Below are 144,179 nucleotides of genomic sequence, written 5' to 3' on the forward strand. Positions count from 1 at the left end.
TTTGTAGATTACAAATAGTGGTTGAAATGTTTGGACTTCTAACCTACCAATCAAAATCCAATAAAAGTTCTTAAGCCAACAAATAAGAAAAAATATTATAAAACTTTGGGGACTAAATAAGTAAACAGCCCAATGTCTCCTTCCTCCCCTATTGAGATCTAAAATTCCTGCACACTATAGTATGCAATAGGACAAAACTGGTGGGCCAAAACAAGATAAGCTGGCTTTTTAGCCCCATAATGGTTAGCGGACAAGATTTTTATTTGGCTCTTTCCACCCAGCATCTTACTTCCATTGTAGAAGTGGACAGCATAGGAGTTTTCAAAAACTTGGTTCCATTGTTTGTTAGTTTGCTTCGGATCAAACAGCTGTCCAGATCTCAACCAGGAGAATGGATAAAAAGACCTAAAATAATTCAAAATCAATGAAATTTTAAAAATTAATATGGATGGATTAATTGTTAAATTGATAGATGGATGGATGGATAAATAAATCAATGGATTTATAAAAGGATGGATAGATTAATGATGGATGGATGCATGAATAGATAGATGGTTGGATAAATGGTCTGATAGATGGTTGGATAAATGGATAAATGGTCTGATGGATGGATGTATGGATGGATGGATGAATGGATGGATGGATGGATGGATGGATGAATGGATGGATGGATGGATGGATGGATGGATGGATGGATGGATGGATGAATGGATGGATGGATGGATGGATGGATGGATGGATGGATGGATGGATGGATGGATGGATGGATGGATGGATGGATGGATGGATGGATGGATAGATGGATGGATGGATGGATGGATGGATGGATGGATGGATGGATGGATGGATGGATGGATGGATGGATGGATGGATGGATGGATGGATGGATGGATGGATGGATGGATGGATGGATGGATGGATGGATGGATGGATGGATGGATGGATGGATGGATGGATGGATGGATGGATGGATGGATAAATGAATAGATGGATGGATGGATGGATGGATGGATGGATGGATGGATGGATGGATGGATGGATGGATCGATGGATGGATGGATGGATGGATGGATGGATGGATGGATGGATGGATGGATGATTGGAAGGATGTATGGATGGATGGATGGATGGATAAATGGATGGATGGATCGATGGATGGATGGATGGATGGATGGATGAATGGATGGATGGATGGATAAATGGATGGATGGATGGATGGATAAATGGATGAATGGATGGATGGATGGATGGATGGATGGATGGATGGATGGATGGATGGATGGATGGATGGATGGATGGATGGATGGATGGATGGATGGATGGATGGATGGATGGATGGATGGATGGATGGATGGATGGATGGATGGATGGATGGATGGATGGATGGATGGATGGATGGATAAATGGATGGATGGATGGATGGATGGATGGATGGATGGATGGATATATAAATGATTAGATGGATGGATGGATGGATGGATGGATGGATGGATGGGTTGATGGATAGATGTTTGTATGGATAAATGGATGGATAGCTAAAAAGATATTTGTGCTATTTTACCTGTAGTCTAGAAGCTGTACACCATTACAAGATTGAGGATTAATATTTTCTACTGTCATATCTTCAATATCAAGTCTAAATAGATAAATAAAAATTAAGACATAATCTAAACATATCAGAGTCACTGCCAGATATCTAAATTGACAGACAGACAGACATCATATTATTTAATTACTTACCTTTTTTTACACATTATTTGTAGACATAATTGTAACAAATCCGGACCACTTCCAGCCCAGGAGCTTGGAGTATAACCATCAATAAATCTTTCTGAAAAAAATGTAAAAACTTTATGTGTTAGATGTACCAATGTGTTTGACATACCTACTATTACCTCTAGGGGGGCAAGGTGTTGCTTTTGGTGCTAGACCTTTTCCTTCAAAAAATATAATTGCGGCGTAAAGCGTCCATTAACATTCTGGGATTCCCAACAGAAAACCCATCCTTTGATTATACGATCATTGTCTGGAAGTCCTAACTTTGAATTGTAATGAATTGTACCTGTTTATGGCACAAGGCATTTCTCCTAATTTCACTATTAATGTCACGCGCCTAACTTTGCAGTTGTATGTATAATTTTTAACCTCTCTAGTATGACGGGTTCATATCTATCATGTTGAGACAAGTAAAGCTTTAAGTAAATATGGGTAAAAAGAAAAGGGGTTGTAAATTGATTAGACAACTTTAGCACATCCCTCTCTAAAATTTAAATATACAGTAATGGAAAATATATTTTTGAAAGTGCACTTTATATAAAACTAATAGGATCTGTCTGTCTGTAGCTAAAGGTCTAACTAAATATTAGACCTATAAGGCTCTCCTTTTCAGTGAAGCTTCACAGGAATGTTAAAACTATATTGAAGGTACATCCCCCTCCCAAGCAAAATCGACCTTGAACAAAATATCATCAACGCTCTTCGAATTTATTTTTATATTTTTCTTTTTTAAAACTGAAAATAAAAGTGGTGGTTCGCCTTCCAACCCCCTTACTGGCCCTAGAGGCTGTTGGGAGCGAAGACGCTAGCACATGGCACTTACCAATAGCACATTCAAGAAGAGGATGATTTGCTTCAAAATGAAACATTGCATTGCTGACTTTGTAACCTCACATAAAAATATCATTTTTAAAAGCTTTTCTATAATTAGGGTCGGTCCATCAGGAACGGTTAGCTTTTTTCGTTAATTTGAGCAGGTTATAATTGTCCTATTTTTGACAAACAAATTTTATTTGATGTAATTATCCAATTCATCTGATATTTGGAATACTGATTTTCAGGAAAACAAAGTACAATATTATAAGCGAAGCATCTCAATAATCAAGTCCTAAAAATGTAAGTATGTATCCTGTATTTGCGTAATTTACTTACAATTTAGTTAATACCTTCAGATTATTCAGTTCTGTCACTCTACAAGTGTTAATGTTCGTTTGTCCTTCCTTTTATTATAGAGCTTCGATTTTATGGATGTTGTCATCCTTTGTTCAACAAAAAATCTTTGGGATTTCTCTCCAAGTTACAGGCGAGCACAAAACCCTGTAGGTCCAATTTACACAGAATTGTTTCTATTAAAATCATGGAAGGACAAACGGACAAAGTGAGTTATAGAGCAAACGTTCATTAAACATAAAAGAGGGGGAAAATCAAAAGAAAGAGAAAGAAGAATTTTAAAACCTGTCCGTCCGACAGACAGACGGATGAACTGGAGTTGTATACTGGACGTTCACTAAGAAAAAAAAACATCTTTAAAAATAAAAATCAAAAGTCTATATTAATTAGTAGCCGAGAAAATCACATTTTCCCCCATAACGTTACGTACAGACAGACAGACGAACATAAAAAGTAAAAAAATTTGGTTGATTTTCGAAATGATAATTTTGCCTTGTATAAGTTGACCCGCTTTATTGTTTAGTTCTGTATCAACTTGATCACTGGCGAGCACATTCTTCAGTCCAGACAGATCCTGAGATATATTCAAATTTTTATACAATTATGTTTAAGAGATCCTTGCCTAGCCTTGGATAGCCTTTGAAGACAACCAACCATTTGAATGCATGACATTTGTCTGGAAGTCCTGACTGTGAATGGTAATGAGTTGTGCCTGTTTATGGGCCAAGGCATTCCCCTACACTAATGTTAATGTTAATGTCATGTGGGTGAGTTGCACCTGGACGAAACAGTCAACTTGTCAACTCAAGGCCAGACTCTTGGTCCTTCACCTCATACCCATGGTAAAGAACATTACAGACAACCAACGCTTTGATTGCACGATCTTTGTCTAGAGATCCTAACTGTGCATGGTAATGAGTTGTGCCTGTCTATGGGCCAAGGCATTCCCCTACACGAACTATTTATGTCACGCACCTGACAAAGCAGCATTAGGGACCATTTTTAACGTCATTAGTTGAGACGCAGTGTCGGGCCGAGATTCGAACCTATCACCTTCCCGTTCCTAGCCTAACCAAAAAATGAGTATCGTCAATTGCTTAGAACTCAAGAAGTTTCGTGTTTAAACTTAAAAATATGATATAAAACATTAAAATGATGATCACTGACCTTTATGATAACAACATCTGTATCAGCATAAAAACCGCCATATTTATGAATGATTAACAGTCTTAATGCATCTGCTATATGGGTGTACCTAAGTACAAATTAATAAAATAACAAGGAAGACAACATCCATAAGTAGCCAAGAACAGAAAACATTTGAAGAAATGATTGGTTTAAAAGAATGAAAAAAAGTAGATAGTTTTATAGATTGATGGATAAATATATGGATAAATAGATAGATGAATATATTGATAGATGGATAGATAAATGGATAAATGAATATATATATAGATGGATAGATAATGGATAGATGAATATATAGATAGATAGATAGATAGGTAGATAGATAGATAGATATATGGACAGATAGATGGAAAAATAGATATATAGATAGATATATTGAAAAATGGATAGATAGATAGATAAATAGATAGATGAATATATTGATAGATGTATAGATAAATGGATAGATGAATATATAGATAGATAGATAGATAGGTAGATAGATAGATAGATAGATAGATAGATAGATAGATAGATAGATAGATAGATAGATAGATAGGTAGATAGATAGATAGATAGATAGATAGATAGATATATAGATGGATAGTTAATGGATAGATGAATATATAGATAGATAGATAGATAGGTAGATAGATAGATAGATAGATAGATAGATAGATAGATAGATAGATAGATAGATAGATAGATAGATAGATAGGTAGATAGATAGATAAATAGATAGATAGATAGATAGATATATAGATAGATATATAGATAGATAGATAGATAGATAGATAGATAGATAGATAGATAGATAGATAGATAGATAGATAGATAGATAGATAGATAGATAGATAGATAGATAGATAGATAGATAGATAGATAGATAGATAGATAGATAGATAGATAGATAGATAGATAGATAGATAGATAGATAGATAGATAGATAGATAGATAGATAGATAGATAGATAGATAGATAGATAGATAGATAGATAGATAGATAGATAGATAGATAGATAGATAGATAGATAGATAGATAGATAGATAGATAGATAGATAGATAGATAGATAGATAGATAGATAGATAGATAGATAGATAGATAGATAGATAGATAGATAGATAGATAGATAGATAGATAGATAGATAGATAGATAGATAGATAGATAGATAGATAGATAGATAGATAGATAGATAGATAGATAGATAGATAGATAGATAGATAGATAGATAGATAGATAGATAGATAGATAGATAGATAGATAGATAGATAGATAGATAGATAGATAGATAGATAGATAGATAGATAGATAGATAGATAGATAGATAGATAGATAGATAGATAGATAGATAGATAGATAGATAGATAGATAGATAGATAGATAGATAGATAGATAGATAGATAGATAGATAGATAGATAGATAGATAGATAGATAGATAGATAGATAGATAGATAGATAGATAGATAGATAGATAGATAGATAGATAGATAGATAGATAGATAGATAGATAGATAGATAGATAGATAGATAGATAGATAGATAGATAGATAGATAGATAGATAGATAGATAGATAGATAGATAGATAGATAGATAGATAGATAGATAGATAGATAGATAGATAGATAGATAGATAGATAGATAGATAGATAGATAGATAGATAGATAGATAGATAGATAGATAGATATTGAAAAATAGATAGATAGATAGATAAATAGATAGATGAATATATTGATAGATGTATAGATAAATGGATAGATGAATATATATATAGATGGATAGTTAATGGATAGATGAATATATAGATAGATAGATAGATAGGTAGATAGATAGATAGATAGATAGATAGATAGATAGATAGATAGATAGATAGATAGATAGATAGATAGATAGATAGATAGATAGATAGATAGATAGATAGATAGATAGATAGATAGATAGATAGATAGATAGATAGATAGATAGATAGATAGATAGATAGATAGATAGATAGATAGATAGATAGATAGATAGATAGATAGATAGATAGATAGATAGATAGATAGATAGATAGATAGATAGATAGATAGATAGATAGATAGATAGATAGATAGATAGATAGATAGATAGATAGATAGATAGATAGATAGATAGATAGATAGATAGATAGATAGATAGATAGATATTGAAAAATAGATAGATAGATAGATAAATAGATAGATGAATATATTGATAGATGTATAGATAAATGGATAGATGAATATATATATAGATGGATAGTTAATGGATAGATGAATATATAGATAGATAGATAGATAGGTAGATAGATAGATAGATAGATAGATAGATAGATAGATAGATAGATAGATAGATAGATAGATAGATAGATAGATAGATAGATAGATAGATAGATAGATAGATAGATAGATAGATAGATAGATAGATAGATAGATAGATAGATAGATAGATAGATAGATAGATAGATAGATAGATAGATAGATAGATAGATAGATAGATAGATAGATAGATAGATAGATAGATAGATAGATAGATAGATAGATAGATAGATAGATAGATAGATAGATAGATAGATAGATAGATAGATAGATAGATAGATAGATAGATAGATAGATAGATAGATAGATAGATAGATAGATAGATAGATAAATAGATAGATAGATAGATATGTAGATAGATAGATAGATAGATAGATAGATAGATAGATAGATAGATAGATAGATAGATAGATAGATAGATAGATAGATAGATAGATAGATAGACAGATGGATAGATAGATAGATAGATGGCTAGATAGACGGATGGATAAATAAATTAATGGACGATGAATAAAGATAGAATCGACCTACCTACTTAAACTCTTATCCAATGCTGAACTGGTAAAGAAACCATTTAATTTTGTGTTTGCAGATATAACTGTTAAATCAACAGAATAAAAACTTATCCTTAAATTAATTTATATTTTACAATTTAAGAAATGATTAAATTACTTTAGTCAATAAATAAGTATAATAAGGTATAATTTTAAGCCTTTACAGCCTACAAGCAAAATAAATCTAAAATGATTATGAGGGCCAAGTAAAAAATTCACCAATTCTACCCAAAAGACTTCTTGAAATCATGTTTTTTTTCGAATTAATAAGCTGTCTAAAAAAAGCTTAGATGCATGGATGAGTGCCGCTGCCGCTTAAGCTTCTAAAAAGCTGCGTAGCTGCTGCTGAATCTTTGGCTGGTTTAAATAGCCGCGCAGCAAACAGTGTGGCTATTTGGTTAACTGAATTAACAGCTGTATATAGCTGTGGCTGCAGCTGTGACTGTCGAGCTCTGGGATCAATGGTTTTTGCAAAGAATTACATTACAGACAGTAGGGCATACTAGGGATATAGGGATAATAAATATAAAATTCATATTTCTAGCTGTCCGGGTTAGCACGCCCATTGTCCCATCCCCGAGGAAATACATACATCTTGATACGTCTGTACTAGAATTGGTAAGTGAACCCACCTTGAATTATTGAATGCTGTAGAGGTGGTATTATGGCAGAGATTCAATAGTTTTCCAACTCTAACCATTATCACGTTTAGCCCTTTTTTTATATCAGAGTATTTTTTGCAGGCAGGTAGGGGATATTAGGCTGTTTATAATACTAGTCCCAAAAGTTTTATAATCATGTTTTCTTATTCATTGGCTTGACAACTTAGGAGAATTCTACAAAATTTTGAGTGGTTGGCTCATTAATTTGAGTGCCCAAACGTTTCAACCACTAATTGTAGTCTACAGATAGGGTAGTTTTGTGAATCATCATTGGGGATGTACATCAATTTATCAGCCATTGTCTTATCACTTTAGATCCCTGGAATATATAACAGGGAACCAGGTATAGGAAAATACAAGCAAGGGGGGGGGGGGGGGGGGGGTAAGTATGGTGATAATCCCTACCCCTCTAAAAAATATTATAGTTGCCTGCATAATATTTTGCAATTGGAAAATTTTGACACCCCCCCCTCAAAAAAAAAGTACAAATAAAGGTTAGTGGTGGAACATTATTTACGAAAAAACATTTTTCTGCATGAGGTATCAGATTTTGATAAAAACTTTCAGTCCCCTTCATTTGGTCATAAAACTAAGGGCTGGGTGCCTTAAAGAGTTGTACAAAAGTGAAGAAATAGTCTCTGGTCCTAAAACGACTCCTTCCCCCCAAAAAGGGGCAAAAACCACCATTTTATAAAAACATGCACAGGGTGTCCCAAAAGTGTGTAAATTTGTAAAATAGGCAAATATTATTGTTATTAGTCAAAATCTGTATCTATATGACAGTTTTAGGTAACTTTAAAAACAAAAAAAAATTTAAAGAACAAAAAAAAATTTTCCTATTTTTTTGAAAATACAGGGTGTCCAAAAAATATAAGAATTGTAATCTGGTCAGAAAACACTATAGCCTAACATACTTAGATACTTTGTATGCTAATTTGAAAAAATAATCAATTTGGACCAATTTTTAGCTCTACAGACGCAAAAATCATTTTTACAGGGTGTTTCAAAAATTTCTCAGGTGTCCAAATTTGGAGTTACCACGCCAAATATACTTCATATGTGTTGTAAAATGGATGATATTTACTCTCAAGGCAAGAAATGGGCAAAATTCGTTTCCTCACAGTGTCAAAAGTTTTAAAAACCTGTTTTGACATTTTTCTTGGGACACCCTGTAATTCATGATTTTTGTGATTTTAAAGACAAATTCTATATTGTACCCATCTGGGGGATTAATTTGATATATAAAACATGTATGTTAGTTGAAAATTAATGTAAAAATTTTAAACTTGAAAATCATGAAAAAATGCCTTTTTTCATTGTGAAAACACCACAGTGAGAAAATGCGCGAAAAATCGGACTTTAAATGGATTTAAAAGGTTAAAAATCACCCAGCCCTTAGTTTTATGACCAAATGAAGGGGACTGGAAGTTTTTATCAAAATCTGATACCTCATGCAGAAAAATGTTTTTTTCGTAAATAATGAGCCGGGTTGCAGAGGCACACTTAACAACTCCATCCATCCCCCATTAGATTAAACATTAGATTTTTTATTCTTCATTCAACATGTGAGGTTTTATTTCCACTATCTCCCCCCCCCCCCCGATACCATAAAAATGCCAACTTTTACAACCCTCCCCCATCAAAAAAAGTAAATTTTCATCCCAATATTTCTGATTCTCCCAAATCAGTTTTGTGAATGAATCTACCTTAGGAGGAATTTTTATTTATTCTCTATCCTATATTCCTGGCAAATATCAGGGATCTTAAGGGATAAGACAATGGCCAATAAATTGAAAAATTCCCTCTTTTGTAGATTACAATTATTGGTTGAATTGTTTCGACACTCAACTTAATGAATCAACCAATCAAAATTCATTAAACAGCCCATTGTCCCCTTCCCTCCTGGATAAATATACTCTGCCTGATACTTTAGCTGCGGATTCTAAAGCACATGCTTCTCTTGCTGAAAAAAAGTATTAGTTTTATTGATTAAGGATTTTTATTATTCAACAAATAATTATGTTTGAGTCAAGATAAGGTTTTATATTAAAAAGGGAAGGTCAAACCTACTAAGAACACACCCCCCCCCAAAAAAAAAAAATAATAGCATTTCTTTTAACTGATATAAGATTTATTCCACCCTCTTACCCCTCGAGGTCAAGGGCGAGGCCACCTGTGTCTAATAAAAAGAAACCTAATTGGCACTAAATACCTGTTAATGTAGTTTTATTGCTTGTTTCCAGAAAGAATATGCTATTTTCAGGTATCTCAACATCCAGAATATTTTCTAGCTGGATTTGTGAACAGTTCAACTTAGCTTCACAGCTTACTGTATCACATAGTACTTAACAAAACAAGGTTGACAACATCCATAAGTACGTAGCACACAAAATCTGAAGATAATTAAGAAGCAAATGTTCAGTGGTCATAAAAAAGAGAAAGAGGGCATAATTACAAGAAGATTGAAGAATTAAATTATATAAAAAAAATTTATAAAAGTTTTCATGACAAATATTAACATGTTTCTATGCTGCATAACTCGTGGACGGGCAGACAAAGTAAGTTGTATTTTAAGATCTCTTTATCTATAATACAAAGTAGTTTGATGTCTGTCCGTCCGTCTGTCTGTTCGTCCGTCCGTCCGCCTGTCCCTTAAGATCTCGGTAACCACTGAACCGATTGGATTCTACTCTTCAGGTTATATACCTATTGGTCCTGTGGTGGTTTTAAGCTATTTTCTTGGGGGATGAGACACCCCCAACCCCCCCATTTTTTTTGCAGAAGATTTTCTTGATCGTTTTTTTGCAGAAGATTTCCTTGATCTTTTTTTTTGCTGAAGATTTCCCTGGTCCTTTTACGAAATTTACCTTAATTTTTTTATCACCTCTTGGGGCAAAGCCTCTAGAGGCTAGGGGCGAAGCCGCTAGTACCCTTATATAGCAGCAGAGAAAATAAAAATAAAACATGTGGAAAAAAATAAAGATAATAAAGTTTTAAAATTCTGACCAAAACACCAAAGATTTGTGTAAATTGGTTAAATAATAAAAGGATAAAAAGCTGCTTAAATATGCCCTATAATGATTGAAATATTGACAAGAAAAATTATAAGATCTTACTAAATAAATGACGTCTCCTATAAAGCGCTTCGGACTGATTGATGGGCAGACAAAGCAAACTATATTGCTGCTTTTAATATTCAGATTTAATTAGAATTTCTAAGGCTGATATTTCAAGAAAATTGAAAAGGTTGTAAAAAAAAATACGTTACGCTCCGCGAGACGCCCTGATAAAATCTTTTTTAATAGCGAAGCTTTTTTAATTTGTGTGTCTGTCTGTGTGTGTCGTTCTGTCGGTTTGTCTGTAGTTCTGTCTATCGATCTGTATCTCAATCTGTCTGTCTTTCTGTTTGTCAGTCGTTTTATCGGTCAATCTGTCGATTGGTCTGTCGTACGGTTAAGGTTGCTTACATGTTTGCCGCATTTGTTTTAGGATATTTTTCTGTCACCCTGCCTCTTTCTTTAATTACAACGCTACTGGATGCTGTAGGGGCCCAGTCACTGTGTAATATATATATATAATTCCATAGTTTTATAGACAGCTTTCCGCGGATAGATTTTAAGATACATTCCGGTTTTGTTAGACCCGAGGAACCAAAGGCCCGGGCTAACCAAACGTGTATCAAAATTATGATTTTTCAATTTACTATTCGTAGACAATTGTCTATAATACGATACAAGTCATGACTTTTCTGTAATGATAAAACTAACCTTTATTCCTGTTAAAGAGAGAGGTAGAAATAAGAATATGAAATATTATCTTCATTTCTGAATACATTTCTCATACAAAAACATTATTTAGATCAAATACATTTACATTCTTTTTAAGTTTATCTTACAATAAACATTTTTATTACAATATATTTGTGTATTTTCTGAAATATTTTTCCAATAATATAGAAATTAATTATATTATTCACCAAACCTTGCAAAAATTATATGTTTTTTGGGGGAAAAAACTACGGCTATGCAGGGGCGTCCAAGCATTTTTTTTTTGGGGGGGGGGGAGGTAAAATGAAATAAAATTGGGGGGGGGGGGGTAATCCCCACTTTAACCCCCCCCCCCTTGGACGTCTATGGGCTATACCCCAAGAGGCCTCTAGGGACCCTTGAAGTAGCAAAGGGAAAGTTTAACACTCCAATTTTAAAATCTAGTTTTAAAAAGAAAAAGTTTTTTAATTTTTAAATATCCATACAGAAATCCTGTTACTTTATCATAAAGGATAATTAGTTATCCTAATATATAAAGTAGCAGGCTTTTTTTTGTCTGCAGCGAAGGATCTCGCTAACCGCTGAACCGATACAGTGAAGCTACTTATAGGTCCCGGAATGGTTTAAGGCTAATTTATTTTTATAAAAAGTCGTGGTAGGTATGGTTTTAGGCTGTTTTTCTGCCCTTCCATATTCCTTAGATATAAAGCCCTAGATGCAAGGGGCGCATCCGCTAGTTTTTTTGGATAACAATAATGGAATCGAACAACTGAACCGATATGGTTCTCCTTCACAGTGAAGCTTCACATAGGTTTACGGAAGGTTATAAACTATTCTGCATGTTTATAACTATTTTAAGAAAGGACACTATCCCTCTTACCCCCAAGAATTTTCGTTTAACTATCTCTTTTAAACTAAAATTTTAAGTCCTTTTCCCTCTAGAAGAATCAATACCAATTACTTAAAACTTAAACATAGATGATGGTTAACATTTACAAGAATTAACTAAGTTTTTTGCACTTTTTTAGCAGACCTAACACAATATAATAATAACAAGGGGTATATCTACAATATAACCAATTATTATGAAGGAAAACAAGGATGACAACATCCATAAAAGCTAAGCTCTGAAATGGAAGGACAAACTAACATTAATACTTATAGAGTGTCAGAACTGAAGAAACTAAACATTAATGCATATGTCTATTGTCTATCTATACAAAATTGTAAGTAAATTTGTTGCTAAACTGATTAAATACATGTTACTGTTCAAGAACATACTGACGTTTTTAGTACTTGATTATAGAGATGCTTCGCTTACAACACTATACCTTGTTGTAATAGGAAACAATATTCAAAAAATCAGATGAATAGGATGATTTTAACATTAAAAAATATGTTGTCAAAAAAGTAAAAAAATCAGCTTGTTTTAAATGGACGTACGGACTTTCTGGTAACGATTATAGACTTGCTGCGCTTTCAAAGTCGTTCCTAACTGTTAGAGGAATCAGCATGCAAAGTTTGAAGTCGATCGGACAATTCTAACCTGTTTAAATTAACGAAAAGAGCTAATTGTAACGGACGGACCGACCCAAATTATAGAAACGCTGCGCTTTTAAAAATACTACTAACTTAAGTATTAATGCCCCCTCCCCCTCCCTCTGAGTTACTTACGGCCCTAAAACTTACCCTGGACAATTACTATGCTCTCTAGAAATTGAGGAACGGTCTGTTTACCAGGGAATTTCAGACAATTAATTCCATTAGAAATTGCCGAAAATTAAGTATTTTAATGTCGTAGAGTTGGCGTAAAACTTTTTTTTTTAATTGAAGGGAAGTGGGTGAGAGGGGGAGAAATAAGGAAAGAGGGTTGTGGGGAAATTTTCACATTCCCTAGTCCCTGCTGTTTACGAGATCTTAAATATCACATTACTTTAAAATATAGGAGTAACAATCATTAGCTGATTTTTAGTGCCATTAAAAACCAGCAAAGCATAACGATCTACACATATATTAATTCAAAATTCACAAATTCACACTCAACTAACGGTTTCCATGGCCCTTTAATGTATTAAAATTACATTTGGGTTTGAAATTAAAGTAGACTTTAACCTTGCTGTGATTCTAGCACTTTTGGTAGATTTAAAAACCAACTTTCAGTGTTGTTAAAAGAACCACAATGAAGAAAACTTTTAGAACAACTGAACTAAAGTTCATGCATTTATGCGCACCTTGACTGTTTTGTGTATGTGTGTGTGTGTGTGTATGTATGTGTGTGTGTGTGTGTGTGTGTGTGTGTGTGGGTTGGTGTGTATGTGAGTAATTTCTCGAAAGGGTGATCTTTTAAATAGCTTAGCTACTCTTTAATACATTTTTGTTACCTTCATTTCCTTGGCTTCTATTAAAGATAGACAGCTAAAACATTTTGTGATGACTCACTATAACATGGACTTACAGTATATAATTTAATTGGTCCGTTAGTCTGTGATCTTCTCTCTATATATTTCACTAGCGGCTAAGCCATTAGAAGCCTCTAGGGAGACTTAAGGTAGGAGGGGGAAAAGTCGACCTCATCCAATTTTAAAGTTGAATTTCAAAAGAGTAAAAAAAAATATTTATTTTTGGGGAGGAAGGGGTGAAGACATCCTTCCCAAAAAAGTTTAAAACATTCCCAGGACCCATAAGAAGCTTTACTGTAAAGGAGAACAATATCGGTTCAGCGGATAGCAAGATCCTTAGCGACAGACAAAAAACGCTTACTACTTTATATAATAGGATAACAAATGAACATTTGCTCTTGAACTCACTCTGCATGTTTGTCCATATGTGCTTTTTTGTGCTTCGCTACATATCAATGTTGTCATCCTTTTTTCATACTTTTCTCTTACTTATCAAATTCAAAATATCTTTACCTCTGCATAAATTGTTAACACAACCGCTAGTTGTTGAAGATTTGGAGGGTCCTACTGCAGGGGCGTCCAAGGTTTTTTATTTGGGGGGGGGGGGGATAACATTTTTTTTAAGTGGGGGTAAATCTAGGGGGAATGCCTTAAATATACCAAGATGACCGAACACCTCTTATATAAAGTAGTAGGGTTTTTTGTCCGTTCTATTTTTTGAAAAGCTTCTCATTGGTCTTCGGATAGTTTTATGCTAATTCGTTTTTAACTTAAGCCTTCAGGTGGTTTTAAGCTAGTTATCTGCTCCCCTATATCCAGATAATATACAGATTCCCTAGATGCTAGAGGCGAAGCCTCTAGTATACAAAAAAAAATAATCTTTTTTGTCACAAGCAATTGGATTTATGCAACGTATGGACTTCTCAGGACACGATATAGGGTGTTTACTGCTATTAATCTTATGTTTTTTTTAATGTTCGTTGAAAATGTGTGTAATACGATGATATATATGATTTTTCTGTATGATAATATGGTTCTAATCCAGCGGATATTAATCGGTTTTGAAGCCGAATCGAGATGAAATAGATATTCATTTATAAACTTCATTTTGACTTTGTATTTTTCATCCTTTTAAAGAACCAGTTAATTTAAATTAATTGCTCCCCAAAACTTGCGTATAACATTACCATAATCACCACCAATTAGTGTGCCACGCGGTTAGCAAATGAAAATTGCATATTTAGCGCAACTCTAATAGTGCATTTTTTTAACACGCGAAGCGTGTTTTATAAAGCTTACTCTCCCTCACCTTTATTAATATCCCATCCCTTTTTATTTTTACCCTTGTCTTTCTCTATTTCTCTTCCCTTTTTTCCCCTGACTATTTAATTTCAAGTTATGGGATTATTTAGGGATGTTTATTCTCCTCCCTCCCACTTCATATACAAGCTCTAGCCACTATTAAGTTTTTTTATTAAATTTTCTCGTATTCATTCGAATCCGTTTATAATTCAATGCGAGAAATAACTATTATTAAATTTTATTTGTTTGTTTAGATCTAGCTATCTACTGAACCGAATGATTTCTCCTTTTTTAGGGCAGCTTCACATAGGTATATAGATGGTTTTAGGCTATTTTTCTGCCCAATTTTCCGATTCATATACATAGTTCCATCTGCTATTTTATAAAGGTACGAATAGTCACAAGATTGAACAGTTCAATTTGAAGAAAACAAAACGTATCAAACCCTTGATGAGAATTTGTTTATCGTTCATTCACCCCTTTACTAATTTTTTTTTAAATTCAGGGATTTTAAGGGATAAGACAAGGAACGATAAGTTAATATGATAATATAAACCTTTTCCTAATTATTGTAAACAAAATTACCCCTTTCTAAATATCAACATTTAGGTTAAAAAGATCGAACCAACCTATCAAGCCAACTAATGAAAGGACGTAACTATAAACACTTTGGTTACCAGTAAAGTTGCGGTCCAATTAAAGATAATTAAAGTCTCTCCACAGATTATGACGTTATACGATAGAATAGCCAATGAGAGGCCAGTATACACTGTAAATGACTAATAATAAAATATATGCTGGCCTTGCATTGGTTATTCTATCGTATGACGTCATAATCGGTGGAGGGACTATAATCATCTTCGGTCCAATTTATAATCCTTCTTTTAAAATACGTACTATTATTGTGTATAGGATAAAATTCTGAAATTTTTTGTTCACATTATAAACAAAATCAATTATGGATGGTTAACCTAACATATGTGGTCGTAGTGGTTACAATTATTATTATTTTCTTTTAGTTGAACTCGGAAGCAAAGCTTCTCTATATACTTACATTTTGTACAAATTTATATGAGCTTTCCAACACTGAACTGTCAAGTACTGATCATCCCACCTCCCCTTATATTTTTAATAAAATGAAAATGATTCCCATGCCATGCCATGCAGGTTAACCGTCGTTCTCCTCTTAGAATTTTTTTTTCAATTTTGAAAATTTGAGTACCTACCCCCCCCCCCCCCCCCCGACAGAGAACAACTATTTTAGCACAGTTATGGAATCTCAACGACAAAGATTTTTTTATCCAATCTTGACAAGTGAGGTACTTTTGGAAAGAGGAATATATATAGAAAACGCCTATGAAAATTAGAAAATCTGCAGAAATCATATTTGCAAGTTATTTGCAAAAATCTGCAATGCTAATTTGCAAAATTAATTTCATGCCTTAAATGACTTATTTAGAAAAAATCTTTTTATGAAATGTGTTTATTTATAAGCTTAGAACATACTTAGGGCAAAAAAAATTTCTTTAGTGTTATTTTTTTCACCTTATATATGAAAAAAGCAGTTTCTCACATTTTATGATAAAAAAGGTATAGGAACAAAAAATATGATTTTTCTTGATGTAAACACAATAATTAGCATAAAATCTATCATCCTAAATGTAAAAATCAGATATAGAATCCTTTTTAGAGCTAATATAGTGCAAAAAGTAACCAAGACATTTTTGCAAAGTATGAAAATCTGAAGAAAATAGTTCTTTTTGCTTTTGATATACACATCAGATAAATGTATATAAAATTAGTGATTAAAAACTATAAAACATGTTATAAGTTTTTTCAACACTGTCATTGATTAAATTGCACTTTTAGGTTTAAGAATTACCAAAGTAGTGCATAAAAACTCTTTTTATGATGTAATTAAACAAAATAAATGCCAAAAAAACCAACTACAAAATGGTCTACTGCATTATAAAAAACGCCTAATTGTTGATTTGAATTTATTTTGTTTAATAACTTAATAAAAAGAGTTTTTATGTGCTACTTTGGTAATAAGTAAACCTAAAAGTGCATTTTAATCAATGATATGATTGAAAAAGTTATAACTTGTTTTATAGTTTTTGATCACTAATTTTATATACATTTATCTGATATGTATATCAAAATCAAAAAGAACTATTTTCTTCAGATTTTTATACTTTGCAAAAATGTCTTGGTTACTTTTTGCACTATTTTTGCTCTAAAAAGGATTCTATATCTGATTTTTACATTTAGGATGATAGATTTTATGCCAATTATTGTGTTTACATCAAGAAAAAACATATTTTTTGTTCCTATACCTTTTTTTATCATAAAATGTGAGAAACTGCTTTTTTCATATATAAGGTGAAAAAAGTAAAACTAAAGAAATTTTTTTTGCCTTAATTATGTTCTAAACTTATAGATAAACACATTTCATAAAAAGATTTCTTTTTAAATAAGTCATTTAAGGCATGAAATTAATTTTGCAAATTAACATTGCAGATTTTTGCAAATAACTTGCAAATATGATTTCTGCGGATTTTCTAATTTTCATAGGCGTTTTCTATATATATTCCTCTTTCCAAAAATACCTCACTTGTCAAGATTGGATAAAAAAATCTTTGTCGTCGAGATTCCATAACTGTGTTAGGTTAGGTTAGGTTATAGGCTAGGGAGCCGAGCGCTGCGGCTAGGCAGGCAAGGGGGGGGGGTATACTCAAATTTTCAAAATTACTCAAGTTACTCATTATAACTTTACCTAAATTCATTACACCAGTCCCCAAAGTTTTATAAAACAGTTTTCTTATAAATTGTCTTAATAACTTTGGGGAACTCATTGAACTTTATTTGGTTGATTCATTAACCCATTAGTGCCGAGCGCCACTTTTATGGACCGATCGAGCTGAAAATCTCAGGGAAGCTTTATAATGGTAAAAACGGAATTCCAATTTTTTTGTTTTGCTCTAGTGGCGTGCACAGGAAAGTTGCAGGAAAACCCGGTTCGGCGCGAGTAAAGATACCGTTCGGCATTAATAACCGTTTTTGGCGTTTTTTGGTGCTTTCCCCCGGCATTAAAGCCCGTTTTTGACCTAAATACCCGGTTATTTGGCCCAAAAAATTAAAAATGTAATTTTTGAACGCCCAAAGTGAGATGAACACTTTTTAAAACTACGATACGATCCGTAATTGAAAACTACATAACCTCATGTAATTGATAGAGCTACAACTAACATACAAAACAATTTATATCACATTTAAGATTTTGGCTATAGGTACCACCCCTTTTTGGTTAATAAACCCGGTTTTTGTTGTTGTTGTAAAAAAGATCTATTAGTAAAACCGGGTAATAAAAATTTCAGACTTTCCCCGAGCCGGGCCTATATAGAACGTAAAAAAACGATAAAAAAATCATATAAAAAATAATAATTTGAATAAAACGAATTCACAAATGAATGTAGTTGCCAATAAACTTTAAATTTCACGAAAAAAATCACTAACTTTACTTCATAAACAAACAAGTTAGGAGGGGTATTTTAAAATCACCTTGTTTTTCTTGGTTTTCAAATTTTGTTGAGCTATACCGGCAAACGGAAGTAAGCAAATCTGCCTGCTCCAGGGGGAAATGAAAACCAGGGTAGTAGAGGGGGGATTCATACTGAGAATGATGCAATCCTAAAACTGAGAACCGGTTTTTTTCGGCATTTTCTGGAACCGGGCGTTAAAAGCCGGTTTGTCACTAATGGGTTAAGTTAAGCGTCCAAAAGATTCAGCCACTAATTATAATCAACAGAAGGGGTTATTTTGTGGATCATCATTGAAGATGTACAACAATTTATCTGCCATTTTCTTAGATACCTGATGACATTATTAAAAATATACTTTGCAAATTGCCATCCTCATTATATTAATTGCGAAATTAGTTATGCAAAAAATGATCGTACTATTATAATTATGTTGAAAACCTAATTTCGCTGAAGATATTCCACATAGTACGTACTATTAATATATTTTATTATAGCTGTTTCAGGAATTTAATTTTTATACTTTCAAAACTTTATAATTTCAAACGGCTGTAATTTTCTTATTTTTGAGGATAGAAAATTATTTTTTTCAGAAAATGTTTTTCTTTATGTAAATTTCATTAGAAGTCTCAAAACATAAAGTTCAGCGGCCGCGGCTGTACTTGGCCGCTGCCAGCCTCTGCAGAAATTTTTTCTTCTGAGAGGGAGGGGAAATTGGAATGTTAATCACATTAGAACCCAATTCGTTGGGTTAAAAACTTTGGGTACTTTTATTAAGTTTATGTGTCCAAACATTTCAACACCCAGAAGGGAAAACAAAATATATATATATGTATATTTTCCTCCCCTCTCCTTACCATAACTTTTGGTCAATTATCTAAATTTTTTTCTGCTTTTCCATTTCAATATTTCAAATTAAAAAAGGAAGAAAGCTTGCGGTTTAAGGGCAATAAATTTAATCTAGAAAATTTTATGGTGAAACATTTACATTTTTTTATTTTAGTGTTGGCTACTTCTTAACATCATAGAAAATAACTTTTTCTTTCATTAGAACTGGTCCTCATTCATACTGAAAAAGCATGTAAAGGATCGTATTACATACAGTTATCCTCGAATATTAAAATGAAAATCATAAAATCAATACATGTTTTGTTAGCCGTGGCCCTGGTTAACACTGGTTTTAATGTTATTTTTTTTCTTTTTAATATCCGCGGAAAGCTGTCTATAATACGATGCGATAAATAACTATTCTATTCTTTATTTTAATATTCTTTAATGTGTGTTTTAAATTTAAAAGTTTTCACGCCTAGTAAGAAGAGTTCATTCATTTTCAAATATTTTAAGATATACATAGTCATAGACGGCTGTTATTTTAGAGAACTTTCATTTTTTTCGTTCTAAAAGTTAAATATGACTTACTCGGCTACTAGTCCCGAGATATTTAGCTTCAGACATAAACCTTACTAATTTATTATATAGTATATGCCAAATGTATCCAATAAAAATGGCGAGCTGAGAACTCCAGAAAATAAATGTTATTTTCTCGGCTTATTTATTAAAAAATCTGTTTTAAAATTAGCGGATAGAAAAGAACACTTTTGTATAAAAAAAGAATGATTGTCAAATTGAGGATCCGAATTGTACAGTATATATTTTATACTTATTAGTTTTGAGTTAATTAATTTAGGCACGTTAGAATTGTCCTATCGATTTCAAACTTTGCATGTTGATTCCTGTAGTAGTTAGGTACGGTTTAGAAAGCAGCAACTCTATAATCGTTAATTTTTAACTTTTTTAACAACAAATTTAAATGTGATATATTTATCCGATTGATCTGTTTTTTTTTGAAATACTGATTCCTAGTACAATGTTATAAGCGAAGCATCTCTATAATCAAGTTCTAAAAATGTTAGTGTGTCCTTAAAAACTATATCTAATTAACCAGTTTTGCAACAAATATATAGTTATAGTTATTTCTTTCATCGTATTATAAACCGCTTTCCGCCTTCGGCATCTCGGGGCTAAAAAACTGGGTTTAATCTTATAATTGTACATTTTTATATTCGTAGAAAGTGGTTTATAATACGATGCTAGACATAGTTTTTTCGTATGGATGAGAACCGGTTCCTATCCACCGTATTCGAATGAATACGAGAAAAGGATTTTAAAGAAACCTTGAGAAGCAGTATTTTGGTGGTTATTAGCTCTTGTAATCTTTAAATTTAAGTACATTCTTGGTCTACTTGATCTCTGTAATTTTAAAAGTTTTGAATTAATCCAACGTAGGCTCTTGACGCTTAAGTTTCAGATACCCAGGGATCTTAAGGGATAAGACAATCGAGGATAAATTGATATACATCCCCAATGATGATAAACAAGATTAACCCTCATATAGAATACAATTATCGGTTGAGGATGTTTGAACACTACTTGTTATGAATCAACTATGCAAATTCAATTGAAGTTTTCAAAGTTATAAAACTTTGTGTACCAGTGTAATTTTCAGTACAATGACCCCTCCCTCCCTAAAGATACCAGACTCACAAGGGCATAGTTAGTTTTTTTAAGGGGTGTGAGCAGAAGTAGCACATTAAAAATGGCATAAATATTGCATGGTCAACAGGAAGGAGAGGGGACATTATACTATTAAATTTACTTGTCTTAACTTTATCATATTGTTTACGCTTAAAAATTTTTGCCGTTTCATTAAATTGATTGGGGATACACAAACTTGCATTGTCCAAACTTTCCCACCAATACCTATACTCATGAGACGTGTGGTGGGGGGGGGGGGGGGGGATCCAATTGCTTTTATGAAACAACACCCAATGTACTCTCTTGCTAGCAGAAAATAGAAAAATTTTTTGTCGACAATTTAAAACAAGGAAAATTTGGATATAAAAAATTCTCGAGAGAATTTTACTTTTAGATAACTAAACTAGACTAAAAACGGCCATTGATGCGAAGATGTGTGTATATAATAGTTATTTATCGCATAGTATTATAGACAGCTTTCCGCAGATATTAAAATTAAATGTTTGAAACCAGTTTTGCTAGTTCCGAGGGGCCGATTGACCGCGCCAATAAAATTGGTATTAATTCTATTTTATTTTAAAATCCGTAGAAAGAAGGTGTATCAACTTTTTTTTATAGCTAGCCGATTCTTTTAGTAAGTAGTAGATGTAAAATTTTTCATAGAATTCAGATATGCAATCGGTTTTTTTGTAGACCTCTTATTTTTTAAGTAATTTAAGTTTAAAAAAAAAAAGATTAAGTCGATTTTAAGGTACTAAAACGCAACAAAAAAAAGGAAGAAAATGTCCATTATGTACAAAAATAGTAAGATCTTTAATTTGACACCTTACTTTTTCAATTTTGTCAGGTAATTATTGAAAAAATTGATTTTTTTAAACCCACAAGAATAAAAACTTTGAACTTAATCTTATCATTTCACAGGTAAAAAAATATGGGTTCATATATACCTTTAGAATCAGAAAAATATTACGAATCCATTGTAAGCAAAATTAAAAAAAAGTAAAAAATTATATTTTTTGTTCAGGCAACACTTTCGTCTTCCCTTTTTTACCCCCTCTTTACCCCCTCTTTACCCCCTTCCCATTTTTATACTCAATTCAAGAATTAAGACGTTGCCTGTATAATATAATATGATATTTTCATATAATTCCTTTTATTGTAGTTTATATACTATATTGTAAACTTTTTTTTCAATTTTGCTTACAATGGATTCGTAATATTTTTCTGATTCTAAAGGTATATATGAACCCATATTTTTTTACCTGTGAAATGATAAAATTAAGTTCAAAGTTTTTATTCTCGTGGGTTTTAAAAAATCGATTTTTTCAATAATTACCTGACAGAATTGAAAAAGTAAGGTGTCAAATTAAAGATCTTACTATTTTTGTTCATAATGGCCATTTTCTTTCTTTTTTTTGTTGCATTTTAGTACCTTAAAATCGACTTAATTTTTTTTTTTTAAACTTAAATTACTTAAAAAATAAGAGGTCTACAAAAAAAACGATTGCATATCTGAATTCTATGAAAAATTTTAAATCTACTACTTACTAAAAGAACCGACTAGCTATAAAAAAAAGTTGATACACCTTCTTTGTCAGTAATACGATGCTATACATCATTCTTTAGTATGGCTGAGAACTGGATATTAATCGCTTTCGAAGTCATACTGGAATAGTAAATTTATTAGGTAGCGAGAAAAAAATTAATAGGTTATCTAACATATACACTATGCACTAAAAGTCTTTAATAGCTATAACTCCAAGGGCACTCTAGTATTAACAACTCTACTAGCGGCAAACCATTTTTATATTGGAATAAGTTCTTCAGTCAGTGAAGGATGTTATGATGTACCAATGGATTTATTATTACTTGGACCTTACACCAGAATTTTATATTCCCTAATAAATTTAATTTTGTAGCGGACTAAAATAACGAAAACCCCCTATCCCCACCTTTACCTTATCCCCTCCACTCCTTCAGGATAAACTGCCCGACCAATAAATACAATGGAATATTGCAACCTAAATTGACGACATTTTTCTCCTGTCATAATATCTTATATATTCTACATCCATTGGTATACCTTTTTAATAAATACAACAATTTTTTAAAGATGCATCTCTATAAGTATCTGCTTCCCTCATTTATGTGTCTTTTTTTATTTTATAATTATAAAAACTACACTTTTATACTTACAATTTTAACAAATTAAAAAACAGGACAATTTTTATTGATCATACAAACAATTAACAACACATATTATTTTTACATACAACTTTTAAAATTTTTACAATTTTTATTTGTTTGATTATCAAAAAAATGATTTAAACCTTAAGATACAAAAATTTATCATAAATTTAAAAAAAATCAAAGCAAGTAAAAAAAAACTTTTTAACATTAGCCACATAATCTTTCCAAAAACAAAGCATTTTCTTTATAATTTAGTTAAATTCTGGGTTTGGAAGCGTAGCTCCTTGATAGCATGGTTTATTTGACAGGCAGTCTCTCCAAAGTTATCAGCTCTACGTTGTTGGGAGCCTAGAAAATAATTAATATTTTTAGATTTAAAGTGTTATTGAAATTAATTTTCAAGGTTTCGTGATATTTTTGGAGTTAGTTCTTTTTTAAAGATTAAAATTTAAATTTCTTATTAATTAAATAATTGCTTTAAATAAAAAAAAATTATCTAATAAATATAGATACTTTTAATTATTGATTTCAACAAAAAAAGTAAATTTGTTATTTTGATGAGGGGTAAAAGATGTTTTTCTGTCAATTAATTTACCTTTTCTGGATAGTGTAGCATTTTCATCAAATTTTCTTTGTTATTTAATCCCCTGAAAATAAATTTTTAAAAATTACCATTTTGTGTATAAAAGTCTTTTTAAGTCCTGCTGCGACTCTATGTGCAATTAGGCAAAAGGGTGGTGGGGGGGAGTCGACCCTCTATTTTTAATTTTAGTTTTTAAAAAATATATATTTCTTCGGGTATCGATTTTTCTTGTGAATGTCATTAAGCTTCACTCTAACGGAGAACCATATCGGAGGCAGACACACAAATACAGACATCCTATTACTTTTATAAACTGTTGTAATTAAATTTTACTTTTATAATGAACTTACTTAGGAGCTCCATATCCTGGCCTGCCCCAGAATGTATCCCATGACTCGTAATGTCGTCGTTGGTCCTCCTCGTCTTGTACCCGGATTTTTGCACTTGTGTCCAGCTTTTCTGACACCTTAAATAATTAAATCAGCTGATTTGTATAATAGTATAGAAGCTACTCTATGTATTAATGGGACGAAGCCCAATCTGTCCTACTTTTGATTCCTGAGACGTCATAAAAATGAAGGATTATCCATCTCTTTTTTAGGGGTTTTCTTTTCCACTTATTTCCCTCATTTTATGACGTCACAGGAATCAAAAGTAGGACAGATTGGGATTCGTCATTAATGGTCTGACTCCTATCATTTAAGCTTCAAGTAATGTAAACCCTAACATTTGCCAAAGAATCTTCTCTTTTGAATTATAGCCACAAGCTATTAAGGTATCCCAGTATCTTCTTCTCTCTTCTGAGGGGCTGTATCTATGACTGCTGAACTAATACTAACTGGACATACATAACATACCTGTCCAGTCAAGGTGTCCCAGTATCTTCTTCTCTCTTCTGAGTGGCTGTATCTATGAATGATGAACTAGTACTAACTGGACATACATAACATACCTGTCCATTCAGGGTGTCTCAGTATCGTCTACTCTCTTCTGGATGTACCTGGATGTCACTATGACTGATGAACTAGTACTAACTGGACATACATAACATACCTGTCCAGTCAGGGTGTCCCAGTATCTTCTTCTCTTCTGGATGTACCTGGATGTCACTATGACTGATGAACTAGTACTAATTGGACATACATAACATACCTGTCCAGTCAGGGTGTCCCAGTATCTTCTTCTCTCTTCTGGATGTACCTGGATGTCACTATGACTGAAGAACTAGTACTAACTAGACATACAACACTTACCTGTCCAGTCAGGGTGTCCCAGTATCTTCTTCTCTCTTCTGGATGTACCTGGATGTCACTATAACTGAACTAATACTAATTGGACATACATAACATACCTGTCCAGTCAGGGTGTCTCAGTATCTTCTTTTCTCTTCTGGATGTACCTGGATGTCAATATGACTGATGAACTGGTACTACATAATTTACCTGTCCAGTCAGGGTGTCCCAGTATCGTCTTCTCTCTTCTGGATGTATCTGGATGTTACTATGACTGATGAACTAGTACTAACTGGACATACAACACTTACCTGTCCAGTCAGGGTGTCCCAGTATCTTCTTCTCTCTTCTGGATGTACCTGGATGTCACTATAACTGAACTAATACTAATTGGACATACATAACATACCTGTCCAGTCAGGGTGTCTCAGTATCTTCTTTTCTCTTCTGGATGTACCTGGATGTCACTATGACTGATGAACTGGTACTACATAATTTACCTGTCCAGTCAGGGTGTCCCAGTATCGTCTTCTCTCTTCTGGATGTATCTGGATGTTACTATGACTGATGAACTAGTACTAACTGGACATACAACACTTACCTGTCCAGTCAGGGTGTCCCAGTATCTTCTTCTCTCTTCTGGATGTACCTGGATGTCACTATAACTGAACTAATACTAATTGGACATACATAACATACCTGTCCAGTCAGGGTGTCTCAGTATCTTCTTTTCTCTTCTGGATGTACCTGGATGTCACTATGACTGATGAACTGGTACTACATAATTTACCTGTCCAGTCAGGGTGTCCCAGTATCGTCTTCTCTCTTCTGGATGTATCTGGATGTTACTATGACTGATGAACTAGTACTAACTGGACATACAACACTTACCTGTCCAGTCAGGGTGTCCCAGTATCTTCTTCTCTCTTCTGGATGTACCTGGATGTCACTATGACTGATGAACTAGTACTAACTGGACATACATAACTTACCTGTCCAGTCAGGGTGTCCCAGTATCTTCTTCTCTCTTCAGGGTGGACTTGGCTATCGCTGTGGCTTGATCCATAAAGTAGGTAAATTATTAAATATGCATAAATTTTTTTTTCTATATGACTTCAACTTCAGATGTTTCAACTGGATCAAACCTGGTTCTGAGCCATACTGGAAACTCAAGCATAATAATTATTTATAGACAATGTTCCATGAAAATTAGAAAAAGTCCCTTCAGTACCAAAAACCAAGAATTATATTTTTTCATTATCTTTAGTCTTGATTTTGATTGCCCTGAAGATCCCAAGGTCTGGGCTAACAAAACTGTTAATACTTTTATGATTCATTTTAATAGTTGTATAAAATTGTCTGATATGATGCTAAACATGATTTTTTAGTAAGGCTGAGAACCAGTTCTAATACAGCGGATGTAAACAGTTACTAAAGGCATTCTGGAAAACTCCATGAATATATGTATAAAAATCAGCGTTGCGGAGCCGTTTGATTTTGGTGCGGCTCTGGCTCCGGCTCCAACCTAAAATCAAGAAAAAACTCGACATATTTTTTTCCACGTCTATATTTGACTTTTGAAGGTTTTAAAAGTTCAATTTTTGATAAAAATGGACTTAAAAAACTTAATAGGGGCATTTGCACATGACAAAACAGAGTTACCAAATTTTAATTTATAAAAAATCTTTTTATTTATCTAGTCCGGAGCCGGAGCCGTTTTTTAACGAAAATTACGGCTCCGGCTCCAGCAAAATATGGCGGCTCCTGGCTCCCGGCTCCGCAACACTGATAAAAATGTGATAAAATTACCCTTTTTTATCCGCCAGTTTGGTGACATCAGTTGAGTGAAGAGTATGGGACATCATGTATCCAGTTGAGGGATCTAGAGATATCAAAATTCAAATAATTATTATTGGGGACATTGGATTATAAATTATACTGGTACCCAAAGTTTTATAACAATATTCTCTCACATGTTAGTTGGAATTTAGATTAATTGTTTTTAAACTAATAATGTCCAAACTGATCAACTGATATTGTCAAAGTCATTTAATGGCAATCATTTTTAAAAATCCTTTTATAAGAAAACGAGCCCTTTTGTTAATCAAGATATTAAGTAAGAAAATTGGTTATTTTTAAAAATAAAAAAAACTTCAAAGAAGGAGCAGCCATGATTCAAATGTTTTACATTAAAAAGAGCAAATTTAAATTTGAAGTATTATTTTAAATTTGTGTAGTTAAAAATTGATATTTGTAAAAACTAATATATATTGCATAAAATACCTATAATTTTTAATAAAAAAAATACCTTTTCTAGGTTTTCCAGTAGCTTTGTCTTTCATTAATGGAACTAGTTCTAGTCCAACCTTAATAAAGTAAAATAAGATTTTTGACAGGTAAAGTGTGTTCTATAAATATTACCCTCCCTCACTATAGGTCTGTACTGCAACAAGAGGTTTGTTCAAACCAATTTTTCGTATTTTAGATTTAAAAGAAAAATATAATTTTTTTTTTTTTTTTGGGGGGGGTGGGGGTGTAGTCGATTTTAATTTTAGTTTTAAAAAGAAATTTTTTTGGGGGGGTATTTTTCATTTTGGGGGGGGTTTGGGGTGTCCCACCCACCACGAAAATAGTTATAGACCTCCGAGACCTATGAGAAGCTACCCTGTAAAGGAGAACCCGATCGGTTCAGTGGTTAGCGAGATCCTTCGCTACAAACAAACAAACAGACAGACAGACATCGTTCTACTTTGTATTATAGATATTAGCATTTTCACAGTGAAGTTTAAACATATAACAAATTTTAAAATGTCGTATCTTTACGTTAACAGTTCGAAAGCATGCAAAATATAGAGGATATTACACTTTTTTTTACTTTTAAAGTGTTTTAATTACATAGTTCAATATTTTTTCTAAATTTGTCCCTTTATTCTCAATATTTTTCTCTGTAAACAGCAAAAAGAACAACTGACAGACACCTATCCAGTGTGATAATGTCAATTTGGATTACATGAGTGGGGATCTCTAGTGGCGTAGCCACTTGTAATTTAAATAGGTTGAAATGAAAATAAAGTCTAAGCAGATAGAACCAATCAAAAACTCATGTGGAGATTTCGTGATGATTAGATGATTAGGCTATTTTGATCTCAGATGGTTTTAAGCTATTTTATTGCCCATCTATATCCACTCAAATACAGAGCCCCTAAAATCTAGAGCTGTAAAAGCTAGTTAATTGTAATATATTAAGGAAAATAGAATTTAAAATTTGAAATGTAAAAAAGCAATTTTAAGATTATAGATTATAATTTTATTTTAATTGATATTTATCGCATAGTATTATGGATAGCTTTCCACGGATATTAGATTTAAAATTTTGTTTTTTAGCTCTGATGGACACCAGGCTAACAAAACTGGAAATAATTTCATGATTTTTTTTTTATTATTCGTAGAAAATTGTTAGTAATACTATTCTATGCATGATATTTCAGTATGGCTAGAACCGGTTCTAATCCAGCGGATGTTATCGGTTTTGAAGCCTCACTGTAGAGGATCTTACCCCACTGTTTATATCTTGATACTCATGCGCCTTTCTTATATGATTCTCTTCTATCTCTCTAAATAAAAAAAAAAGTATTTTTATGCAACATAACGTTAAATAGTTTATTTTTGAAGAGCTGGTAAGCGTCATGTGTGACGTCATAAAAATACGTTTAAATCCATCTCTGTTTTTTTGGAGGTTTCCTTTCCTACTTTTCCTACCATCCCTCTTTTTTAGACATATTTTTATGACGTCACACATGACACTTTCTATCGCTTCTTTATTTTCTCATGAATCTTATTTTTTATGCAATTATGTCTTTGTCAGCTTGATAATATTACAATGGGGAATTTTTTATTCTCAATTAGTCCTTATGTATATGAAAATACCCCTTTTCACAAAGAAAATACAAAGTTTACCAAACACAGAGTAAGTATTATGTTGATAAAAATACAAACCAAACCAAATACAGAAAATCAGCAATACGAAATTCGCACAATATTTTTGCAATTAAAAATTTGGTTGTCAGCTTACCATAAATTGGAAGGAGGGAGGGGAGGGAACAATGGAGTGTAAATTAAACTAATACCCAAATTTTAATTGAATTTTGATTGGTTGGTGACCAATAATTGAACCAATAATTCAATCTACAGAAGGGTTAATATTGTTTGTCATCATGGTGTATATAAATTTATTGCCCGTTGTATTATCAGTGATAATTTGTGGTCTAACTAGTGATGGCAATCCGTCGAATTTTTGGGCCGGATTCGGATTCCGGATTCTTAAAGAATCCGTGAAAAAAAGTGCCGGATTCCTTGCGGATTCCGGATTCTTATTTTTGGCGGATTCCGGATTCGGATTCCGGATTCTAGCAATATTTTAAAAGGATTTTTTTTTAATTTTAAAAATTAAGTGCTACATTGTATGTCCTAAAAATCAATGCTCTTGGTGTTCTCTATAATTCACTTCCGAGAATTGAACCAGATTTAAAAGATATCATATACTAGCCTACAGCTCACGTTGTTCACTGGTCTGTAATGTTCTTGAGAATATTAAATATCTGTACTGGAAAGGTAGAAGGCTGATGCAAATATTAAGGTATAAAATCCGATGTATTAAGAATTTGTAGAGGGCCCGATCTTTCAGGGTTAAGACAGAAGGCTTATTTTATGTTTGCTGACCAATGCATGTATACTCTAAGAATAATATTTCCTGTCGGTCTATTGGTAATGCTCTGAAATAATTTTCCCAGCTTTTATCGAAGATATTTTTTGTGTAAAGATTCAAATACCACTAAGTATCATTACTCAGTATGTCTGTCTTTTGTGCACCCTTTTTGCTTTCATTTGCTTTGCCTTTTATTTTTTTAATTCAAGAGCTTCTATAGTTATGGATTTTGTCATCCTTATTTATCTGTTAAATGTTAGTAGCGAAGTCAATAAATTTAAATTTAAAAAGTTTTACTTTCTGTCTTAAGTGCTCTGAAATAAATAAAATTACTGTAGGAGAAATGTTTATTTTCCCTTCTGCTATTTAATATAGAAGGTTTAATTTTTTGGAAAGCAATGCACTTCTGTCCGCCTATAGCTAAAATATTTGTTTTGGATTACATTTTTTATCAAGTTTATAATGGAACACTTGCAAAATCCATTTTCCGCTGTTATTTAGTAGCGAATCTCATTTATAATTCAAAATGTCTGTCCGTTCGTCTGTTGGCTAGGATTAGGGGAAAATGTGATTTTCTCATTTACTAATCAATGGCTGAAAAATTGTGTAAATATTCCCAACATAGCTTGCCAGTATGGACCTCATTTATTGGTGAGTTTGTAAAGGGGTTGTATAATGTTAATGATCTATTTCTTGTTAAAAGCAAAACTTTTCTACAGTGGGGGTTGGTCTGTCCATCTGTATGTCCCCAACATATAGTTCTGATTGTTAATTTTGGCATATTAGAATTGTCCTATTGAATTCAAACTCGACAGTAAAATTTTTGAAACTGTTATGTCCTTCATTGAAGTCAAAGTCAAAATCTTTATTTTTTTTCCATTGCTTTACATAGCTGCTCTATCACGTTAGTATTTCCAAATAAAATATCTTGTATTTAAGCTATTAAATGATATATTTACTCAAATTTTATTTTATACAAAAATTCAATATGTACTTCCCCTTCCCTTTCTCTCTCTCTATCCCCCCGTTCTCCCTCTCTCTCTCTCTATCCCCTAATTCTCTCTCGTTCTCTCTCTTTCTTTCTCTCTCTTTCCCTCAACCTCTCTCTCTCTCTATCCCCCTGTTCTCTCTCTATATATATCCCCCCGTTCTCTCTCTCTCTCTTTTTTCTCTATTCCCTCGTTCTCTCTCTCTCTCTTTCTCTCTTTCTTTTAAAAATATTAAGTTGCACATAAAGATTACGACTTTAACATCTTATTTTATAATATCTGTTTAACTGATTTATTCAGTAATTTTTTGTTTTATCTATATTTAATGTAACAATACACGATTTAACGTTTTGCTTCATTTTTTAAACATTTTCTAAAGAATATACACCTAATATTTTTCATTTCAATTTTTCGTCCTGAAAGGGTTAAAATGTTTAGTTTAGATGAACTGAATTTAGTTTTCGAAAGTGTGCGTTAGCTTCCGCGTCCTATCTCAATATTTGCTACTAGATAAAAAAGCTTCAAACGTCAAAAAAAATCAAAATTTGAAAAATTAAAATTTTTGAATGTATAATGTATAAATCGTTTATACATTAAATCGCTTTTCCATTTGACCGGAGTCGCTGAAAATAGGGTCTGCAATAATTGGGTTATCTGCTGTACACTTTAGGAAACTAGGACTCAAATAGGAAATTTATTTCAGCTGATCTTAGTTTAATATCAGACCACATTACGGGAGTGTCACACGAATCAATTTATATTAAAACTAAGTTTTCTTAGATTTACTATATTATAAATCTAAATTTTCTGTGTTATGAATAAAAATCAAATACTTCAATGTTATTCAAATAGCAACATGAATTAAAAAAACTGAATTAATGATGCTAAAAGTAGAATAATGGGTCTTATCGTTCTGGTCAATGAGAATTTAATAGGGATTATTGGAGCACTATGAGTTTTTAACATACTTTACTTGGAGAATTCGAGCTCGATTATAGACGTTTATTTCCTATATAGATCTGTCATGGATCTTGATGCAATACAGCAGGCCGTTTTGTACATGTTAAAAATTAGAAGATTTCATTAAATAAAAGTAATCGCAAATATACTTAGTAAATAATGATGAAAATCTTTGCCTATAGGAGGAGGAGTTGAAAGAAAAAACTCAAGACGCTAATTTTAGTCTACCAAATAAGAATCCGGAATCCAGATTCGGATTCCAAAATTGGCCAAAAATTGGGCGGATTCCGAATCCGGATTCCGGATCCGGATTGCCAACCCTAGTTCTAACCTTTTGATATCCTCTGCTTCATGATTTCTGATTCCATACTGGCGCTTGCGAGGATCTGCAGAGGCCGACCAGCCCTGCAAAATTAAACGGTATGACAAACGAACATTAACACTTGAAGAGTGTCAGAACTTAATAAGAAGGATATTATTATTAAGGCTAACGAATATTGATCGATTAGGACTTTTTTCCTGAGAAAAAAAATTAGCCATATATTTAGAATAACAGCCGATTAAATCAAATTTTGCATTATAAATTAGAATGACCTTTAGACCAATAGACCGACGGAACAAGTAAATTATTTAATGTATGCTAATTGATATATTGACGAAATAATTGATAATTGATATAGGAAATATTGACAAAATTATCAGACGTCTGTCTTGAATAGCAGTCTAGAAATTCACCTTTCCCCATACCAATTCTTAAAGACAGACGGACAGACGGTCGGACAGACGGACGGATATTTCAAATTATAGAGTAGCTTCGCTACTAAAAAAGAATTGAAAAAAAATGAAGAAGAATTTTAAGATTATATAATTATATTGAATGAAACTTGAATCCTAGAAACACAATACTAATCTTCAAATTAAATTTCAAACAAACACAAAATATTTCTAGTAAGGTTACAAAACTAAGGGATTTAGGATCAACATCTTTTTAAAATATTACATTTTTCATGACAAAAATAATATAATTCTTTATTTGTTGAAACATCTTAAATAATAAGTCTTACTCCTCATATAATTTATTTCTACTCATATTTTAAATTTACAATCATTTGTGGATATTATGACAGGGGGGAAATTGTCGTCAATTTAGGTTGCCAACATAGTCATCGTTTATTGGTCAGTTCGTTTATGTAAGAGGGGAGGGGATGTTGTAACGCTTGTGGTTTGGGGGTAATCGTTATTTTAGCTAGTTACAAGTTTTACTTTATTAGAAATCTGGTGTAACATCCAAGTAATAATATATCGTTTAATCCTTGAATTGAAAAATGAAATATTTTTCTCGAATATTTAACCCACTTGTAAGCAAACCTCATATTACATTAAAATAGTAAATATTTTTGAAACTTTATCTTTACTTGCAGGAATTGTCAAATATCTAACATGGATGACAACATCCATAAGTAGCAAAGCACTAACAAATCATAAATAAACAAACAGAAAAATTGAGGTAAAAAGTAAATTATATACTAGAATTTCATTGGTACAGAGATGGGTTTTTGAAAGATGAATGCCGCGTTTTTTTTGAAACTTTTTAGACATAGATTGATTGAACGAAGACGATAGGATTTCAACAGAGTATAGAACTTAAGAGTGCAACATTTTAAAATTATTATTTTAGCCATTTGTACAATATCTATTACAGCTTTAAAAAGATGCATTAATAAATATGCAGCAGAAATGGATTGAAGATAATTTTTTTTCTTCTATGATGACCGTACCAACAAAAGCGAAATAATTAAATAAATAGTTGTATACTCTGTTTAAATTTCACGAATTGAAAAAACGCGGCATTCATCTTTCAAAAACCCATCTCTGGGAATCTTCACCAAAATATTAATTTTAATATATCAAATAGCATCCGAGAAATTCACACTTTCAAGTTTCCCTCATTGCGTTATGGAGGAACTGAAGGACCGACAGACAAAGTAAATTATAGAGTAGCTTGGATACTAAAAATACATTCATAAGTATATGATGAATTGTCGAAAAAAATAGAGGTCGTGGTTGTCAATACATAATTGAGTTTGTCGTAGTACATTGAAATCTACAGATACACTGTTAGGCATTGAAAACACGAGAGAATGACCCATTAAACTAGCACAATATATTTATAACCAAGGCCATGCAATTAAAGGGTATGTTTTATTGTCAGGAAAGTGTGGAAAATCTATCAAAAATTTGACACCCCTGGAATATTATGACAGTTTGTACACCTTACCATTTTATCAAAGAATCCTTGGCCAGTTAGGGCAGAGGGACGCCAGTAAGCCCCGCCAGGTCCAGGCTTACCCCAGTGGGCACCCTCATCCTCTTCCTAGATAGATAGACAGATAGATAGATAGATAGATAGATGTGTGTGTGTGTGTGTAGCCATCGTTTCTTAGTGTTTGGACCTAAGTAGTCATGGAGAAGGACGAAACACTTTTGTATAGCCACTAGGGCTATCAAGCTCCACGCTCAAGTACATTATTACCTCACCCTCGCCGAGTATGGCAGGTGTCCCAAATTAAGTTACCGTAATGAATGACGCTCTCCGCAGAGGAGCTTGGGATAAGGGTTGTACAGATATTATGTACGTGACTATTAAGTATCCAAACCACTCAATAATCTCCCTTCTTACACAACCAGGGAAAGTTGTGTGAACGTATTCAACTGAGAAATTCGAGTTGCCACATGGGGACTTGAACTCGAACTCGAACTAGATAGATATATAGATGATTTAACTCACCAGTGTTCTGCTAATTGTCATATTAGATTGCTTTTCAACTACTTCTTTCTCTTTTCTTTGTCTGATTTGCTCTTCTAAAAATTTAGTCAATTGTTTATATAATAGAAACTGTATTTTTTATCACATTTTTGGATACGTATTTGTGATTTTTTTGCCCATTAAGATTAAGTAGAAGGGGGGGAGACTATGTATTGTTATTAGTTTAAAAGATATATCCTTGTAGCCCTGTAAGGCCTGCCCTATAGTTTTTTCCCTAATGTTTATTTCCCTAACCTATTTTTTAAAAAAACATCTCGATTTCTTGTGATTAATTTGTCTTTAATGGTTATTTGATTATAAAAATTTTTACCTAATTCTCTATGGTAAGCAGCTTTTTCTTCTGGATCAGCGGCATATCTGAATATATATGGAATTTATAAATATACTAGTGGCTAGGCCCCTTGAATGCAGTGGCTTTTCATTCAAATGAGGCTTAGAGGGGCTAGAAAAATTTAAGAATTAAAAAATATACTATCGGCTAGGCATGTACCATGTAGTTACTCTGAGGTGGATTCTTAAAAAAAAATTTGCCTGACTAATCGCTTAGTGGGGCAAAATCATAGAAGGGTTATTAACATATGATTTTGTTTAATTATTGTAGATTTTTAATGTGATTTTGGTGGATTTTTCACTAAATCAATTTTGCCCCACTAAGCGATTAGTGGGGCAAATTTTTTTAAAGAATCCACCTCTGTATTCAAGTGGAACATATAGGAACTAGAAAAATAGCTTAAAACATTCCAAGACTCAATTAAATACGTCTAAACCACCACGGGACCTATGTAGAACAGTGTACCTGAAATAGACACCCTTATCAAGCTATTAAACAAGGTTGACAGACAGACGGACAAAGTAAATTACATGCTGGATGCTCATTGATATAGGCAATCTTCACCAAAAAAAAATTAGCTGTCTATCTTGAAAATCAGCTGAGAAAATCACATTTTCCCTATAGCATTACGGACTGACGGACAGTCAAAGTGAATTATAGAATTGCTTTGGTACTAAAAATTCTAGTTATTAAAGGTTTTCTTATTGGCGATTTTAACTAGTGGTTTGAATAAGAATCTTAGTTTAGTATTGGATTGTACAAACTTTTAGCATTTAAACTAAACTTAAATACACTTAACTGAATGATTTTAGAATCTACTAACCTAATATTGTTATTGATAGACTTTTGCACTCCCTCATTTGCTTGAAATCTAAAATCGAAGAAAGTTTAGTTAAATTAGAAAGCATTAAAAATTTACAAAGATAAAAATCCTTTTTCTACCTCTATGCAACAAAAAATACCATCCTTATATAAAAGTAATAGTATGTGTGTCTGTCTTTATGTAGCTTAGGACATACCTTCACTCTCTCAGTATTAATCAACTCTTAAGCCAATCTCCCCCGCCCCCTAAAAATTTTTCTTCTCCTTTTCTTGGGCGTCTAGGCCTCTGGGGCGTAGCCCTAGTTTTGGAAATTGTTTTTTAAAGATTATTTCAAATAATATTATGCTATGAGGTGATATAAGGTTGAAAGAAGTAAATTATAACAGCATAGTAAGATAGTTTATCGTATTCATTCGAATACGGTGGATAGGAACCGGTTCTCATCCATACAAAAAAACTATGTCTAGCATCGTATTATATCCAGCTTTCTACAAATATAAAAATGTACAATCATAAGATAAAAACCAGTTTTTTAGCCCGTGCCTTCGGCACCTCGGGGCTAAAAAAAACTAGTTTTAATCTTATAATTGTACATTCTATATCCGAGGAAAGCCGTTTATAATACGATGCGAGAAATAACTATTCTCTTCAAGTGCTCTATCCAGTTGAATTCGAACATTATCAAAATATTAAAATAAAATAATAGAGGGGACAATCTATCCAGTTCATTGAAATCAGTCAACAGCGTCGGAAATATCAACATAGCCGAGTCCTTACAAAATAACAGAAAGCAATTTTCTAGTAGATGAATTGGGTATCTAAGGCACGTAGTTGACTGGATTATACATCTATACATATACATTTATTATGAAAGTGAAGAAAGGAATAAAACAGTGTGAGCTGTTTATTTTCTTTCATACATTATTGTTGAAGAGTCTTGACTTTACATAAAGTATGCATTTGAGAAAGCTTTTATGTTTCTACTCAAAGACAGAGACAATTGTTCAATATTCATTTTATTTTTACCATTTATTGTTTGTAACCAGAGTGGGAGGGTACATTAGGCTGTTTATTACACTAGTCCCCAAAGTTTTATAATAATATTTTCGGATCAACTGCAGTTCACGATAAAATATTCCTGGTAACGAATATTTCCCAAAATCTTTTAATTTTAAAGGATGCTAGCTGCCAAACGGCTGAACGTACAGATCATTCTCGCACACTGTTTTAAGCGGCATAAGACGGCCTACAAATAAGCTGAAATAGCCATAAATCAATAATGCACAATTTTCTCGCAGTGCAGAGAAATGCGCGAAAAAGACTAATTTTACGCGTTTATTCTTCAGTGAAGCTTTCCCTGTGCATCATTGGATTTTGGCTATTCCAGATTATTTGTAGGCCTTCTTATGCCGCTTAAAACGGTGTGCGGGTATGATCTGTACGTTCAGCCGTTTGGACTAATAAAAACTTCAAGATTAATAAAATCATTGCCCCAGATTTTAAACCAGAAAGTTTCATTATCTTTTAGATACCATTTCAAATATAGAATACAGAATTGTCTTGGCCTATAAAAAAAAGGTTTTATTCTGTAATAAAAAAAAACGATATATCTAATAGTGTTCTTTTTAAAATTAATGGATTTAGAATATACGTGGATATTATGACAGGATAAAAATTGTGGCCAATTTATGTTCCTATTTCTCCTGACATTTATTGGTCAGTTAGTTATCCAGTAGGAGGGGAGAGGGGTCTGGGTTACAGGACGGGGGGGGGTATTTCAGCCCACATTAAGTTTCACTTTAACAGAGTGCATGATAATCCGGAGTAAGGAGGGAGGGGACTAGTCCCCAAAGTCTTTTATTAACGTTTTCGTTTTAGTTGGCCTATCAACTTTGGGGACTTTTGATGAATTTTGATTGGTTTGTTCATTTAGTTGAGTTTCTAAATGTTTTAACAACTAATTGTAATCTACAGAAAGGGTAATTTTGTGTATCACCATTAGGGATTTACATCAATTTATCGGCATTTGTCTTAACCCTTTAGATCTCTGTAAAATAAACCCTACCTTATTTCAGGATTGCCATGGATCTGAGTTCTGATCCTGCCAGACTTGGTTCTCACTGGAGCTCCATTTCCAGACCTACCAAAGGTCAGGGCATCCTCAAAATAAGAAGATTCATTATACTTTCAATTAATTATTGTAATATCAAGAACATGATTTTTCAGTATAGATATGAACCGGTTCTAATCCAACGGATTTAAATACTTTTCTCTAAAGATACTGTCTTGGAAAGTTTAACCACATACTTACAAGAATCATTTAGACAGTCAATGGTGTTGTTTTTCACTAAAATTACTGTCTTTTGCGTATAATTTAATATATAGCATGGTATTTATTTTTCAAACAATTAATGGTTCTAATCCATAAAGAATTTACTGTATTGATATATTTTCTTATACTTATATGAGTAGTATCATCCAGGCATTCAATAGTACTAGCACTAACAGGAGGTGCTGTGCTTGGAACATAATCTCATACTTACATGTGGAGTATCATCCAGGCTGTTAATAGTACTGGCACTAACAGGAGGTGCTGTGCTAGGAACATAATCTCATACTTACATGTGGAGTATCATCCAGACAGTCAATAGTACTAGCCCTAACAGGAGGTGCTGTGCTTGGAACATAATCTCATACTTACATGTGGAGTATCATCCAGGCAGTCAATAGTACTGGCACTAACAGGAGGTGCTGTGCTAGGAACATAATCTCATACTTACATGTGGAGTATCATCCAGACAGTCAATAGTACTGGTCCTAACAGGAGGTGCTGTGCTAGGAACATAATCTCATACTTACATGAGGAGTATCATCCAGACAGTCAATAGTACTGGTCCTAACAGGGGGTGCTGTGCTTGGAACATAATATCATACTTACATGTGGAGTATCATCCAGACAGTCAATAGTACTGGTCCTAACAGGAGGTACTGTGCTATTAACATAATATCATACTTACATGTGGAGTATCATCCAGGCAGTCACTAGTACTGGTACTAACAGGAGGTGCTGTGCTAGGAACATAATCTCATACTTACATGTGGAGTATCATCCAGGCAGTCAATAGTACTGGTCCTAACAGGAGGTGCTGTGCTTGGAACATAATCTCCCTCACCACCAAACATACCAGCCTGATGACTCCTTAATTGTCTGTATTACATATACATTATCCATATAATAAAGTAACAGGATCTCTATGTATCATGAGTGTGTCTTTACCGAAGGATCTTGCTAACCGCTGAACTGATATAGTTCTCCTTTACATTGTTGATTCTCATAGGTCCTGGGAAGGTTTTTTTTTTTGGGGGGGGGGGGGTATCATCAACCTCCCAAGAAAAATTTTTAGGGGCCTAGCTGCAAGTAGTATAACAAGAATAGGTATGTTCACAATTAATAAAAAAATGTTGAACAATATAAAAAGAATGAAAAATTTGTCAACATTATAAACATTTTATACCCTCCCCCCCCCAACAGAACAATGAACTCACGCTCGGCACCCTTACCTGCCTAGCCGCAGCGCTCGGCCCCCTTGCATGCCTAGCCGCATTTCCAACATTTTGGTGAAAGCCAAACATCCTATTACTCTAATTGTACCCTTTTATAACCTGGTCATAACATCCAGTTGGTGTTCAGTAAACTTCTTCTTTCTAATATCAATTGTTGGAGCACCATGTCCAGGCCTAAATACAATTGTCTATAATACTAAGTAGAACGATGTCTCTTTATTTGTCTGTCTGTTTGTAGCGAAGGATCTCGCTAACCGCTGAACCGATCGGTTTCCCCTTACAAGGTAGCTTCTTATAGGTCCCGGGAAGGTTTATAACTATTTTCTTGGGGGAGGAGACACCCCCAACCCCCCCCCAAAAAAAAATTACACCCCCCAAAATATTTTTTTTACTTTTTCTTTAATAATCAAAAATAAGAGATTGGGTTATCAAATTCGACTCCCCCCTCCTCAAGTGCACCTAGAGGTCTCTAGGGGCGTAGCCGCTAGTTGTATTACATAAAGTAGTAATGTTTATTTATCTGTAGCGAAGGATTTCTCAAACAACTGAACTGATATGGTTCTCCGTTCAGTAAAGCTTTTTACATGTCCTTAGATGGTTTTAGGCTACTTACATGCCCTTCCGCCCCTAAAAGATAGGAGCACAACCGCTATTATTATATTATTATAAGTAGTACCCAGCATCTACTAAAGTGGTTTTGTTTCTTTAGAAAGGTCGCATTGACATGTCGTTAATTTTCAATACGTCTTTTTTGTGACGTATTTAAAGAAAATGACTTTACTGTTTTTTATTTGCCATTATTTTTCTAAAAAAAAAAGAAATTACAAATTAATGCCTGATTAAATATAAAAATTAAGGTTGTTTCAATACGTCATTTTGTATTTTTTCCACATAATAATATATATTGTATAATTACATATTAATGTTACAGTAAATGAAATAAATAATGTGGCATTTATACGTCCTTATTGTGTAATGTGTCATCTTGATTAGTTAAATAATTTTCAAGAAACTTTAGGAAATAAGGAAGAGTTCAGAAAAAATTCTGACATACCTAATTATTTTTAAATATTTTTTTCTTCTTAAAAATTAAAAGTTTGTAACATAAAAATAATATCAAGAAATCTATTATTTTTATTTTTGAAGTTAAATTTGTCTTATGAAAAGACAAAAATAATTTCTGAACTATGTCAGACCGCTGATCATCATATAAATATTATTTTAGTATTTAGTAACAGTTAAACCCCTCAAACAAACATTACAATTTATGAGTAATTTAATCTGTGTAAAGAATAAGATTTAATCAATAATAGAACTTCGTTCGTAAATGTGATGAGAGAATGAGTTAAATGAATTTTAAAAACATTTTTCCTTCTCTTGTTGCATAATTTCGAATGGAGATCATAATCGACGACAAATCATGAATATAAGTTTTACAATGTTGAGGTAAGAAGTTAGCTTAAACAACTTTGGAGACTTTAATGAATTTCAATTGGTTTTATAACTTTAAAGGTAAGAGTTCTATTTTATATCAATCCTATTATATTAATTAGTAAACGTTTTTGTCTGTCCCAAAGGATCTCGCTAACTGCTGAACCGATATTGTTCTCTTTTACAGTAAAGCTTCTTATAAGTCCTGGGAAGGTTTTTAACTATCTTTTGGGAGGATTCTACACCCCCCTCCCCCCCCAAAAAAACATTTTTTAAAACTCTTTTGAAACTCAAATTTAAAATGGGATAAGGTCAACTTTTCCCCCTCCTACCAGTGCCCCTAGAGGCTTCTAACCAATCTGTTCCATGATATTTTGTCTGTTGGTCGGTTGGTTAGGCAATAAAAGGCAGAAATTTAGAAATATATTAAAAAAAAGATTTTCTCGTTTCCTGATTAAGAGTGAGGTCTTATTTTTTTCCTGTGTACATTTCTCATATTCAAGCATCTAGATTAATTGCAATTGTTATTAGAATAATCCATTTTTATTTAACTCAAATCAATTTCTAATTATTAATTAATTCTAATGATTTATTCAAAAAATATTTATTTGATTCAATAAAATAATGGTTTAATATTAAATCTAATATTTTATTGATACACATTAAATACCAATTTTGGTGGCCATATTGTTTTTTTTTGACGTTTTACAGTAAAAAAATGACATTTTGTTATGTCTTTATTTAAAATAATATGTCATTTAATATTTTTGTTATTTATATTTTTTAGTGACGTTTTTTCAGAGTTAAGGCCGCATTTTTAGGATTTAATAAAATATTATTATTTTTTAACTAATATTTAAATTATATTGTTAGTTTGGCGGCCATCTTGTTTTTCTGGACGTTTTAAATGAAAAATTGACTTTTTAATGCGCCGTTATTTAAGATAACATGTCATTAAATTCAAAATATTGTTATTATTTATATATTTTTTTGTGATGTTTTTTTAAAGATAACGACGTATTTTTGGTACACAAAACGTCCTTTAAAAAAATATGAAACGTCATTTGTATAGTAATAAAAAAGTTACGTCATTAAGGACGTATTAATGCGACATGTTTCTTAAAATAATGCGATAAAAGTATATGCTGGGTAATGTGTTTTTGTCTGTAGCTTAGGATTTCGATAACTTCTGAACTGATTGAGTTATCATTTTATTAAAGCTTCACATAGTTCCTGTGATGGTTTTAATAATATTTTATTGAACCTACTAAAAGTGTCTAACTTTTTATCTTTGTGACGTAAAAAAAAATTGAAGGATGAGAGGGGAGGTGGGAAAGGAAACCCCTAAACAAGAGATGGATTTTTGTTACGTCACAAAGATAAAAAGTTAGACACTATTACTAGGTTCTATTTTATTTTAATATTTAAGTCTTTGTATGGTTTTAGGCTTTTTTTTTGCTTTTCCTACCCTTTTATGCAGTGCTCCTAGATGATAGGGGCGCAGCAGCCACTAATTTTCTTTTAAATATGGTTAGAATAAATAATATTAAATGTATTAATAAATGGACTATTATAAAAAGATAATTTATTAGTTCAAAAAGTTATTATATAAATACTTCAAGACCTGTTAAGGTAGACTAGTTAAAGAGTTGAAGGCAAACATTTTTTTAGGAACCCTGATGAAACAATCTACAAAATATTTGTAAAAAAGAACAGAATAACAAACAAAATTGTCTATCTAAATATTATGCAGCTTTAAGTGTAATTTAGAGTTTTTATCTGCTTATATTTTAAAAGTTAGAGCAACTAAAAAACCATTAAAATTCAGAGACAGGACATGTAAAGATTAAAATAATTTATTATCTACATATATGAAATTTATACGTACTCGCGACCTTAGCTCAACCCATAGCGCATCCACTCGACATCGGGGAGGTGATTTGTTCGAATCTCGGCTTAACAACGTGTTAGGTGCGCAAAATTAATATTTAGAGTAGGGAATGGAATACCTTTGGCCAAAACAGGCACAACTGAACCTAGTAATAGTGTCTAACTTTTTATCTTTGTGACGTAACAAAAAATCCATCTCTTTTTTAGGGGTTTCCTTCCCACCTCCCCTCTCATCCTTCGATTTTTGTTACGTCACAGAGATAAAAAGTTAGACACTATTACTAGGTTCGGCACAACTCATTACCATACACAATTAGGGATTCTAGACAAAGTTCGTGTAAGAGCTGGATGTCTGATGGGTGTTACTTAATCTTATACATTTAAAAAGAAAACTCTCTTATTTTGTAGAGGGGGAGGGTGGAGTCGTTATATTTGCCAGCTGATTTTTATTAGAGTATGCGAGAATATATCACAATATCCACTGTTTTTTTATTTATTTTTGTAGCTCTAATATTTAATACTAAATACTATAATGCTTTTTTTGGGGGGGGGGGGTAATTACCCCCCCCTGAAATCTGGTAGCAGGGGTAAATTTTGTTTACCCCCCCCCCCCCTTAAAATTTACCCCCGGGGTCAAATTTTTTTTGGGGGGGTAATTTAAATTTTATCAAATATTTAGTATTAAAAATGCGCGCAAAAATTTTTTTTGTTAGAGATTTTTTATTTTGGGGGTGGTATTTACCCCCCAAAATTGTTTGAGGGGGTAAATTTTAAATGGGGGGGGGGGTAAAATGAAAAAAAATAGGGGGTGCCACCCCCAAGATGAAGGAAGATCTCGATCTCAGATATTAAGGATCTTTTCAAACCCGTTTACCCCTCCCCTATTTTCATTGTACATGAACCAGAAATTTCTGGATACACCCCTTCAAAGCTCTTTCAATATGTTGCTACAGTTCAACAAATTTAAATTGTAAATTGCCGTTACTAATTTATTGTTAATTACTAGCTTATATAACTATTAAATATGTAACAACGTACAGCCAGAAGTAAATAAAAACAAAAAACTATACTACTTTATATAAATGGATAAGGATAATAGTAATTTTCGATTAGTATTATAGATAGCTTCTCTAAGCCCCGGGCTAACAAAACTGGTAGGTATTAATTTTATGATTTTTATTATAAAATTCGCGAAAATTGTCTATAATACGATGCTATACATGATTTTTCAGTATTGTTGAGAACTGGTTCCAATCCCGGGGATCTTAATCGGTTCTGAAGCCATACTGGAAATTTTTAGTAGGATAAAAGTTATGCTTGAAAATTGTTTTATTAGCTATTATTATAAAAATAAATTTCATTTTTAAAAAACGTCATTTGCGTCATTTTCGCGTAATTTCTATTTTCAGATATTTTAGAGAAGCTATCCACCCCCAAATTCGTTTGGGGGGGGGGTTAATCACCCCATTACCCCCCCCCCCCCATTAGACGTCTATGCTAAATATTCCTAATAATAGTATAGAATGTTAAAACCAGTAACAACAGAAACTTTTAAAACTTTTTTTAAAACAAATATGTCAGTATCCAAGTATTTTGTAAAGTTAATAAACAAAATGAAAGTCATGATTGAGATTACTTAGTTTACCAACTAAATTTTAAACTAAAATAAGATAAAGTCAGACGTTAGGGATTTAAGAATGATGTCATAGTATTATTTTCAAAATTTCTCATGGATGAATAGGGGATGAATTAATGTACTTTTGCAATGATGATGAACAAAATTTCCCCCTATATAGATTAAATTAAGAACCAACTATTTAGCTTTAATAAAAGTTTTTAATCAGATATTAAGTTTGTAATTATAAAACTTTGGGAACATTTTTACTCAGAGAGAGAGGGGGACAATTACACTAGTCCCCAAAGTTTTACAATAACGTTTTCTTATTAGTTGACTTAAAGGAACCCTGCAAGAAATACCCCGCTTTAACTGCTTAAAGCCTGCCATGAGTAGACCAAATTCCAAAAATTTGAAGCCTCCAGCTTCAATAACAAAATGTTACAGACATTTCAAAATGATTCTTTCAGTACAATGAAAATTTTGAAAGATTTTCATTGTACTAAAAGAAAATTTCAATATAAAGTTACGTCGTCTGAAAGCAAAATTAAAAGCTTATTTTTGTCAGACTGCCATAACTTAAAACATTTATACAATAAAAACAGCCCATTTTATGGTCAAAATGTCTTTTAAAAATTTGGTTTACATTACGTTTGAAACATAAAATCACAGCGAGAAAAAATTAAACTAAGTTAAGTAATACAGATGATCAGCTGTGATTGGTTGTTCAGCGGACTTAGCATAGACTCAGGCTTCTGATTGGCTGGAAATCCTAGAGGCTGGCATTCTCACGCTACAGTACTCTCAATAAAACGCAAATTAAACTGATTTTTTTAATGATTTTGACTATAAAGAACTTAAGAAGAGTGTTTTATTGTAAAAATGTTATCAGTTACTGGCATCCTAAGTTTCTGCCAAAAATAAGCTTATAATTTTCTTTCTAGGCGACCTAATTCAATAATGAAAATTCTATTATTAGCAATGAAAAACTTTCAAAATTTTCATTGTACTAAAAATATGATTTTGAAATGTCTATAACTTTTTTGTTTTTGAAGCTGGAGGCTTCAAATTTTGGGTATAGGGTCTACTCGTGGCAGTCTTTCAGCAGTTAAAGCGGTATATTTCTTGCATGGTTCCTTTAACAACTTTGGTTCTTACAGAATTTTGATTGTTTGTTTATAAGTTAAGTGTTCAAACGTTTCAACCACTGATTATTGTCAATTGCTCTTGTTTCTGCATAGTCCCTTTTTCACATTATTAAAATAATCACCTTAACTTTTGATATTCAGAAAAGCATAAAACCATTGAATGATTTTATAAAAATTTTGATGTGTGTTGCAATGAAAGTTATTCTGAACTGTAATGAAAGCAAAATTTGTTCTAGATTTATGCATTGTGGTATTGTTATGTGTAACCCATTTTTTTGTAGCGAAGCCACTCTATGACTAATTTTTTCTGTTTGTTTGTCTGTACAACTATACAGGAAGTATGAAGAAAAATTTCGACACCTCGCTTTGTACTTGATAAAAATATTGCATAGACTAATATGAAGCTTTGATTTTGTATATGTTTGTTTGAACTTCGTGAGTAAACATTTAAATGCTATATTTTTGATTGTGGTATAGGTAGGTAATTATATTTTTAAAACAAAATTTTTAAGAATTAAACTGTTATAAAAAAAATGTCACATTTATTGGCTAGGTCAAAAACCTTCAGCATCAGGTCGCTGGTTGACCCATCTTATACTATTTGATAATTTATATTGTTAGGGTAGATAATTGTAAAATGAATGCGCTAAAAAGAAAATCACTAAGTATCAAAAAAATTTAAAACTCAACTTTGTAGAGTAGGGCCGTACAAACAGTCCTAACAATGAAGAAGCTGCAGCCTTTTAAATAAACATATAGAGTAATAATTGTAAAGTAGTGCAGTACAGACAGCCCTAACAATAGAGTAGCTGCAGCCATTAAAATAAACATATGAAGTAAAAATTTCAGCATACTTGTAGCAGAAAAAATATTCATTTTAATTTTCTATGCTTTCTTTGCTTTTGGCAATGAGATGTTTATCTTAGATGCATTTTATAACAGGGAATGGGAAGAAAAAAATCAACACAGGAAAAACTATTCACAATATTCTTTTATGTGAAAACAGTTAGATTATAATATCAATCAGTAAACACAGTAAAATTGTATTTTTCTCCTATTGTTATCATTTTGATAGATTGATAATTAGTTTTTGTTAATGAAAAATTTGGAGGGATAGTTAAGCTAGTTATTAAAAGGGTAATTTTGAAATTTTAGCATATATTTAATTTATGTTTGTGTTTCAAATTCTTATTCATTTAAATATCCCAATATCCAATTAGAAATAAAAAAATAAGAGTGCATAAGATATTAGTCAAGAAATAATCCTTAGTTTTCCATTTCCTCAAGGGCTTTCAATTCCAACTTATTCTTATTAGCAGTAATTTTAATTTCAAACATTGATAAACTAGCTTTTTATGCTAATTTGTAAATTTTACCTGCCAAAAATCTTGTTCTTGCTATATTCCTTGATATCTTCTCTATCCATATGTTTCATGTCTTCCTCTTCTCTCTTCTTTTGTTCCCAAAGAGCTCTTTAAAATATCAACATATGAAGGATTGTATCACAAGTAATGTGCTAATGACTTAATCATGTACAATTATGTATAATAGATGTTTCAATAGATGTATTGATAGATGAATCAATAGATGTATCAATAGATGTATTGATAGATGAATCAATAGATGTATCGATAGATGTATCAATAGATGTATCAATAGATGTATCAATAGATGTATCAATAGATGTATCGATAGATGTATTGATAGATGTATCAATAGATTTATTGATAGATGTATCGATAGATGTATTGATAGATGTATCGATAGATGTATTGATAGATGTATTGATAGATGTATTGATATATGTATCGATAGATTTATCAATAGATTAATCACAAATGTATTGATAGATGTAGCATTAGATGTAGCAATAGATGTAGTAATAGATGTAGCAATAGATGTAGCAATAGTTGCATTTATAGATATGGCAATGGATTGTCAGATGTTGTTTCACTTTTATCACTTAATTCAATAATCAGTTATTTAGAATTAATTTTAATTAATGAATCTATCTATTTATTAATTTGTGTACCTGCCCTCCTCCATGATAACTCTCTCCCTGGCCCTCCTAGACTCCTCCTCTCTGTTCTTCTCCATCATGTCCAGGTAGGACAAGGAGTCACCATCCATGTTATGATCAGTTTTCAGTACCCAATCTGAAAATGACATTTTTTACATTTTCTTTTTTCAACATGATTTGGGTCTTCAAAACTCTACAGCCTCTTAATAAATAAATTGGAAAGAATCATATTAATTTTCTTTATAATATTTCTTTTACCATACAAGATATTTGTAAGTTTTGTATAAAGATTATATATTAAAGATTATCTTTTATCTGTAAGAAAGTTGTTGTCATAAGTTCTTACATCCACTTGAGTACTTTACAACCAAATATAAATATATACAGGGAGTGCTACTTAAATTGTCCAAATCTTAAAAACCTGTAACAAATATAAGTACAAAGTTTCCTTATTCTAAGTTTTGCCCTTAGGCTAGACTTGGCATTAGGGTTTTCTAAGTCTTTCAAATTCCAAAATATTTATGCAAGGCTAAGTTAACACAAATCCTATACTAGCTTTAGAGTAAGGAGTTCCTAAGTCTTGCATATTATTTTATTTCTATGTAAGGCTAAGGAAACTCTAACTCTTAGGCTAGACCAGGAAATTTTATTTTGCCAATCCAGCTCTATCCCTATAAGTTGTCTGATCAAAATTAAATACTTTACACAGGCTAATTTTTTCTAAAGGTGAATTGTTGTTTGTGATTATTGCAAAAAGTTTTATAATTTAATTTAGAAAATTCAAGAAAATAAGACACTGTATTTAACTTTGACAATATGAATGTGGCACCCTGTACAATATTTGGGATAAAAAAAGAGCAAATTTCCTATTAAAGTCATTTTTTATCTTATTTTCAGAATTTTTTCTTTTTAAAATAAAACATTCCTTATTTTAATATTTGATTTATCAAAAACATGCCTATACAAAATATACACAGATACATCTAACAACTCTAGTATTTATAAATGTTTAAACAAGGCTCACTTAATACATATTGAGTCAATTTAATATTTGTCTTTTCATCACTCAGATTAAATGTATTCACCATGTATTGCTAGGTTATGTGTAAAGGTTTAAAATTTAGTTTGCCACTTGGTACAAACCAAAACCTAGTAGGTGGTGCCTTTTTACCCTAAAGAATTTACCACCAAATATTACAAGATCATAATATTGATATTTAGTAACAGTTTTATCAAATGCCTTGCTCAAATCCAATTTATAAAAAATTTATTTAGTGTAAAAATGTTTGATTTTGATTCCTTAATAAAAAAATAAGTAACAAAATATATTTCTTAGCATTAATCAGAGATAAAAGGGATTTTGCATAAAAACTAAATTGTCAGTTCCTTTCATATAAGGGATTAGTACTTTTCGCAAAATTCCGTAAAGTTGTGAGCAAGATTCCAGACAAATGCGCTTATTGGGTCAAACTGTTTTAAAGTATGCGTTTAATTATACTATGCATTTGGTCAACATTAAGAACAGTTAGACTTAACAAGCGCATTTGACTGAAAGCTTGCTCACGAAGATGAATAAAGTCCCTCAACAGATTATGACATCATACGATAAAATAACCAATGAGAGGCCAGCATAAATTTTACCATTGGTCAATTATAGTGTATACTTGCCTATCATTGGTTATTCTATCGTATGACGGCTTAATCTGTGTTGAGGGACTTTAATCATCTTCGTGGCTCACAATTGTACAGAATATTGCGAAAGCTATTATTCCCTTTTTAAACTTTTGCATCTTTCTGTCAGTAATTTAATTTGTCTACCTAATATACATAATCCATTATCAATGTAGTTTTAAGAATTTTATATTTTTCAATTAAATTGGCCAAGTTCAACCCCCTTCTAATCAACCTTTCCATCTGATTTTAGAAACAAAAATTAAAAGAATATTTTCCAGCTACTTTTTGTTTATGAGGCTAGGGCTACCCTCTCCCATAGTAGATTAAAACCTGCCCAATGATCATTTCTGTTGAAAGCTTTTTTTGAAAGGAATATGGAAAGCAGGAATAAGTTATGTGAAAAGAGTCAGGGTTTCTGTGCACAAATTCCAAAACAGGGATGCTACCAAATGTTTTCATCCAATTTTCCAGATTTCCACCATTTTCAAATTGACAGGATTTAACAAATTCTTCGCTCTTTTGATCAAATTATTCACCAGAGTTCAATTTTAAAATATTAAATCATATTGCCTGATAGTCTATCTCCAAAGCACACACTCACACACACCACCATACACATATTGAAACACACATTGATTTTATATAAACAATGATGACAACATCCATAACGAATCACAAAGAATATCCTGGATTGACAAACAGACAAAATGAGTTTTAGAGTAGCTGTTAAAAGGTTCTAAAAAAAGAAAGTGGAAAATAAAAAAGATAAAATCACGAAACCTTTATAAATCAATATATAAATGGCTCTTCTAACATAACCGACAGACAAAGTAAAATGTATACTGGATACACTTGTTATGAGCAGTCAACCTTAAATAGCAGTCGAAAAAAATCACATTTCTCCAAATAGCATTACTAACTGAGAAATGGTCAGACAAACATAGGGAGTTAAGTATGCAGGTTTAATGCTGTTTTATGACTGATCTTGAAAATAAATTACAAGATTAAGTCTATGGAAGTCAATGGCCATTTTCAAAATAAATTCCTTTATAGTGTACCTTTCCAAAAACGACATTATGGAATTGCCAATCGACCAACCAAACAAGAGATAACTAAAATTTCAACTCAATGACATCAGATAAATAAAAAATATTGTAGGTTAAAGTGTCAAATATTTGCTTCCAAAAAATATAAAATGAATGAGATATTTTACATAGTATAATCACTTTTTCTGTATGGCTTCGTAACCGGTTAATATCCTCTGGATTATAACCGGTTATACGGAAAATCATTTATAGCATTATATTGCAGACACTTTTCCACGAATATAAAAAAAATTGATACCAGTTTTGTTATGTTTGTTTGTTTGGTCAACAAAACTGGTTGAAATCCTATTTTTTTATTTTGATATCCTCAGAAAGATGTCCATATTGAAAGATGAGATAAATAACTATTCAAATATTGTTGTTTTTATAAATTTATTTCAGATGTATTATCCCTGTCTTTCTGAAGTAAATAATTTATTTTTGCAGCACTTCTTGGTGCAATTTTTCAAATTTCATTGAAGATCATTTCTTATTTATTTTCAAGTAAGGGTCATAGGACAAACGCCGGAGTAGTAAACATCATAGTGTAACTTATTTTAAACCATCCAATAGAATTTCTAAATGCCTAACCCCTGCGAAAGCTTATTTGTAAATTCAAATAACTAAACCTAAGCTGTTTAGAAATACTTAATATTTTAGACACACCTGTGTTTGTCCACTCCGACGTTTGTCTCTTCTGCGTTTGTCCTAAAACCCAAGTTAGGATATTGTAACCTTATTATAAGTAACGTAACTACTTTTTAACTTAAGTATGCCACTAAGCCATTGCACGGAATAGCCGTTTGTCAAATTGAGTTTAGCAAATGAACAAATGAGCTTTAAGTCAAGCTTCAAGGTTCACGTTTTTTGAGGCATGACCAACAGACAGACGGACAAACATTGTAATGACTAGAAGCGCATATGGCATAGGAATTTTCACTGGAAATTCCAGCTTCAATACCATCCGAGAAAATGACATATCTCCCATAGCGTTACGGTCAGACAAAGTGAATTATAGGGTAGCTTCGCAAGAATTTTAATACACAAAAATACCCCAACTGTAAATTACAATTAGTGGTTGAAACGATAAGACACTCAACTTAATGAACCAACCAAACAAAATTCAATTAAAGTCCCCAAAGTTGTTAAGCCAACAATATGAAAACTTTAATTAAAAACATTGGGGACTAGTGAAACACTTTCCCCACCCTCCCTGGTAGCTTAGGTACTAAAAATTCTACTTTAAAAATCAATGACAGATTTCATCACAAAAACTTTAATGTTAAATATTTCATTTAACGACAACAAAAAATGGAGAGAATTAAGAAATAAATCCTTAATTTATCAAAAAAAACAAGGATGACAACATCCATAAAAGCGAACCTCTGAAATGGAAGGCCAAACGAACATTAAAACTTGTAGAGAGTCAGAACTGAATAAACTTAATATTAAGTCTATACAACATTGAATAAAGATACTAAGAAAGAGAGGGAATGTCTGATTGAGCCAATAGGATGATCACATCGGAACCTACATCAAATTTCATTGGTTGAAATTATGTACACATTTTATTACGAACGCATGTTTTTTTTCATTTCATACATAGTTAAAAGTCAGCTGTAAACAATATCATTTCTTAGTAAAAAGCTTTACTGAATCAAACTTACTTGCTCAAAAATTTCGTCTGAGTGAAAAAGAGGTGGATTCTTAAAAAAAAAGTTAGGCTGGCTACTCGCTGGTGAGGCAAAATATTTTTTGTGAAAAATCCTCCAAAATCGCATAAGTAAATTTACAAAAATTAAAAAATTTCTTAAAAGGGTTATTAACATATGAATTTGTTTGATTTTTGTAGATTTTTAATGTGCTTTTAGATGATTTTTCACAAAAATAATTTTGCCTCACTATCGAGTAACGAGTCTATCATTTTTTAAGAATCCACATCAGCTTGAGTCGAAAGTAAACAATACTTTTGTCTGCTAGAAATGTTCCTTCTTAGATTTGACGAAAAAAGGGTGCAGAATATGCTTCTATTCTTATATTTCTATTCAACATTGTAAGTAAATTTGCTGTTTAAGGTCATACTGATATTTTTAGGAATTGATTTGCTTATAACATTGTACCTTGATGTAATAGGAATCAGAATTCAATTATTCAGCTGAATAGGATAATTTTAACCTACAAAACTTTGTTGTCGAAAAGGTAAAAAAAATATGCTTGTTTTAAATAGACGTTCGGACTTTCTGGTAACCATTATACAGTTGCTACGCTTTATAAGTCGTACTTAACTGTTAAAGGAATCAGCATGTAAAGTTTGAAATCGATAGGACAATTCTAACCTGTTTAAATTAACGAAAAGGGCTAACCGTTACGGACGTTACAGACGGACCGACCATAATTATAGAAAAGCATCGCTTTAAAAATAAAAAAAAAGATAAAATTTGTGATGTTAAAATTATTGAGAAGAAAATATAATCTAATTTATCCTGACGGATTAAGATATTTGTGCAGAAATGTAGGCTTGGAGCAAAATAATAAATTTATATATATTTATTATAACCAGACAAATACCTGGATCCCCATGTTAAGGACCTTTTTCGTCTGCTAGCTGCTTTCTGCTCTTTTGTAGCGACTTGGCTGTGTTAGTATTCTCGATGCTATTGGTTGAATTTCAAAAAAACCTAATTGAAAGTCAGTGCAGGGTCCTTAAGAAGGGATAATACAGTTATTTAACCCCGTCAGAATAAAACGTTAGAATCGTCATAAACTCTTGTTTTTGTAAATATAAATACTATTTTTGTGCCATTTGTAGTTTAGAAGCTACGTTGAAAAATGTAAGAAAGATGAAAAGTTTTAAGTAAGTTGGAACATTTACCATGTATCTCCTATACTATATGTAGCACACGAATGGTTCATATATATAATCCAAAAACTATAGTCTAACGGTATGCATAACATTTTTCTATAATAACACAAGCCGCGCAATTTGAATTTAAAAAGATTTTTACAAATCATTTTTCTTGAATGACCCTGTAGTGGGAAAAGAATTAGATTTTAATTGTATTTTCAAGCTAACACTATTTATAGAGACTTTTTCATTGAATAACTAGCAGGAATAAGGGAATGGAAATTAAGGGAAGCATTAGATACGTCGATATTATGACGCTGAGAAAATTTTGGTTACTATTTCCCTTGATTGATTGATTAGCCATAGTTTCTTAGGGTTTGGGCCTAAGTAGTCATGGAGTAGGCTGAGACACTTTTGTCTAGCCACTAGGGCTATCAAGCTCCACAGTCAAGCACATTATGAATTGACCCGCTGTCTCATGAGAGCTACTCATTATTACCTCACCCTCGCCAAGTATGGCAGGTGTCCCAAATTAAGTCACCCTAATGAATGACACTCTCCGCAGAGGAGCTTGAGATAAGGTTAGTACTGATATTATGTATGTGACTATTGAGTATCTAAATTTACTCAATAATCCCCTTCTAACACAACCAGGGGAAGTTGCGTGATTATTATTGCGAATGAGAAATTCGAGTCAACAGACGGAGAATTGAACTCAAACTCTCACCACTGTAGTTCAGTGTGTTACCACTGAGCCACAGCGCCCCTTCTATTTTCCCTGTCATTTATTGGTCATTTATCATTCATGCAGAAGAAGGAGAGGGGAAGTGGCGAAGGGAATGAAAGGAGGAAAAAGTTATTTTAGCCCGCTGTGTATTTCGCTTTATTAGAATAACATGAGAATATAATTTAAAGACAAAAATAGCATGTCTGAAGTGTTTATAGATGATAAAGAATATAAAGATTGAATATTAGAATATAGAACATACAATCAAGACCAGCACACACACACTTATAACAGGTATTCCATTAAGGTAAAATAATATAGGGGGAAGGGGTTAAATAACTGTATGTCCCCACCACAAAGCAAAGCTACAAAAGAGCAGAAAGCAATTTCCAAGCAAGCAAAATAGGTCTCCAACACTGGATCCAGATAGATATCTGGATTATATATAATGAGAGTAAAACATTAGAGAGGAAAAGGGTTAAAGAATTTTATCTCCCCATCGCACACTGTCCTTGTGCCCACTTTCAATTAGGTCGTTGAAAATCAACCAATAATGGTGTGGTGTGTAGTAATACAGCCAAGTAACAGGAAATAATTTAGTAGCAGACAAATAAGGTCATTTAAAAAGGAAGGGAGGTAGTTATCTGTATATACATCTATACTATAGATCTGTTTATATATCTATACTTATACATTTATTGGTATCCTTTCTCCCTGAAGTCTGGATATACACATACACACACACACACACACGCACGCAAATACACACACAGTCACACACACACACACACACACACACTCACAAGACGGATTACAAGATTTCAATAACAATAGAAAATAGAATATTCATCGAGAATAAAAATTGGAAAGATTCTCCAATAAAGATATGTTTATATCATGAAACAATTTATTTCATCTTAGCGAAATTTATTTAGGCTCTCTTACATACATGACAATTTCCTTTTCAAGCGACTGCTTAATCAATGGCAGTAAGTTAAAGGGGTGTTTAACCTACTAAAACTTTAAAACCTCTAAATTTACCCCCCTTACAATTTTTAATAATACATTAGGTTTTGAAACCTTTTACCACCCTTAAAATATAAAAACTTGGGGGTCATTGGGCCATCCTCTGGCAAATTAATCATTGACTATTCTGAATAGCTGAATGTTTCTCTTAAAATTCAAGGCTCACATCCACCCTGACAATAATGTAATGTCTAAATTACAGTCCAAACACCATTTTCGATTTTAGGTGTCAAAAATCGTGAGCTGGGTGTCAAATTGATGACATGTTAGACTTACACTGGCCTACCACTGGTCAAATAACATGTTTACTGGCCTGCTATTGGTAATTTAGTCTGTGTATTGGCCTATCATTAGTCATTTGTATTGTATGGCGTCATTTTTTGTAGGCTTCAGCTCAATCTTTAAAAAAATTGGCCACCATAAATGCTTTTAAGTTTAGGAAAATATTTACTTGAATTTTGTTTGATTATGAAAACACTGGTATAAGCCAATAGGTTATCATTTTCCAATTTTGCAATGGTCCATTCATGTGGCCAACAACATATTATCTTTATTTTTTATACAGCCCTCCATAAAATATTAAAGTATTAAAACTATATTTTTGTCTGCGAAACTTTTCTATAATTAGAGTACATCACATTTGACCCCCCCCCCCTTGATACATTCCTCTAATACAGCAAAGACGGGTGTCATTGTATAAAATTTACATACCCCTTAAATTGTTGTCTGTAAAACTCAAATTTCCCCCTCTAGATTTTGTCAAAAATTGTTAGAGGGGGGGGGGATAAACTTTCTTCACTGCTTCTATATAGTTTCGCACCATTAACAAAAGAACAAGAATGACAACATCCATAAAATCGAAGCTCTGAAACGTTGCGACAGACAAACATTATTTCTTGTAGAGTGTCAGAACTGAATATACAAAATATATTTATGTAAGTTTTAACAAAATTATACGTAAATTTGTTGCAAAAATTCTTATAAACAGAATACTGTTTAAGGATATAGCTACAGTTTTACTGACTTGATTATAGAAATGCTTCGCGGATAATATTTTACCTGATTGTAATAGAAATCATATCAAACGGATGATTATATCACATAAAAAATAGTTGTTAAAAAGAAAAAATCAACATGTGTAAAATGGATATCGAGCTGCTAAACTTTTAAATTCGTACCTAACTGTTTTAGGAATTATCATGCAAAGTTTGAACTCGAAAGGACAATTCTAACATGCCTAAATTAATCAAAAGAGCTAACGGTTACGTACTGACGGACATACCCTATAAAGTGTAATGTTTTATTATGTTATGTTAATATGTTTTGTTTTAATTCAAGAGTCCTGTGTGATTGTTGAATGAATCTTTATACCAATATGTCAATAATAGATCCTATATGTATTTTGTAGGCTTTTTAGGAGCGCAGCTATTACATAATAACTGGTATGTCCGTTAGTTATTATTTCCTAAAACTAGACATACAACTCTTGCAAGAGGGAGGAGTGTAACCCCCCCCCCCCCCACACACATACACAAAAAAATTGACATTGTAAAAAGCGAAACTTTCCTATAATTAGGCCCTATCCATAATGGATAGCTCCTATTGTTAATTTAAGCATGTTAGAATTGTTCTATCGATTTCTTACTTTGATTGATGATTCCTGTAAGAATTTGAATACTTATCAACTGAATTATCTTTATCAGAAGGTACGTATGTCCATATAAAACAATTTGATTTTTAAATTTTTGAAAAAAATGTTTTGTATTTAATTATCCTACTCATCCGATTTTTCAATAGTTATTCCTAGGACAACAAGGTAAAGTATTATAATTATATAATCAAGTATGAAAAAAAACATAAGCATGTCATTTAAAAATATACATTTAGGCAATTTTGCAACAAATCTATATACAATTTAGTTTGAACTTTTAAATTAATATTCTGCTTATCGAATTATGATTTGAAATCTTAGTTTTTATGTATGTTGCCATCCTTGTTTCTTATAAAAAATCAGCTAAATGTAAAATAGTATGTAAACATTAAAGGAAAATGATCAAATTTCAATTTCGCTAAAATCCTAAAAATTTAAAAACGGTTCCACAAGGACGTTATGTTTAAAATAATTTCAAATGCTACCCGTATATATCAATCTTTATAAAAGTAAGTTTAATCATAATGTCAATGGCTTGAGTCGCCTATATTGCCTTCAAATGGTTGATATAATTTAAAAATTGTGTTATTGTTATGAAAACACGAATTTAGTCTTATGTTATTATGATGATAACAGCAAATAATATCAATTTATCGGCCAATTGTCTTATCCCTTTAGATCCCTGTATGAAACCTGTATTGTAAGTGGTTGTATGAATACTACACTTGAACTATGTACTAGGAGGAGCATGGATTACAGGGAGAAGCCAATGGACAATAAATAATCTTTCTTCAAACGTTTAAAGTGAGAAAATTTGACTTTAGTAGTTAATCTAGGGAGAAAAAGGGTCGTAAATTTATTAAACCAGCATTGCCCCCCCCCCTTGTCCCTGACGAGAGAGGGTTTATCATCAACAAATATACCATTAATCCCTTCTTCTATATCAAAGTTATTGTAACAGAATAGGAAAAATGAAGTGTATCTTTTTATCTTAAGTGAAGCTTTTCTATAATTAGGGTCGGTTTGTCCGTACGTCCGTAACGGTTAGCTCTTTTCGTTATTTTGAACAGGTTAGAATTGTCCTATAACAGTTAGGTACGACTTAGAAAGTGTAGCAACTCTAAAATAGTTACCAGAAAGTCCGTATATCCATTTAAAACAATCAGATTTTTTTACTTTTTTGATAACAAATTTTGGTATGTTAAAATTATCCTATTTATCTAATTTTTTTAATACTGATTCCTATTACAACAGGTACAATACTATAAGCTAAGTATATCTATAATCAAGTCCTAAAAACGTTAGTATGTCTTAAACTAGTATTGTGTATTTAATCAGTTTTGTAACCCTCCACAAAATTAAATAAGAAGCTGCATTGCAAAGGAGAACCATATCTGTTAAGCTTTTATTAACTACAACTTTTTTATATAATCTTTGACTAAGCTATTATAATGTTATTATTATTGTTATTTTTGGTCTAGAAAACTACACAGGGAATTTATTTCAAATGAATTATATAGGAACATGATAATGAAGAAAAACTAAGTTGCCTTAAACTTTTGTGCCAGTGCATATCAATATTTAAGATATAAAGATATAATATATGATATGTTCTGTTTTTTAAAGGGAAAGCTTTTTATGATTGGTCAATCTATATTTTATTACTTGGATGTTGCATCAGATTGTCATTTACTCTGATTAATGCTTGCAGTTGGCTAAAACAACGATACCTCCCATCCCCTTCTTTCCTACTGGATATACGAACTGACAATGAGGTCTATATTAGCAAGCTCTTATGATTAATATAGGTATGATATACCTGTATCAGTTAGGAAAATTTCAGAAAGCGTTGCAACTCTAAGATTGTTACCTATGATTTTTTAACATATTTTTTTGTATAGTATAATTATCCTATCCATCTGATTTTTGGAATAATAATTCATAGGACACAACAAGGTGCAACGTTATACGTGAGCATCTCTGTAATCAAGTCCTAAAATTTCATAACATTATCTTGTATTTAAGCAATTTCTACAAGTATTATAGTTCATTTGTCCTTGTTGTTAGAAAATTCTAACATATTATTTTTTTTAAAATATCCCTTACGTTCAGGATATTTTTTACTTGAAACTTAATCAACTTTTTGATGGTACATCAATTCATTAGAAGGGGAAAAATAACTACATTAGTTAATTATGAAAATCAATATTTTTAGGAAAATTTAAAAGTGTAGAAAAATTGTTTCGTTTTTTAAATATTTTGTTGTATTTTGATTACAGTAAGTATGTTTTAAAATGCTATATTGTAGGTAAATACAATTAAAATCTGCTACATTTTACCTATTATAATGTTTATGGTTATATTTATGCTAAAACGCTCTTAATGCTCAACACATTTCAGAATTAAATTTATTTTGGTAAAGGCTCTATATGATGACAGACATCCAAACACCGAGAGAATGTATGCATGTTTAAAATATAAATCCTTCTCATTGCTTTATCTCTATCAAGTACCAGTGACTGCGTCACTATCATCTTGTGGTTTTGTATTCAATGGGGTAGGAAAGATAAAAAAAGCCTAAAACCATCCAAGGATTTATGTAAAGATTTCTTATGCGGTCAGCCAGTGGTTACTAGCTACTTTATAAAACAAGATTTTATAATACATTTACTGTTACCTAGACTTTAGAAAAGCGTTTGATATTGAATTATTTCTAAAATGAAACATAAAACAAATAGAGTAAAACACTAGAGGGAGAAAGGGTTAAATAACTGTATCTCCCCATCGCAACCACCTTGTGCAACCTTTCTATTTGGGTCATTGAAAATTAACCAATGGTGTCGCTTATATATTAACACAGCCAAGTAGCAGAAAATGATTTAAAAGCAGACGAAAGAGGTCTTTGAAAAAGGAAGGGAGGTAGTTGTCTGTATATACATCTATACTATAGATCTGTTATAAAACCCATAAGAAGCAAAAAAGCACAACAATCCATGGAAGGACAAAAAGAAAATTGAGAAAATAAAGCAGACGTTAAGAAAGCTAGAGAATATGCGGTAAATCGGTTCCATCGGGATTCCTCCCACACAGGATTCCTCCCACTGAATTCCTCCCACGGGATTCCTCCCAAACGGGATACCTCCCACACGGGATTCCTCCCACACGGGATCCCTCCCACAGGATTCCTCCCACACTGGATCCCTCCCACGGAATTCCTCCCAAACGGGATACCTCCCACGGTATTCCTCCCACACGGGATCCCTCCCACGGGATTCCTCCCAAACGGGATACCTCCCACGGTATTCCTCCCACACGGGATCCCTCCCACGGAATTCCTCCCACACGGGATCCCTCCCACGGGATTCCTCCCAAACGGGATACCTCCCACGGTATTCCTCCCACACGGGATCCCTCCCACGGGATTCCTCCCAAACGGGATACCTCCCACGGTATTCCTCCCACACGGGATCCCTCCCACGGAATTCCTCCCACACAGGATACCTCCCACGGTATTCTTCCCACACGGGATCCCTCCCACGGGATTCCTCCCAAACGGGATACCTCCCACGGTATTCCTCCCACACGGGATCCCTCCCACGGAATTCCTCCCACACGGGATACCTCCCACGGTATTCCTCCCACACGGGATCCCTCCCACGGTATTCCTCCCACACGGGATCCCTCCCACAGAATTCCTCCCACACGGGATCCCTCCCACGGAATTCCTCCCACACGGGATACCTCCCGCGGTATTCCTCCCACACGGGATACCTCCCACGGTATTCCTCCCACACGGGATCCCTCCCACGGAATTCCTCCCACACGGGATACCTCCCACGGTATTCCTCCCACACGGGATCCCTCCCACGGTATTCCTCCCACACGGGATCCCTCCCACGGAATTCCTCCCACACGGGATCCCTCCCACGGAATTCCTCCCACACGGGATACCTCCCGCGGTATTCCTCCCACACGGGATACCTCCCACGGTATTCCTCCCACACGGGATCCCTCCCACGGAATTCCTCCCACACGGGATCCCTCCCACGGTATTCCTCCAACACGGGACTCCTTCTATAAATGTTTCAATTTTTCAGGGTGGGGTGACCTTCCACACCCCCGTAAAAAAAAATTTTTCAAATTTTTTTTTTTCATTTTCAAATTTTTGGGGTTGAGCTGACCTCCCACACCTCCTTAAAAATTTTTTTTCAAATTTTTTTTTTTTCATTTTAAGATTTTGAGGGGTGAGATGACCTTCCACACCCCCCTAAAAAAAAATTTTTTCAAATTTTTATTTTTTTCCATTTTCAATTTTGTTGAGGGTGGGGTAGCCTCCCACACCCCCAAATAAAATTTTATTTAAATTTTTTTTTCTTTTCATTTTTAAATTTTCGGGGTTGGGGTGACCTTCCACACCCCCCTAAAAATTTCTTTTTCTTTTTCTTTTCAAATTTTTTTAATTTTTTATTTTTTTTATTTTCGGGGTAAGGTGACCCTCCACACCCCCCTAAAAATTATTTTTTCAAATTTTCTTTCTTTTCTGGATTTAAAATTTTTAGGGGTGGGGTGACCTCCAACACCCCCTAAACTTTTTTTTTTCAAATAATAAAAAAAATTTTAAATGGCAAAAAATATAAAATTGAAAAATTTTTCAGGGGAATGTGGGAGGTCACCCCATCCCCCTGAAAAGTTTAAAATTTAAAATGAAAGAAAAAAAAAATTTTAGGGGGGTGTGGAAGGTCAGCCCACACCCGAAAATTTTAAAATGTAAAAAAAAATTTGAAAAAAAAATTTTTTTTGGGGTGTGGGAGGTCACCCCACCCTCAACAAAATTGAAAATAAAAAAAAAATTTTGAAAAAAAATTTTTTTATAGGGGTGTAGAAGGTCACATATTTTCATTCATAGTTTGTCCTCTTATATAAACATAGTGTGGTGGAGGAAGTCACATCTATAGTTAACTGTTATATCCAAATATTCAAATTTAAAGTACTTATGTTTTTATCCCACCTTTTTAAGATTATGGGGGGGAGGGTTGGGTTGCAATTTACTTTTTTAGTGATTGGTAGAAGAAATAAAAACTACATTCTTCTTCAGGGTACAAGGAGACATAAACAGACAGTAAAATTTAGAGTTAAACATAATAACAGACAATTTTAAAAACAGTTTTATATTTAATTTCAAATTCTAAGAAGGTTTTGTTTTATAAAATTTTCTGTAAAACTAAAATTAGATGGACTTTAAAGACTGCTGTTGTTTTCTCAGTAAGTTAAAATAAATAATTATTATTTTTTCAAATCTTAGAAGTAGAAGATAACATGCAAGGTGGAGATGCTCAATTTTCAGAGAGAGGAGGTGAAGTCTGAGTGGAAGGTGGATTCCATTATGTGTTGAGGAAAGATAGAATAGGAAGAAATGGTGAGAGGACATGGAGGTGCTGCATGCAGAGGCAACATAGATGCTCTGCATCTATCAAAACAAAAAATGGCATACTTCAGGGAAATGAGGCACCTGTACACTCACACACTGGAGATCCAGTGAAAAATAATGTGTTGAGAGTGCAGTCCCTCATGAGGACAAAGGCCTCTTCAACTCTTGACACATCAAGATCTGTTCTTGCAGATTGCCTTGCAGGTCTAAGTCAAGATATACTGCAAAGGCTACCTAAGCGCCCATCTTTAGATGACAACATCAGGGCTAAGAGAAGAGTGGGCAATCCTGTAGAGCCAAATCCTCAGAATTTAAGCTTTGAAATTCCTGAGAAATACAGGAATGTTCTTCTTCATGACACAGGTATTGCAGATCCTAACCGCATTTTAATGTTAGGCTCCAGGGAGCTTTTACATGTACTGGATGATGAGAATGTGTGGTTGGGTGATGGCACCTTTGCTGTTGTGCCATCAGTTTTCTACCAGCTTTACACAATTCATGCTAAGGTAGGCAACAACTATCCTCCAATTGTGTATTTTCTTTTGCCCAACAAAGAACAAAATACATACATCAGGATGCTAGATGCCCTAAAGGAACTTCTGCCTGATTCTGTTCCACAAATTATGTTGCTTGACTTTAAAAATGCTGCTCAAAAATCATTCAGACTGGCGTACCCAAATGCTTCAGTAAAAGGATGCCTTTTCCACCTTAGTCAGTCTGTAATAAGAAAAGTTGGAGAACTAGGTCTAAAGAGCCAATTTGAAAGCAACCCAGAGTTCAACATGGCAGTCAAATCCTTAATGGCATTATCATTTGTTCCATTAGATGATGTGTTACCAAGATTTCATGAACTAGCTGATTCATTTCCAGATATAGAGAGAGTCAATGAGCTGATTGCCTACTTTGAGGTAACTTATATCCAGGGTAGAGATAGAGGTGCAGGCATACCAAGAAATCCTCCTAGGTATCCCCCTCAAGTTTGGAACCATTTTACAGATCCAGCTGATAATATTCCCAGAACCACTAATGCTGTAGAAGGATACCACAATGGATTAATTTCACTCTTTCTCTCTAAACATCCCAGTGTGTGGAAACTCTTAGATGGGCTTATAAAGGACATTGCACTTCAACATAAGGTTTATGCTGACAATCAGGCTGTCAACAATCTTGCATTTAGAAAGAAATACTTATTGTTGGCCCAAAGACTTGCTGCCAAAGTTAATACTTATGCAGCAAGCCCAAATAAGTTGATCTATCTCAGAGCAGTAGCTAACATTTTTAGCTCTGTCTGATCCTATGAGGAAACAATTTTTTATAAAAAAAAAATAAAATAAAAAAAAAATATAAAAAATAAAAAAAATAAAAAGATTTAAAAAAAAAAGAAAAGCCAAAAAAAATTTTTTAAATTAAAAACATCAAAAATGGCTTGCTATTATACTTGACCTCCTCGTGGTGCAAGCTGGATAAGACAGACAAAGTATAAAATCAAATGTAACTTTTTCAGATATATAGTCAAAATCAAATACCTATATTTTTAAAATCTTTAGAGGACAATTTATAAAAAAAATTTGGAAATAATTTGGAAAAAGAATTTTAAAAATAAAATCTTGGTTTTCTTTTAAATAAATAACTGAAAAAAAGGGAAAATGTTTTATTGTAAAATGAACCCATGTGGGAGGAATACAGTAGGAGGGATCCCGTGTGGGAGGAATCCCGTCGGAGGGATCCTGTGTGGGAGAAATCCTGTTTGGAAGGAATCCTGTGTGGGAGGAATACCATAGGAGGTATGTGACCTTCCACCCCCCCCTAAAAAAAAAAATTTTTTTTATTTTTTTTCTTCCTCCATTTTCAAATTTTAAACTTTTCATGGGGATGGGGTAACCTCCCACAACCCCCTGAAAAATTTTTCAATTTTTATTTTTTGCCATTTAAAATTTTTTTATATGAAAAAAAATTTTTAGGGGGTTGTTGGAGGTCCCCCACCCCAAAAAATTTTAAATCCACAAAAGAAAAATATTAAAAAAAAATTTTTTATGGGGGGTGGAAGGTCACCTTACCCCCAAAAAAGTGTGGGAGGTCACCCCAACCCCAAAAATTTAAAAATGAAAGAAAAAAAAATTTATGGAGGTGAGGGAGGTCACCCCAACCCCAAAAATTTATAAATAAAAAAAAAAATTGAATAAAAATTTTTTGGGGGGTGTGGGAGGTCACCCCACCCTCAACAAAATTGAAAATGGAAAAAAATAAAAATTTGAAAAATTTTTTTTTAGGGGGGTGTGGAAGGTTATCCCACCCCCAAAAATCTTAAAATGAAAAAAAAAAATTTGAAAAAAAATTTTTTGGGGGGGTGTGGAAGGTCAACCCCCCCAAAAAAATTTTAAAATGAAAAAAAAAAAATTTGAAAATTTTTTTTACGGGGGTGTGGAAGGACACCCCACCCTGAAAAATTGAAAATTGGAAAAAATTGAAACATTTTTAGGAGGAGTCCTGTGTGGGAGGAATACCGTGGGAGGTATCCTGTTTGGGAGGAATCCCGTGGGAGGGATCCCGTGTGGGAGGAATTCCGTGGGAGGTATCCCGTGTGGGAGGAATCCCGTGGGAGGTATCCCGTGTGGGAGGAATACCGTGGGAGGTATCCCGTGTGGGAGGAATTCCGTGGGAGGGATCCCGTGTGGGAGGAATACCGTGGGAGGTATCCCGTTTGGGAGGAATCCCGTGGGAGGGATCCCGTGTGGGAGGAATACCGTGGGAGGTATCCCGTTTGGGAGGAATCCCCTGGGAGGGATCCCGTGTGGGAGGAATTCCGTGGGAGGGATCCCGTGTGGGAGGAATACCGTGGGAGGTATCCCGTTTGGGAGGAATCCCGTGGGAGGGATCCCGTGTGGGAGGAATACCGTGGGAGGTATCCCGTTTGGGAGGAATCCCGTGGGAGGGATCCCGTGTGGGAGGAATTCTGTGGGAGGGATCCCGTGTGGGAGGAATACCGTGGGAGGTATCCCGTTTGGGAGGAATCCCGTGGGAGGGATCCCGTGTGGGAGGAATACCGTGGGAGGTATCCCGTTTGGGAGGAATCCCGTGGGAGGAATCCCGTGGGAGGTATCCCGGTTGGGAGGAATCCCGTGTGGGAGGAGTCCCGTGTGGGAGGAATACCGTGGGAGGGATCCCGTTGGGAGGAATCCAGTGGGAGGAATCCCGTGGGGAGGAATCCCGTGACTACCGCGGTAAATCATTTTTAAAAATTACCAAATCTTTGTCTTTTGAAGAATGACCGACAGACTGACGGTTCAAAAAAATCATATAGTGAATTCTCACCCTTAATTTCAGCCGTCTATCTTAAATTGTAGCCGAAAAAAAACACGAATCTAAATGATATACTAAGTTGAAATTAAAACGTTTTCGCTTCGTTGGCTCAACAACTTTGGAGACTTTTATGGAAAATTGATTGGTTGGTTTATTAAGTTGAATGTCCGAACGTTTTAATTTCTAATTGTAATCTATAAAAGGGGTAATTTTAGGTATGGGATGTACATAAATTAATCGGCCATTGTCTTGTCCCTTTAGATACCTGATAGTTACAATAAGTTTAGATAATTAATTGGACATACAGACATACTTAATATTGCCTATAGAGAAGCTATGCAACATCAACAAAAATAATTTCATGTCAAGTGCAATATAGCAATGAACATTTTTAAAGAATAATTTCTTGGCTTGACTTATGATATGGTGGTAGGAGGGAATATCAGGCATCTAAAGGGATAAGACATTGGCTGATAAATTGACATCCTCAATGATAATTCACAAAATTACCCCTTCTGTAGATTACAAATAGTGGGTGAAACGTTCAGACACTCAACTTAATGAAACAACCAATCAATGTCCCCAAGGTTGTTAAGCCAACGAAAACATTATTAAAAGACTTTGGGGACTAGTGTAATAAACAGCTCAATGTCCCCATCTCTCCCTGAGGGAATATATATACATGGAGGGGATATTTTAGCTACAGTTATTGACTAAACTTCAATTTTATTCAGGACAAAGTCATAGACAAAGTATTTTATAGATTGCAATTTTTTTAAATAATAAGAAAGTAAATAAGTAGTTGTTTATAGTTGATTTGTAAAATGACGTCTTACAATACAAATGACCAATGATATGGCAATACACAGACTAAATTGCCAATGGCAGGCCAATGACGTCATTTTTTTTTTAAAAAGCTTATAAAATAAGGTTGTTCAAGGCGTCGTTTGAGAGATATAAAGTTACTTAGAGGCTGATAAAAGGCTAATTTGTGAAGCTTTTATAGTGCCTATTTAAAAAAAAGATGATCGTTTCAAAAACTTTTGGCCGAAGTATTCCGAATGACGTCATATTAGAATATTTCAGTATTCTAATATGACGTCATTCGAGATATTTTGGCAAATGATTATTACTTTATCCCCTATTTTAAAGGCACTATAAAGAGCTTCAATGTTTAGCAGAAATTTGGACGGTTTCCCAAAATAAAATAAATTGAAAATTATAAGGAATTAGTTTTTCGTGTGCTTTTGCTTATAAAATTTTAGATAAGGTTATTTACTAAGTATATTTGCGATAACTTTTATTTAATGAAATCTTCCAATTTTTAACCTGTACAAAACGGCCTGCTTAATTGCTTCAAGATCCATGTCAGATCTATATAGGAAATAAATGTCTATAAACAAGCTCAAGTTTTCCAAGGAATATTCGTTAAAAACTTATAGTGCTCCAATAATCCATAATAAACTCTCATTGCCCAGAACGATAAGACCCATTATTTCACTTTATTAAAAATAAATTCATTTTTTTTATTTCATGTTGCTATTTACATTATAATGAAGTATTTAATTTCTAATCATAAAAAAGAAAATTTAAATTTATGATATAATAAATTTAAGAAAACTCTGTTTTAAAAGAATTCGATTGTGGCGACACTTTGTGTGTTCAAATATTGAACTAAAATTGTAATCATATAATAAACCCTTTAGTGATGGTAATGTAAAGAAAAAAATATAATTTAAAAGGTCTTTTTAAGATCATTTAAATTATTAAATATTTACTTCCGTTTAAATAGTAATGCCGGGTGAGGAAAATAGAGTTATTGAGAAATATAAATGCATATAGAAAACTAGCCAATAGGGAGATAGTTATATCGAGCCAACTCTAGTATTTGATACCAGGTAGCCCAGCAGAATAGGACCACCGCGCCGAAGCGATTAAGCAAAAAAAAGAACACTTTTATTTTCAAATTATCTATAAACAAAAAAGGGATGGCTTATGTGTTCTGTTTATTATAGGAATCTAGAAATATCAAGATAAAACTAAGATAAACAACGATAAAAAAAAAGATGAATTTCTAGGGAAGTAAGAACAAATTTTCTATAAGTAGCGCAGCAATATCTATAATACAAAGTAGCTTGATGTCTGTCCGTCTGTCTGTCCCTTAAGATCTCGGTAACCACTGAACCGATCGGATTCTACTCTTTAGGGTATATATCTATTGGTCCTGTGGTGGTTTTAGGCTATTTTCGTGGGGGGTGGGACACCCCCAACCACCCAAAAAACTAAAAATCCCCCACCTATTTTTTTTTTTTTTTTTAATTAGAAAGTAGTGGGAGCACCATAGTGGGGGTACTTAATTTTTTTTAACAGAAAGTATTGGGGGTACCTTATTTTTTTTTTAATTACCTCTTGGGGCAAAGCCCCTAGAGGCTAGGGGCGAAGCCGCTAGTAATATAATAAATTAGTTTACAAGAAAGATATAACAACTAGTTGACGTTCTTTCCTATATAAAATTACTAGCGGTTACGCCCCTAGAGGTAGCTATGGGCATTTGATGGAATGGGGGGGGGGGGGGGCTCGACCATAGATTTTAAGCCTTCCCTGGAATAATATTGCTCCATTGGTTAGCGAAATTCTTTGTTACACACAAACACACCTAACGACATCATTTAACTTTTAAATAAGGTTTTACTACAAACATAACGAAAAAATATATAAAAAAAAATGTATCCATTTTTATTTAGTCTATGAAACCATCAATATAAAACTCTTTTACCAAAGCAAATAATTAAAAATTATATAATACATGTAAATGACATATTTAACAAAGTATATTTATTTCTTTATTCGTCTAGTTTTCTTTATAAATAGTCAAGATTTTTTCTGTCTAACCAAGAAATTCTAATTCAATTTAGTCTATGAAACCATCAATATAAAACTTTTTTACCAAAGCAAATAATTAAAAATTATATAATACATGTAAATGATATATTCAACAGTGTATCTTTCCATAATTTTGTTTATTTTTCTTAATATCTATCTATTCCATTCGTCTATTTTTCTGGATTTTTGTTTGTCTTTATTGCCTTTATAATCAAGAAAGTCCAATGGTAGATGGGGAGGTGAGGTTATATGGGAGTAAAGATTTTTTTTTCCAAATGCCTCCTCCCCTCCCGGCCCTCCTCTCATATGGAATTCTTATCCCAAAAATGGCGTTGCTTAAACTTACAAAAAAATTTGCCCTTTGCGTTAAGGTTCAAAGCCCTTAGTTTTACCAAATATATTAACAATAAGACATCGGGGGGTGTAATTAGCTCCCCCCCCCTCTCACGTGAAAATTTTGTAGATGTATCTAAATCATATATTTCACAGGCCCAACTTTTTCCTTGTAAAATTTTTATATAATTGACATTTGGACAGGGCCAGAGGCTGCTATTCAGCCATTTAATTCCATCTGAAACTGCCGGAGACTAAATTTTTTGTTGGAGTAAAGTTGGAGTAAAACTTGTTTTTGTATAACTAAATGGAAGTGGGTAAGAATAGGAGAAAAAAGATAAGGGGTTTGAAGGAAAAATTTCACTTAGAATTGTTTGTCAGAATCACATTCCCTTGATGATGTAAGTATTAGTGCAAAAAATGGGGACGAATTTCAAATTGATTTGACGGGGCTGGTTTTTTTACGTCACAAGTGAAGGGAAAACCCCATCTCTTTTCTAAGGAGTTTCTTTCCCCTTCCCTTTTCTTTCCCTTCACTTTTGACGTAAAAAAATCAGCCCCATCAAATCAATTTGAGATTCGTCCCCATTTTTTGCACCAATACTTACAGCATCATTCCCTTTTTCCTGGCAAGGGATCTTAAGGGATTAGCCAATGGTCGATAAATTGATATACATCCCTATTGATGATAAACAACATTCCCATAGGCGTCCAAGGGGGGGGGGTAATGGGCCATTTGGCACCCCCAAACGATTTTGGGGGTGCCGTAGGCACCCCCAAAATTTTGTGAACAATACCCCCCCCAAAAAAAAAGCTTGGACGCCCCTGAACATTCCCCTTTATTAGATGAACCCAGTAATAGTGTCGGACTGATTATGACGTAAAAAAAATTAGCCAATGAGAGGCCATTATTGACTAATGGTAAAATTTATAGTGGCCTCTCATTGGCTAATTATTTTTTTTACGTCATAATCAGTCCGACACTTTTACTGGGTTTACGCATAAGATAACGTTGTTATAAAACTGGGTACCAGTGTAATTTACAGTGCAATGTTTTTTCCCTCCCTGGCAATAAATACTTTTCTCGTATTCATTCGAATCCGGCGGATAGGAACCAGTTCTCATCCATAAGAAAAAACTATGTCTAGCACCGAATTATATCCAGCTTTCTACGAATATAAAAATGTACAATCAGAAGATTAAAGCCAGTTTTTTAGCACGTGCCTTCGTTACCTCGGGACTAAAAAAACTAGTTTTGATCTTATAATTGTACATTCTATATCCGCGGAAAGCTGTTTATAATACGATGCAATAAATACTTTTCCTACACTTGGCTACATTCCTCTAGGGGCTTCGTCACAACAAGATGAAGGTTTAAAAAATTTAGCTTTCTATAATACAAACTAGAATGATGTCTGTCCGTCTGTCTGTCCATCTGTCTGTCCGTCCCTAAGATCTCGATAACCACTGAACCGATTGGATTCTACTCTTCAGGGAATATACCTACTGGTCCTGTGGTGGTTTTAGGCTATTTTCTTGAGGGGTGGGACACCCCTAACCCCCCCAAAAAGAAAACAAAAATCCCCCCATTTTTTTTCTTGCTGAAGATTACCTTGGTCCTTTTCGAATTTCGCCATTTTTTTGTCACCTTTTGGGGCAAAGCCCCTAGAGACTAGGGGCGAAGCCGCTAGTTTATATATATAGGGGGAGATGTTGGACTTTAATTAATAATGATACCCAAAGTTTTATTAACACGTCGCTTTATAAACTTTTGGTACTAGCAGTAACCAAACTTTAAATAATTTAAATTTGCAGCACAGGTAATTTTGTTTATCACCCTTGGGTATGTACAATGTACATAGATCAATTAATCGTCCAATGTCCTATCCCCTAAGATCCCTGATAAAATACCCAATTTTGAAAGCGAAGCTTTTCTATAATTAGGGTCGGTCCGTCCGTCCGTACGTCCGTCCGTCCGTAACGGATAGCCTTTTTCGTTAATTTAGGCATTTTAGAATTGTCCTATCGATTTCAAACTTTGCATGGTGATTCCTATAGTAATTAGGTACGATTTAAAAAGCGTAGCAACTCTTTAATCATTACCAGAATGTCCGTACGTCCATTATAAACATGTCGATTTTTTTTACTTTTTCAACAACAAATTTTCATTTGATCTAATCATCCGATTGATCTGATTTTTGGTACATTAATTCATGGGACAACAAAGTATAATGTTATAAGCGAAGCAACTCTATAATCAAGTCCTAAATGTAAGTATGTTCATAATCATTATCCTGTATCAAGCAGTTTTTCAACAAATTTACTTACAATTTTGGTTCGACTCTTATACATTTATATTTTGATTATTCAGTTTTGACACTATACAAATGTTAATGTCCGTTTGTGCTACCGTTTCAGTGCTTCGCTTTATGGATGTTGTCATCCTTGTTTTAAATACGACTTGGATGCCAAATACACGCTTTCTTAGTTAAAATATGACAAGAATGACAACATCCATAAAAGCGAAGCTCTGAATTGGTATGAGAGACGAACATTAACTCTTGTAGAGTGTCAGAAATGAATATATAAAATTTTGATATATTTTGACAAAATTATACGTAAATTTGTTACAAAACTTCTTAAATACAAAAGGACATACTGACATTTTTAGGACTTGATTATAGAGATGCTTTGCATGAAATATTGTACTTTAAAAATCAGATTAATCGGATGATTTTATCACATAGAAAATTGTTGTTAAAAAAGTAAAAAAATCAACTTGTATAAAATGGACGTACGGACATTCTGGTAACGATTATAGAGTTGCTTTCTAAATCCTACCTAACTACTACAGGAATCACCGTGCAAAGTTTAAAATCGATAGAACAATTCTAACATGCCTAAATTAACGAAAAAAGCTATCCGTTACAGACGTACGTACGGACGGACGGATGGACCAACCCTAATTACAGAAAAGCTTTGCTTTTAAAAATTTTAGATTCTCTAACTATCCATTTGAAAAAGTGAAAATCTAGAACTTTTGTAATAATAGGAAATAACTTTTCTTCAACTTAAATCTATCAAAAACAAAGATACTGACAAATTTTCTAAAAGTATTTTTCAGAGGAGTTGAGGGGACATTGAAATGTTAATTATACTGGTACCCAAAGTTTATTAAGAGCATAAGGGTGGGAATCAGTCTTTCTCAATTTCTTATCTGTTGACCAAGGATCTAAAGGTATCAGATAATGACCGATAAATCGATTAACATCCCCAATTGTAATAAAAACAAAATTACCCCTTCTATAAATTATAATCAGTGGTTGAAACGTTTTGACACTCCACTTAACGAACCAACCAATCAAATTCGGTAGAAATCCCCAAAGCTGGTATTTTATGACAAATTTAATTTATGACAAATGTACCTTTATGACAAATGTACATTTATGGCAAACGTACCTTTATGACAAATGTACCTTTATGACAAATGTTTCTTTGACAAGTGTACCTTTTATGACAAACGTACCTTTATGACAAATGTAATTTATGACAAAGGTACCTTTATGACAAAGGTACCTTTATGACAAAGGTACCTTTATGACAAATGTATTTTATGACAAACGTACATTTATGACAAATTTAATTTATGACAAAGGTACCTTTATGACAAATGTACCTTTATGACAAACATACTTTTATGACAAATGTAATTTATGACAAAGGTACCTTTATGACAAATGTACCTTTATGACAAACGTACCTTTATGACAAATGTACCTTTATGACAAATGTTTCTTTGACAAATGTATTTATGACAAGTGTACCTTTATGACAAATGTATTTGTGACAAATATATTTATGACAAGTGTATTTATGACAAAAATTAAGGAGCCACAATTCCTCTCCAGCACGCTCTTGCAATGTATTTATCGACAAAATATAAATTTTTTGGCTGGCGGAAATAGTTATTTTTTTCGTATCGTGTCATATCCAGCTTTCCGCGGATATCTAAAATGAAAAATTATTTTTCTGAATACATTGCCTTATTCCCAATCAATAGTTTTCCTTCTGAAGTAGACACATCTGATGTTATAGGGATAGGATAATGGAAAGAAAATTCCTCCTGCCTAATATAATTTTGGGTAAAATTCTGCACTTTGCAGCTTGTAATAATAAATATAGAATAGATATACGTGGATTTTATGACAAGGAAAAAATTGTCGTCAATTTTGTTTGCTAACATAGACATTGTTTATTGAACAGTTCGTTTATCCAGTTGGAGATGAGGGGATGGGGGGATCGTTTTTTAAGCCAGCTGCAAGTTTATTAGAGTATATGTATGATACTCTGGTGTAAGATACAAGTAATATTATATCCATTATTATAAATAGCTGGGGGAAAGATTAATCTAATTGTCTAATCCCTTCTTTAAAAATATTTGAGGAAAAAAGCAAATTTAGGATTATATAATCTTATTAGTAAGATTTTGTACGAGGTACTATAAATCTATGTGTCTGTCTGTACCGAAGGATCGTTGTGCTGGTTTTAGGCTAGTTACATCCACTAAAGAACAAGTAGGGAAGAAAGGTCCATTGGACTGTAATTTATGTAATCCGTTCTCCTTTTGGTACTTTTGTTAAATCTTAATTGGTTGATTAATGGTCCAAACTTTCCTATTAATAATTTTAATCTACCGAAGGGATTATTTTGTTCACCATAATTGGGTATGTACAATAGGATATACAAGTTGGAAGGAATTTTAATGTTAGGGGGAGATTTGAAATCTGCATCAAATTTTAAGGATTTTTTATAAAATTCGTTTTTTCTATAATTCTTAATCTAATAGCGGAAATACAATTTAAGATAATTAATTTTGACCAATAGGATAGGTGGATTAGAAACTACCTGCGCTCTAATTGGGTGAATGATGTGCGACACTTAAGCTTCTCGAATCAGAGCTCAGATAGTTCTCAATCCACCAATCACAGATGTCAAAATTAATTGACTTGAATTGTATTTCCGCTTCTAGATAAAGAATTATAAAAAAAAACGAATTTTATAAAAAAAAAATCCTTAAAATTTGATGCAGATTTCAAATCTCCCCCTAACATTAAAATTCCTTCCAACTTGTATATCCTAATGTACAATGATATCATTTTGTCGTTCATTGTCTTATCCCTTAAGACGGATATTAGATAAAATTAATTTGGATTAAATTTTAATTTAGGTTTTTCTGACACTCTGATTCTTGTTAAGGATGTAGTATATTAGTCTAAATTGGCAGTAACAAAGTGTTATTGTCTGTAAGATTTTATAGGCCTGTCGGTCCTTTCCCACAAAGTGCATATCGAGCAATAAAACTCACCCCCCCCCCACATTTTATTTGAAATAAAATGAAAATTAGATCCCTAACCAATATAAAGGGGCCCAATCATACGGGACCCGACTACCCGGTACACATTGAACCTAACCTGAGTTGCCCCTCCCCACAATTTCAATTTATTTTAAAAACATAGGTGAAGGTTTTTTATTGCTAAACAAGACAATTTTGGGAAAATTACCCGCCTGTCTAAAAGATCCACTGTTAAGCTTCAAATATACTGTTGACACACGACCGTTTGGAAATAAATAAAAGTGGTCATAGTTGGCAGAAAGGAATGGGACATTGGGCTCTTTATAGCAATGGTCTCCAAAGTTTTAAGATAATGTTTTCTTATTCGTGGCTTAACAATCTTCGGTACTTGCATTGAATTTTGGTTGGTTGGTTAATTAAGCTGAGTGTTCAAACCTTTTAACCACTTATTGTAAACTACAGAATTGGTAATTTTGTATATCATCGGCCATTGTCTTATCCCTTTATATCTCTAACACCATAAATGAGAGTCTTGTGTTAATACAACAACAGCATAAACGTTTAACGTGGATTAAAAATGCCACAAAAGTAAGATAAAATAAATGGGGAATGATTAGAGATTTAATTGGATGGAATCATAAAAAAAACTTCCTTCTCCAAATTATAGACAGAACAAGGATGACAACATCCATAAAAGCGAAGCACTGAAACGATAGGACAAACGGACATTAACACTTGTATAGTGTCAGAACTGAATAACCAGAATAAAAATATATTAGTCTAAGCATATTAATTGTAAGTAAATTTGTTGAAAAATTGCTTGGTGCAGGAAAATGTTTAAGGACATACTTACATTTTTAGGACTTGATTATAGAGTTGCTTCGCTTATAATAACTTACTTTGTTGTCCCAGGAATCAGTATACCAAAAATCAGATCAATCGGATAATTAGATCAAATAAAAATTTGTTGTTCAAAAAGTGAAAAAATCAATATGTTTAAAATGAACGTACGGACATTTTGGTAATGATTATAGAGATGCTACGCTTCCCAAATCGTACCTAACTACTAAAAGAATCACCATGCAAAATTTGAAATCGATAGGACAATTCTAATATGCCTAAATTAACGAAAAAAGCTATCCGTTACGGACGGACGGACGTACGGACGGACCTACCCTAATTATAGAAAAGCTTCGCTTTAAAAAATTGGAATAATCCATTATTTGGAAAGGAAGATAACTATAACCGCCGCCCCCTCCCCCCCCGGCCCCCTCTCCCCTTTTTATGTTTAATATGACAATTATATCCACATGTAGCGAAGCAGAAACAAACTAAAAAAACATGCAATAATAGTTATTTCTCGTTATTATATCCATCTTTCCGCGGATATAGGATGTAAAATTATAAGATTAAAACCAGTTTTTTTTAGACCCGAGGTGCCTAAGGCACGGGCTAAAAAAACTTTTTTTACTCTTATGATTCTAATTTTTTATATTCGTAGAAAGCTGGATATAATACGATGCTAGACATAGTTTTTTCGTATGGATGAGAACCGGATCCTATCCACCGGAATTGAATGAAAACGAGAAAAGTGTTTTTATAGACATATTATGGATATTCCATTGTTCTTTGACATATATTGTTAATGGCGAGCGTTTTTTTGACCCATAGTTACCTAACCTCAAAGAAAAGTATTTTATATAGTGATATAACTTTTGACCTAATTTTTTTTCTTTTTTTTTGAGTTCTTCTGAATGGTTTAGTTAGAACCATGGAAAACCAATTTACAAATTGTTATAATTTATATTAAGGTAATCTCGAGTTTAGTCAGAGAGAGAGAGAGGGAACAATGGGCTGTTAATTACACTAGTCCCCAAAGTTTTAAAATGACGTTTTCTTTGTTGGTTTAACAACATTGGGAATTTTAGTGAATTTTGATTAGTTGATTGTTCAAACGTTTCAACTACTAATTTTAATCAACAGAAGGGGTAATTGTGTTTAATATCATTTGGGGATGTACATTAATTTCTCGGCCATTGTCTTACCCCTGGGTTTTGTTTGGATTAATTTATGTCTTTCCATTTAGTTTATAAATCTTTATACAAGGATGAGGGGTATCATAAATAGCGAAAAATTAATATATTGTCTATTTGTATGTTTTATTTAATGCTATCAAGTTATTTCTCGTATTCATTCGAATCCGGTGGATAGAAACCGGTTCTCATCCATACGATAAAACTATGTCTAGCATCGTATTATATCCAGTTTTCTACGAATATAAAAATGCACAATAATAAGATTAAAACCGAAGGCACGGGCTAAAAACTGGTTTTAATCTCATTATTGTACATTCTATATCCGCGGAAAGCCGTTTATAATACGATGCGAGAAATAACTATTATCGCATCGTGTTATAGACACCATTTCAGATTTTTTTCTTTATAATTGGTAGAAAATTGTCTAGAATATGATACGATACATGATTTTTCAGTATGTATTAGAACAGGTTCTACTCCATGCAGCCATCGGTTTCGAAGCCATACTGGAAAAAGACTGTCTGTATTTGACTTTTTGCTGCAAGTAAGCAATATTTGAGCAATTTTCCATTGTAATTCTACATTCAAATAATAGCGGTTTCCCTCAGAGTACCAATTCGATCACAGAAATCAATCATTGTTTGTGGTGTATATACATGAATTTAACATCCATTGTCTTAACCCTTAAGATCCATAAAAAAAACCATTGAGTTACCCTTTATCTCTGATATTAAAAGTTTTAAAATTGTTTAGTCTGGAATCTTTTAGATATATATGGGTGTCTTTTCCTTTAGTAGAACAGCATCGCTGCAACTTTGCTTCTTGGTTTCTATGCATTTATAAGGACCAGTTAAATGTCTTTTAAAAATAAGGGGAGAGTGCTTTATATGCACTTTATGAGATTAAAACCAGTTTTTTTAGCCCGTGCCTTCGGTTTTAATCTTATGATTGTACATTTTTATATTCATAGAAAGCTGGATATAATACGATGCTAGACATAGTTTTTTCGTATGGATGAGAACCGGTTCCTATCCACCGGATTGGAATGAATACGAGAAAAATATTTCAAAATTCAAATTCATTTGCGGGGGGGGGGGAGTCTTTATATGATATAGACAATGACGTCCAAGCCTTTTATATTTTTTTTTTTGGGGGGGGGGGTAAAAAAACTCCAAAATTTTTAAATTATTTTTTTTTTTTTTTTTTTGGGGGGGGGTTATAACCCCTTTCCCACCCCTTTACCACCCATTGTGAGGGCATTACAGTATTTCATTCACTGCTATATCTCTGATATTTGAACCCACTTACCTTTAACTGGTCGATCAGTATTGTTATTGTAAGTCAACACCATTGTAATTTCTATAAACAATTTTAATATTTCTATAAATAAATTATTAAAAGAGGCGGCAAAAAACTGTATGTAGCCGTTGTCTGTTTTTGCCTGTTTAGAGTATCCAAGAGAAATAATAAGTTGCTGTACCGACTGTTGACACAAAAGACCTAATTTCAAAAGATGTAATCACCAAAGACTAAAAACAGAAGATCTCATCCTAAAAAAAAGATCTAAAAGACTTAATCCTACATATTAATTTTGTGCATATCCAATAATCTTTGCACAATTTTATAATCAATAATCTTAACCTAACTCATCTTATTTTTTTCGGATTAGGTCTCTTGTAGGATTCAGTCTTCTAAGGTCTTTTACAGCAACGCTGTTTAACATAAAGAGATTTTTTTTAGTAATAGCTATTTCTTCTTTTACACACAGACAATCTTACAAGATAAAAAATACTTAGATTTATAGAACACAATTTGCACGTGCAATATACTAAAACACAAACAAAAAAAGTAACACTTTCTCCAAGGGGGAGATTGATATAAATGACTCTTATTTTTAACAAACACGGTCGTCAACCACTTGTTAGGGAGGGATTTTTAAACATGGTGTTTCAACAATGCAACAAAAAAGATTTTACACTGTAAATATTAATGATTTAGAATGCAACTGAATTGTAATACATAATATACAACTTTAAAGGCATATAAAAAAAAGATAAACTGGGGTTCTCCTTAAAGTCCCTTGAGAGCACAGAACCAACCTTTTCCTACTATTTAAAATATTAGTGGCTTTGCCCCTAGCCTCTAGGGGCTTTGCCCCAAGAGGTGATAAAAAAAATTTTTGGCGAAATTCGTAAAAGGACCAAGGAAATCTTCTGCAAAAAAAAGTACCAAGGAAATCTTTTGCAAAAAAAAATTAGAGGGGGAAATTTTCATTTTTTTGAGGGGTTGGGGGTGTCCCACCCCCCAAGAAAATAGCTTAAAACCACCACAGGACCGATAGTTCAGTGGTTACCGAGATCTTAAGCTTCAGATGGACGGACGGACAGACAGACGGGCAGACAGACAGACAGACATCAAGCTACTTTGTATTATAGATATTTGTTAAACAACTTAAAGGAAGCCTGCAAGAAATACCACGCTTTCACTGCTGAAAGACTGCCACAAGTAGACCAAATACCCCAAATTTGAAGCCTTTAGCTTCTATAACAAAAAAGTTCTAGGCATTTTAAAATGACATATTATATACAATGAAAATTTTGAAAGAATTGCAATGCTCATGTTGAAAACTTTGAAATTAAACTACGTGGCCTAGAAACAAAATTATAAGCTTATTTTTGTCATAAATTTAGGTTTCCAGTAACTAATTATATTTTTACAATTAAAATACTCATTTTTATAGTCAAAATCATTAAAAAAATTAAGTTTTACTTGCGTTGTACCGAATGTACTGTAGCCAATGAGAAGGCTGAATCAGCTTAACAACCAATCACAGCTAAGCTTGTATTAGTTTACCCCTTTGTTTCCGCTATGATTTTCGTTTAAAAATGCAATTTAAATCAAATTTTTTTCATAGATTTTGACTATAAAATGTGGTGTTTTTATTGTAAAAATGTAATCAGTTACAGGCAATCTAAGTTTCTGACAAAGATAAGGTTATAATTTTGTGTCTAGGCGACGTAATTTAATATTGTTTTTTTCTTTTATGAGCATTGGAAATCTTTCAAAAATTCCATTGTGCATAAAATGCTATTTTGAAACGCCTAGAACTTTTTTGTTATTGGAGCTGAAGGCTTTAAATTTTGGGTATTGGGTCTTCTTGTGGCAGTCTTTCAGCAGTTAAAGCGTGTTTTTTCTTGCAGGCGTCCTTTAACCTATTCGATAAAAAGCAAAAACGCAACTCCCCACCCACCCATATTTTCAATTTATTTTAAAATATTGAGGCGGGGGGAAGTTTCTGTGGTCAATTACGCACTTTGATGCAAACCGCCAATAAACTTGATTAAAATCTTTAGTATGTAGTAAAACTCCAAAACCATAAGTAGGGTTTACAAATTGTTTAACAATTTACTGTCCTTTTCTCATAATTCTGATATAACATTAAAACATCATTTCTTTTTGTTTTGTAGTTTGCTAAATGTTCCCTTTTAATACTTTGTTTCCCTGTTAGATTCCCTAAACTATCCCTTCATTCAGGGTGTGGATAATAATTAGCTTAATTTGAAATAGCAAATTATTGTATTTTTTTAAAAGTCAGTAAGTCTGTATATTCTTACGTAATGGAAAGATCTGTAAATTGAGCATGTTAGAATTACCATATCAATTTTAAACTTTGCAAGATTATTCCTGTATAATTTAGACCTACATGTCCATTTAAAACAAGCTGATTTTTAGCTTTTTTGAACGATAAAATCATCTTATTTATCAGATTTTAAGAACAATGATTCCTAGGACAACAAGGTAAAATATTGTAAGTGAAGCATTTCATTAATCTATTCCTAAAAATGTAAGTAGGTCCTTAAACATAATCATGATTGTGCAGAATTTTGCATCAAATGTCTATACAATTTTGTTTAGACTTAATGTTCTGCTTATTAAGTTTTTACACCCAAAAATATTATATAATAAAATATTTAAAGTACTTTCCTAATATATTGACTGTCATGTTTACACCTGAATATTATGCATTCTATTTCTCTAGAACTGGCATATTTACACCTGTATAATACAGAATATTATAGCTGTTTTAATTGGCGTAATATACCCACACTTTTCTATAAAGTTAAGACTTTATTCCATTTTCTCTAGAACTGGCATATTTTCACCTGAAAATTATATAATTTTATAGCTGTTTAAATTGGCGTAATATACCCACACTTATCCATAAAGTTAAGAATATGCTCCATTTTCTCTAGAACTGGCATATTTATACCTGTATATTACAGAATTTGTAGCTGTCTCTATTTAGCATTTTATACCCACACTTTTCTATAAAGTTTAGACTATGTATTCCATTTTCTATCAACCTGGCATGTTTACACCTGTTTATTACAGAATTTTATAGCTGTTTTAATTTAGCATTTTAAACCCACATTTATCTATAAAGTTAAGAATATGCTCTATTTTCTCTAGAACTGGCACATTTACACCTGTATATTATATAATTGTATAGCTGTTTTAATTGGCATAATATACCCACACTTTTCTATAAAGTTAAGAATATGTATTTGATTTTCTAACAACCTGGCATGTTTACACCTGTATATAAGTTAAGACTTTATTCTATATTCTCTAGAACTGGCATATTTACACCTGTATATTACAGAATTTTATAGCTGTTTTTATTTAGCATTTTAAACCCACATTTATCTATAAAGTTAAGAATATGCTCTATTTTCTCTAGAACTGGCACATTTACACCTGTATATTATATAATTGTATAGCTGTTTTAATTGGCATAATATACCCACACTTTTCTATAAAGTTAAGAATATGTATTTGATTTTCTAACAACCTGGCATGTTTACACCTGTATATTACAGAATTTAATAGCTGTTTTAATTGGCGTAATATACCCACACTTTTCTATAAAGTTAAGACTATGTATTCCATTTTCTCTAGAACTGGCATATTTACACCTGTATATTACAGAATTTAATAGCTGTTTTATTTGGTGTAATATACCCACACTTTTCAATAAAGTTTAGACTATGTATTCCATTTTCTATCAACCTGGCATGTTTACACCTGTTTATTACAGAATTTTATAGCTGTTTTAATTGGCGTAATATACCCACACTTTTCAATAAAGTTTAGACTATGTATTCCATTTTCTATCAACCTGGCATGTTTACACCTGTATAATACATAATTTTATAGCTGTTTTAATTGGCGAAATATACCCACACTTTCCTATAGAGTTAAGACTTTATTCCATTTTCTCTAGAACTGGCATATTTACACCTGTATATTATAGAATTAAATAGCTGTTTTAATTAGCGTAATATACCCACACTATAAAGTTAAGACTTTATTCCATTTTCTAACAACCTGGCATGTTTACACCTGTTTATTACAGAATTTTATAGCTGTTTTTATTTAGCATTTAATACCCAAACTTTTTCATAAAGTTTAGACTATGTATTCCATTTTCTATCAATCTGGCATATTTACACCTGTATTATACATAATTTTATAGCTGTTTTAATTGGCGTAATATACCTACACTTTTCTATAATGTTAAGACTTTATTCCATTTTCTCTAGAACTGGCATATTTACACCTGTATATTTGTTACTATTTAGCATTTTGTACCCATATGATTCTATAAAGTTAAGACTGTATTCCATTTTCTATCAACTAGGCATGTTTACACCTGTATATATTATATAATTTCATAGAAGTTTTATTTAGCGTAATTTACCCAAACTTTTCTATAAAGTTAAGACTTTATTCCATTTTCTCTAGAACTAGAATGATGACACCTCTATACATGTACTTCAGTAGGGGCGTTAGAATACATTTTAGGTGAAACATGGCAACCAAAAAAAATTATGGGATGGTTGTATTTCAGGTGTCATTTCGTTCACTGTTCCTATACGAAGCTTTACTCTATTTCAGTATGGCTTTGAACCAGTTCTAATCCAGCAGATTTCAAAGCCATCCTGGACAAAAATGTAAAAATTCCAGGTAGAACGCCAGTACAGATTCATGCTCTAGCACTGAATAAAAGACATAGGAGACATTGCCCTATTACTTGCTGATTAGAGCTTAATACATCATCAATTGAGAATGTATGCGATATATTATATATCCTATAAAATAAAGTAGTAAGGTGTTTATTTGGTTGTGGGGAAAAAGGTGGGTCCGGCTTTCTGGCATATCTCAAATTTGGCGAACTTAAAACTTTGCAACGCCTAGATAGAAATTATTTTTTTCTATTTAGAATATTTACATTCTATATTTAAATGCACTAAAAATTATTAAAGGATTATTATTTTGTATATCAAAAACATTAATTTGATTTTAAAAATTAGCGGTTGTATCGGAGACAACTTCGCAGGAAACTAAATAACATTCGTGTTACATCTAGGATGACTTTAGAGTTTAAGTTTTAGTAGCGAATTTACTCTATGTTTAACCCTAAACGGTCGGTACCCTTTCTGGACCTTAATAGGTTTGGGGGGGGGGGGGCGTTGAAGTTCCCCCCTATTAAACAAACATCCTGTTATTTTCTTATGAGGATTGCTAAATATTCTTTTTAAAAGCGAAGCTTTTTTATAATTAGGGTCGGTCCGTCCGTCCGTCCGTCCGTAACGGATAGCTTTTTTCGTTAATTTAGGCATGTTAGAATTGTCCTATCGATTTTAAATTTTGAATGGTGATTCCTTTAATAGTTAGGTACGATTTAGAAAGCGTAGCAACTCTATAACCATTACCAAAATGTCCGTACATCCATTTTAAACATGTTGATTTTTTTACTTTTTTAACAACAAATTTTTTGTGATCTAATCATCCGATTGATCTGATTTTTGGTGTATTAATTCCTGGGACAACAAACTATAATGTTATAAGCGAAGAAACTCTATAATCAAGTCCTTAAAAATGTAAGTATGTCCATAAACACTATCCTGTATTTAGCAGTTTTTCAACAAATTAAATGTTGACAAAGAATTTTAGCCTTCTATCTTAAATGGCAGCTTAGAAAATCACATTTTCCCAAAAGTATTATCGACTGACAGAATGATGGACAGACTGACAGACAGATGGACAGACATCTCAATATCTCTAAAATTAAGCTCAGAGCCTAAATTTTTAATGTTTGTGGGGTCTTTTGCTCAACTAGCTCCTAAAAGGAAATTCCCAATATGAATTCTGTATTGATTACTTAGTACGGTTATGTTAAGAAAGTTTTCTGGAAAAAATCATCTCAATATTTCTAAAAATAAGCTCAGAACTTAATTTTTTAGTGTTTGGGGGTCTTATGCTCCACTAGCCCCTAGAAGGAAAGTCTCAAAATGAAATCTGTAATGATTACTTAATTGGTTATGTTAAGAAAGTTTTCTGAAAAAAAATCATCTCAATATCTTTAAAAATAAGCTTAGAACTAAAATTTCTACTGTTTGGGAGTCTTTTGCTCCACTAGCCCGTAGAGGGAAAGTCTCAAAATGAAATCTGTAATGTTTACTTAGTTTGGTTATGTTAAAAAAGTTTTCTGGAAAAAGAAATCATCTCAATATCTCTAAAAATAAGCTCAGAACCTAAATTTTTAGTGTTTGGGGGGTTCTTTTGCCACACTAGCCCCTAGAGGGAAAGTCACAAAATTAAATTTTTAAAGTTTTATGGGTAGATCCAGTCATATAAGAGAGCTTACAAAAAGAATTAGGTTGATAACTAGAAAAAGAAGCCAGGGCAAAATTTGCTATTGAATTTCATTTCCTATAAGTGTATTAACTTCCCCCCTCCCCCCTTATTTCATTTTTTTTGCCAGCCGCTAAATATTAAAACAGCTGTAGAGCGGCCAATTCTAAAGCTATGATAACCAAAGTTTAGGACGAACTCTTAGTTTACATAACAAAAAAATATTTTTCTGACCATCGCCGAAAAACGGCAAATAACGGAAACCACCATTTTCGGCGTTTACGGCGGTTGCCGACACCAATTAAGTTTTTTATATGTTTATGATTACAGTAATAGACTACATACAAAATTGGCTGGTCTAGAGCTGTTTTGCTCCACTAGCCCCTAGAGGGAAAGTCCCAGGATGAAATCTGTAAGTGTACAAACTCCCACCTTAATTTTTTTTATGGAATATGGATATGATTATACATGAATTATAATAGAATTAACAAAATTTACCTATTATTGCCCTTTGGCGCATATCTTATTACAGACTTCCTCATTTGGCAACATCCATATAAGAAAACCTCTGAAACGTAGGACAAACGAACATAAACACTTGTAGCGTATCAGAACTTAATAAGAAGAATACTAAACACAGGTCTAAAAAAAATTTGAAGTAAAGTAAATTTGTTGCAATCTTCTTTAATACAGGAGAATTTTTAAGGACATTTTCAACTTATTTATAGAGATGATTTGCTTATAACAATGTACCTTGTTGTAATAGGAATCAGAATCCCAAAAATTAGCTGAATAAATAAAAAATCATCATGTTTCAGATGTACTTTCTAGTAACAATTATAAAGTTGCTACAATTCAAAAACCATACCTAATTATTATAGGAATCATTATACAAAGTTTGAAATTAATAGGACAATTCTAACCTGTTTAATTTAACCAGAAGAGCTAACTCTGCCAGAATAATAAACTTACATACAGACAGACAGACTTTAATTATATAAAAGCTTTGCTTTTAAAAAGCTGATATGAATTTACTCACTAACAGAATAATACTGATTAATTTTCCAATATTTTTCTCAATCAGAGTACACTTGAACAGAATATATTTGTTTTATTTTTGAATCGTTAACCATTTGAGGGTGAGGAGAAAGTTAAATGGCAGGAAAATGTTGGCAAATAAACTAATTTTTAAAAGCAAATCTACAATGCAACTCACTTTGTTTTTTCTCCCTGTTAATCTATCACTCTGTTTGAAATCCTATAAGGAAAATACCTAAAAAATATAAAAAAATTTAAAATAAATGTAGTAAAAAAGTTACATTAACCCTTTACAGTCGGGCCCCTTGACGCACCTTAATCGGTCGGGGGGTGGGGGGGGGGGCGTTCAACGCCCCCCTTATTATCTCAGTTCCTGTCAGAGCTAGAGGGCTAAATTTTTTTGTGCAAGTCCCCTGTTTGATAATGAATTTCCGACCTTTTATAAGTCTAAGTCAATTTTCGCTTCCTTCACCCTTTTATTTAACAACCTTTGTTTTTAGGTCTTTTTTTACTTAAAAATTTCAAACGGCTGTAATTTTCTTATTTTTGAAGCTAGAAGAAAATTTTTTTTCCAGAAAATGTTTATCTGTATGTAAATTTTACATTAGAGATATCAAAATATAAATTTCTGCGGCCGCAGCTGTACTTGGCAGCTGCAAGCCGCCGCAGTCGGCGGTAGGCGGGAAAACGGCGGCGGATCTTCATGAAATTTTAATATGTAATGTAGACATGTAAGAAAATCTTAAGTTTAAAATTTGAAGTCTCTAAGTCAAAAATTGCGGCCACAGGAGCCTTTTAAAGATTTCTGGAGACCTGGAGGATCAGGACCTGCAGGATCATACCTGGAACCTGAAAGTGACTTGAACACCTGTATTTTATATAAGGATGTACTACTAGAGGATTTTTTAGTATTTTGGTAGTCAAAAAAATATTTTTGCTCTTTACCTGGATGACCCTGCCAGGTTTGCTGGCATCCTGTGCCCTCCAGGATGGAGATATTAAAAAAATTCCAACTCTCAGTTATGTGTCATACCCATACTTAAAAAGTCAAGCAGTTTGGGCTCTTTATCTTTCACACACAGAAAATGAGATAGAAAAAACAGGATGGAAAAAATGGAAAATGAGATAGAAAAAACAGGATAGAAAAAAAAACGCCCCCACCCCCCGACCGTTAAGGGTTGACAGACATCTATATTATAGATAAAATTCGCCAACAATTTCAACTCCATTTATCCCTGCAAACATAATTTACATTAATGCGAATACATTCAAACACATGCGACGCATGTGAATTAATTGATACTTTATCTAAAGTCGCTTGTAATAAAAGATTTAAATATATCTATGTATATAAAATACATTAATATACAGATTTTTATTTTTGTTTAAGTTTTAATTATTGGTGGTGTTTAAACCACTTTTTTGAACAACGCCCCCATAAAACGTTTCCATGTATAAATTGAAGAAAAGTACATTAAGCTATTAAGTACATCGATAAAGTATTTTTTTTCTTCATAGTATTTAAATTAATTTTTGAAACAAACTTAGAAAAAAAGCTTTTGAGATTTTAATAATCATTAATTAATTCTTTAAAAAAAAAAATTAATTTAAATATCTGAAAATTTGCCGTTAGTTCTTAGTTGGTATAAAACAAATAATTTAGAGTAGCGGGGCTACTCTATTACTATTAATATTACAGAAATTTTAAATGAGTAGTAAGTAAATATCATAATATTAGCACCAGTTTTGTTAGCTCAGGCATTTGGAACCTTGTTTTCACTTATTATCCACGGAAAGATGTCTATAATACGATGTGGTAAATTACTCAGCTAAATTTATTTAGGATCTACAATATTTTGATATACATGATACAAAATATATTTTTTTTATTTAATGAAAAAAATATATTTCTTTTATTTCATGAAAAAAAAACATTTTCTACTTTTCATCCCTTTTGTCCTTGTTAACACAGTATAAATTTTGTACAGCAGAGAAAGAGTGGGCAATGACAATAGTCCCCAAAGTTTTAAATAACGTTTTCTTATTTATTAGCTTAACAATTTTGGGGATTGAGTCAATTTGAATTGGTTGCATCAATAGGTTGAGTGTTCACACTTTTTAACCACAAATTTTAATCTACATAAGGGGTTATTCTAAGTATCATCATCGGGGATGTATATTAATTTATCAGCCATTGTCTTATCCCTTTAGATCCATTACACTCACTACTGTATACAACTTCTAATTTAATTTGCTTTTGTGTATTGATAAAACAATATGCTTATGTGATAATATGCGGAAATGACCGCACACCGTTGAATTGGTCTTTTCCCCCCCAACTAATTTGTTTCACTACGCCTCCCACTGTATAAAAGTAGTCAGTAATTAAGAACGATAAATCATGAGATATTTGATCATGCACCTCATGCGTGGACCCACCATATTCCCCACAACCGTTTATTTATCTGTAGAGGAGGATTTTGCTAACTGATGATCAAATGCGGTTCTTATTTTTATAGGTCCTGGGAAGGTTTAAAGTTTTTTAAAAAATTATTTTCTCTTTTCTCTAATTTCTTTAAATGTTTGAAAATTTAAAAAAAAATGGGGTTGGGTCAAATTCAAGACCCCATTACCTCAAGTGCCCATAGAAGCTTTGGGTACTCATTTGCTAGTATTACAAAATAAAAAAAGTTGGTCAAATGTATTGCGAAGGTCTAGTCCAACTGAAAGTAGAATAAGCAGGTCTGATGACATCTACACTTTCCAGATGCCAAGCTGTGGTTGTCTATGGAGGGAAACAAGAAAGTAAACGATGTTATTATATTTTTCTTTTTGCCAAATTTTGTCATATTTGGACATTGGACCTGAAATAAAGATGTCCCCGTCCCACCTTGCATTGGTGGTTAATACTATTGTGCTATTTCAGATACCACTAGAGATAAATGGAGCAAACCTCGGGATTAAACTTCTGGAGGCCTAAAAAGTTGCCTGTTAAAATATTGATGATTAAAGAATATTTTTAAAAAGATGAATAGCAAAAAAAACACAAAATTACGTTCAACAGAACTAAAATTAGAGTATTTTGCATGCCTTATAAAATGGGTATATTTCATAAAAATTATAAAGCAAATATACGTCGAGAAAAATGTGTAATCTGGTGTAAGTAATTATAAATCTATTGTTTTAACAAAAAAAATAATTCTCTAAGTTGTAGATGTCAATCATTGCCATCTCTATCAGCATAGAGTTTTAATGCTTCCACCACTAATTATAATCTACAGAAGGGGGATATTTGTATATCATTATCGGCCATTGTCTTATCCCATAAAATCCCTTTTTTAATGCAAATTACGTGAGTCCGTACTTTGCATTAATTTCGCTAGGGCTCGGCAGCTGCATTAAACTGCCCATAGAAAAATATTTAATCACATTTCTTTACCTACAGTGGGCAGCAGTGTTGCGAAGCCGGAGCCAAGAGCCACTTAAGATAAATAAAGATATTTATTATAAATTATAATTTGGTAACTCCGTTTTGTCATGTGCAAATGCCCTGTTTAAGTTTTTCAAGTCCATTTTTATCAAAAATTTAACTTTTAAAACCTTCAAAAGTGAAAAATAGACGTAGGGAAAAACATATGTTGAGTTTTTTTTTATTTTAGGTCAGAGCCGGACCTGGAGCCAGAGCCGCACCAAAATCAAACGGCTCCACAATGCTGGTGGGCAGTATTAGCAACACCAATCTACAGTCCTCTACTTTTTCTTAGGGATAGAGGGGACAATGTTTATTAAACTAGTCCCCAAAGTTTTTAAATAACTTTCTCATTCGTTGGCTTAATATCTTTGGGGACTATAGTAAATTTTTATTTGTTTGCTCATTAAGTTGAGTGTTCAACGTTTCAACAACTAATTGTAATCTTCAGATGGGATAATTTTGTGTACAATAATACAGTAATACAAAGTCAACAATCAAAGCTGAGCCACCCGTATTTAACGATTGTGAGAAAAACGCAGATAAATAATCTGCCAAATGTTACATTTACAGCCGACTAATATATTAACAAGCGGTTATCAGGCCCTGAAAATCATAAAGTAAATAATATGCAGTTTTTTTATCATGATGTACTTTTTCCGCTTAATCTTGAACACTGACAATATTTCATAAAAAAAAACATGGCATGATGATTAAAGCGAGTGTTTTAATTCCCTAACTGTTAAAGGAATTGCAATTGAAAATGTATTTTGTTGGTTGCCTGCACTTAGATAAAAAGTGCTAGACTTATGATAATAAAGGGGGGGGGGGATGTCTTTGCCCATAAACATGCGTAACTTATTACCATGCACACACAGTAAGGACTTTCAGACAAAAGTTATACAATTAATGAGTTGGTTGTCTGCTGGGTGTTACTTAATCTAATACAAAAGACACATCGCTCCCCCGAATTATATCCTTATACTAAAGTAACAGGATGTTTGTCCGTGTGTCTATGTGTCTGTGTGTCTGTACCGAAGGATCTCGCTAACCGCTGAACCGATCGGGTTCTCCTTAACAGGGTAGCTTCTCATAGGTCCCGGGAAGGTTTATAACTATTTTCTTGGGGGGTGGGACTAACCACCCCCTTCCCCCAAAAAAAAGATGAAAAATACCCGCCCCCCCCGCAAAAAAAAATTCCACCCCCCAAAATATTTTTTTCTTCAATTTTTCTTTTGAAATCTAAAATAAGAAATTAGGTTCCCCCCAAATTCGACTCCCCCCTCCTCAAGTGCCCCTAGAATAGAAGCCTGTACGGGCGTAGCCGCTAGTTTATATTAAAGTGTCATGGATGGCAGCCTTGCCTCTAGAGGCATTTCTTATCCTGAATGTTAATCCCCCTGTTAGTAAAAATGCAGGGAGTAAGGGAAGGGACAATGGATTGAATGTTCAATTTTTAATAGTCTCAGACTTTGGGTACTGGCTTAAAGGGAATGTGCAAGAATTCAGCAGGTTCTGACTGACTTTGGGTACTAGCGCATCAATGCCCTGTTAACTAACTGAGTTAGTTTTAAATAAAGCAGACAGAAAAATTTGTCCTAAGATGACTGGTTTTAACAAATATTTTTCCGAAGAAAATGCCATTTCATGTATAGAAACTCTACTGTGATATTTATGTTTTAAATGATCTAAGAACCCCTTGAATTTAGGTAGCAGTTAAAAATATACGAGAAGGATTGACGAAGTTCTAAGGGTGATTTTTATAGTGATTAATTACAGAATGTTTACTACATTGTGATGTACTGGTAATTTAATTTTCAAGTATATGATTTTTTTCTTTGAACTAATTTTGTTCTCAATTATATTACCATGATCCCTTTATAATTTTGGTCAAATTTTTTGGATAAATCTGGTTTTCATTGCTTTTCAGTGAAAACTCTTAAATTGAATTAATTGCCCATTGTCCCCTCTCTTACTCCCTGGTAAAAATGAGTTCTGAGAACTAATTTGAAATTTTTAATTAAAAGCTAACACACAGTTTATGAACGGCTAGGAAGGAGACACAAATAGTGCAGCAACATCCAATTCATATTAGCTAAGCATTTATACAGTTAAGATCGGTCTGTCCTTCTTTCAGCGTGATTTTGTTTATCATCATTGGGGATGTACATCAATTTATCATCTATAATCTTATCCCTTAAAGTTCATGGGGTTAAGGGCAGTTTTATGAGTATGTCAGTTTGAAAACTTCAAGCAATAGCCTAAAAGTATACTACTATTATTTTTCAGCAAACTTGCTACTGTTTCTAATGTTAAGTAAAATTATAACCGTATCATCAGGATAAAACCAGTTTTGCAAATATAACAATAGTATGCAAATAAATTAGCACGGATCTGAAGGGATATGTAAGTATGGGCGATAAATTGATGTATTTCCCTAATGATGATAAACAAAATTACCCACTCTGTAGATTGGTCATTGAACCAACCAATCAAGATTCCATAAAGTCCCCAAAGTTTTTCAGCCTATGAATGAGTTAATGTGGTTTTAAAAGTTTGGGTACCAGTATAATTTTACATTCCAAATTAAAGTTTTTGTAATGAGCCGTTCATAAGTTATGTAGTTCGTAGTGATAAAAGTATAAACTATATTGAAGTGATACACCATCCATAAGACAGTCAGACTATTGAGCCGACGTAGCCATTATTATAAAGCAGCCTTGCTGAAGCTGAAACTCGAAATAAAAGTATCGAACACTCTTTTATTTAGAATTTGTGCACAATTTTCGCAGTGGTATTATTTCGTGATAACAAACTTGCCAAAATTTTAGTTGGATTCATAACTTAACTTTTCAACATTAAAACTTAATCCAATCTATAATTCAAAGAAGATCGGTGTCTCTCTTTACTTTTTTCTGAAGCTTAAGATCTCGGTATCCACAGAACTAAAAATTAATCTGGAAACCTATTCCCATATTTTTTGATATTGCAAAAATGTATAAATTACAGTGTAAAAAGTACTGTACTTTATACATTATCATTTAAGTTACGATTTAAAAAAACAACTTTTGATTACAATATAGATTTTATGTTTATTTGCTTTTGATTCCATTAATTCAATAAATCCTCAAAAAATTTTGGAACAGGAGCAAAATTTTCATGGTCAAAGCCCAAATTTAACTTCCTTTCTGCCAATGATAAATATTCTATAGAAAAAATTCGGCGATTTCACACAAAATACCTTGTTGAGGTCTGGTAACCCCTTTTCCCCACTATCTTGTTTTGAAATAATTAAATAAAATCAAATAAAAATAGTAATAAAATTAAAAGTAGTGAGGCTAAGAAAAATAAGAGGGGGGGTAATTTTTCGTATGTTTGTTTCTTTTAATTTGGGTCAGGTTAGGTTAGGATTTATTGTTTATGGGGTAGCCCCGCAAGGGTTAGACATACACAAAAATAAACTTCCCCTTTTATTCTTAATTTATTCTAAAAATTAAGGGACGGGGGGGGGGGTATCTGCTTGCAAGACACTTTAAGGAAAGGTACTGTAAATATTTTTTGCAAAACTTTTCCCTTTCCTGACTTGCTGAATTTTGCAGAACAAAAACAAAGGCTTGAGTAGTTAAAGTGAGGTTAGCAGTAACAGTAGTTATTGCTTATTTTAATTTTTGTTATTACTATCCTATTATATAAAGTAGGAAGCTTTTTTTGTCTGTAGCGAAGGATCTCACAAACCGCTGAACCTATATGGTTATTGGTTTGCAGTAAAGCTTTCTGTAGATAAAGGGAAGGTTTTCAATTATTTTTTGGGGAGGGTATCTCCACCCTCACAATAAATATCTTTTACTTTTTCTTTTCAAAATTAAAATTGAAAAAGGGGGGCGGTTCGAGTTTTCTTAGAGGCTTCTAGGGGTGTAGCCGCTAGTTATTATATAAAATGTCAGCATGTCTCTAAGTCACTCCTTGTGTGTTACCACTGCACTGAACTGATTTAGTTATCATTCACAATGTATCTTCTTAGAGGTCCTGAGGTTTATAACTATTTTAGGGTAGAAGTACCACAAAAAAAGTCACTCTGTCTGTGTGTAAACACTGAACCGATATGGTTCTTCTTTACAACGTAACTTCTGGGACGGCTATATAAGTACTTTGGGGGAGAGTACCACCACCCCTTTCGACCCTGGAAAATAAAATTAAGATGAAATTTGTGGCTATGATTTGAGCTAAGATTAATTTATTGTTATTATCCTATCCCTGTGACTAGTGATTAATAGTTATTTTCGCATCGTATTATAGACAGCTTTCTGCAGATATTAAAATAAAAGTTTGTTAGGTCCGGGCTAATAAAACTGGTATTAGTATTAGGAGAGTTTTATTTTTATATTTTATAGAAAATTTTCTGTAAATTGATACTATAAATGATTTTTTAATTTGGCTGAGGTTCTAATCTTGCGAATATTAATCGGTTTCGCTGATTATGAAATATTCTATTTTTATCCACCTAGCCAAATTTGAAATAAAAGGATGACAATATACACAAAATCGAAGCTCTCTAATTAGACGATAGGACAAACTAAAATAAACACTTATGTATCATGTCAGAACTTGATAAACTTGGTAGTACCCTCCTCCTAAATAGTTATAAACCTTCCTAGGTATTATGAGAAGATGCATTCTAAAGAAGAACCATATCGGTTCAGCGGTATGCAAGATCCTATGGTACGAACAGACAGACAGACAAATAAGGATGATTTAATTCTAAAAGGATCCTGTTGGTCAGCACCTTTAGTTGCACGACCTTTGTTTGGAAGTTTTTATGTTTAATATTTGTATTCTTGGTGTCTGGTTGAAAAGCCTATAGTTCTCTCTCTCGAATTATTTTTTGGAAGAGTGTTTTTACAATTAAGCTAATTCTATTTATTGCGCATAATGTCCTTAACGTGGATCTAGAGCTTAATAAAAAAAATTAAAATTAAATTAGGTCCAAGCAATAGAAACTATGACAAATTGACCAGTCAATTGAGGGTATTCTATAATTTAAACTAAACTTCATTTTTAATTTTTCTGGCAAATAGGAGAAATGTATTTGTAGGGGAAGGAAAGATCATACAAATAGCCTAAAACTATCATAAGACTTATATCTTAAAATAAAATAGTCTAAAACCAACCAGAGGCCTATTTGAAGTCTAACTAAAATTAAGAACTCAATCGGTTCGGCATAAATTAGAATCCTTTTTTTACATTCGAAAAGAAAAATTTTAAAAATAATTTTGGATGGGAAGGGTAATTTTTTTTAATGGGGGGGAAGGGGTTAGTATACCTCCCCTCTTTTTTAATTTTAATTTAAAAAATTCTAAGGGGTTAATTTTTTGGGAAGGGGGTGTGGTCCCACTCCCCTTCCCAAGAAAATAGCTTAAAAAACATCACAGGACCAGTAGGTGTATTCCCTTATAGTAGAGCCCAATCGGTTAAGTGGTTACTGAGATCTTAAGCTTCAGACAGGCGGACAGACCGGCAGACACCGTTCTACTTTGTATTATAGATAGAGAAGATGATTATAGGTCCCAGGATGGTTTTATAATATTTTTAAACCTATGGCATTAGATGGATTAGTCTGTTTTGTTAATCATATAAATGAACATTAACAAATATAGAATATTAGCATCTTTATCATGAGAAGAACATACTATTATGGACAAAAAATCCTATGTGAACATGTAGCCATACTTACATTTTACAAGATTATTTGTACCTAATCATCTAAGGTGCCATTATTCCAAAAATAAAACATTATTGACTATCTTGTCATATTCACTAGCGGCTTTGTCCTTAGCCTCTAGGGGCTATGCCCCAAGAGGTGATTTTAAAAAATTAAGTATTTCTGGTGCTGCCATTTATTGTGAAGTAACTGCCTAAAAACAATTTTTTTTGGAGGGGGAGGAAATTTTCATTTTTGGGGTGGTTTGGGGTGTCCCACCCCTAAAGAAAATAGCTTAAAACCACCACAGCACCAATAGGTATATACCCTGAAGAGTAGAATCCGATCGGTTCAGTGATTACCGAGATCTGAAGGGACAGACGGACAGACATCATTCTACTTTGTACTTATAGATAGTATTACTCTTTGTAAATTATACCTAACTTTTATAGGATTCATCAAGTTATATATCAATATAACTATACCTTACAGAAGTATAGAAAGACTTTCCCTAAAAGTAGAAAAAGCAACCATTTTAAAAACAGCCATGACTGAACTCACCTTTGGGTATTTTCTCTCAAAGTGCCTTGTTGAGCACAAATAACCATTAGCCTCTCTTTTAAAATAGATTTATAATATGAGTCTTAAAAAATCAGCCATTTGACGTAATAAAAATGAGGGATGAGAGAAGAAGTGGAATAGAAAACCTCTAAAAAGGAGATCGATAATCCATAAATTTTATTACATTCACATGGCTGATTTTTTTAGACACTTTGTAAAGCCTAGAGCATTACAGGTATTGACCCCGCCTTGTTTCATTGAATACAAGAAAAACCAAATTAAAAATGGTTGAATACGCTTGCGGCAGCCGTATCTTTTGCTATTTTTATATTTTTGTTATATATATCCCATTTCGTAAGAACGCCATTTAGGATTTGTTTTCATTCAATCTCAAAAGAAAAAACTTTTCCAATAAGAAATAATAAAAACTTTACAATTCCAGTTTTGTTTCCATTTTTTTCATCCGTTTTTAAACTCGAGAGTAAACAGGGAGAGGGACATTAGGCTGTAGATCAACTTTGGTACCCAAAGTTTTAAAACCTTGTTTTTTTATTTGTTACAAAAAAAATTATTGGTCACTGCATTGAATTTAGGTTGATTCTAAACTCATAGTGTAAATCAAAAATTTTATTCTACCAAAGTGGTAATTTTTGTTTATCATCATTGGGGTTGTATATAAATTTATGGACCATTGTCTTATCCCTTAAGATCCCTGCTTAAAGATGGTTTATAATTCATGAAACAGTTAGGGTGGTGCAGTTTGTTTCGCATTTTTCTAATTTTTGGTATAACCGTCTCTTTATGACAGTACTATTCCGTAAAAGACACAATCATAGACAAATGATATCATTACTGTCCTTTTTAAGGTTCCAGGACAAAAGCAGGAGTCCCAAACGTCAGAGTGGACAAATGCAGGAGTGTTAAAATATCAATTTAATAAAGCATTTCTATATAGATTAGGTTAGGTTAAGATATGAATATAAGCCCCCCACATGGGTTAGGCATTTACAAAACCTTAAATATTGACTAAAAGAGGTTAGGTTAGGTTAAGTGTCCACTTCGACATTTGCCCACTCCGACGTTTGGGACTCCTGCGTTTGTCCTTGGACCTTTTTGGTTCCAGGTTAAAACAGTGTGATTGTACATTGGTAAACATCCAATCCTTATACGACTCTAAATTATGGGGGAAAGGAGATATTAGACTATAAAACATTCTGGTACCTAAAGTCTATCAATACTTTTAAAAACTAACAGTTTCCAAACTTTTTAACCAGTTTTTTAATTTATAGAAGGGGTGATTTTGGATATCATTATTGAATATGAATATAAAATTTAAGACTGTAATCAAAAATAAGTATGTTGCCTGTTTTTAAGCTAATACATTCCTACTCTTCTTAAATTGTATTAATAGAACCTTGCCATCTTTGTTCAGGCTACAGGTGAAAAAAGAGTTGGCTGTCTGGAAGGCGTCAGAACACTAAAAGGGTACTAGGAAAAACGCAGGAGTGACAAACGCAGGAGTTACAAACACAGGAGTTACAAACGCAGGAGTTACAAACGTAGGAGTGACAAACGACTGAATGGACACTTGACCTAACATAACCATCCATCGATTTTTTAAATGTCAAACCTCTGCGGGAGCTTATTTGCATATTCATATCCTAACCTAACCTAACCTCTAGGGAAAAACTTAATTAACTTAATATTTTAGACACTCCTGCCACAATGCCATCGAAGGTGATTTGACTTTTGTGTCAGAACCTGAATTGGGACATAGTGCATTTCATTACCCTAGGTTAGGTAACTTCATTTCACTTTTCAATAAAATCTAAAATGCAGCCGTTTTTGCAGGAGGTACCATTTTCTGTGAAAATTTTAGAGGAAAATTAAACAGTTTTTAGTTATTTTCTACTTCTATTTTCAACTGAAGAAAAAATCCTTTTGTGTATATACAGAATCATTGTTGTTACTTAATCTTATCAAAAAAAAAATTTAAATACTAACCCATAAAAGCCGATTTTTCATTTTGTTCAATATAGGTAAAATAAAAATATTACCACTTCCAAAGGGTTAAAATCAAAATTTCAAAGCTCTAAAATGTTGTTCATCAAAAATAAATAGCAGTTTATAAGGACTTTTTGCATCCATCTTCTCATTTAACAGGAAAAAAACCAAAAATAGAATCTATTTTTTCAGTGTTGACATAAAAAAAGCATTTGATTAAAAATATAAATAATATTTTTTTTTAAAAGTGCAAAAAAGTAATACAGACTATTCAACTTTACCTCTGACATTTTATTAGATGTAAAAAAAATCTATTTATTATGATAATTTGTTTACAAAATTTTCACCAAAGCATTACTGATAAACCAAGGACTTATTAGATAACATACTAAATGCTCCTTTGTAAAAAGATTCTATGTATTCTGTATTCTATCAATGTATTCTGTAAGAAAATCATGTTTTCAAATGGACATTTCAAATTATAGAGTAGCTTTTAAAAAGTAGAATCTATTTAATCTTTAAAGAATTAAAATAAAGAATAAAAAAGTTTTTGAATTTTATCTTGACATATATATGACTATCATAGCAGTATATAATTAGAAATGTCGATTATTTTATAAATAATTCTTTTTTATACTCTCGAACTTGAAAAGTGTCGCTTAATTTAAACTATGTTATTCAAAAGTTGGATTCGGTAGAAAATGTGATGGAAGGTTTTATTCTACTAACCTTTCACTAACCTGGTCCCGGAATGATTTTAGGAATTTCCCCATCCCTTTGAATTAAAAGCTTCTAGATGCTAGTGGCGCATCCCCTAGTTTTACATAATATGATTAAAAACAATGTTTTTCTGTCCAACTTAATCCCAAATAAACATAATTTAGAAATAGTCACAATTTTAATAATGGATGTAGAATATACATGGATATTATGACAGGGGGAAATTGTCGTCAATTAAGCTTGCTAACATGAAACCCATGTATTCGTCAGTTTGTTCATCCAGAAAGAGGGTAGGATATAAATGTGGTAGAGGGGGAAATGTTAATTTAGCCTTATTAGAGAACATGAAAATCCAAATAATAATATATCCATTATTAGTAGTGAAGCTACTCTATAATTCCAATGTCTGTTTATCTTTTTTATATTTTTTAAAACTGGTTTACTTTAGCAATGTATATAGAATACATGTATTGTATACATTAACAAGGGAAAATTTGTCGCCAATTTAGCTAGCTAATGTGTACCTCGTTTATTATAGTTTGTTCATCCAGGGAGTGGATTGGGGTATTATAACTTTAGCTGGCTGTGAGAATTACTTTATTAGAGTACACGAAAATCTGGTGCAACATCCAAGTAATAATAATATTTCTATAGCATTCAGCAAATCTGCACATGGTAGAGACAGGTACGAATCTTAGCCTAAACAAATTTCATAACTAAAAACAAAATAAAGACCTACTGCTGCTCTGTCAGATGAGCGGAATTTATAGTAAAAGTAGGGGAAATGCCTTCTCTCAAAAACAAGTGCAACCCATAAACATGATCATTTTGGAAAAAGGGTATTTTACAATATAGTCTGCAATATTTTGGATCATAAGCGTGCAGAAGGGGATCTATACAACCCCATGAAACAACATTTTATGAAGAACTGCATTTCCCTTTTATCACCCTTGAATAGAGAGAGAAAGAGACAGAGAAACAAAGAGAGAGAGAGGGAGCATAAGAGAGCATGAGTTAGAAAGACAATTTTACCTATAAAATAGACATTAAACATTCAATCTTGTCATTCTAATATACATACAGTACTAAGGTTTTTTGTCTGTATCCAAAATTCTCGGAAATCGCTGGTCCAACTTGGTTTCACTTTTATTTTGGTGTGGTTTTAGACTATTTTCAAGATCAATATCGCCCTAAAGTCAAAGGGTAGAACCACTCATGGATCTAAAAGGATAAGACAAAGGCCAATAAATTGATGTACATCCCCAATATTGAAACACAAAACTACCTTCTTTGGAGCTTAAGATTACTGGTTGAAACGTTTGAACAGTCAACTTAATAAACTAACCAATTAAAAAAGTCCTCAAAGTTGTTAAACCAACGAATAAGAAACATAATTGTAAAACTTTAAGGACTAGTGTAATAAACATTGGTATCTCTCACTCTGGGAATAGCTAGTCACTTAAAGCTACTCTTTAATTTGAAATGTCCGTTTGAAAATATGATTTTCTCATAGAATACAAATTTTTAAAGGAGCATTTAGTATGGTATCCAATAAGACCTTGGTTTATCAGTAATGCTCTGATGAGAATTTCCATAAGAAAATTCATTTTAATTGGCTGCTATACTAAATTGACTTTTCTTACATCTATTTCAATGTCAGAGGTAAAGACTGAATAGTCTGTATTACTTTTTAGCAATTTTAAAAAATATTATTATTTATAGTTTTTTATCAAATGCTTTTTTATGTCAACACTGAAAAAATAGATTCTATTTTTGGTTTTTTTCCCTGTTAAATGAGAAGATGGATGCAAAAAGTCCTTATAAACTGCTATTTATTTTCGATGAACAACATTCTAGAGCTTTGAAATTTTTATTTTAACCCTTTGAAGATGGTAATATTTTTATTTTACCCATATTGAACAAAATGAAAAATCGGCTATTATGGGTTAGTTTTTAAATTTTTTTTTTGATAAGATTAAGTAACAACAATGATTCTGTATATACACAAAAGGATTTTTTCTTCAGTTGAAAATAGAAGTAGAAATTAACTAAAAACTGTTAAATTTTCCTCTTAAATTTTTACAGAAAATGGTACCTCCTGCAAAAACGGCTGCATTTTAGATTTTATTGAAAAGTGAAATGAAGTTACCTAACCTAGGGTAATGAAATGCACTATGTCCCAATTCAGGTTCTGACACAAAAGTCAAATCACCTTCGATGGCATTGTGCTGCGTTCGTCCATTAAGACGTTTGTCATTCCTGAGTTTGTCCTGGAACCACTAAAGTAAAATACAGTTCCTTAACTGTTAAAACTATTTTATTTATTTGTTTAAAGTTTTGAATATAAAAATATTTACACTTCGATATTGATATTTTAATATTTTATAAGAACATGGATTTGTTGATTAGATTTTGAAACTTTTTGATATTGAAAGTTTTATTTTTGAATAGAATTTTACAGGGTTTAAGGGGACGTTTGACTGCAAATTTTTATACTGGTCCCCAAAGTCAAATAAACACGTTTATTTATTCATTGAAAACAGTGACAAAGTGAGTTATAGAGCAGATGTTCAGTTCTCATATCAAAGAAGAAAGATAAATAATATGAATAAAGAAAAGAAACTTTTGAAAAATAAGGTTAATACCTTTTCAAGAAATTTAGATAGGCGAACAAAGCAATGTATATTAGATGCGCATTTGTCATAGGAATCTTTACCTAAAATTTCAGCTGTCTTTCTTCAATATTAACCGAGAAAATCATATAGTGTTACGGACTGACAGACGAAAATACAACGCGAATTATAGAGTAGCTTCGCTTCTAAAATAATTTGGTTTTTTTTTTTTTGTATGCCATAATAGTATGTATATTTTATATTTTTATTTCAACAGACAACGATCTAGGTTTCAAAATTAAGTTTTAAAATTAAGGGAAGGTTCAGTTTTTCCTTTATTTTTCTAGTACTCTTTGTTAGGTTAGATCTGTTTGGGTACCAAGAAGCCCCGCAGGATTAGGTCACTTTAGTTATAGGCACCACAGGGTTCGCTCCGTTGGTCGCGGGGGAACCCCACCCACCATCCTCCTTTTTCAATTTAATTTTAAAAAGGAGGAAGGGGGTTCAGTGCTTGAAAATCACTTTGAGAGAAAGGACATAAAACCTACTAGAAATATAAATTATTTAGAAAAGCCACTCATAAAATGTCTTTTGATATAAGCGAAGAAAATGGTTCTGAAAATGAATTTTGGAATAGTTTCAAACTAAAATATGTTAAATTTACAAATTTTATACTCAGGTAACAATTTTTAAAATTTTCTCTGGTTTCAGGGATCTCAGGCGATAAGACAATATGGAGGATAAATGTAATAAGAATAGATGTATAACCCTGACAACTACCTGGCCCCAGTCTTAATGAACTTTTTCGTCTTCTAACTAATTGCTAAGTTATTGGCTGGTATTCAAAGGACCAATTGAAAGTCGGAACAGGGTCCATGGAGACATACATGAGTTATGTAACCCCTTCACCCTCTATTGTTTTACTCTAATTACATCCCCACTAAAGTTTATTAATTTTTTATGACTTTTGAACCAATCAATCAAAATCTAATTAGGGTACCCAATGTTTTTTTGCAATAAATATAATGGTTATAAAACTTTGGGTACTAGTGTAATACATAGTCCAAATTACCCATTCTCCATTAGTATCTTTAGTGTTATAAATTCCACCAATATTTAAAAGCAAAGCTTTTCTATAATTAGGATAGGTCCGTCCGTAGGGACGTCCGTCCGAGATAGTTAGCTTTTATTCGTTAATTTAGGCATGTTAGAATTGTCCTATCGATTTCTTTGCTTGGTGATTCCTGTAGTAGTTAGGTACGATTTAGAAAGTGTAGCAACTCTATAATCGTTACCAGAATGTCCGTACGTCCATTTTAAACATGTTGATTTTTTTTTACTTTTTTAATAACAATTTTTTATGTGATAAAATCATCTGATTGATCTGATTTTTTGATTACTGATTCCTATTACAATAAGGTACAATATTATGAGCGAAGCATCTCTATAATCAAGTTTTAAGAAAGTCAGTATGTCCTTAAACAGAATTCTGTATTTACGAAGTTTTGCAACAAATTTACGTATAATTTTGTCAAACCTTATATTTTCATATTTTGTATATTCAGTTCTGACACAATTAATGTTCGTCTGTCATATCGTTTCAGTGCTTCGCTTTTATGGATGTTGTCATCTTTGTTTTAATCTTAAAACGGGGTAATATTGTTTGGCATAATTTGGAATTTTATCTTCAATTGTCTTATCCCCTTAGATCCCTATTATAATCATAGCAAGGATACAAGGATAGAACATTAGATGTTGAATAATAATTCCCTTAATTATAGGTAAAATTAGAGAGAAAAAAATTATCAGAGGGGGGGGGTTAAGGGATGAGTGTCGAATTATTTAATCACAATTGTACTCCCCCTCCCTGGTTAAAACATTCCCAAAAGTTTAGCTAATATAAATAGTTCAAAATGTTTAAAATTGACTCTATGGTATTGAATTATTCAAAATTTTATGAATAGTTTTATAAAATTATTAGAACATTTTAACTATTAAAAATTAAACTTATATGTATGTATATAAAAGGACATAAATAGTTGTTTACTTAATATAACAAATATAGATGGAATCATTTAGTGGTCAGTTCGTTCATCCCGTGTAGCGGTATCGTTATTTTAGCCAGCTGCGAGCATCATTTTATCAGAGTACATGAAAATCTGATGCAACATCCAAATGATAATGTATAGATTCTTTTTTTTATATTTTAGGAAAAAGAAATATGGATTGTTATGGCTTTCCTGTATTTTTATTGGTTCACCTATATCCTTGTACTCGGTAAGGTTTTAGATGCTTTCAACTTAGATTAACAAAATTACCCCTGTTATGCTATTTTCTATAAAAAGTTTTTCTATATTATTACTCTACTACATTCTACTGTTGTTGTTGTTACAGTGATACTCAGAAAGGAAGAGGACATTGGACTGGCACAAAACTTTTGTTAAACACGTTCTTCCATTCGTTGGTACCTGTATCCTTAAACTATATTTGCAAATAATTGTTATCTTTTCTAGCAAAGTATAGTTTTCCTAAGCTGGATCTTTAAATCATTTTAGTGGTGAGCCAGATCGGGGTGAGCCAAATTTTAGCCAATCACAGCGCGGCATTTCATAAAATGCTGTGCTCTCATTGGTGGAAAGTTGGCTCATCCCGATCTGGCTCACCACTAAAATGATTTAAAGATCCAGCTCTATAGTCCACATATATATTTTTTCTGTTTGTCAGGGTAGTGAGTTATACAGTATGCTGATACCCTACAAAGATTATTCCTTCCTCAAAGACGCAGATGATATTGACCTTCTGGAAAGACTCCAGGGTTTTACTTCATTTATAATCCTTATAATAAAGTAACAGAATCTCCGTCTGTATTCCTGTGTGTACCGAAGGATCTCGCTAACCGCTGAACCGATATTGTTCTTCTTTTAAGTGTAACTTCTCATAGGTTCTTTGAAGATTTTTGTTTTTTTAAGGAACAGTACCTTCACCCTCACAAGTGGAAGTTTTAATGCTTTTGAAAAACATCTGATCTCAACATTTAAAACATACAAAATTTATCCAATGTTTTTCAAATTGCTAGTTATCTATTCCTAAAGGGAGCAGATCACCAGTCCATCAGTATAATAATCTGTAAAATTTATGATAGTATTCTCTTATGGATCAATGAAATAACGTGACGCCACCAATTATATTACTTTAGATCCTCCCCCTCCTTTGCACTTAATATAAGAATTTAAATATGATGTAAATAATTAGAAGAACCAGTTACAGCACCTAGTTACAAATTCAGAGAAACCGAGGTAATTATGCAGGGATCTTAGGGGATAAGACCATGATGGACGAAATATAAATCACCCCATATATGATAAACAACCTTACCCCACTTTGAAACGTACTTCAAAGAGTTACAAATTTCAACAAATTACCATTTGACACAAGTACTCAAAGTTTTTAAGCCAACAAATGTGCTTAACATTGAAATTTACATTCCAATGTCCCATCCCTTCATGGGAAAACTGCCAATATATCTTTTTTGATACAGGGAATAGTAGCTTTCGCAAAATTGCAAAAAAGTTGCGAGTAAGATTCCAGTCAAATGTGCTTATTAAGTCAAACTGTTTAAAATTTGCTTTTAATTATACTATTGGTTTGGTCAACATAAAGAACAGTTGGCACATTTGACTGGAAGCTTACTCACAACCTGATTTTCAGCTGTAGTTTGGGAGCAACACTTAGTGAAATTGGCGACCTTTTTATCTGCAACCCTAATAATATTTTAGACTTATTTAGCTTATTGGCTATACCTTATTCCTGTAAATCTCTAATTTCAGAATACAAAATTACACCTGCACCTAGAGCCAATGATCTATTTCAACAACATAGAAGCAGGTCAAGTTTTCCGCGGATAGAAATATGAAAAATTACAGGGATCTAAAGGGAAAACACAATGGCCGATAAATTAATGTACACCCTCAATAAAGATACACAATATAGGGTAAAATTATTCGTAAAAAAACTTACCAATCAAAATTCAAAGTTGTTATGCCAACGAATAAGAAAACGTTACTATACAACTTTCGGGACTAATGTGATGAACAGTCCATTGTCCCCTCCTCTTTCTCTGGAAAAAAATCTAAGAATTGCACAGTATGGCTCGAAGGCAGTGTTATGATCCAGCGAAAATGAACGGTATTCGGAGCCATACTTGAATTTAGTTATGAATTGAATAGCAGAATAACAGTTTTCTGATCCTTGGATATATTTTTCTGTATAAGTCAAAACCGGATCTAATCTTGTGGAAATTAATCAGTTTTAAAGCCATTCTGGAAATTATACTTTTTATTGACGCAGGTATTCTTTAACTTTAGGTGTAAGTGCATTCGTCCTGCATAAGCTATGTAACTCTGCTTCATAATTATCCTTATACTAAAGAAACAGGATGTGTGTCTGTGTGTTTGTTTGTATCGAAGTATCTCGCTAACCGCTAAACCGATCGGGTTCTCTTTAACTGGGTAGCTTCTCATAAGTCCCGGGAAGGTTTATAACTAAAAAATGAAAAATCCCCCCCACAATTTAAAAAAAAAAATTTTTAACTAAAATTTAAAATTTGGTGGGGGCAACCCCATCCAAAAAACAAAATTTTCGCCCCCCCCCCCACCAAAAAATTTTTTTTTTACTTATACTTATAAAATCTAAAATAAGAAATTGGGTTATCAAATTCGACTTCCCCTACTTAAGTGCCCCTAGAGGCCTCTAGGGGGCGTAGCCGCTAGTCTTAAATAAGGAAATAATTGTTTTCTATAACTTGAATTCTTTACTAATAAAATATATTTATGTTAATTTTAAATATTTGTCAATTTTTTATATATTTTTCAGGGGATGAATTTTCTGATCATACTTTGCTTCTAATATTCAATCTTTCTAACTTTGTAGCAGGTAAATCATTTCTAGTTCTCAACCATGCTGATAAATCATGCATAGCATATCAGGGAGTAAGGGAGGGGACAATGGGCAATTAATTCAATATAAGAGTTATCAAAGAAAGGGCATGAAATCCAGTTTAATCCAATAAATTTGTAGGAAATTATAAAGGGATTGTTAATTGAATAATAGATTTCCATAGCGTCATGTAAAGTGAAATCACAACTTGTTTTTGATGAAATATATTGAGGTTTTTTGGTGTGATATTTATATTAAAAGATTATTGGACCCGGCCAGCTGCTAGCAAGAATATGACTGCCCCTTTTTATTCTGTTTATTTATCCTTGCCCCTTGCCCCCACCTCCCTTCTCCCTTCTCCCCGTCTGCTACATTCCAAACTAACACAACGAGTGTTTATTTCCCTTTCCCTCACTTCCCTTATCCCTTCTCCCCGTCTGCAATATTCAAAACATACATAACAAGTAGCGGCATTCTATGCGCAAGTCCCCAAACTCAGTCAGAAACTGCTAAATTCTTGCACATTCCCTTTAAGCCAGTCCCCAAAGTCTGAGACTCCTAAAAATTGAATATTCGATCCATTGTCCCCTCCCTTACTCCCTGATAGCATATGCATTACTAAAACAAAAATCTTTTTATTAATACCAGTTTTTAGCCCGGACATTTGGTACCCAACACTGATTTTAATCTTATAATTTATCATTTTAATATCCATGGAAATCTGTCTATAATATGACGCAATAAATAACTTTTACAGTATAGGTTAAAATCTGATTTAATTCCGCTGGATTAGAACCGGTTCTGATCCTTATTGAAAAATAATGGAATTAATCCCCCCAATGATTACAAACAAAATTAAACCTTCTAAAAGTTAATATTATTGTTTGAAAAGTTTAGACATTGATAGGTTGAACCAAATAATGAATGTTTAATAAAAGTACCCAAAGTTTTTAATTAATGGGAGCAAACTTTTGGTACCAGATTAATTAACAGTCCATTGTTCTCTCCCTCCTATCTGATATATGAAAATTTAAGTAATATTAGAAAGAATTTAGCTAACTCCAATCAACCACAAATTTCGAAAAACCATTTGCGTGATTCTTATTCTAAGTTAGGTTAATTAATAATTAAGAATGCCCTGCAGGGGTCAGTGCCTTGTTATTGGTCCCGCATGGTTGGTCAGAACTCTTAAATGGATTTTTAAAAAAATTAGATTAATAAATTTTAAAGACATTTCATTAGTTTCAGGATGGGTGATGCTGCTAAAATCTGAGACAATAGCCAACTTAACTATACTCATGGTCCTCACTGGAATTATAATTATTATAACCCAGGTAATGCTAATAATAATAGTAATACTCTATCTAACCTAACTATACTCATGGTCCTTACTGGAATTATAATTATTATAACCCAGGTGATGTTAATAATAATAATAATACTCTAGCTAACCTAACTATACTCATGGTCCATACTGGAATTATAATCATCATAACCCAGGTGATTATTATGCCAGCACTTTTTTACTATTATCACAAGCCGCGCAATTTTAATTTTAAAAAGTTGCGCATTTTTTGCACACCCTTTACAAAAAAAAAAGATTATGATGATGTTATTGATATCTTAGTTGATAGAGTACTCTGAAAATGAAGATTCTACAGAAGATTTTGCTGACATACTTGATGAGATGGTCAGAATTATGGCTTTTGCTACAGGTACTAATATTCATTCTCCATATTATGGTTGAAAATTTTGATGAGTAGAGCTAATTACTGAACGATTATTTGAATTCCTTGGTTGGTTAATTATTATGCCAAAAGAAATTCATCTACCCCCCCCCCCCCACCCCCCAAAAAACATACACACACATTATATTTAGTTTATAAAACCAAAATTTAAAGTTAAGGGTAGACTATCCACGCCCCTCTAGGGGCGTAGCCGCTAGTAGAAATAAATGGTCATAAAAAATAGATCTTTTATTACTTGGATCTTACACCAGATTTTCTCAATAAAGTGAACCTTGTAGCTGGCTAAAATAACGATCTCTTTCATCCCCTCCTATTTACCTCATCCCCTCCCCTCCAACTGGATAAAAACGAACTGACCAATAAATGACAGGGAAAACAACCACCTAAATCGACAACAATTTTTTCTCTGTCATAATATCCATAAATATTCTACATCCATTTATAAGAAAGACACTTAGTTTTGTAAGTGTTAATTAATCTTTATTTAGGAATTCTGCTGATTTTGCTGGCGGCTTTTCTTCATCTTCTTGTCAGCAATAAGTAACATGTGCAATCACAACCGCAGAAGCTGTCACAACCGCCAAATTGTTACCACAGCAACAAAAGTATATATGTATAACCCAGACAACTACCTTGATCTAGTTTTGGGCACCTTTTTCGTCTGCTAGCAAATTGCTTTTTGCTTTTTTTGTAGTTACTTGGCTGTGTTAATATTTACGACGCTATTGGATGATATTCAAAGACTCAATTGAAGGTCGGCACAGGGTCCACGGGGTGAGGATAAACAGTTATTCATCCCATTCCCCTTCTATTGTTTTACTCCAATCTACAGCATCAAAACTCACCCTTTTCAATGCTTTAATGTAAAAGCCCCTGTCAGTTAAAATCATCTGGTATTGTGCCTTTTTGCAATTTTTAAAATTATTGAATCATTTATATTTACGTAAGGGATTAAACACCTAAGTAAAGCCCTAATATCAAAGCACTAATTTATGTAATATTTTATTATTGTTTTCCGATTAATAATATAAATGGTATATAGATGTTTTTTAATTACATAAAAATTTAATTTTGCGCTCTTAAATAAATCTTCTGGGGATTTTTTTGGGGGAAAGTAATGACACACCGTAAGTAATTCATGGATTCAAGATTTCGAAATAACAGGGCTCGGCAGCCGTCTGTAAGCCTCATGGAAATTAACCTTTTACAGTGATAAAAAAACAGCTGAAAAGTCTAAACTTCAACCAAACATGGCATTACATTGTTTTCAAAAAATTTACAAAGCATCCAAATGTGTTTATATTTGAGGAGAAGTCGCGGCTGACGGGCAGCTGCCAAGCCCTAAACATTAAGAATGAACTCAACAAATAATAGAAAATAATTTAGTTATATTTTAAAATAAAAGTGATTTAAAAAATGAAAATATATACTGTTTTTAAACTAATGTGTTTATATTATTAGAATATATCTAATTTGATAGAGTCGCTCTATAAAGCTTAAATTATTTATTTTTAGCTTATAATGTTGATTATTGAAAAAGAAAATTAATGCCTAAATGTAGAAAAGATTTGCTAAAACTATGTATGTTTATTTTGTGAATGATTATCTGTTCATTGACATCCAAGGGAGGTTTGGGGTGTTAAATGTGGGTATTACCCCCTAAATGTTTTATATATATTTCTATTTAGATTACACAACCCTCTCCTTCCTTACATCATTTGAAAGTTTACCCCAAAAGTTTTTTATGGGATATTAAACCTCCTCCATCATTATCTTTAAAAAAAAGAAAGCTTGGAGGTTTATCTATTTGCTGTCTACTTTTGGGGAATTATAGACGAAACTGTGCTCTCATCTATGGGGTTACCCACTACCCAATATAACCTAACCAAAACTAAAGTAGTAAACAAATAAACGAAAAACTAACACTATTTCTTACTTTTAATTTATTTAAACAAGGATGACAACATCCATAAAAGCGAAGAACTGAAACGATTGGACACACGTATAGTGTATAGTGTCAGAACTGAATAATCAGAATATAAATGTATAAGAGTCGAAGCATGAATGATTTGATTCAACTTCAAAAATCCCGCCAAATCACAATTAAACCGAACGATACGACAGGTGGCTGCTCCGTTCTTAACACTTCGGATTATATTGATTCTATGGAGATTTTACTTAAGGCTAAACACTTAGATGCTGATGGTCAAGAGCACCCGTATTTTCAAGAGCTGGATGCATATCAGGCGGATCAAATCCAGACCATGAGAAGCTTAAATCGGAAGTAAATAAAGCTAAAAAGGAGGGCTGGATAGACAACGATATAGCTTCATGGCTTGTAACAGAGGAGCCAAAGCCAGGTAGATTGTATGGCTTGATTAAAGATCATGTGGCTCCTGTCAAATGGCCGCCAGGTACCACTGTACCTCCCCTCAGGCCAGTAGAGTCAGCAAGTGGTACTACTTTCGAGAATGCAAGCCATTTCGTGGATATTCATTCTAACCATCTGGTTAAATCCTTGCCATCATATTGGGAGGATACACCAGATATGCTAAGGAACTTTGAGCAGGAGAATCTAAAAGGGCCGCAGCCTCCAGGTTCTATTCCTGTGACTTTGGATGTGTTAAGTCTGTACACGAATATTCCCTTAGACGAGGGAATCAATATATTTGGTAAATTTTTAGAAACAAGAAGTGATAAAAGTGTCCCAACCACTTTCTTAATTACTCTTTTAACCCTAGTGCTAACATGTAATGTTCTTGTTTTTAATAATAAGTATTACTTACAACGTATTGGGACTGCCATGGGCACGCGTGTTGCACCCACTTTTGCCTGTTTATTCATGGGTGCCATAGAATGTTTGATGCTAACATCATGGAAAGGCATCAAACCACACCTTTACAAACGATATATTGATGATATTTTTTTCTTTTGGACTGGCACTGAGCAACAACTTTTAAAGTTTATTGAACATTTGAACAATTTTCATCCTTATCTTAAATTTAAAGCTTCTTACAATTTCGAGACCAAATCTGTAGAATTTTTAGACACTGTGATATCAATTGATAAAAATGGTTATATTAAAACTGATTTATTTGTTAAACCTGGCAAAAAATGTTCTTATTTGCTTACATCTTCTTGTCACCCTAGTCATTCAACTGAAAATATTCCTTATTCATCAGCTTTGAGATTAAAACGCATTTGCAGTGATAATTTAGATTTTGTAAAACAATTAGATACTTTAAAAGAATTACTTTTGACCCGTGGATACAAACCAAATTACATTTTAAAAGCTTTTGAACGTGTTTCTGTAATTGATAGGTCAACTGCTTTGAAAAAAGTAGAGAAAAAAATTGTAAACCGCCCAATTCTTAGTTTACAATATGATCCACGGTTGCCACATATTTCAAATATTTTGTTTAAATTCTGGAAGGTCATGACACAAAATCCTTTATTAAAAAAGATTTTTCCAGATCCACCGATGGTGTGCTGGACAAAACCAAAAAATTTGAGAGAATTTCTCATAAGAGCAAAGTTGCCAAAAAGTTTAGTTCCTACAAGACCTTCCAGAAATAAGATAGGTTTTAAACATTGTGGTAATGATTGTATGTTATGTAAATTTTCATTAACACTTGTATAGTGTCAGAACTGAATAATCAGAATATAAATGTATACGAGTCGAAGCAAAATTGTAAGTAAATTTGTTGAAAAACTGCTTGATACAGAATAATGTTTATGGACATACTTACATTTTAAGGACTTGATAGAGTTGCTTTGCTTATAATATTGTTCTTTGTTGTCCCAGGAATCAATATACCAAAAAGCAGATCAAAGGGATAATTAGATCACATAAAAAATTGTTGTTAAAAAAGTAGAAAAATCAACATGTTTAAAATGGACGTACGGACATTCTGGTGATGATTATAGAGTTGCTATGCTTTCTAAATCGTACCTAACTACTACAGGAATCATCATGCAAAGTTTGAAATCAATAGGACAATTCTAACATGCCTAAATTAACGAATAAAAGCTATCTATCTTGGACGGACCGACTCTAATTATAGAAAAGCCTCGCTTTTAAAAATCATCCTGTACAAAACATTTTGAAGCAATTCATATAAATCTAATATCTTTAGAGGGGTAGCCAAAAGATATGGTGTATGTCTGTCTGTGTGTGTAGGACTGGACTAAGAACTACGCATGAAAACAGTTTTTAGTATCTTTAAAAGTTTTTTAAAACAAGAATAAGTTTCCTTTTTTTTAAATATAACTAATGGCATATAAGAAGCTTTCATGAAAAGAAACCTATTCATTCCAGAAGCTAGCAAGATATTTTAAACATCCTTGATTATATCTCTTTTTTTATGACCATTGTATTTACCTTCACTTTTACTTTATTTCTAAAATAGCGGCTACGCCCCTAGAGGCCTCTAGTGGGACTTTAGATGTTTTTATTTGTTAAAGTCTCTACGTTACTTCTTTATTTTACGATAATTCTCTTTATGTTACAATGAAGTCTCCCATATATTTTAAATATTTCGATTTTTGTCATTTCTCTTGGGAGGTTGGTTGTACCCTCTCCCAAAATAGTCATAAACCTTCCCAGAAACCATGAGAATCTACATATTAAGGAGAACCCGATCGGTTCAGCGTTTAGCGAGATCTTTTGGTACAGCTACACAGACAGACACACAGACAAACAAACATCCTGCTACTTTAGTATACGGATTTTAGCGCATATGAAGGAACACATCAGTTAAATGTAGATGAAATCAGGGATCTAAAGGGATAAGACAATAGTAGATAAATTGATACCCCGCCCAAATTGAATTTTGGGATGCCTAGGCAAAATTTTTGAATTTTGATCTCCCCCCCCCCCCCCCATATAAAAAAGCTTGGACGTCCTTGTCCTGTACAATTAGTGGTTGAAACGGCTGGATATTAAGATTAATGAACATACCAATTAAATTTCGAAAAAAAGTCCCAAAAGTTATTAAGCTATTGAATAAGAAAACGTTATAATACAAATTTGGGGACTAATGTAATATTTTAGAAAGCCCAATGACCCCTCCCTCCCTGGATTGAATGAGAATTTGTACTTGCTTTCTACCTGACTTAACTAGATAAGATACCTTTTATATGTTAAGTATACCTAAGTAATTTTATGTAACCCTAATTAAATAATTAAAAAATAAAATTAAAAAATATGAAAGATAAGTCTTAATTAGAGTAAAGTTTTTTTCGTCTACATAAATAGAAAAAAAGAAACATTATAAATAACTAAAAGTGTACTCATTGTAATAAAATTTGAATTATAGCTCTTTAAATGTAGAATCAAATAATTACATCAACTTTGTTGTTCATTCATTTTAACGAAAAATAATTTGCAAATGTTTAGCACACCTGCCCATTTCCAATATTTGAATATGATTTGTGTTTTTTATATATATTGGGGAGGTTAATTTACCATATTTTCTACTAAAAAAATCACCCTATAAAAAATATTTTTAAGTAACCATTCTTTATAATTATGAAAATAAAAAAATATCTTTAAAGAGGCCTTAGATGGTTAATTGCTATTATGTATAACACAGATAGGATGTATGTGGCAGAATTTACAAGGAACCGTGCTCAAAAACTTAAAAAAGATAGAAATATTTTTTAAAAATCTTTAGTTAGAAAAACAATTGGCTGTTTTAAGACATAACCAAAAAGGTACTCGTGTATCAAACCTGATTTTTTTGACCTAATTTAATGTAACTAAGAACAAAATAGGAACCCCTAGTAAACTTCATAAGGTACCTTAAAGCTTCCCTAAGTCTTACTTAACATTACTACATTTAGGAATACTTAACAATAACTTAGAAACTTCATAGGGATACTTAACTAAAAGCTTACATAAGCCTGACATAAGAAAATACCATTAGGAACACTTATCTTCGTTCGTGATTCTCACTAATATATTGGACAAACAGGACGTAAAGCAGTGGATAGATTCAGAGAACACAAAAATTCAATTGAACCAAATTCTGTAAAAACTGTAGGACAACATTTTTCACAAAATGGCCACAACCCTTGCCATTTACAATTTGTTCCTTTTGAGCAACTTAAAAGTAATAATCCTTGGATAAGATTAGCCCGTGAAAAATTTTATATTAGAAAATTTGAACCATTGTTAAATCGTAGAACTTGATTCAAAATGCAGTTGCAATTGTTTTTAAAAAAATATTTTTTTCAAACTATATACCCTTCCCTTTCTCTCTCTTATTACACAGCCAGTTTAACCGCTTCTCCTTTATTTGTTGTTTGGTTGTGTTATAGTAAAGATCTAAACAGTAGCTGTGAATTTAAAATTTTATTTTTTATGATATATTTTAACATTTTGACTATTTTTGTATAATTCTTAATGCTTTTTTTTCATTTTTTTATGTTGTTGTTTTCTATTACAGATGCGATTGATAATGAAGATTTTTTTCTTTGAAATATATTTCGTTATGAAGCAGCAGTAGTTACTAATTTATAAATGTTATGGTTGAGATAGATTTATAACTGTTAAAAGTGCAAAGCAAAATTGTAAGTAAATTTGTTGAAAACTGCTTTATACAGGATAATGTTTATGGACATACTTACATTTTTAGGACTTAATTGTAGAGTTGCTTTGCTTATAATATTGTACTTTGTTGTCCTAGGAATTGGCATACCAAATATTAGATCAATCGGATAATTAGATCACATAAAAATTTTTTGTTAAAAAAAGTAAAAAAAAATCAACATGTTTAAAAAGGACGTACGGACATTCTGGTAATGATTATAGAGTTGCTACGCTTTCTAAATCATACCTAACTACTACAGGAATCACCATGCAAAGTTTGAAATCGATAGAATAATTCTAACATACCTAAATTAACGTAATAAGATATCCGTTACAGACGTACGGACGGACAGACGGACGGACGTACAGACGGACGGACCGACCCTAATTATAGAAAAGCTTCGCTTTTAGAAATAAAGTTTGGAGGGAGGGAGGTGGTATTCAATCGGCATTTACTTGAAAGCACCGAATTATGAGGCAAAAAAAGGTAAAAAATAAACAGTAAACAGGCAGACTTGTAAACCAAAAATGTTATTTGTAGAGTAGTTTAACTTCTATTAATCTTTTCAAAGGTGTATATCAATATTTAACGTTTAACATTTAAGAGAAGTTTGTAACTATAGATATGATGCATACATACAAAGCTACTCTATATTTTTTAAAAGCGAAGCTTTTCTATAATTAGGGTCGGTCCGTCCGTCCGTACGTCCGTCCGTCCGTCCGTCCGTCCGTACGTCCGTCCGAGATAGATAGCTTTTATTCGTTAATTTAGGCATGTTAGAATTGTCCTATCGATTTCAAACTTTGCATGATGATTCCTGTAGCAGTTGGGTACGATTTCGAAAGCGTAGCAACTCTATAATCATTACTAGAATGTCCGTACGTCCATTTTAAACATGTTGATTTTTCTACTTTTTTAACTACAAATTTTAAAGTGTTTTAATTATCCGTTTGATCTAGTTTTTGGTATATTGATTCCTGGGACAACAAAGAACAATATTATAAGCAAAGCAACTCTATAATTAAGTCCAAAAATGTAAGTATGTCCATAAACATTATCCTGTTTTTAAGCAGTTTTTCAACAAATTTACCTACAATTTTGATTCGACCTTTATACATTTAGTTCCGATTTTTCAGTTCAGATACTATACAAGTGTAAATGTCCGTTTGTCCTACCGTTTCAGTGCTTCGCTTTTATGGATGTTGTCATCCTTGTTTCAATTAGAAATACATCCAAACATCCGTTTGTCTTTCTTTTCCTATTATATAAAGTATGTAGTACGCTTTTTTGGTCTGTAGCGAAGGATCGCGCTAACCGCTGAACAAATATTGTTCTCCTTTACAATGAAGCTTCAAAGGTCCAGGGAAGGTTTTTAATTATTTTGGGGGATGGTATCTCAACTCTCCCAAAAGATGCCCCCCCCCCCGTAGGGCGTAGTCCTTAGAAACTAAAATCAAATTACTGTTGAATAAAGTACTAATTTGCATTATTGCTTAATTCTTATTATATTTAACACTAGCAGTTAGGCCTCTAGCGTTCTCTAGGGGGACTTGAGGCAAGTTGACCCTTCACTTGCAATTTTAGTTTAAAGAGAAAAAATAACGATTTTCCTTGGGGGTGGTTTTTTTAAATGGAAGGCTTGAGAGGTACCATTTCTCCAAAATAGTTTTACATTTTCTCTGTACTTTAATTTCGACTAAAAAAATAACCATAACAAATACAAATGAAAATTATCATTCTTGTTTCATTTGGTTTCAGAGTTTGTACTAGTATATACGTCGTATATGTAACCAGCTTTCTAAACCATTACACGCCGTTTCCAAAATAATTACTTATATTAATATAACAGCACAATATTAGACTAAGAATTTGGGCAAACATACTGTAATACTTTAGTGTTAAATGTCTCCTGAATTTAATGTCATTTGAAGTTGAATTATTTATGTGAACTAATTTTTATACGGTTCGACATTGACCTATATTTGGTAAAAAAAGGACTTTCCATGTCAATTTGTTTTATAATTTATTATTTGGAAAAAAGTATTTTAATTTATTTAATTTTATTAAAAATCAGTCAATACACAATGATTATAAAGTTAATTTAAGTACCTTGGCAAGGTGAATAAAAAAACATGTGACGTCATAAAAATGAGTGATTATCCATCTCTTGTTTAGGGGTTTTCTTTCCCACTACTCCTATCATCTCCCTCACTTTTATGACGTCACATGGCTGATTTTTGAGTCACTTTGTCTCTCTACTTAATTTATTGTAGTTCACGGTGTGATTTTTAATAAAAAAGTTAGTTCCTCGGTGTTATGACACCCCCCTTTAAATCAAAATTAAGGGAGGTGTAGGGGGTTGTGAGCTTTAGGGGGTGTAAAATAAGATAATAAACCTTTCTATATGGCCACGCCCCCCCCCCCCCCCTGCAAAATGAACAATAACATTGCATTGGTAAAAGATTGGTAAATTGAAGAGGGCAATTTTTTTTCTCACAACCCCCTTAATTTTATAAGGTGGGTGAAAACACCCCCTCATACACGCTTCTGTCCAGGATATATCTCTCTCTATATGTATTTTCACTAAGATCTCAAAAACAGCTGGAACAACTGTTTCATATTTATTTAGATTTAGACTATTTCCAACACCTATTTATTAGAAGCTTTGTATAAATTTAATCTTTATAATATTTGATAGTCAACACTTTGCTTAATTCTAAAGTACATTAACCCTTAACGGTCGGGGGGGGGGGGGGCGTTGAACGCCCCCCCATCCGGTTTTTTCTATCTCATTTTCTGTGTGTGAAAGATAAAGAGCCCAAACTGCTTGACTTTTTAAGTATGGGTATGACACATAACTGAGAGTTGGAATTTTTTGAAAATCTCCATCCTGGCGGGCACAGGATGTCAGCAAACCTGGCAGGGTCATCCAGGTAAAGAGCAAAAATATTTTTTTGACCAAAACAAAGCATTTTATTATACCAAAATACTAAAAAATCCTCTAGTAGTACATCCTTATATGAAATACAGGTGTTCATGTCACTTTCAGGTTCCAGGTATGATCCTGCAGGTCCTGATCCTCCAGGTCTCCAGAAATCTTTAAAAGGCTCCTGTGGCCGCAATTTTTGACTTAGAGACTTCAAATTTTAAACTTAAGCTTTTCTTACATGTCTACATAACGTATTAAAATTTCATGAAGATCCGCCGCCGTTTTCCCGCCGACCGCCGACTGCGGCGGCTGGCAGCTGCTAAGTACAGCTGCGGCCGCTGAAATTTATATTTTGATATTCATAATGTAAATTTAAAAGAAGATAAACATTTTCTGGAGAAAAAAAATTTCTTCTAGCTTCAAAAATAAGAAAATTACAGCCGTTTGAAATTTTTAAGTAAAAAAAGACCTAAAAACAAAGGTGGTTAAATAAAAGGGTGAAGGAAGCGAAAATTGACTTAGACTTATAAAAGGTCGGAAATTCATTATCAAACAGGGGACTTGCACAAAAAAATTTAGCCCTCTAGCTTTAATAGGAACTGAGATAATAAGGGGGGGCGTTGAACGCCCCCCCCCCCCCCCCCGACCGATTAAGGTGCGGCAAGGGGCCCGACTGTAAAGGGTTAATTGCAATTATAAATCATTTTTATTTTGTGAAGTTAGATATGCCATAAAACAACATTCTAATAATGACATTATGACAAAAATTTTTAGAGAGATTAAAAATTGGATTTTGACCTGTTTACGAAAAATTTTATTTGGACAGACCTTCCAAAAAATGTTAAGAAAGAAAATTAGTTTTATTGGGACACTCAACCATAATACAACAAGTATTAAAAGCGAGACTGTATGTTTATATATGTTTTGTCCGTCCGTCCGTCCGTTAAAATGGGCATGTTATTGTTAAAATCATGCTATCAATTTCAAAAGTTGCATGAGAATTCCTGGAACAATTAGAAATAATGTGAAAAGCATAACAACTCTATAATCAATACAAAAAAGTCCGTACTATCATTTTAATCATTTTTAGCTTTTTTGAACGGTGTTTGAAAGACCTATCCACTTAATATTTTTTTTAATGATTCATAGAACGATAAGGTTTAATGTAAAATGAATAGCATCTCTTTATCTAACTTAAGCTTACAATGTTTTGATGTTAAACAACATATCAACTTCGCAATTTTGTTAAGATTTCAATATTGTTTGTTAAGGTTCGCTATGCTGAACTTTATCAACCTTGTTATAATAACTTTCTCTGTTATTTTGAAAACTTTGTGACCTACTGTGTAATTATAGTTATTGGCTAGTAATGAATTTAATAATCAATATATTCATATCAACTATGTCAACAAAAGTAAAAACTTATCAGGGAGGGAGAGGACACTTGGCTGTAAATTTTACTAGTCCCCAAAGTCTTATAATAACGTTTTTAATCGTTGGCTTAACAACCTTGGAGACTTTTATTAAATTTTGATTGGTTGGTTTATTTAGTTCAGTAAACAAACGTTTAAAACACTAATTGTAATTCACAGAAAGGGTAATTTTGAATATCAACATTGGGGAATTACATCAATTTATCGGCCATTGTCTTATCCCTTTAGATCCCTGGAAATTTATCCTTTTATATAAAGTAGTAAAGGGTTTTGTTTGTTGGTTAAAATCTTATTAACTGTTGAACCGATTGGGTTCTCCATTTTAGAGAAGCTTCACAGAGATCTTTGGACAGTTTTAGGCCATTTTAAATTTTAGTTTCAAATCGTAGGATGGTTTTAAACTATTTCCCCTTTCTTTACCTCTTGGAAAACAAAGCCCCTACATGCTAGGTGCGGAGCCGCTAGTTCTATTATAAAGAAGTAAAGGGTCAGTTTAGATCTTGCTAACCACTGAACCGATTGAGTCCTCTATTTTAGGAAAGCTAAACATGGGTCTCGGGATATTTCTACGCTATTTTATTTTTAAACTTGAGTCTTGGAATGGTTTTCAGCTATTATCTTCCAACCCTATCCCTGAGAATAGTGAGCCAGATTCTAGTATTTTATATATATATAATATACAAATTGGCTGGATGTCTTATTTTTAAAAATAATTGCTAGACCAATAGGAATCAACTTTTCAAAGTCGTTTAATATTAGTCCTTTGGGCTTTTTCCAAACCTTCTAACTCTTCTCTTTAAACAATAGTATATATTTTACAATGAAGAATTATAGGAAAGATTTTGGTACCATGTGTGGCGAAGAATCTCGCTAACTGCTGAACTGATATGGTTCTGCTATACAACTAGGTTGCATGATAATGTTTTCATTATAGGTAGTTGGTAAGCCATTTAGTAACATATCTTCTTTTATCTTTATATCCTATGTCCAGGGCAGGTTTAATGCTATTTTCATCAGGAGCCTAGTGCAACTTCCCCAATAGAAATGGTAATTTTCAGAAAAAATATGAAAATGAGACTTTACACAATTTTCTTTGTTGTTTTAATTTCAACAGAATTATCAAATTCTTATCAGGTGATTTAACTTTTCAACAATTGGAGTGTACCTGTCCATTGATCTAAAGGAATAAGACAATGACCGATAAATTGATACACATACCCAATTGTTATACACAAAATTATACCTATTAAATATTAATTTAGTGGTTGAATCGTTTAGACACACAACTTGAAGAACCAACCAATCAAAATTCAATAGAAGTCCCCAAAGTTGTTAAGTTAACGAATAAGAAAACATTATTATAAAACTTTGGGGACTTGTGTAATAAACAGCCCAATGTCCCCTTACTCCCCTGCCGGAATAAACCAAAATCTATAATAATTAATAAAATAATGAAGGCTTGTTATAATGTTTCTATAGATTTAAAATAATAATTAAATTTCAAATTTTAAAAGTGTAACAGCTCTATAATTAATACCAGAAAGGCAGTACATAAATTAACAACATTTTCCAGTATGGCTTCGAAACCGATTGATAATCGCTGGATTAGAACAGGTTCTCGGCCATACCAAAAAAATCATGTAAAGCATCGTATAACAGACAATTTCCACGAAAATAAAATAAAAATCATTAAATTAGAACTAGTTTTGATGGCAGAAGATTCGGCCCCTCGGGACTAACAAAACTAGTTTAAATCTTAAATTTTTCATTTTTATATCCGCAGAAAACTGTCTAAATTACGATAATATTAGTTACTATTCTCATAAAATCTTTATACATTCTATCAACATGCAATGTCCATTAGACTATAAAAGTTGGAAAGATTTTTAATCAATATAATAGATTTGAAATCTGCATAAAATTTTAAGGATTTTTTATAAAATTCGTTTTTTATATAATTCTTTATTAAAAGGCGCAAATACGATTTAAGTTAATAAATTTTGACCAATAGGATAGCTGGATTGGAAACTACCTACGCTCTAATTGGTTGAATGATGTACGTCACTTTAGCTTCTCCAATCAGAGCGCAGATAGTTTTCAATCCATCAATCACAGATCTCAAAATTATTTAACTTAATTTGTATTTGCGCCTTTAAAAAAAGAATTATATAAAAAACTAATTTTATAAAAAATCCTAAAAATTTTATGCAGATTTCAAATCTATTATATTGATTAAATATTAAAAAAACTTTTATAGTCTAATGTCCATGGGATAAATTTATAAGTATAAATACTAGATCCAGTGTTGTGGACCTTTTTTGTCTGCTAACAAATTGATTCTGCTTTTTTGTTGCGATAAACGATGGATCAGGTCTGAAATGGAAAGGAAAGTTTGTTTTGTAACATTGAAGACTGACAATATGTTTATAGTATAATTAATGCCAACCAGAAAACTACCTGGATCCCCCTGTTGAGAACCTTTTTCGTCTGTTAGCAAATTTCTTTCTGCTCTTTTGTAGCAACATGGCTGTGTTAATATCTCTGATGCTATTGGCTTTCATTCAAAGACCCAATTAGAAGTCGGCATTGGATCCACGGGGTGGGGGACATACAGTTATTTAAACCGCATTCATCCTCTATTATGTTACTAGAAAAGATATATTGTTTATTCCTGTATATTATTACTTGGATCTTACACCAGATTTTCATGTTCTAACAGTGAACTCTGTAGCAGGCTAAATTAACGATCTCCCCCTCCTTTACCCCACCCCCTCCCATCCTACTTGATAAACAGCCCGACCAAAAAAATGGGGGGTAAATTGCAACCTAAATTGACGACAATTTTTCTCCTGTCCTAATATCCACGTATATTCTACATCCATTTTTACTAGATAAATGGTAGGAAATACGGAGTGGCTGGGGATGTCGTCATCCAAAATGGAAAATTGAAAATTACAAATTTCAGGTAAATATATATATATGTATTTACTGAACTTGATAAAAATAATCAGCTTAGATGGCCATATGCTTATCTACTTTCCAATTAATATCTTAAAAACGGCTAGAATGATTTGATTCTCCTTTAATGGCAGCTTTATATTGGTCCTAAATTTATTCTGAAAAAGTTGATCTTTTAATAAATTTGATAATTTTTGACGTAATCCACCTTGTTTTAGTTACACAGGCGGAGCACCGGATGCCTATTTCTACATAGGAACTGAGGGCAACCCAAATGGAAATGGAAGACGACTTCAGTATCCTCCAGGCTCTGATGCTGTATTAGGTAGTTATTGAAGACGACTTTAGTATCCTCAGTCTCAATGCTGTACTAGGTAGGTATGGAAGACGACTTTAGTATCCTCAGTCTTCAATGCTGTACTATGTAGGTATAGAAGACGACTTTAATAACCTCCAGGCTAAGCTGTACTAGTTAGGTATAGAAGACGACTTAGTATCTTTCAGGCTTTGATGCTGTACTAAGTAGGTATGAAAGACGACTTTAACAATCTCTAGGCCCCAATGGCAAATTAGGTAGGTAGAGAACCTTCAGTCTCCAATGAAATACTAGGTATGCATTGAAGACGACTTTATTATCATTCATAATTAGTATATAATGTTGTGCAGCCATTGCTTGAATGTCGCAGGTTCAATGCTATTATTAATTCAGGAAAGATAAGTGGGTCGAACCTGGAGGTGATGATTCCAACAGACATTGATCCTGCCAAGATTCTCTGGTTGTCTGTCTGGTGTAAAGATTACAGGTATACATTGTTAATGTAGATCACAATCGGTTTAGTGGTTACGGAAATCTGAAGCTACAGACAAAAAAAACCTTACTTCTTTTTATTATAAAAGTAGCGGCTACGCCCCTAGAGGCCTCTAGGGACACTTTAGGTGGGATGGGGAATTAAATTCGACAACCCAAGTTTATTTTAGTTTGATATTAAAATTTTCAAAAAAAATGATTTTGGGGTTTGTAATTGTTTCTAGGGGCAATTTCTCATGGGATGGTTTTGGTATATATCTCCAAAATAGTTAAAAACCTTCCCTAGACCTTTAAGAAGCTTTACTGAAAAAGAGAACCAAATTGGTTCAGCGGTTTGCGAGGTAGGGGCGTCGTAGCTCAGTGGTAACGCACTGAGTTACGGTGATGAGAGTTCGAGTTCTAGTCCCCATATGGCAACTCGAATTTCTCAGTTGAATACATTCACGCAACTTCCCCTGGTTGTGTAAGAAGGGGATTATTGAGTAAGTTTGGATACTTAATAGTCAAGTACATAATATCAGTACTAGCCTTATCCCAAGCTCCTCTGCGGAGAGCGTCATTCATTACGGTGACTTAATTTGGGACACCTGCCATACTCGGCGAGGGTGAGGTAATAATGAGTAGGTCCCTTGAGACAGCGGGTCAAGTACTTGTACTTGAGCGTGGACCTTGAGCTGGCCCTGGTGTTAGCATACAAAAGTGTCTCGTCCTACTCCATGACTACTTAGGTCCAAACACTAAGAAACTATGGCTACACACACACACACACACACAGCGGTTTGCGAGATCCTTCGCTACAGACAAAAAAGCTTTTTACTTTATATAATAGGAAAGGATAGATTATTTGATTGGAAATATTGCTTCATAAAAATGCTTTGTTGTTTTATTAGTTTGAATCTTGGTGAGGCATACTTTGTGGACGATCCAAAGGTGAGAATTTTTTTACCGCATAGCCTCTGAGAGCATAAAGTGCCACCAAAAAATTACGCCAAACAATGAAATTGACCAATGAGAGGGCAGTATACACTGTAATTGACCAATGGTAAAATTTTTTCTTGCCTCTCATTGGTAAATTTTATCGTATGACGTCATTTTTGGTGGCACATTACGCTGTCTCGTCTCTGAGGACGGGATGCACTAAGAGATCTTAGCTTGGTGGATCTATGATCTTACTTGCTGTGCAGGTTATGCAAGTCCAACGTCCCTTAGAAAACCAACCCTTTGAGTGCACGACCTTTATCTGGAAGTCTTAACTGTGCATGGTAATGAGTTCCCCCTGTTTTCAGCCAGGGCATTCCCCCCACTCTATCTCCTTATGTCGTACACATGACATAGCAGCAGTAGGAACCACTTGTTACATTTTTGATTGTACTGAGGTTTGAAGCAATCACCTTCCCGACAACGAGCATACGAGTAACAATTTTCTCGTTTTCATTCGAAACCGATTAATATCCTGTGAATTAGAACCGGTTCTCATCCATACGAAAAAAATATGTCTAGCATCGTATTATATCCAGTTTTCTAAGAATATAAAAATGTACAATCATAAGATTAAATCCAGTTTATTTAGCCCGTGCTTTCGGCATCCCGGGGCTAAAAAACTGGTTTTAATCTTATAATTGTACATTTTATATCCGCGGAAAGCTGTTTATAATACAATTATGCAAGAAATGACTATATTCCAATCGTTACAATGTCAAGCTTCAATTGTTATTGGACTGATTTCACTAATGTTCATGTTTTCATCCTTGTTTGATTTCAGTTGTTGGAGGAATTGAGAAATTCGTCGAACATAATTAATATGAGTTTTGTAGCTATTTTTTATGTTGCCTATGTTATGTAAATAAATATAATAATAAATCCCTTTTGTAATTCAAAAAAAAATTTAAGGCGAAGCTTTTCAATAATTAGGGTCAGTCCGACCGTAAAGAATTGTCCTGTCGATTTTAAACTTTGCATGATGATTTTTATAACAATTAGGTAGCATAGCAACCCCATAATCGTAACCAGAAAGTCCATACGTGCGTCCGTTTCAAACATGCTTAATTTTTTTTACTTTTTTGACAATTTTTTATGATAGAATTATCCTAATATGATTTTTTGAATTCTTAGTCCTAGGACAACCACTGTTATAAGCGAAGCATCTCTATAATAAAGTCCCAAAAATTGCAAATATGTCCTTAAACAGTATCCTGTATTTATGCAGTTTTGTAACAGATTTGCTCACAATTTTGTTTAGACTTATAAATCTAGATTTTGTTTATTCAGTATGAAAACACAAGTGTTATTGTTCGTTTGTCCTACCGTTTCAGAGCTTTGCTTTGATGAATGTTGTTTAATAGTAAATCACATGGAAATATTCATAACACATCCCTAACCAGTAGAACGCTATCAGCTTATACTAATAACGAAATTAATTCGGAAAATAGTCACGAAACCTATACGCGTTTTTCAGCTGTCGTTGTGGGGCAACACATCGTAAAATTGACGACCTCTCCATTTGCCCCACAAATATTATTTTAGATTTTTTTCGCTTGTTGGTTAAACCTTATACCTGGAACGCTATAGCCAACAAATTAATAAATAATAAACAATAAAAAATATAAAATATAAAATATAAAATGTAATATTTTATTTCAGTCATTTAATGATATTGATAAAGTCATCACAATTAATTTTATATTATTTGTATAATGATGTATATATATATGCAACATAAGTATTATAGGTATAACAATAAAAAGGTTATTATATGATACAATTGTGTAAGGTAACATATCTTTTATTTATGTAGATTATGGATCTTTAAAGTCAGAAATACTTAGGCTTTTTTGGCTGCTTTGAAGACTACTGAGTCTGACTGCCAAACGGCTGTCACAACACATTGTAAACATTAAGCACACAGCTAGAGAAAACGCACGTAAAATTAGTTCTGTTTTAGAGCCCTGTACGCTAACTGATTAGTATTTATTTCAATCAAAGTTCAAACAAAATAATCCGGTAAAGTGAAAAAGGAATTTCTAGATGACAAATATTTTTGTTTGTATCAAGTCAAATATGATTCAATCCCATTTTACGAAGAACAAATTTAATGACTAAATATTTCCCCCTAATTAAAGCTTTATCCTAAGAAATTATACCTATTTATATATTTTGCTGATATAATAAATGAAAAATCCAACAATTTTGACACGATTTTAAATTGTACAACTATAGGTTCAAATAAGGGATTGAACATCTAGACTTTATATATCTATTATTCTTAATAATTTCATATTTTTGTCTGTCTATTAGAGTAAAACAATAGAGGGGGAGGAGGTTAAATAACTGTATGTCCCCTTCCCGAGGACCCTGTGTCGACTTTTAATTGGGTAGTTTAAAATCAACCAATAGTGTCGGGAATATTAACACAGCCAATTAGCTACAAAAGAGCAAAAAGCAATTTGCTATTAGACGAAAAAGGTCCTCAACAAGGAGGATCCAGGTAGTTTTCTGGTTGGTTATACATCTATACTAGATATAGATTTATTGTCAGTCTTCAAAGCAGCCAAAAAAACTTTCCTTTGTATTTCAGACCTGATCCATAATTTATTATTAAGCTGCCATAAATCTTATTTATGGTAATGTTTGTTTTCTTTAAAATTAGCTGTAATTATAAAATAGATATCGAAAAAAAAACCGAATTTTCTGTTAGTGCTGTATTAGTTAAAAAAAATACAAATCAGTTTTTTTTCTTTCACTGATGTATCCCTGCAATTAAAACTATAAAAAGTTAATAAATTATACAAAAATAATAATTTTTTAAAGTTCATTAAGGACGGCTTACTTCACTGAAAAAGGCACATTTTATCATAAAAAAAGCTTTTGAAAATACAAAAAAGGGCTGTTTAAATAAAAGTAATTTTACAATTCACCATAACGTTTTTAAAATATTAAGTTTTTAATGAAATCCTCTTTACGTTTAAAAAATATAAAACTCCTACTCTATATTTTATTACTCTTTGGTGTAAATTATGACTCAATATAATTCAAATCAAAGAAAAGTTTTCTTAAAGTATTTTTTCTTTTTAATTTCATTTTCCCTGATTTTTTTTGCATAATTTTATTTTAAGTCACATTTTTGCTGTAAAAAAATAGATAATAGGGCTATTAGAATGTAAATTTTTATAATTGTTTATTAAAAACAACTTTAAAAATATTATAGTATAGTCCAAGTCACAAATAAATCAAAACCTTTATTTTCCTGCATTTAAACTAAACTTATATGACAAATATTAAAAATCTTTAACGTTTTTAAAAATAAGGTGTTCAATTTAAAATAACTTTAAAATTTTTGTTACTCTATTTGAATGTTCTTAACTTTTTTATCTTCCTACGTTCAAATTTCAAAACCATATAATTGAAACGCACCTTTTAAGTTATAAATCAAAGAACTAAGATTTCCCTTATAAAACTACCTATCGAGCACTGACCCCCCCCCCCCCCCTAGATATAAGAAAATAAGGGAAGGTTGATTTTTCCTATGCCTAACAACTGCAGGGCCTTTACCTTATGCTATCTAGTTCTCAATATAACCTACCCTAACCTGACCTAAAGTAACAAACAAACCAAAACTACCCACCCCTCATTTTTTTCATAGGGGGGGGGGGCCCCGGGGGGGGGGGTGGTGGTGCTCGACAACTAAGAAGGAAATTACCATTCATAAGTAAGTTTGTTAAAGAAAAAACGTAGTTCAGTTGTCATAATTTAGAAAACATCTTTTAATGTAGCTAAAAATATTGTTATAAAAGTTTGGTTTAAAAGCTGAAATCATATGCTTAAAGTTTAAGCCATATGAATAAGAGGTTTCTACTTTATTTGTGATTTAGGCTTAGTAAAAAACTGCTGTTTAACTGCATTTTAAATCACTGTATTACAATTAATTGTCTTAAAATTATGTTTTTGGTGGTTTTCATGCATTCTTAAGGCACTTATTTCATATAAGTTTTTTTTGTAGCAAAGCTGCTCTATAAGTAGTTCACTTAACACTCAACATATTGTCCAGTTCGTCCGTTAAATCTGCCAGCATGGTACCGATGTCCTGCAGCACGTCGCCCGCCGTTCGGTTGGGCTTGCGCGTAGGCGTGTACAGAAGGCTTGACTGCCGGGTCAACGTGTTGTTGCCGTTTTCTGCTGGTGATGTTGTTGTGTTGTTAGTTAGGGGTGACTGAGGGGGTGGAGGGCCTGCAGGGGAGGAGGTGTCAAGGGGAGGTGGCGGCCCTGGGGTCTGAAAATACATAAAAATTTATAAATATTAAAGCCAAGGCAATCCCCGTGCTAAAATATTGAGTGCTACCTATGTTATGAAGAAAAAAAATTTTTTTTGGTGGTTTTCCTCAATTTTCTTCTTTTATTAGAAATAAATTGAAAATAGGGGGTGGGGGAGGGCATGCGTTTGTGTTTTTCTTTTTGGAAAGGACAACCCTATCCAAGGGACGTCCAAGCTTTTAATTTTGTTTGGGATAAAATGAGGGGTTTAGCACTCATTTACCCAACCATTGGACGTCTATGCCCTACCCCTTATTTGAATTAATTCAATAAAAACAAAATACATTCAAATACATTTTGGCTTGCAGAAAAGTTCTATAAATGAAGGGCGTACCTGTGAATTATTATCAGTAGGGTAGTGACTATAACCAGCCATGGCAAGGTCTAACTCCTCGCCGCTAGGCGGGGCGGGAAATTCCGGGGACAGACATTCGCCTGACAACGGTGGGGTGGATAAAGGTGGGCTTCCTGGCTCTGCAGGGGTGTTTTCCTCATTCTAAAAAAAATAGAGTAAAAATACACACAAATTTTTAAAATAGTACATTAAACTGTTATTTTCAAAAATAAGGTGGAGTTGGGGGTGGGTTAATGCAACAACTCAATTGGCACTTAGAATCCGAATTTTAGTGAGTTGACTTTAATATAATAATAGTATAATAACTATTATATCTAGGTTTAGTTTAAAAGCGAGAACATCTTATGTTTAACTAATTGATAAATATGATTTACCTGTAATTGTTGGAAGGCTAATGCTGGATTAGTTTTATATTTAATAGTTCCGCCTCTGTCGTTGGCAAAGGGTAACAAAATGTCGCCTTCCGTATTCAAACCTTAAAATATATCTTTTGTTCATAAGAAAAAAAAACATTTGGTAGTAGAATTTCTCATGAAAAGTAACAGGATGTCAGTCTGTCTGTACAAAGGATCTCGCTAAAATCACTATACTAATATGGTTCTCTTTTACAATGCTAATACTAATATATTCTAGGAAAGTTTGTGACTTCTTTTTTTGGGTGGGGGAGGGGGGGGGGGACGCTCTGAAAAAACGATCCTCTCAATTTTTTTTTACTTAAAAACATTAGAAATGAAGATTTGGAGGGGAGGCAACATCTAAGAATCCCCCCCCCCCCTCCTCCCTAATTTTTTATTTACTTTAAACAAAGATTAATATTGAACATGGGGGGGGGGGGGCGGGCGGTCGACTTACCCTTCTCCACCTCAAGTGCCCCTAAAAGCATCTAGAGGCGTAGCCTCCAGTTAATTAATAAATTAAATAATTCTTAATACACATTTAAGCATCAAGCATAATTACAGAGTTGAAGAAGGAAAGTTTTAATCTAAAACTTGTTGTGTGTTGAACAAGACATTTTACCTTCATCTTCTAGAGAAGAGAAATCCGGCTTCTTAACTTCAGGCAGCTGGAAATTATCTTGTTGTTGTACATACCCGCCATTTTGGCCACCGCCGTAATGTACATCAACCGCAGTGACAACCGACGTGCCGTGTTGTTGCGTCACAGTTGTTGTTGTTTTACTGTTGTTGTGATGATAACCGGTTGAGAAAGCCGGTTTTTGCGGCACCGGTGGGTAATAATCCTCGTAGGCGGCGGAATTGGGCGGCGACGGAGCGGGCAGCGGCTTGACTGTGGCCTGCGGCCGCGGTAACGTGCCGAATTGCGGCAAGGGGAATGGCCGCTGTTCCGCCATGCCAAACCTTGCCTCAACGCCAGTGCTGCGCACCTCTGGTTGATGGTGTCCTTGGTTGTGAGGGTTGTTGGCATACGCGGGATGACCGTTTATTTGACCGCTGACCGTTGATCGGCGAACTGCCGCCGGCCGGTCACCGTCCTCAAAGGATTTAAACTTTTGCCAGATTGAGGGTCGGTGGTCTTCGCTTTGACTACGTTCAAATCTGAAATTTTTATATATATTTTTAAAATGGATGTATCATTGCTATCATAGGACTCGTTTATTGATCATTTCGTTCATCCAGTAGGAGGGGAGGGGATGGCTAGTCCCATACAAGTTTAGATAACATGACAATCAGGTGTAAGATCAAAGTAATAATAAATCCATTATTTTAACAAAAGTTAAATCACAAGTCGATAAAATGTAGTTAAACTAGCATACCCATTTAAATTGTATCTATAACTAAATATTTCAATATGATTCATGCTATTACCTTCTCTGTGGTGCTTGCTGATGTTGATAATTCGCGCCAATAGATGGCATAGGAGTTGGGACCATTCCATTAATCACCCCCTCTCCCCTGCTCATCCACACCTCCCCCTCTGTGATAAGGGGCGGGGTTTCATGGTGGAAGGAGGAGAAGCGATGCTGGGGCATCCCCCCTCCTCCTCCACCCGAGGAGTGAGGCACCATGGGGGGAAGGCTGCTGTAGGGTAGCTGCTCTGGGTAGTATTGAACAGCTGATCCGCCGCCGCCATTTTGAGCGGGTATATACCCCATCTGTTGACCGCCAGACTGATGGTAGCCGCTGGAAGTTTCTGGACGCGCTACCTGGCCCAACTTTTTCAACTCCTTAACCTTTTTAATGCCGAGTAACAGGCGCTTTTGATGGCCCAAACGGTAGAAACCTATATCTTCCAGGTCTTCTATGGAGATTGTCAATAAATCGGCAACTGTTTTGTAACCCTAAAATATGAATTTTCATCAATATTTGATTTATTCTCATACAATTTAGAGGGCTATATTTTTAGTAGCGCAGTAATGTCCATAGCATTACAAGTTTCTTTGTTAGCTTTCATTTACCAAATATGTCATAAATTATTTTTTAATGTAGTTCTATTTCAATATTGCAAGAAGGTAAGAAAAGAAAAATAGCCTTAAACCTTCCCAGGAACTATGAGAAGCTATACTGAAAAAAGAATCATATCAGTTCAGTGGTTAGCGTGATAATTCGGTACAATTAGAAACAGAAAGCCAGACGATCATAGACATCCTGAGCTGGATCTTTAAATAATTTCAATGGTGCGCCAAATCGGGGTGCGCCGAATTGCAGCCAAACACAGCGCGGCATTTCGTAAAATGCTGTGCTCTTATTGGTGGAAAGTTGGCTCACCCCGATTTGGAGCACCATTGAAATGATTTAAAGATCCAGCTCTGTTACTTATATAAAAGGATTAAATTTTAGAATTTTAAAATTTTAACTTAACAAAATTGGATTATTTATTGCATCGTATTATAGACAGCTTCAAGCGAATATCATAATGAAAAATTATAAGATTAAAACCAGTTTTGTTAGCCCAGAGGGGCCGATGGCCAAAGCTAAAAAAATGGTGTTAATTTATGATTTTTAAAAAAATTTGGTGGAAAATGTAGTATGATGCTAAACATGATTATTCAGTATGGCAGAAAAACCAGTTCTAATCCAGCGGATATTAATCGGTTTCAAAGCCATATACTGGAAATAACCTAACCTGTTTTGCTAGAGTTGGTAGGTACTCCTGCAGCCTGAGGAGGGCCATAAACTGGTGAACACTGGCAGGCACATAATCAGGCAGACCATCACCTATGCCAAGCTCCTCGGCTGCAAGCTTCAGCTTCTTGCGGTGGTTAGGCTTCTTTATACCTAGAATAACAAGTTTATAATTTTATTTAATTCCTAATTAATTATTCAAACTATTTAGGTAAAGAAGTTGTATCAACTTTTTTGCTTTTTATTTAAGATAGCTAGCCGGTCCTTTCAGTAAGTATCACTAGTCGCCGGAAGAGAAAAGCAGTTTTTTGAAACAGGCTCTCTGAGATTATTACAGATTCTGATATATACATATATAGACTAATGAAAAATGCAAAAAACGAAATCAAAAGCGTTCCTTCTTGGGAGAAAATGCGAGAAAAAGATTTTTAGCTATTTTTAACCTAAAATTCACATTAGCAAGACTGTAAAAAAATATACACACATTTTAAACATGTCATTGCTCAGCACCTAGAAGTGGTAGAAAAATGCTATACATACCATTGTAAAGCTCATAACCTCTAGTTTTCATATTGGTATTTAACATTTTTGTACTATTATTAGTTTTTGAGCTATCCTCTGAAGTATACACAAGTTTTAAAAATGCAGTTTTTTCTTGAATTTTAAGTTTGATACTTCATTGTTACACAAACCTTATTCAAATTATATTACTTAGCACCTAGGAGTTATAATTATTATTAGTTATATAATTATTTTATGTAGGTAAAATTTTATAGTTTGGGTACTTTCAATTTTAGCTTAATTAAAAATTGTCTTTGAAATGTGTGTAGTTTGTAGTAAGAACTAAAAAGGGAGGGGGGGGGGGATTTTATACACTTATAGGAAATGAAATTCAGTATAAAGTTTTACCCTGGATGTTTTTGGGCTTGTTGTTATAATTATTAACCTTTTTGTAAAATGTCTTATGTGATTAAATCTACCAGTTAAACTTTAAAAATTGAATTTTGGCACTTTTCTTCTAGGGTCTAGTGGGTTAAAACAGCCCCCAAAACACTAAAATCTAAGGTCTGAGCATATTTTTTTTGGATATCAAGCCAATTTTTTTAATGTAAACCTTTTTTTACATAATTAAGCTAAGTAGTCACTTAAGATTTAATATTGGCACCTTCCTTCTTGGGGTTAGTAGGGTATAACACCCCCCAAAACACTAAAATTTAAGGCTTGAGCTTAGTTTTAGAGATATCAAGATGATTTTTTTAATTTAAAATTTATTCTCATAATTGAGATAAGTAGCCACTAATGATTTCATTTTAACACTTTCTATCTAGGGGATAGTGGGGTGAAACACCCCCCCCCCCCCCCCCCAATTGTAAACTTATAAGATCCAAGGTGAGAAGGAGAGTTTATACACTTATAGGCAATGGAATTCAGTATAAAATTTTGCTCTGGATGTTTGGGCTTGTTGTTATAGTTATAAACCTGATCATTGTAAAATCTCTTATATGATTAAATCTACCAGTAAAACTTAAGTTTGGCACTTTCCTTCTATGGACTAGTGGGGTCAAACTGCCCCCAAAACTACTAAAACTTTTAGTTCTTGGCTTATTTTTAAAAATATTGGGCTGATTTTCTTAATGAATATTTTTTTTTAAAATCACTATAGATTTCAATTAGGCACTCTCTTTCAAGAGAATCATTTGATAACTATAACAACAAGTCCAAACAGCCAGGGCAAAATATGATACTGAGATATAGATTTAATGTTAAAGGGGTTGTTTTACCCGTCTAGCCCAAGAAGGAAAGTGCTAAAATGAAATCTTTAGAGGATACTTATCTCAATTGTGATAATTAAAAAATCATCTTGATATCTCTAAAAATAAGCTCAAGCCTTTAATTTTAGTGTTTTGGGGGGTGTTATATCCCACTGACCCCAAGAAGGAAAGTGACGAAATTAAATCTTTAGTGACTACTTAGCTTAAATATGTAAAAAAAGGTTTACATTAAAAAAAATTGGCTTGATATCCAAAAAAAATATGCTCAGACCTTAGATTTTAGTGTTTTGGGGGCTGTTTTAACCCACTAGACCCTAGAAGAAAAGTGCCAAAATTCAATTTTTAAAGTTTTTCTGGTAGATTTAATCATATAAGACATTTTACAAAAAGGTTAATAAAGCCTAAAAACATCCAGGGCAAACATTTTTACTGAATTTCATTTCCTATAAGTGTACAAACTCCCCCCCCCCCTCCCTCCTTGGTTTTTAATACAAACTATACACATTTCAAGGACAATTTTCAATTAAGCTAAAATTGAACGTACCCAAAATATACAATTTTACCTACATAAAATAATTATATAACTAATATTAATTATAACTCCTAGATGCATAGGCGTCCAAGGGGGGGGGGTAATGGGGCGATTACCCCCCCAAACGATTTTGGGGGTGCCGTAGGCCCCCCAAAAAATTTTTTCATTTTACCCCCCCCCCCATTCAAAATTTACCCCTACCCTGGGGGTGCCGTAGGCACCCCCAACCATTTAGGAGGGGGTATTTACCCCCCCAAACAATTTTGGGGGGGGTAAATACCCCCCCCAAAATAAAAAATCTCTAATAAAAAAAATTTTTGCGCGCTTCGCGCGCATTTTTAATACTATGTATTTAATAAAATTTAAATTACCCTCTCCAAAAATTTTACCCCGGGGGTAAATTTTGGGGGGGGTAAACTAAATTTACCCCTGCCAACAGATTTCAGGGGGGGTAATTACCCCCCCCAAGCAAATTTTACCCCCGGGGTAAAAATTTTGGGGAGGGGTAAAAAAATTTGCGGCGCGCTTTGTGCTCCATTTTACCCCCCCAACCACAAATTACCCCCCCCTAAAAAAATTTTTACCCTCCCAAAATAAAAAGCTTGGACACCCCTGCCTAGATGCTACGAAATATAATTTGAAAAAGGTTTGTGTAATAATTATCAACCTTAAAATTCTCAAGAAAAAACTGCATTTTTAAAACTTGTGTATACTTCAGAGGTAGCTCAAAAACTAATAATAGTTCAAATACATTATATATCAATATGAAAACTAGAGGTTATGAGCTTTACAATGGTATGTATAGCATTTTTCTACCACTTCTAGGTGCTGAGCAATGACATGTTTAAAATTTGTATATATTCTTTTACAGGCTTGCTAATGTGAATTTTTGGTTAAAATTAGCTAAAATCTTTTTCCCGCATTTTCTCCCAAGAAGGAACGCTTTTGATTTCGTTTTTTGCATTTTTCATTAGTCTATATATGTATATATCAGAATCTGTAATAATCTCAGAGAGCCTGTTTCAAAAAACTGCTTTTCCCTTCCGGCGACCAGTGGTATTAGATGTAAAATTTTTCATAGAATTCAGATATGCAATCGGTTTTTTTGTAGACCTCTTATTTTTTAAGTAATTTAAGTTTTTTAAAAAAATAATTAAGTCGGTTTTAAGGTACTAAAACGCAACAAAATAAAAGAAGAAAATAGCCAGTATAAACAAAAATAGTAAGATCTTTAATTTGACACCTTACTTTTAAAATTCTGTTGAGTAATTGTTGAAAAAATCTATTTTTTTAACCTCGGTTTAATCAAAACATTAAACCTAAATATTTTCTCATACAGACATAAAAAATATGGGTTCATATATACCATTAGAATGAGAAAAATAATATGAATCCATTGTAAGCAAAATTGAAAAAGTTTAAAAAAATTGTAATAAAAAATAGAAAAAATAAAAAAGTTATTTTAAGAATTGTAACTACTAAACTAGCCAATCACAAATCGCAAAAATTGACGAATCGGGAAGCTTAATCTATAAAATTAACCTATAGAATTGCCAGAAAAAAAGGAGAACGTTCATACAATATATACAATAGATACTACAATAAATATAGTGATATTAAAGAACATGTAAAGAATGAAAAATTATGAACAAATATGCATCAGTCTGTTTATAAACTTCAAAACAATGCAGTTAAAAATACATTATTGTTTCTTGTGTTTAAAAAATATCTGCTACATTGCATTGTCTTTTGTTTAGGTTTTATTCAGGTTTTATTCAAGCTAACCCTTTAAAGCCGAAAATTATGATTCTTAAAATAAACTTATTTTTTTTATTAGGTATAGTTTTATAAAACTTTTTCAATTTTGCTTAGAATAGATTCGTAATATTTTTCTGATTCTAAAGGTATATATGAACCCATGTTTTTTATGTCTGTTTGAGAAAATATTTAGGTCTAAAGTTTTTATTAAACTGAGGTTAAAAAAATGGATTTTTTCAATAATTACTCAACAGAATTTTAAAAGTAAGGTGTCAAATTAAAGATCTTACTATTTTTGTTCATACTGGCCATTTTCTTCTTTTATTTTGTTGCGTTTTAGTACCTTAAAACCGACTTAATTATTTTTTTAAAAAAACTTAAATTACTTAAAAAATAAGAGGTCTACAAAAAAACCGATTGCATATCTGAATTCTATGAAAAATTTTACATCTACTACTTACTGAAAGGACCGGCTAGCTATCTTAAATAAAAAGCAAAAAAGTTGATACAACTTCTTTCGAAATATATATATGTTTAGTCCAGCCTTATTGGGAATGTACATTAATTATATTTTCCACTAAAATTAAGTACAAATTTTGTTATATTTTATTTATAAATATTATTTTAGAATTTTTGTGCAAAATATCATACAAATAAATATATTATCATTCATTAATGTGTTAATTTTAAATTAGTTAAATATTCATATTTTTCTTTTAAAATACAGAATATTTATTGACTTTTCATGATGGTTCCTGTAACAGTCCTAAATATGTAAGTATGCCCTTTAACTGTGTCCTGAAATTTTTTAACAAAGAAGTTGTATCAACTTTTTTGCTTTTTATTTAAGATAGCTAGCCGGTCCTTTCAGTAAGTAGTAGATGTAAAATTTTTCATAGAATTCAGATATGCAATCGGTTTTTTTGTAGACCTCTTATTTTTTAAGTAATTTAAGTTTTTAAAAAAAATAATTAAGTCGGTTTTAAGGTACTAAAACGCAACAAAATAAAAGAAAAAAATAGCCAGTATAAACAAAAATAGTAAGATCTCTAATTTGACACCTTACTTTTAAAATTCTGTTGAGTAATTGTTGAAAAAATCTATTTTTTTAACCTCGGTTTAATCAAAATATTAAACCTAAATATTTTCTCATACAGACATAAAAAATATGGGTTCATATATACCATTAGAATGAGAAAAATAATATGAATCCATTGTAAGCAAAATTGAAAAAGTTTTAAAAAATTGTAATAAAAAATAGAAAAAATAAAAAAGTTATTTTAAGAATTGTAACTACTAAACTAGCCAATCACAAATCGCAAAAATTGACGAATCGGGAAGCTTAATCTATAAAATTAACCTATAGAATTGCCAGAAAAAAAGGAGAACGTTCATACAATATATACAATAGATACTACAATAAATATAGTGATATTAAAGAACATGTAAAGAATGAAAAATTATGAACAAATATGCATCAGTCTGTTTATAAACTTCAAAACAATGCAGTTAAAAATACATTATTGTTTCTTGTGTTTAAAAAATATCTGCTACATTGCATTGTCTTTTGTTTAGGTTTTTTTCAGGTTTGGTTTAAGCTAACCCTTTAAAGCCGAAAATTATGATTCTTAAAATAAACTTTTTTTTTTATTATAGTTTTATAAAACTTTTTCAATTTTGCTTAGAATAGATTCGTAATATTTTTCTGATTCTAAAGGTATATATGAACCCATGTTTTTTATGTCTGTTTGAGAAAATATTTAGGTCTAAAGTTTTTATTAAACCGAGGTTAAAAAAATAGATTTTTTCAACAATTACTCAACAGAATTTTAAAAGTAAGGTGTCAAATTAAAGATCTTACTATTTTTGTTCATACTGGCTATTTTCTTCTTTTATTTTGTTGCGTTTTAGTACCTTAAAACCGACTTAATTATTTTTTTAAAAAACTTAAATTACTTAAAAAATAAGAGGTCTACAAAAAAACCGATTGCATATCTGAATTCTATGAAAAATTTTACATCTACTACTTACTGAAAGGACCGGCTAGCTATCTTAAATAAAAAGCAAAAAAGTTGATACAACTTCTTTATAAATAAGTATATTTGGACATATAAATTAATATAAGGAAGATGATTAAAGTCCCTCAACAAATTTTAATGTTCGTTTGTCATAAAATCTAATTTTAAAGCTTCGCTTCTATGGATGTTGTCATCCTTGTTTCTCCATGTCCTAAATCGAATTAAACGTCACACGTACCTATGGCCGTAAAATCTTCCGGCGTCATCCTTGACACTGTCTGTAGGTCGTAGCCAGCAGTTATGAACAGGGAATAGTATTCAGAAAATCGAAGCTGGGATAACCAACAGTTTATTATCTCCTCCCAACCAACGCCTAAAAAACATAAAGAATTATTTTTAAGAAAAAAATTAAATATAATGATATATCCTATGATTTAATGTAGAAAAAGTTTTAGTTTGTAGCGAAGGATCTCGGTATCCGTTGAACCGGTATGGTTCTCCTTTACAGTGTAGCTTCTCATAGATCCTGGAAAAATTTATAACTATTTCATGGTTTGGGGGGGGGGGGGCGGGGGGGGGGGGGGTAATTCCACACTTTTCCCCATCCAACTTTAAGTGTCCCTAAATGCATCTAGGTTTATTACTATTTTGGGGAAGGGTAACTCAACCCTCCAAAGAGAAATCACCCATAAAAGTGTATTTATATAGAACAAATATTCTAAACCTAATAGGTAAGGTTTTCGTTTTTTATAAGGTATTAAAAATACTGTAAACCCTATCAAAAAAGTCTTACTTTTAGAAATGAATAATCATACCTACTTAGGTTTTTAGTTCTATTTTCAAAGATCACATACAATGATACAACCTTCCTACTACTTTAGTATCTGTATATAATATATACAACAAACTCCCCCCCCCCCCCCCAACCTTATTTTCTATCTATTTCAAAATAAGGGGGAGGGGGCACTCTATTGGAAACCGCGATGAATATTTAGTACCTTCTCTGATCATAGCCGCATAGTCCAAGGTTGACACACCATCTGTACTTCTGAACAGACTGCTGGAACTGCAGGTAGAAAGGCTGCCATTCGAAGAATTCCTGAAAAGTAAATGTGTAAGCACTAAGTCGAAAAGAATGGTTCCTGCAGGGAGGGAAGGGACACTGGACTGTAAATTACACTGGTAGCCAAAGTTTTATAACCAATAATTTAATCTACAAAAGGGTAATTTTGTTTAAGAATATTGTGAATGTATATTTAATATGTAATGCTTTGTATTATCCCTTACTACATACTCCAAGATATAATAACTACACTCAAATTTGATCAATAAATTCTAGTTTCATGAAAATGCTTAGAAACAAAAAAAAAGGGTTTCGAACAAACCCTTTTCCTAAAATTTTGATAGCTTATTATTGCATCGGTATTAGGAATAAGGTATACCCAACAAGCAAAAAAAATCTAAATCAATATTTTGGGGGCAGATATAAAGTTCGTTATTTCTTCTATATAATGCCGCTAAAATCACGAAACCTTTACAAGTTTTTTTTTCTGAATTGATTCAGATTTTAGTTACAGCTACTATAATATTTATAAAGACCTTACTATAGCTCATACGAAAAAAAAGACAAACCTGGAGCATAGTGAAACCGAGGACTGTTTCCTGGAATTGCTGGAACCTACGGACTCCTGGCTTCCAAAAGTTCGCATTGATTGTCTGTTCGGGTCTTGCCGACTAAAATAATTATTTTAAATGGCAGAGTGACTTAGGGAGGGAGAGGACATGTGAATGTAATTTACATTAGAACCCAAAGTTTTATAAACATTTGCTCTTACATCTTGCCTTATAATCTTTGATTCCTGATGGTTCAAACTAGGCGTGTCCAAATTTTTCAGCCAAATTTATCACCCTACAGGCATTATAAAATCAAAATATACCCTATAATTGCACAACATTTATCTTAAAGTCCTAACTGTGCATATTTACGCATGTCTTCAGGCAAATACCTTTGAAAATAGAAAAAAAGCATTTGTATTTTTTGTAAAATATCTAAATAAAATCTATATTACCTGTTTATTTGAGAGCCATAAGTAAAAGTTGTATTCATCCCTATGGAACCTTAAAAAAAATAAATATGACAAAAAATAAATATGGAAATTGGTGCTTCACCTAGAGCACTAAGCCCACCTCACTTATTTACTCACTCAGTCAGGGTGAGGACTTTTAACTCTAAGGTTTAATTAATAAGTTTTCTCATTGACTTAAAAGTTTGGAGACTTTTCTTAAATCTTAATTGTCTAATACAAAATAGCAGTGTCCAAACTTTCCACAAACCACCTCATCTATATAAGGTTTAATTTTGTTTATCATAGTTGGGAGTGTACATAAATTTATATTCCATTGTCTTATCCCTTAATATCCCTGCTATCAATAAAATCTTAGCTTAAATTTTCACCTGTAGAAGAAATACTTGACAGTCTTCGCTGCTGCTTTTGAGCGGCTGTGGCTACGGCAGCCGCCATTCTATAGTGGCCGCTATTCCCGCTGTCCTCCGCAGAATTATTTGTCTTATCACTGTTTAAACTTGTGTTAGATGCCCTGGAACCATAGATATTATAGATAAGGCAGTAGGTAGTTAAATTAAATTTAATTTGTGTTTCAAAGAAAATATTGACTACTAACTTAATTAAACTTATTACTTATTTTCTATATTGTACTTGTACAGCCTGTACGCAGTCTACAGCTTCTCTCTGCGCACTTAAACCAAATAAACACTCTAGATTAATCTAAAATATTTGACCAAATCCAAGTTCCTAGGCTAGTCTAGTAATTAGGGTTTCCTTACATTACGGAATATGTAGGTCTAAAGAAACCTTAACCCCTAGACTAGAATTTTTATCTTATTTGACTTATTATTGGCTTGTTATTGCTGAGCTTCTTTCAAAAAATTCTGAAAGTAGTAGCAAGATTTTATGCTTTTTTCAGCTTTTTTAATTCTATAATATTCTATTCCTGGTATGAAAGCCCCCATTTGAGGAGGGGTTAAGGGGGGCGGACGCCCACCCACTATCACTACTACTAGCCACGCTGTTGCGGCTGCCGCGCGGCGCATTTCCTGCCGCCGGCGATAGCTCAGTCTGCTGCGAGTGGCCGCCCATCATCGAGGGTTGATAATGGCCGCCCAACGGCGAGGGCGATGGGGTTGAAGTGGACATTGACCGGCTAATGACTGGTGGAAAGGGTTCTTTGAAGTCGGATGGCCGCATTACTCCGCCCCTGGTAGCCGCGGATTCACTGTGAAACGACCGCAGGGCGCGCGGTAAAACTTTTCTATAGATTGGTTCCTGTGTTGAGGGGTCGTTACATGTGCTATATAAACCTAGAAGAAAATATAAATGAAAAAAATCACGAAACCTTTATTTTTAAATTGAATGCAGTAATTCTACTCCGACTAGAGAAGTCCAATGGGGGGTGGGGAGTAAAGGGGCGATTACCCATTATATAGCCTCTAGGGGCTTTGCCCCAAGAGATGATAAAAAAAAGTTAAGGTGAAATTTAAAAAAAACAAAAAAAACAAGGACCAAGGAAATCTTCTACAAAAAAAAGGACCAAGGATATCTCCTACAAAAAAAATGGGGGGGGGGGGATTTTTTTGTTTTGGGGGGGTTGGGGGTGTCCCACCCCTCAAGAAAATAGCCTAAAACCACCACAGGACCAGTAGGTATATTCCCTGAAGAGTAGAATCCGATCGGTTCAGTGGTTACCGAGATCTTAAGCTTCAGACGGACGGACGGACAGACAGACATCAAGCTACTTTGTATTACAGATAACCCCCCCTCCCCAAAAAAAAACCCGTAGTCTTATTGGTTGGCTAAAAAGCTGGGTACTACATTAAAAGTGCCCCAATTTTTCAACCAATTGTCTTAATCATTAATCTCTCTGTAGATTCTTAAAATCAAAATATATTACCTTCACTAAGAGAACTCTCATAAGATTTATCTAAACATCCTTCCTCATTATTTGTACTGCTGTGTGTACTGTTAGTGTTATAGTACCCATGAGTGTACTGTGCTAGTTCACTGGCTGTACTGTAGGTGTCCCCACTGTTCCCGCTGTGTACTGAGTCAGGGTACGAGGGATAGGCATCCGTGTTGCCAGGGTACATCATCTCCTTAAAAAATACAAAAATAGTCAAGGATCTAAAGGTATAAGACAATGAACTATGAATTGATGCACATTCCTAATGATGGTACACAAAATTACCCCTTCTGTAGATTGCAAACAGTCTAGTTGTTTAAACGTTTTGACACTCAACTTAATTTACCACCTAATCAAAATTTATTAAAAGTTCCCAAAGTTGAATAAGAAAATTTATTATAAAACTTTGGGGACTTATGTACTAAATAGCCCTCCCCCCCCTGAAAAGAGAAGTGAAAGCTTCCATAAAATATTGCAATATTCAGGGATAGCGGGGACATTAGACTGTAAATAACCACGTTTGCTTATTCATTGGGTTAAAACTTTCGATAACTTTCCACGAAAAAAAAACTAAAAATCATAGGATTAATCCCTATTAAATTGGACTAAGCCTTCTTTTAAATTATTTTTTTATTTTTCTGTTCGCGAAAAACTGTCTATAACACTAGGCGATAAATATCTATTCATGCTTGTTTTATGAGTTAAAATTTTTTCATTGTGGCTTCGAAACCGATTAATATCCGCTGGATTACAACCGTTCTCAGCATCGTATTACAGACAATTTTTCATCGATAATAAAACTAAACTGGCTTTAATCTTTAATTTTAATTTTAATATCTGCGGAAAGCTATCCACGATGCGATAAATAACCATTTTCATATTTATTTATACTTCGATGTAAATTTATGTTTTTATGGTTGTTTAAATTCATAATTTCAAATTATACACATTAGCTTTTCTAAAAAATATGACTTAACAAAAAGCTAATTTTTAAGGGAGGGAAAAGACATTGGGGTGTAAATTACACTTGTACCTAAAGCAAGTTTTATAGATACATTATCTAATTCGATGGCTCATGCATGGAACTCTGGGTATTTTTATGGAATTTGATTGGTTGGTTTCATCTTTAAGAATGTATATCAATTTATCAACGATTTGCTTATCCCTTAAGATCCATAAGATTTTTACTTTTACAATTTTCTGGTATGATTTTATTTATTGCAATTAGAACAAGAAAAGGTATGTACATAAGTTTCGTAGCAATAACAAGCTAACAATATTTTTATAAAAACAAAAAGAACATATTTTTTCACTCGAAATACAAATAATACAAATTAATTAATTGGAGTGTTGTCCGAAAGAGGGGACAATGTGCTGTTTATTACACTTTTCTCCAAAGTTTTATAATAACTTATTCTTATTCGTTGGCAAAACAACTTTGGGGACTTTAGTTAATTTTGGATTGTTTGTTTCATAAAGTTGACTGATCAAACGTTTTAACCACTTATCTAATACAAGTTGTGCATCATCAATGGGGTTGTAAATAATTTTTCGCTCATTGTCTTATCGCTTATCTCTTATCCCTGAGTTATGTTTTGAAATCTGACAAAAAATAAGCCAGTTAAAGAAATACTAGCGGCTTCGCCCCTAGCCTCTAAGGGCTTTGCCCTAAGAGGTGATCAAAAAAATTGGACCAAGGAAATCTTCAGAAAAAAAAGTAGGGGGTTTTTTTTGTTTTTTGGGGGGGTTGGGGGTGTCCCAACCCCCAATAAAATAGCCTAAACCCACCACAGGACCAGTAGGTATATTCCCTAAAGAGTAGAATCCGATCGGTTCAGCAGTTACCGAGATCTTACGGGACGGACAGACATCATTCTACTTTGTATTATAGAAAGATAGGCAAATAATTTAAGCTAATAACAATAATTTAATAACAATATAATTTATTTCTTAAAATTTTTATAAAATCTAGTAGCTGTGCTATACTACCTAATAATTGTAATGATTTTTAAGAAACTAGCTACTTCAAACCTCTCTGCAAAAAAGGACTGTTTTTTGTAAAAATTAATCATTATTTAATCATAACCTAACTATTCATTTAACAAGATATCTGTATGTATGTATATTTAGGTCTTGGAAGGCCTACATTAATGGAAATAAAATCATAAAAGGGTTATTAACATAAGATTTTTGTAGATTTTTAATGTGATTTTGGACGATTTTTCACAAATTTTTTTAGCGAGCCTCACTAATTTTAGTGAGGCGGTGAGCCAAAAGTTTTTAAAGAATCCACCTCTCTGTTTTCTTTATATTTATAACACTCTCCATCAAAAAAATTCTAAATGTGTAGAAAAGTCAAATTTAAAAATAAAATTTCTTGTCCAAAAACTAAGCTTAAACAGTCTTTTTAAGTTTTCTCAAGTTTATTTTGAAGATTGCAAAAAAATTGGGCTTAACAGCACTTAACACTTGAAAGCAAAAACTTTTTGCAAATTTACAATTTTTCAACAGTGGGCCATTACACCCTCTCCCCCCCAGATTGTATTGAAATGATGATGTATTTGTAATCATTGAGGAAGGGGACACTGGGCTGTTTCTTACTCTAGTCCCCAAAGTTTTGTAATAATGTTTTGATGAAACTTTGGGGGCTTTCAGTTAATCTAGATTAGTTGGTTCATTAACTTAAAAGTTAAAACTTTCAACTACTAATTACAATCTACAGCTGATGTAATTTAGTGTATCATTATTGGGGATGTACATCAATTTATCGGCCATTGTCTTATCCCTTTACATCCCTGTTATGTGATGCTTTTACATAAAGTTCAGAAAAACAATGTTAGAGCCTTTCACCCCCCCCCCCCTTAACACACAATGGTTAAACAAATTCATAACAAATATGTAGGGGGCCGGGGGTGGGGGGGAGTCCATTTCGATATGAGAGATAGTGTTAAAACTTTCATTCTGCAACAAATTTAGCATTTTCCGTTAGATTTTAGGAGAGACCTAAAAAAGCCTTTTCAACTCCATCCCAAAATTTTTTTTTTTTATTTACATAAAAGTATATATAGAGGGATTATGGATAAAATGTCAGACATTGCACATTGGGGCATATCAGCCAAAAAGGGGATTTAATTATTTAGAGCCCGAATTTCGTGTTCAAAATGTCAAATTAGAATGGTTGAGGTCAGGGAATGCATTTCTTAACTTATCAGAGTAGTATGAAAATTTTTCAGTAGCGCAGCTACTCTATCACTAGCTTTTTTGGCCCTTTAAAGTGTATCTATGTCAATTGTAGTCCGATTTTAGTGTTCAAAGTGTCAAATTAGGGGTTGTTGGGGCCTGGGAATTCATTTCGGTAGAAGGGGAGGGGATGGTGTAAAGGGGGTGGATGGGAAATCCTTATTTTAGTCAGCTACAAGTTTGTTCAGTGATAATAAATCCATTATAAATGTAGGCATGATTGACATCAATTTTTATAAACTAATATCTATATTTATAATGAAATTATGATTCTTGTTTACTGTTTATCTGTATATTAACCCTTAACGGTTAGGGGGAGGGGGTCGTTTCTACCCCCCTCCTCCCCTCCGTTTTTTTCTATCATATTTTCTGTGTGTGAAAGATAGAGGGCTATAAATAAGTGACTTCTTAACTATGGCTATGCCACATAACTGAGAGTTGGAATTTTTTGAATATCTCCAGCCTGGCGGGTACTGCATGCCAGCAAACCTGACAGGTTCATCCAGATAAAAAGCAAAACATTTTTTCTGACTTAAACAAAGCCTTTTATCTTAGTAAAATATCATCTAGTAGTAAACCCTTATGTAAAATATAGGTATTCAAGTCAATTTTAGGTTCCAGGTATGATCTTGAAGGTCCTGATCCTCCAGGTCTCTAGAAATCTTTAAAAGCCTCCTTTGGCCGCAATTTTTGACTTAGAGAATTCAAATTTTAAATTTAAGCTTTTCTTGTATGTCTACATAACGTATTAAAATTAAGATCCGCCGCCGTTTTTCCGCCACCCGCCGACTGCGGCGGCTGGCAGCTGCCAAGTACAGCTGCAGCTGCCAAAATTTATGTTTTGAGATTTATAATATAAATTTACATAAAGATAAACATTTTCTGAAAAAATTGTATTTGTAGCTTCAAAAAAAAGAAAATAACAGCTTTTTGAAATTTTTAAGGTTGTTGAATAAAAGAGCGAAGTAAGCGAAAATTGACTTTAAATCACTTGTAGTCGGAAATTCATTATCAATCAGGGGACCTGCAAAAAGAACCCCCTCCCCCCCGACCGATAAATGTGCGACAAGGGGCCCAACTGTTAAGGGTTAATTA

The 144,179-nt window shown here is 32.9% G+C and overlaps 5 protein-coding genes and 1 long non-coding RNA gene across 6 annotated transcripts in view; 2 read left to right on the forward strand and 4 right to left on the reverse strand.

Annotated features, from left to right (window-relative positions):
- Nucleotides 1–38: 38 nt before the first annotated feature.
- LOC145325829 (lactosylceramide 4-alpha-galactosyltransferase-like) lies at nucleotides 39–7,719 on the reverse strand. Its single transcript, XM_080168797.1, has 8 exons — nucleotides 7,617–7,719; nucleotides 6,962–7,057; nucleotides 4,114–4,201; nucleotides 3,439–3,520; nucleotides 2,600–2,665; nucleotides 1,741–1,831; nucleotides 1,562–1,636; nucleotides 39–405 (listed from the first exon to the last, which is right to left on the reverse strand). Exons 1-8 carry the CDS (start codon nucleotides 7,682–7,684, stop codon nucleotides 159–161), a joined length of 813 nt encoding a protein of 270 aa, XP_080024923.1. The 5' UTR covers nucleotides 7,685–7,719; the 3' UTR covers nucleotides 39–158.
- A 1,782-nt stretch (nucleotides 7,720–9,501) lies between these two features.
- Nucleotides 9,502–11,573, reverse strand: LOC145325830 (uncharacterized). Its single transcript, XR_013881606.1, has 3 exons — nucleotides 11,414–11,573; nucleotides 9,859–9,990; nucleotides 9,502–9,609 (listed from the first exon to the last, which is right to left on the reverse strand). It is a non-coding gene; the product is annotated as an uncharacterized LOC145325830 (long non-coding RNA).
- An 11,823-nt stretch (nucleotides 11,574–23,396) lies between these two features.
- LOC145325581 (uncharacterized) lies at nucleotides 23,397–77,192 on the reverse strand. The gene is made up of 18 exons (XM_080168548.1): nucleotides 77,146–77,192; nucleotides 47,509–47,632; nucleotides 46,853–46,948; nucleotides 39,492–39,566; nucleotides 38,925–39,027; nucleotides 37,894–37,988; nucleotides 35,829–35,876; nucleotides 34,985–35,031; nucleotides 34,636–34,709; nucleotides 34,126–34,221; nucleotides 32,179–32,252; nucleotides 28,750–28,807; nucleotides 27,502–27,559; nucleotides 27,003–27,075; nucleotides 26,186–26,249; nucleotides 24,312–24,427; nucleotides 23,974–24,025; nucleotides 23,397–23,726 (listed from the first exon to the last, which is right to left on the reverse strand). Exons 1-18 carry the CDS (start codon nucleotides 77,186–77,188, stop codon nucleotides 23,676–23,678), a joined length of 1,347 nt encoding a protein of 448 aa, XP_080024674.1. The 5' UTR covers nucleotides 77,189–77,192; the 3' UTR covers nucleotides 23,397–23,675.
- A 23,017-nt stretch (nucleotides 77,193–100,209) lies between these two features.
- Nucleotides 100,210–106,980, forward strand: LOC145325357 (uncharacterized). The gene is made up of 9 exons (XM_080168359.1): nucleotides 100,210–100,316; nucleotides 101,848–101,914; nucleotides 102,362–102,452; nucleotides 102,890–102,933; nucleotides 103,465–103,522; nucleotides 104,510–104,569; nucleotides 105,815–105,906; nucleotides 106,200–106,287; nucleotides 106,809–106,980. The coding sequence occupies exons 1-9, from the start codon at nucleotides 100,222–100,224 to the stop codon at nucleotides 106,862–106,864; spliced, it is 651 nt and encodes a 216-aa protein (XP_080024485.1). The 5' UTR covers nucleotides 100,210–100,221; the 3' UTR covers nucleotides 106,865–106,980.
- An 11,348-nt stretch (nucleotides 106,981–118,328) lies between these two features.
- On the forward strand, nucleotides 118,329–122,900 carry LOC145325359 (protein Skeletor, isoforms B/C-like). Its single transcript, XM_080168360.1, has 6 exons — nucleotides 118,329–118,409; nucleotides 120,167–120,240; nucleotides 120,452–120,558; nucleotides 120,943–121,036; nucleotides 121,932–121,971; nucleotides 122,804–122,900. The coding sequence occupies exons 1-6, from the start codon at nucleotides 118,341–118,343 to the stop codon at nucleotides 122,882–122,884; spliced, it is 465 nt and encodes a 154-aa protein (XP_080024486.1). The 5' UTR covers nucleotides 118,329–118,340; the 3' UTR covers nucleotides 122,885–122,900.
- A 2,825-nt stretch (nucleotides 122,901–125,725) lies between these two features.
- The window catches only part of LOC145325831 (uncharacterized), a 173,254-nt gene continuing 154,800 nt past the window's right edge, over nucleotides 125,726–144,179 (reverse strand). The window contains exons 4-16 of the mRNA XM_080168798.1: nucleotides 139,836–140,037; nucleotides 138,878–139,245; nucleotides 138,322–138,463; nucleotides 137,936–137,984; nucleotides 137,499–137,600; nucleotides 136,865–136,965; nucleotides 136,105–136,239; nucleotides 129,788–129,939; nucleotides 128,530–129,002; nucleotides 127,721–128,259; nucleotides 127,078–127,178; nucleotides 126,683–126,844; nucleotides 125,726–126,307 (exon numbers count right to left, since the gene is read on the reverse strand). Coding sequence (XP_080024924.1) covers nucleotides 126,059–126,307; nucleotides 126,683–126,844; nucleotides 127,078–127,178; nucleotides 127,721–128,259; nucleotides 128,530–129,002; nucleotides 129,788–129,939; nucleotides 136,105–136,239; nucleotides 136,865–136,965; nucleotides 137,499–137,600; nucleotides 137,936–137,984; nucleotides 138,322–138,463; nucleotides 138,878–139,245; nucleotides 139,836–140,037 — 2,775 coding nt within the window. The 3' untranslated portion in view covers nucleotides 125,726–126,058. The remainder of the gene's footprint in view (nucleotides 126,308–126,682; nucleotides 126,845–127,077; nucleotides 127,179–127,720; nucleotides 128,260–128,529; nucleotides 129,003–129,787; nucleotides 129,940–136,104; nucleotides 136,240–136,864; nucleotides 136,966–137,498; nucleotides 137,601–137,935; nucleotides 137,985–138,321; nucleotides 138,464–138,877; nucleotides 139,246–139,835; nucleotides 140,038–144,179) is intronic.

This window comes from Acartia tonsa, chromosome 8 (assembly GCF_053477335.1).
Source record: "Acartia tonsa isolate MP-2025a chromosome 8, ASM5347733v1, whole genome shotgun sequence".
Classification (NCBI taxonomy): domain Eukaryota; kingdom Metazoa; phylum Arthropoda; class Copepoda; order Calanoida; family Acartiidae; genus Acartia; species Acartia tonsa.

What these genes read in the sequence shown, in the direction of transcription:
- LOC145325581 (XM_080168548.1), bottom strand. Translation starts at nt 77,188, where the DNA reads ATGGTGTTGACTTACAATAACAATACTGATCGACCAGTTAAAG. An exon ending in GCCTGGATGATACTCCACAT is followed by an intron (nt 37,989 to 38,924) that starts GTAAGTATGAGA and finishes TCTTATTTTGAG; the next exon opens with GATGCCCTGACCTTTGGTAG. An exon ending in TGCTTACCATAGAGAATTAG is followed by an intron (nt 34,710 to 34,984) that starts GTAAAAATTTTT and finishes CTAAATTTTTAG; the next exon opens with AAGAGCAAATCAGACAAAGA.
- LOC145325829 (XM_080168797.1), bottom strand. Translation starts at nt 7,684, where the DNA reads ATGGTTAGAGTTGGAAAACTATTGAATCTCTGCCATAATACCACCTCT. An exon ending in TTGGATAAGAGTTTAAGTAG is followed by an intron (nt 4,202 to 6,961) that starts GTAGGTCGATTC and finishes ATTTGTACTTAG; the next exon opens with GTACACCCATATAGCAGATG. An exon ending in GTACAGCTTCTAGACTACAG is followed by an intron (nt 406 to 1,561) that starts GTAAAATAGCAC and finishes GAATTATTTTAG; the next exon opens with GTCTTTTTATCCATTCTCCT.
- LOC145325359 (XM_080168360.1), top strand. Translation starts at nt 118,341, where the DNA reads ATGAAAATGAGACTTTACACAATTTTCTTTGTTGTTTTAATTTCAACA. An exon ending in AATTATCAAATTCTTATCAG is followed by an intron (nt 118,410 to 120,166) that starts GTGATTTAACTT and finishes CATTTTTACTAG; the next exon opens with ATAAATGGTAGGAAATACGG. An exon ending in TTGAAAATTACAAATTTCAG is followed by an intron (nt 120,241 to 120,451) that starts GTAAATATATAT and finishes ACCTTGTTTTAG; the next exon opens with TTACACAGGCGGAGCACCGG.
- LOC145325357 (XM_080168359.1), top strand. Translation starts at nt 100,222, where the DNA reads ATGTCTTTTGATATAAGCGAAGAAAATGGTTCTGAAAATGAATTTTGG. An exon ending in TTTCAACAACATAGAAGCAG is followed by an intron (nt 103,523 to 104,509) that starts GTCAAGTTTTCC and finishes TATATTTTTCAG; the next exon opens with GGGATGAATTTTCTGATCAT. An exon ending in TCTTTCTAACTTTGTAGCAG is followed by an intron (nt 104,570 to 105,814) that starts GTAAATCATTTC and finishes ACATTTCATTAG; the next exon opens with TTTCAGGATGGGTGATGCTG.